The sequence below is a fragment of the Diabrotica undecimpunctata genome, chromosome 6 (assembly GCF_040954645.1).
Source record: "Diabrotica undecimpunctata isolate CICGRU chromosome 6, icDiaUnde3, whole genome shotgun sequence".
In the NCBI taxonomy this organism is placed as follows: domain Eukaryota; kingdom Metazoa; phylum Arthropoda; class Insecta; order Coleoptera; family Chrysomelidae; genus Diabrotica; species Diabrotica undecimpunctata.
Window position 1 is genome coordinate 123,871,305 of NC_092808.1, and position 144,179 is coordinate 124,015,483.

At 32.7% G+C, this 144,179-nt stretch overlaps 1 protein-coding gene across 1 annotated transcript; it reads left to right on the forward strand.

Moving 5' to 3' along the window:
* Positions 1-429: 429 nt before the first annotated feature.
* Positions 430-92,897, forward strand: LOC140443815 (uncharacterized). Its single transcript, XM_072535275.1, has 3 exons — positions 430-578; positions 47,369-47,405; positions 90,690-92,897. Exons 1-3 carry the CDS (start codon positions 501-503, stop codon positions 92,774-92,776), a joined length of 2,202 nt encoding a protein of 733 aa, XP_072391376.1. The 5' UTR covers positions 430-500; the 3' UTR covers positions 92,777-92,897.
* Positions 92,898-144,179: the final 51,282 nt, after the last annotated feature.

Consider the following 144,179-nt stretch of genomic DNA (forward strand, 5'->3'; position numbering starts at 1 on the left):
AGACAGGAAACGGAAAATTTATTGTTTGTTTTCACATTTTATTATACTAAATAATTTAATTAAAGGTTGAACCCAAAAATAGTGAAAACCCCGTAGGATAATACCAAAGGTCGAAATTTAACAAAAAAATTTCCTGATTGCCACTTATCGAGATACCCAAAAAGCGTAGTAGGTTGGTATGTGTAGGTGATATCTTTAAAAGCAGGTACTAATAACACTAAAACCAGCAAAATAGACGTCCAATCACGCAATAATAGTAACAGTCGCAGGTAATAAATGCCAATATTGAAATAAAAACCTTATCAAAAAGCTCTCACAAGGAAAAAGTGCACCTGCGTTGGTATTTTCTGTTATCCATATCAAACATGACGTCGCTAGAGTAAAGGAGAGGGAGAGAGAGAAACAAAAGTCCCTACTCCGAAAATCGGGATAAGAATCCTGGATATAAAAGCTTTTGTAGGATATGGCGAACGCCACAAGCCATCTTCATCCATTCTGGTATGATGCGGTCAGTCTTTGTGCTCCTCGCGGTTATTGCCGCTTTCTTGTTAATTTGCGTTCATTGTGCGCCTCGAGAGGTAAGTGATAATTATATTAAAATTGCATGTACGGAATTTTGCTGTTTTTGGATATCGAAAAATTGAAATAATACTGTTTGAAATAGTTTTTATATTAATTAGAATACGATTTGAGTTACTTAAAATTATTTTACAATTTAGTTTTCACACAATGTTATAAGTAACTTAGTGTATCGCTTTTTAAATTATTCTTAAACTATCACACTAAAATATTCGCATTTTGTTTTTGTACTTAACTAAATTATAAATTTCTTTAATGATTAGTAAAAATGTGGCTTCAAATGCTTAAATTTATTTTATACATTTTTTTACATTTTTATTCAATTAGTTTGTCTTAAAGTGAATAACATAAAATTTTATTAGCGATTTTTATGACCCGATTCTATCTAAATTTAAATTTGAAAGTATGCTGATTTTTAATGTAGTTTTTTATCTTTTTTTATTTTTGCAAAATGAAAAATTTTAAAACGTTTTAAACAGAAAAATATTTTTTTTAATTTAATTTTTTTTACACAACAGTTAACAAATGTAATTTTGTCTAGTGAAGAAAACTCTAATATTTATTCATTTTAATACTAGTTAAGTTAACACTCATTGTCCAAACCAAATCTAAATAACTCAAAATTAAATTTTTAAAATCTGTGTAAAACCTAAATGTTAAAATTAGGTGAAATTTTATTTCGCTAATTACCTGGTATTACCAAAATATATTTCAATTTTACTGTAAAGCCAATTTATTTTATTTAATATAAAATTTTTTTTTTATATTTTTTAATATTTTATTATTATTTGAAAATAATAACAATTTCTTTATTTTCGTGGCTTAGTATACTTTAAAAGGATTAAAAATAAATATTTTCCAAATTATATTTTAAAATAATTTAAAAATATCTTAATTGTGTAATTTGCATTTATAGACCATAGAAATTAGCAAATAAAAAGCCTTTTTTCTCGACACAAAAGTCATTTTTTACTAGTAAACAATATATAAACAATGTAAAATAGCTATTTGATATTATATCTAAAGGTGAAAACCGGCCAATCATATAGAAAGGTAACACAACTTTAATAACTTTTCTAAAAATGTACAAAACACTTTAATTTTGCTTAATAATAGGGACAATATCACATGTTTTCAGCTGTAAAAATTTCAAGAAGTTTTACTTAACAGTTATTACAAAATTGAAATTGTTTATCCCAGAAAGCTTTTATCTAGAAGGCTATTATGCATTAACTATTAGATTTTTATAAATTCTGAAAGTACCTCATTCAACAGAAGGGTTTTTTTTTATCAAATTAAAACATTTAATACTTAAAAAATTGATGTGGAATATTGTAAAATAGGTTTACAAAAGTACTGTGATTTTAAGCTCATAAACGTTTTATATAACTCAGACGCATCAACACATAGGAAGTAAATGTCTGCATTTTGTTCGAAATTTCTGCATTTTGTTCGAAATGTCTGCATTTTTACACGCATTTTAAAAACAAAATTCAATGTCCTACGACATTTATAACCCGAGTTAGTAGTTTTTTTTGTTTTTCGATTTTACTATTTCAAAAACTAAATTGATAAATTCAAAATAAAAGCCCCAACATCGCTGTTTCCAATAAACGAAAATTGATGTTTTTTTTTTAATTTGAGGTACCTCTTGCATAGGTTATACAAATTTAAATAGTTAATTTGTGAATTGTTTATTTAACTGAGTAATTTGTTCAAACATTTTAAAAGAAATATTTATTTAGCAAAATTTTACTTTTCTCGTATTATTAGTAGTAGAAAAAATATGACAAGATAGCTAGCTTAAATATTTATATATAATAGTTACAAAATAATGTCCCTTAAAAACAGTTATAAAAAAATTAACTTTTTATTTGAAAATCAAATCTATACGTGTTAATTTCACTTTAAGTATGCTTTTTTTACAATTACTCTTCTTGATTAAAAAACATTACAAAATTTTTTAAAAAATTAGTTATTATAACTTTGTATGAATACAAATAAAAAAAAGTAAAATTAAGTATCTAAATTGTTATATGTTAATTATATATACACATCGATTCCAAAATTTTTATTTCTAATTATACAAAGTTTATAACATTCAATTTGTGTAAAACATATTTGTAATATTTTTTGCGAAAAAGTAATTGTAAAAATAATAAGCATAATTCAAGAAAAATTAACATATAGATTTGATTTTCATATTAAAAAATAATTTGTGTTAAAAATTTTTTGTTAAAAGATATTATTTTTAACTACAATGTATAAATAATTAATTTACTTATTATTTGAAATCATTTTCTTCTTATACTAATAAGAGATAAGTAAAATTTTGTAACTTTGAATTGTTTACACCATGTTATAAGTTACTTAGTGTATCGCTTTTCAAATTAATCTCAAACTATCACACTACAATATTCGCATTTTGTTTTTGTACTTAATTAAATTATAAATTTCTTTAATGATTAGTAAAAATGTGGCTTCAAATGCTCAAATTTATTTTATACATTTTTTTTACATTTTTATTCAATTAGTTTGTCTTACAGTGAATAACATAAAATTTTATTAGCGATTTTTATGACCCGATTCTATCTAAATTTAAATTTGAAAGTATGCTGATTTTTAATGTAGTTTTTTATCTTTTTTTATTTTTGCAAAATGCCAATGTTTCAAACAAAAATATTTTTTTTAATTTTTTTTATAACAGTTAACAAATGTAATTTTGTCTAGTGAAGAAAACTCTAATATTTACCCATTTTAATACTAGTTAAGTTAACACTTATTATCCAAACCAAATCTAAATAACTCCAAATTAAATTTTTAAAATCTGTGTAAAACCTAAATGTTAAAATTAAGTGAAATTTCATTTCGATAATTTCCTGGTATTACCAAAATATATTTCAATTTAACTGTAAAGCCAATTTATTTTTTTTTTAATATGAAAAATATTTTTTTCATATTTTTTAATATTTTATATTTTTAAATATTTCGTATTTTTTAATATTTATTTTTAATCCTAAAAGGATTAAAAATAAATATTTTCCAAATTATATTTAAAAATAATTTAAAAATATCTTAATTTTGTAATTTGCGTTTATAGACCATAGAAATTAACAAATAAAAAGCCTTTTTTCGCGACACACTTTGATACAGGTATCTAACAATTACTTCGTATAAATTTGATGATAACAATATGTAATAAACCAAAGTTGCAAATGATTAAACGTCATTTTTTACTGGTAAACTATATATAAACAATGTAAAATCGCTATTTGTTTTTATATCTAAATGTGAAAACCGGCCAATTATATAGAAAAGTGAAACAACTTTAATAGCTTTTCTAAAAATGCACAAAACACTTTAATTTTGCCTAATAATAGGGACAATATCACATGTTTTCAGCTATAAAAATTTCAAGAAGTTTTATTTAACAGTTATTACAAAGTTGAAATTGTTATTGCCATAAAGCTTTTATCTACAACGTTAATATGCATAAACTATTAGATGTCTATAAATTCTGAAAGTACCTCATTCAACAGAAGGGTTTTTAACAAATTGAAACATTTAATGATTAAAAAATTGATATGGAATATTGTAAAATAGATTTACAAAAGTACTGTGATTTTAAGCTCATAAACGTTTTAAATAACTCAGACGCATCAACACATAGGAAGTAAATGTCTGCATTTTGTTTGAAATGTCTGCATTTTATTCGAAATTTCTGCATTTTTACACGTATTTTAAAAACAAAATTCAATGTCCTACGACAATTATAACCCGAGTTAGTAGTTTTTTTTTGTTTTTCGATTTTACTATTTCAAAAACTGAATTGATAAATTCAAAATAAAAGCCCCAACATCGCTGGTTCCAATAAACGAAAATTGATGTTTTTTTAATTTGAGGTACCTCGTTGCATAGGTTATACAAATTTAAATAGTTTATTTGTGAATTTTTTATTTAACTGAGTAATTTGTTCAAAGGTTTTAAAAGAAATATTTATTTTGAAAAATTTTACTTTTCTCGTATTATTACTAGTAGAAAAAAATATGACAAGATAGCTAGTTTAAATATTTATATATAATAGTTACAAATAATGTCCTACATCTAAATTGTTATATGTTAATTATATATATATATATATATACATCGATTCCATAATTTTTATTTCTAATTATACATAGTTTATAACATTCAATTTGTGTAAAACATATTTGTAATATTTTTTGCGAAAAAGTAATTGTAAAAATAATAAGCATAATTCAAGAAAAATTACATATAGATTTGATTTTCATAATAAAAAATATTTTTTGTTCAAAATTTTTTGTTAAAAGATATTATTTTTAACTACAATCTATAAATAATTACTTTGCTTATTATTTGAAATCATTTTCTTCTTATAATAATAAGAGATAAGTAAAATTTTGTAACTTTGAATTGTTTAAACAATGTTATAAGTCATTTAGTGTATCGCTTTTCAAATTATTCTCAAACTGTTACACTACAATATTCGCGTTTTGCTCTTATAATTAGTTAATTAAACTATAAATTTCTTTAATGATTAGTAAAAACGTGGCTTCAAATGCTTAAATTTATTTTATACATAGTTTATATATTTAAATTTATATGAAATATTAGTTAATATATTTTGTATTCTGTTAGAGAATGACTTTCATTGAGATAAAATTTTATAACCGATTTTTATGGCCTAATTCTATTTAAATTTAAATTTAAAATTATACTGATTTTTAATGTTCCTATCTTTTTTTATTTTTGCAAAATGCCAATGTTTCAAACAGAAAAATATTTTTTTTGATTTAATTTTATTTTAGAACAATTAACAAATGTTGTTTTGTATAGTAAAGATTTTAATTGTTTCTGTTTAACATAAACTCTAATATTTACCGATATTAATACTAGTTAAGTTAAAATTTTAACTTTCATTGTCCAAACCAAAACTAAATACCTATCTCTAAAATAAATTTTTAAAATCTGTGTAAAATTTAAAAGTTGAACACATGAAATTTTGTTTCGCTAATTACCTGGATTTATCAAAATATATTTAAATTTAAAAATAAAGCCAATTTATTTTTTTAAAATATGAAAAATATTTTTTTGCATTTGTTAATATTTTATTATTATTTAAAAATAATAAAAATTCTCTATTTCCGTGATTTACTCTATTATAAAAGTAATAAAAATAAATATTTTCTTAATTATATTTAAAAATAATATTGTTCTGAAGCTATTTTCTTGTGGCATTTTAAAGTAATTACTATTTAAATGGGAATAAGCCATAATTAAAGGTTAAAGTACGTTTATTGATGTTTCAATTTCCACTTCGGAAATCGTTCCCAAAATACAAACATTAGTATATTATATTATATACAAACTAATGTTTGTATTTTGAGAACGATTTCCGAAGTGAAGATTGAAACGTCAATAAACGTACTTTAACCTTTAATTGTGGCTTATTCCCATTTAAATAGTAATTATTTGAAAGTAATTAAAAAATATGTTAATGTTGTAATTCACGTTTATAGACCATATAAATTAGCAAATAAAAAGCCTTTTTCGTGATACCTTTTGATACGGGTATCTGACAATTGCTTTCGATATATTTGGTAACAATATGTATTAAACAAAATATGCAAAATAGTAAACGTCTTTTTTTACTTGTAAACAATATATAAACAATATAAAATTGCTATTTAATTTTATATCTAAAGGTGACTACCGCCAAATTATATGGAAAAGTGACAAAACTTTACTGAAAACCATAAAAAATTCTTTAAAATGGGAGTTTATACAGCTATTTTTGTTAATTTGTTGCCTAATATTGTAAAAACAGATTCAAAAGTCGAATTTTTAAAAATTCTTAATAACTGTTCTAAGAACCAGATCCTACTACATTTAGTAGGATCTGATTGCCCATATTAAAAGAGGAAGTTATTAAAAGCTGTTGTTACCACGTAACAAAAAAACAAAAAACAAAAATTTGTTTAATTTACTAATGTTTGTATTTTGAGAACGATTTCCGAAGTGGAAATTGAAACGTCAATAAACTTAGTTTAACCTTTAATTGTGGCTTATTTCCATTTAAATAACAATTACTTTAAAATGCCACAAGAATATAGCTTGAGAACAATTAAAATAATAACAACATTGAATCATTTGTTCAAATTTTTATGTCACTTCTCGTTTTCAAATAATTTCATGTAAATACAATTATTATTTTTAAACTTATTATTTAGTTTATATAATAATTAAATTTACTTTCAAATGATATTTATTTATATTTTATTATTAATTTAATATTTCGTCTAAATTTGACAGGCCTGTCAGAAGTAAACCACATATGCTTTGTTAATATGTTAGCAGGTGGCGTTGGGACCAAACAATAATTAAATAAATAATAAAACTACTTTATTTAATTTTAAAATATGTATTTAAATTTTAAAAATATAGAAAGCATAATATGAAGCTTCGCGCTCGTCTACAGTACCGCCCAGTGTACCATTTTTTTATTATGTCCCTTTGTTTCTTAGCCTCTTTGGTTTTCACCAGCTATTGATATGAAGATTCTCATTTTTAATTTTCCAAGTATTATTTTGGTTTGGACTGTCAGTTCAACTTTCGTTTCTCTAGCGTAGATCATTTTCAATCTTACACATAATCTATATATGTGCACTCAACCACCTAATCTCTAGCCTTACCCCTTTATAGAGTTTCCTTAGCTGAATACGCCTAAATATTAAAATCTCGAGACTTCTGTTAAAAAAAAAATGCTGCCAATCTGCAAATAGTATACAATACTTTTTATATCAATTTCTCAATTTTTACGGTAGGTGGTTCTGTTATATAATATTTGCATAATTTGTAATTCCAGGTAAAGTATTATTCAATTCCGTATATGACTCACTCGATTTTTCACTCATTTTTTGTTAATTAAATATCTCAAAACAACCAGGACATTGGATTTACATCTGACGCTGACAGTTTTTAAACCCGTGTATTTGATTGAGCATAATTATAGAATATTTATTCGGTCACTTATTACGGAATGAAAATATAGGCCACATATATAAGTAGACAAGGCGAACAGCTCGGGTTTGTTCGGAAAAATATTCCCATGAGAATTTTTACATATGTAATCACTTTCATGAGATAACCAAAAGTAAAGTTCAAAAGGTCGCCCAGGCAAAAAATTATTCAAACAATTTTTTCGTAACAAATTGTAACAACAATTTTTTTCGGCCCAGACCATTTTTTTATTTTTAAGATTATTTTAAACAAAATAAGTCGCCAGTAGTTTTTCTGTAAGCTTATTGTACAGTGTAACTGTAAAATATTATTTTTGAATACATCAAGGACTTAAATTTAAGTTCAAACCTTGTTCTACCATTTTCCAATAAGTATTTTGGTCCTAGTCCAGGGTTTCCTAAACTTATTCGTACTGTGACGCCGTTGGGACTTTGTTATTTTTTTACGACGCCCCCTCAACCCAACCCTCAATAATACTTACCAATTTTAGTACTAGTTTAGTAACAGGTTATAGTTATAACAAAAATACTATTTGAACATTTATATTTTTTATTAGAAATTAAGAACGAAATCAAGACATAGGCACAAAAATGAAAAGGGATATTTATTTATGTAACTAACTGGTTAATGTGTTGCTTTTTTGAGCACAGCTTATGAAACCGGGGCTCCAGTTTAGAAAAATTGTGACTCTCATTTCTTTTTTTAAGTTAATGATGACCTGTACTTGTTTTTAATTACGGCAACTGAAAAAAAGCTCGTTTTGCACAAGTACAAAGTCGCAAATGGTAATAAAACCTCTAATGCAGCAGTGGTGATGGCATGATATTCATGAGAAATTGAGCTCCAAAATTCAAACAGTTTGTCCTTGTCGTATTAAAGCTATAAGCTGGAATTACAGGACAATTCTGTCAGTTGTTTTTCTTCCTCTGTTGAAAGTGTCGATGGCGTGGATGACAGGAAAAGGTTTCTGACCCAGTCATATTGCTCCATGTCTTCGGGAAAATATTTCGCAAAGTGTTGGCTCAATGATAACATGTGTTGTGTAAACATATTTTTTAAAGGGGGATCAAGAATTTCTATCGATTTTTCTTGTAGAATACCTTGTAAAGGAGGGAAACAGTCAATTTCTTGATCTTCTAATTTTCTCTTCCACAAAAGCAACTTCGTCTGAAACCTAGTAATTTTATCTGACAATTGCAGGATATGAGGAGTGTTTCCCTACAAAGACTTATTGATCATTTAATTTATTAAACTTGTCACAGAGGTATGTTAATTTTATTATAAGCTCTGAATTAATAAAATTTTGCGCATCATCATAATGTGATTCTGTATGTAGATACGTATAAAATTCATTTTTTAATTTGTATACACGTGCGAGTACGTTGCCTTTGGACAGCCAACGAGAGTTGCAATAATAAATCAAAGAGGTGTGCTCGGCCCCCATTTCTTCACAAAGTTTATGGAAAAGTCTTAATTTCACGTGTTCACGTGAAAAATTGACAACAAAGAGCACAAAATCGCAAAGATTGGAGGAGTTTAAGGGAGGCCTATGTCCAGCAGTGGACGTAATAAATGAGGGCTGGATGATGATGATGATGATGATGATGATGTTTTAATGTAGTGCATCACTTTAATGATGCTATCCATCACAATACTTATTTCAGATGTAACGGTCTTTGCTGCTAAGCCCTCTCTGTGTATGACACAATGTGTCCATTTTACACTTAAAGCCTTGGTTTTGATGAGAGCTTGTAGTCCCCCCTACTGTCCAGACATCACTCGGGCACCATAAGTACACTCGAACACACAGTTATTCCAGTTAATATTATTTTCAGTCATATATGAGTTTATAATCTCGAATAAATCAGTAGCTATACAACTCTCACAAATTTTTAACAAAATAACTAATCCTCACATATATTTGTTTCTTGTATGTTCCGTACATAACATATTAGTTGAGCATCATCATTATTATCAGTCGCCTCGTCCAGTTAAATGACAAATAAACCTGAAAGTTTCCCCATAATTTGCTCATTAATATCCTCTGCCATGTCGTGAATACGGCGACTAACCGTATTGTTTGAAAGAGGTACATTTTTTAATTCTTTAGCTGCCGATTCTCCAATCATCACTATTACCATATCAACCGCTGCAAGTAAGATCAGTTCCTCAGCGATCGTATGCCTTTTTACATTTGGCAATACGGTAATCTACCATGTAAAATGCGAGCAATGCTTTGGTAGGAATTGACGCTCTTGAAACCAAAGCTGTGGTCTGATATTTAAGCTCTCGAAATTCTTACAAAAAAGTCTCTTGACTTACCTTGTAAATGACTTTGAGTTGATTCCAAATGCTGTTTAGTTTATTAGGAAGTTTACTTTCAGCCGCCAACAATTTGTGACAAACAACACATTGTGGAAGTTCTACATTTCCTTCAGTAACGCAGGTAAATCGAAAATCCAAATATTAGTCGTCAAATTTCCTATATTTATTCTTTTTACTTAAACTAACATTACTGCTCTCGCCTGATTCTTCATTTCGTTGTCTATTCTTTTAAATAGAAATATCCATTGTTGATAGCAAAAAACTCCGCGTGCGTAATAAAACAAAACAAAAGCTTGACTAAATGACATAACATGTGCGACAGTAGGGAACACGGGGGAGGGGAGCCGACCTGCGCCCGGTGCTCACTCGACTCAAGTGTTACCAACGTCCGGATAATTATCCGATTTTTTGATAATTTCGTGGATCATCAGATAATCTTCGGATTGAACAATTTTTTTAATAATTTCGGATAATTCAAGAGTCTATCAACTTGATGTTATATTTTTTATTTGATTTATTTATTATACATATATTTTATACTTATTTAAAATCAAATAAATATATTTTCTGTATTAAAAGTCCGCGCAGACACGCGACGTCCCTGGGACAACGCAGCGGCGCCCCAGGGCGTCGCGACGCACGGTTTGGAAAGCCCTGTCCTAGTCTATTTTAAAACATTGTTTATTCATCCTTAACGCTTATGATAGGATATGCGCTCGGGCTTCGGCTTGTAGAAGAAAGAGAAACGAGATCTAGGACCATCGAGCAAAAAGACAAAAGAGGGAATCTAATCGTTATGAAAAGGCGACCAAAAAAGTGGCCTCTGATGGCGGACATATCCGGAAATGCGAATGCGCCAAATTTAAATTTTCCGACACTTATTAACAGTAGCTATAAAATAGTTTTCAGAATGTGTCTTAGACGAGAAAATTTTAATTTAAAATTAACGATAACAGTCTAAAATGTGAAACAATTGTTAAAAAACTTCAATATAAATAAGATTTCATGTGACAGTTGGGACAAATAATAACATAACCCAACTAAATTTGATTTCTTAAACAAGGAAAGACTCTCTTTCCTTGTTTAATTTGGCCTCTCAAGATGGCACTTTCTGTCTAACAATATTTTTGCCCCCACTACCTTTATATTCCCTCTTTTGTCTTTTTGCTCGATGTCTAGGACACACATTTTTCCTGGTTTAAATTTTAATTGTACAAATTAGCGCACGATCATTATCAATTAAAAACAATGGTTTAGTAGTTATTTATGCACCAAGGGTGTTATGATTACGCACAGAGAGCAACATAATCCAGCCAGAGGGCATCTGGCCCGGGGATAGATGCTGCTTAAAGGGCGTAATCATCCATTAATACCAGTGATACATACAAGATTTTATTTTTTACTTCATATAATATAAAAACTAAAATTGGGACTTTTTTGTATATATTGTATGTGCCACTGGTGTTATAATACCGGATGATTATGCCCACCGAGCAACATCCATCCCTCGGGCCAGAGGGCCATCTCGCTGAAATATGTTGCTCTCCAAACGTAATCATCTTACTAACACCCTTGGTACATAAATAACTATTCAACCATTGTTTTTTTTAATTGATAATGAAGCGCGTATGGCAAGGCGGGCTTCATTACCCGAGCGTTTTGCCTTGTCTAAAGAAAATGTGTTTCAGAGCACCTATTATCCATAGCGATTTTTATTTTTTATTATTAAACATTATTTTGCAATTGTAACATTGACTATTTGCGTTCTATATATGATCTATAATAGATTATAAAAGGAACATTTGGAAATAATTAGGAAATTAAGGCATTTTTCACTAATTTTTCTTAAAATTCGTATTTCTTCTATCTTTAGTTGATATCTGGACCCTCCCTATTTAAATAAACACTGATCTTTGTTATGTTCAGATATTTGTTAGCTAATTACATACAAATTAAATATACAGTGAACGGCTAAATTATGGAATATTATCATTCTTTCGAGAACCATCGAGTTTTGAAGGAAATCCCGAAACAGGTCGATTTTTGTTATAAAATACCCATCTAATAACGTACATGGAGTAGGGATGACGTCACCGGTGTGGGTGTAGTGACATAACCGTTAATTTATTTAAATATAAATTGGTATAATGCGACACCTCATTTGAAGGAGAATTTAATTCTCTATTTAACGACATTACATTTTTAACTAAAATAGTTTTTTAAGGGTACAAAAACAATTTTTTTTAATTTAAATTCAACTAAATTACAACTAATGATTTAATTCATAATGTACTTTAAAATAACCAAATTATGCATAACAATTATTTCACATTTCATCAATCAAATCCTTTTTTCCAATGAAGCCACATTTGTTATACATAGTACCGTGAATCGTCAAAATTGAAGATATTGGAGTCAAGAAATCCCACATTGGATGACTGAGTCACACACGCAATATCCTCAAAAAGTAAATGTATGCGCTGGGGTCATTAATGACAGAATCATTGGCCCTTTATTCTTTGAAGAAAATCTAACAGGAGAAAGTTATTTAAGCCAAGGCCATCAAATTAAAATAAAAAAAACGTTATTGAACTTTTTTGAGAAATTAACTTATACCTGTCCTTGCTAACATGTATCCAAATGCCAATAATTCAAATTTACCTAGTGAAAATATCTGGTTTCAACAAGATGGAGCCCCTTCGCATTACGCACGTGAAGTACGTCAATGTTTAAATCATTGCTTTCCCAGGAGGTGGATCGGAAGACGGGGTTTTTCCTGTAGGATTACATAAAATCAAAAGTTTATGTCAATAGACCCCAAAACTTACGGGACTTGAAAGATAGAATTAGGCATGAAATAAGTCTAATTACCCCAGAAGTCATCCGCAATGTACTTGATGAATGTGTCCGTAGATTTGCATATTGTCAAGAAACCGATAAATGGCATTTCGAACGTTTAATTTAAAATAATTATTATGCATAATTTGGTTACTTTAAAGTACATTATTACTTAAATCATTAGTTGTACTTTAGTTGAATTTAAATTAAACAAAAATTGTTTTTGTACCCTTAAAAAAATATTTTGGTTAAAAATGTAATGTCGTTAAATAGAGAATTAAATTCTCGTTTAAATGAGGTGTCGCATTATACCGATTTCTATTTAAAAAAATTAACGATTACGTCACTACACCTACACCGGTGACATCATCCCTACTCCATGCACGTTATAACATGGGTATTTTATAACAAAAATCGACCTGTTTCGGGATTTACCCCAAATCTTGACGGTTGTCGAAATAATGATAATATTCCATAATTTAGCAGTTTACTGTATGTAAATCCTGTGACTCTAAGTTGTATTTCACTTTAGTATTATTAACAGAAGTATGAGCAAGGTACGGTATATTTAATTACTATTTTTAGTCCAGTCGTCACAGACGAAAATGGCATTAAACATCTAAAAATCATACGAACAAGCTGAATTTTGCTAAACCTAAACAGATGAAAAAAATTTTGTGACTCCTACCCTCAGGCTTCTCCTTAAAATCCTCCTCGTATAGGGGAAATGGAAAACATCGATGTACTAAGAATCTATAAGCCGTAGAAAAAAATTTTTTCACAAATAAGAAATGAAGCTAGGATAATTTTAAAGAAAAATGTTTATTAGAACTTTTTCTGTAGAATAAACCGTTCTCTTAGAAACAACGGTGGAAGGTTGAAGCTTGAGCGCTTGAAGCGACTGGCGATTTTGAATTTCAGTTACGTACGCGAAATAAATTTTTGTATTAACTTCGTTGAAAATTTGTTTCAAATCGATGATAAAAATTTTTATATGTTTTGATCAGACTGACCGATCAATAAAAATCAAAATGTATTTTAAGGGTGAAGTAGCTTTTTGCATTTTGCAGCAAAGGAAGTCAGTTTCTATAGAGCAGATGTTTTTAAATAAAAAAAGATAACAATAAAATTTTTAACTTCCATTGACCGGTCACTATCGAATTTTCATTGTTAGAGCTTAATCTTCAAAACCTCTAAAATGAAATTTTGATTTTGAGTTTTGCCAACAAACGTGTTGCATTTGAAATATGTATAAAAGCGCTGAATATAAACTTTCACATTTCAAACGATCTAAATCCGTTTCTGATTGCACAAGTAGATTTTTTTAAACTATACAATTTCAGCTTAAATTCTACTGAACACTAATGCTTATGCCTTATATCTAATTGTTGCCAAAACACAAAATTAAAATTGCATGACATAAGTTTTCAAGATTTGGCTCCATCAATGGAAATTCTCCAGCGACCGGTCAATGGAAGTAATACATTTTATTGACCTCAGGAGAATCATAAAAAATAGCAAAAATTGCGCAACGTTTATTTATTTAACACCTTTATGAAAACTGACTTTATTTCCGACAAAATGTAAATTGCATACAGGAGATGCACTTTTCATCTTTAGAATACATTTTGACTTTTGTCGATAGAATACTCTGATCAAAAGATCCGAAAATTATTACCGTCCTGTTGATACAAATTTTATTAACAAAAATTGATTTCACGTGCGTAAATGGCATTAAAAATTGCCGGTCGCTTCAAGCGTTGTTGTTTCTACACAAAAAGTGCTAATAAACATTTTTGTTCACAATTATCTGAGCTAAATTTCCTGTTTGAAATATTTTTTACGCCGTACTTCTTCTTCTTCTTTTTAGCCTTCTGTCGTCCATGTTTGGACATAGGCCTCTCCCAACTCCTTCCATCGGTCTCTATCCTGAGCAACATATTTCCAATTTCTTCCGGCTATTCTTTTAATATCATCAACCCATCTCATCTGTGGTCTTCCTCTTGGTCGTTTACTTTCGTAAGGTCTCCAATGTTGTATTGTAGTATTCCAACGTTGGTCTTTTTGTTTAGGAGTGTGGCCCGCAAAGCTCCATTTAATTTTGGCAATTTTTGTTGCTATGTCCTCGACTCTTGTTTTGGATCTTACCCAGTCGTTCCTCTTTTTATCTGACAATTGTATAAATAATATTGCTCTTTCCATTGTTCTTTTTGTTGTGGCTAGTTTATTCATGTTTGCCTTGGTTAGGGTCCAGGTTTGACATCCATATGTCATGATAGGAAGGATGCATTGGTTGAACACTTTGCTCCTCAAGTATTGGGGTATTTTGCGGTTCTTAAGTATCCAACTAAGTTTTCCAAATCCTGCCCATGCTAGTCTTGCTCTTCTAGTAATTTCCGCACTTTGGTTCTCTTTGTCAAGTCTCAGGATTTGGCCTAGGTAGATATATTCCTGGATTTGTTCTATCTCACAGCCATTTATAGTTATACGTCTGTGGTCATCTGTGTTTGTCATTATTTTTATTTTTTTCATATTCATTTTTAGGCCGACATATTGGGAGCTGGCTGCTAGTTCCCCCATCATAATTTGCAGTTCCTCGAATGTGCTCGCTATAATCACTATGTCGTCAGCGAATCTGAGGTGGTTTAACTTGTTGCCATTAACGTTAATACCATAGGTTGACCAATTTGTAGTTTTGAAGATGTCTTCTAGGGCTAGGTTAAAAAGTTTTGGCGATATTACGTCTCCTTGTCTCTTCTTCTTCTGGTTCCTATGCGTTTCAGATATTGGAAATCATATTGGCAATCATGACCTTGCTCGCTGCGGCTCGAAACAGCTCCATTGAGGTTTTCTTAAACCATGTTCTTAAATTCCGCAGCCATGATATTCTCCTTCTACTGGGTCCTCGCTTACCTTTGACTTTACCTTGCAATATAGACTGCAGCAGGGAGTAACGGTGCTGATTTCTCCTTGTCTCACTCCTCTCTTAATGGGGATGGGATTTGTATTTTCGTCTAGTTGTACTATCATAGTTGCATTTTCATATATATTATGTATTAGTTGCCTATATCTCGAATCTATTCTACAATTATTAATAGCTTGTTCTATGGCCCACATCTCGATACTATCAAACGCCTTTTCATAGTCGACGAAGGCAAGAAATACGGGTAGTTGGTATTCATTTGCCTTCTCTATCAATGTTCTCATTGTCAGCAGATGGTCTGATGTACTATATCCTTTGCGGAAGCCAGCCTGTTCAACCGGTTGGTAATTGTCCACCAATTACTGTGTGGTAATTATGTATTAGTTGCCTATATCTCGAATCTATTCTACAATTATTAATAGCTTGTTCTATGGCCCACATCTCGATACTATCAAACGCCTTTTCATAGTCGACGAAGGCAAGAAATACGGGTAGTTGGTATTCATTTGCCTTCTCTATCAATGTTCTCATTGTCAGCAGATGGTCTGATGTACTATATCCTTTGCGGAAGCCAGCCTGTTCAACCGGTTGGTAATTGTCCATTTTGTAGGTTAACTGGTTGTTAATAATTCTCATAAAGAGTTTGTATACTTGACTGAGCAACGATATAGGTCTATAATTCTGTAGATCACATTTGTCCCCTTTTTTGTTTAAGAGTATTACTAGACTCTCGTTCCAGTCTTTAGGGATTCTGCTATTATGGAGACATCTATTAAATAGCTCTGTTAGTACAGGGATTGATAATGTCTTGCTTGTTTTCAAGAGCTCGGCAATTATACCGTCGTGTCCTGGAGCTTTATTATTTTTTAGCTTTTTTAAAGCTCTTTAAAACTCTTTTAATTTTGAATCCCTTTATATTTGGTATTACTTCTCATCCCACGTTATTTATTTTTCTTTTGACGTTCTCCTTTGTTGTTTCATTAGGCTGGCCTTGCGAGCTGTACAAGGATGTGTAGAAGTCTTCGACAATATTTGTTATTTTATATTTGTCCTTCTCTTCCTTATTGTTGGCGTCTTTAATTTTGATGATTTTTTTAACTCCCAGTGCGGGTCTTAGACATTTTAAGCCTCTGTTGTTTTCAATGACTCGCTCTATTAAGTTCTCGTTATATTTTTGTATGTCGCGTTTTAGTTCTTTTCTAATTGTTTTATTAAGTTCTCTGTATTCTTGAGTATGGCGTTTGTTTTGCGCTAGTAGTTGTCTTTTTTCCGTCATTAGCTGTTTAGTTTCATTGCTTATTTTGTCTTCTTTAGTCCTTGTTTTCTTTGCGACCTGTAGTCGTGCTGCGAGAAGGTTTTTATTTATGTATGTTTAGGCCATACAGATTCTTGGAAAATCGATGTTGTCCATTTCCCACTCCAAGAGAGCGATTTTTTTGGCAAATTGGCATTCTAAGTAAAATTCAGCTTATTCGTATAATTTTTCAGGTTTCAGGGAAAATACCACAGAGGTTCAGTGTCATTTTCGCTCCTGACGACAATTTCTTATAATTTTGATATTATTTTTAATATTCCACCTTTATTTTACATGTATTTCGCATGTTTCTGTAATTTGCTTTGTACAATTCATATATTTTTTAATAAAAGGCTAAAATGTTTGTTGATTTTTGGCTTTAAAAATAGACCAAACAAGTAAATGGATAGTAGGTAAAAGCATAGATTGATTAGTATCTTATATAGCACCGGAACTTATAAAGGCTAAAGTAGCTTTCTATTTTTACTCACTGGGCTGTTGCTTCTGGCACGGAAAGCTATTTTATTCGCAAAACCTTTTTTGTTATCTCCGTTGTGTTTGCGACTCAAAACATTTTATTAGGAAGATAAGAAAATGTATTTTTGTAATCATTTATGATTACTTTGAAATTATATCGGCCTACAACAAAAAAATATTTTAATCAATCATTTTCAATTTTTAAAACATATTTTGGAAATAATTATTAATGATTGAAAATCATCTAAATATTAGAGTAGCCATATACAGGTAAATACGTAACTAAGAGTAAAAAGTAAAAAGTGAAAGTACATTTATAAAATGTTGGACTATTCAAATTCAGTGAGGAGCAAAATTATGTAATATATATATATATATATATATATATATATATATAAATATATATATATATATATATATATATATATATATACATTCATACACACAATTAGTGATGTAAACCATCTGGGCGTGATGACGTAATCGATGATTTTTTAAATGTGAATGGGTGTCGCGTGCAAGCTCATTTAAAAGGCTCTTATTTCTTTATTTAGTGATATAAACATTATTAAAATTGTTTATATAACAAGAAGTATATCTGTAATTTATTTAGTACAAAATACATTTTACTGCTGTGAGAAAACAGAAAATGTTTAATAAGAAAAATGTTTATTTAACAAATAAAAAATTGATTTTTGCTTAAATTAAAAATTTATATTAACACCCAACTGCCTCTTTTTTTGCGCAGTAATTTAATAGACGATGATAATCTTCTTAAACTTCTTTTTCTTCTTCTTTTTATGTAAACATGACTCTGTCTGTTTTTCAATGTATCTCTAGTAAGTTGTCGTTCGATCGTTTTCGTGGTTCTCCTACTGATCGTCTTCTTATTGGGAAACCATCTCTTGCCATCTTTTCTACCCTATTTGTTTTGATTCGGCTCATATAATCGTTCCATTCTACTCTTCTATTTTTTACCCAGTTCTTGATGTTCTCCACCTTGCATCTACGTCGTATATCTGTACTTCTATCCCTGTCCCATATGTCTCATCATTCAAGTGTTTTCATTTCCGCTGTATCAAACATCCATTTTGTGCTCTCTGCGTCAAGTCGTATTTCTGCCGCGTATTTCATTATTGGTCTGTCGACTGTTTTGTAAATTCTGCCTTTCGTTTCTTTCCCGATATTTTTATTTCTCCATATTGTTTTATTCAGGCAACCTGCGTCTCTGCTCTATTGACTTGATCTTCCACTTCAGTTTCGAGCTTTCCGTAGCTAGATAATGAGATGCCTAGATATTTAAACTCCATCACTTGTTCTATTATCTGATCATGCAGCTCAAATTTACATCTTAGTAAATTTGTTGTTGTAACCATGCATTTTGTCTTTTTTGGGCAAATTAACATATTAAATGTTTTGGCGCTTATATTAAATTGGTGCAGCATACGTTGTAAATCATCTTCACTTTGAGAGAATAGTCTTGCATCGTCTGAATAGCAGATTATTTTGTTTTTCTCCCATTTGGTATCCTTTTTTAGTTATTACTTTTTTTTATTATTTTATCCATAATCAGGTTGAACAATAGAGGACTCAGGGAATCTCCCTGTCTTATCCCGTTGCTAGCTTCAATAGGGTCGGTTAGTTATTCTTCTACTTTTACTTTTATTGTATTATTTTAGCGATCGGTTTGATTATTCCTAGATATATCTCTCTAATTTAAACAATAAGTGGATAATGTTCTTTAATTTAACTCGGTCAAATGCCTTCTTAAGGTCCACGAAATATTGATATGTCAGTTTGTTGTATTCTAATGATTTATTTGCACTTGCCTCATTATAATTATAGTGTCGGAGCATGATCTTCCCGACCTAAAACTTTGTTGTTCGTCTGCTAGTGTTATAATTTCATTCAGTTTATTTGTTATCACTTTGGTTGTTAATTTTAGTGTTGTATTTAATAAACTAATTTCTCTGTAATCTTCTTAAACATTGTGGATAATTTCTGGGGTTATTTTATGAATTTCTAATCGATGTAATTATATTTTTTAAATCTTGTAAATTTTGTGATCGATCCATGTAAACTTTTGATTATAAGTAACCCCATAAGAAACAATCAAGCGGTGTAAAATCTGGAGACCTTAGGAAGTACTCTATTGTTCCTCGTCTACCAATTCATCTCCTAGCAAAACCTGTTTCAAATTTCTCGAGCAGTAAGTGCGAAGTGCGGAGGTGCCCCATCTTACTGAAACCGTATGTTTTTATTTGACAAATTACGATCATTTTCATTTGGAAATAAGTCTATAAAAGCGGATACAAGTTTATTTTGTATAAAATCAAGATGTATTTGTCTCGTAAAAGGGTCCTCGAAGAAATAAGGCGTCTATCCTAAGAGAATGAATTAGTTAGTCTGTTTCCAACTTCGAGAAAAATGAAGCTATTTTAAAATAGGCTAAAGAAAATCCATTTAAAATTCCGAAACTTTGTCAGTTAAATTAAAAACGTAATAATTCTTAGTAAAAATGTAGCCAAATGAAAATAAAACGTAAGCACGCGTTTTGTGCTGGTTTTAAACCACATTTATCCTTATCCATTTGGGAAAATGTTTATATTTGCCGACAAGAAAACGTCTAAAGTTCCAAATAATGGGTGTATTCGTTTAATCGTACAAAGAAAACATATCATGAGAACACACGCAACGAAATGAGTTTCAGTGTCAACGTATGGGCCTGAATCATTTACTGGATTATAATAGTTTCCAAGAAAATTAATTACCGCTTTATACAAGATATTATCAGAATATATTGAAAACAAATTTGTCCTGCCAATAATTTTATTTATTAACAGTATGGTGATCTTGTTAATATGAAAAATAATAAGAGTATCGTTCGACGACAACATTGAAGCAATGCATTAACGTTACGAAAATTACGCTCACATACATTATTTTAACATTGCATAGGTCTCTTTCAGTTTCCATTATTAATTGGTAACACTAATTTTTTTACATTATATCCATGAAATCTTTAGCCTTCTAGAAAATTTTATTCACTTAGTTCTCATTGTAGATGGATTTGTTTTATTTTACTGATAACTATTTTTTTAGCAAATTTGTGCTTTCATACGAGCTGTAGGCCAAAGTTGTATCTACATCTCCTTGTTTCTTTTACACAAATCGCTATAAAGATTTTTCATAGTATCTTTCTTTCACAGACATATAGAGAGCATTCGATGGATGTGAGTATGATTCATGCATTTGATCCATATATGACGATTGGTACTGCCAGCGTCATGTATGGTCCTAACCTTTTTTTGTGGTACAAATTTCTTCTTCTTTGTCAACCATTTTCCATCCACTCCTGAATGTAGGTCTCTCCCAATTGCTTCCATCTTTCTCTATCTTGCGCCAATCTAATCCACTGTTTGCCTGCCACTGTTCTTATGTCATCTACCCATCTTTTTTGAGGTCTTCCCGTGCTTCTTGTTGTCGTCCTTGGTCTCCATTCTAAAATTCTCCGTGTCCACCTGTTGTCATTATATCGGGCTACGTGACCTGCCCAGCGCCATTTCATTTTTGCAATTTCTTCCACAATATCTCTAATCTTCGTTCTACGTCTTATCTCGGTGTTTCTAATCTTGTCTCTTAGTGATATTCCAAGCATGATTCGTTCCATTGCTCTTTGCGTTGTTTCTAATTTTTTAGCAGATTTTTTGGTAAGGGCTACTGTCTCCAAGCCGTAAGTACAAACTGGTAGTATGCATGTGTTATACACCTTTTTCTTTAAGTTTACAGGAATGGAGGTGTTTTTCAAGATATATGCTAATTTGCCGAAAGCGCCCCATGCCAGTTGTGTTCTTCTTTTAATTTCAGCATCTTGATTTGGTTTTCCTAGTTTGATAACATGACCTAGATATACATAATATTCAACATTTTCTATGGTATGATTTTGTATTGTTATATTTGTCTGGTCTCGGCTCAGTATTTTTGTCTTGCTGTAGTTTATTTTTAAGCCTACCGCTCCTGAAACTGCATTTAATTGTTGTAACATATCATTTAGTTCTTGGATATTATCGGCTATTAAAACTATGTTATCTGCGAATCGCAAGTGGTTTAAGTATGATCCGTCGACGTTGATACCCTTATTGTTCCATTCTAGTTTCTTAAAAATGTCTTCTAGAGCAAGGGTAAATAGTTTGGGAGAGATGGTGTCTCCTTGTCTTACTCCCCGTTGTAGTCTTATGGGATTAGTTTTTGTGCTTTCGTCCAGCTTTATCTGCATGGTGGCATTTTGTACAAATTTAGTGGCTAGATATGTACTTTGATAGTCTTAGTATCACCTAATGGCGAGAATGATACCTCTTTTTACTTTTCCTGATATGTTGTTGTTAGATGGGGTTGACCCGTGTATCCAAATCGATCAACTCTCCTCTTTCAAAGTTTTCGTCATTATTGCATCTACATCAGCATTCCTAGATCTTGTGTTTTAGTCGGCATAAACTTGAGTTTATATTATGTAATGCCATTGTTTCAGCTGACGCTGTTAAATCTGCTCAGATTTCTTTCATTCTCAGTCTGGTTCTAACAATAATGTTAGATAGCGATGAATGTCTTTCATAATTTTAGTAATAATAATGTTTAATTTTAGTAGTTAATATTACATAAAATATCTTCTTCTTCAAGTGCCATCTTCGTTCCGAAGGTTGGCGATCATCAGGGCTATACGTATTTTCGAAACTGCTGACCGAAACAATTCTTTGCTGCTACAGCTATACCATTCCCGTAGATTCTTTAGCCAGGAGTTTCGTCTTCTTCCTATGGACCTTTTTCCTGCTATTTTCCCTTGCATAATTATTCGAAGCAGTTCATATCTTTCGCCTCTTGTAATGTGTCCCAAGTATTGCAGTTTTCGTTTTTTGATCGTAAATATGACTTCCTTTTCTTTATTCATTCTTCTCAAGACCTCGACATTTGTGACTCTCTCGGTCCATGATATTCTCAGGATTCTGCGATACATCCACAGTTCAAATGCCTCTAATTTTTTGGTATCAATCTTTTTCAACGTCCATGACTCCATTCCGTAGAACAGCACAGAAAGTATTCCTGGCAGAATTGAAGTAGTCTGTCACCTCGTTCATTTCTTTTACCGAGTCCGTATTCTCCTACATGTTTTCCACTTTTTCCTTTACCAATTTTTGAGTTAAAATCACCTAGAATTACGGTAATGTCTCGTGGTTTCGTCGATTTTAATACTTGATTGATTTCTTCGTAGAATTGTTCAATTTCGTCCTCGGATTTATCTGCAGTAGGTGCATAGATCTGTATGATATTTAGTTTACTTGTGTTTGTTTGTAATTGCAGAAATAAGAGCGGATCTGATACTGGAGTAAAATTAATGACCGACTGCATCATAGACTTAGATACGAAAACTGCTACGCCGTGTCTGTGTTGGGTACTACTGTTTCCGGAGTAATATACCATGCCATTTGTTGTCAAAAAACTGCCAGAATTTGGCCATTTTGCTTCACTAATGCCTAGAATGTCGACATTTAATCTTTGCATTTCTTGTATTATATTATGCATTTTGCCTGGATCATACATACTCCTAACATTCCATGTACCAATTTTTAATACTCTCTTGGGTGTTTTTCTATTTTTTTTAGGAGTGGCATTTAGTACTTCACAGGGATTTTGCTGGTTGACGACCCGGGAGGCCCTGTGGTCTTCGTGTGATATACCTCCCATGCCGGATCCTGGTCTCCGATTCCCATGATCAGTGGTTGACGTGGCTTTTTGTTGTACAGTCATGATGATCGTACTAGAGATATCCAATTGGATCCTTAATGCAGTGGTTTCTCCTTGCCTTCTGCATTCTTACGCCGTTGACCATTTACTTGATTCATTCGCCTTTGGTGTCAATTTCTTAGCACCAGGACAAAAGAGTGCCCTTCCACTCACCAACTCATCCGCCCGAAGCCGTTGGTCAGCAAGTGTGGGATTGCTTATACCGGCAATCGCTCGGTGGAATTTTCGCCATATCTGGCTACCCTTACTTAGTTTAGCCTGCAGACCAATGCAGTTGCCCGGGGTGTGGCACGTGGAGCCATAAGTAAGAGTTAGCTGTCTTATGAGGACCAGTTACCAAGAACCATCTCCCGTCTATGACGCTCGATGTGGTCGTTCCGATAAAAGGTGCTACCTCTATAACACAACTCTACACCCCTTACATAAAATATACATAAAATATGTAATACATAAAATATATAAAATATATAAAGCTTAAAATCTGCCAAGTATGCTTATTATTAAGTTTTGCACATTTTAAGATATTGTAAGCTATTCCTTTACTAAATCATTTTTAAATTTATCTAATGTGTCTATTGTTTTTGTGACATTGTTGTTGTTTATGCGTTTACAAATAGTTTCATAAGTTTTATATCCAGAGAGAGTGCATTTAAATTCATTTTTCGACTTCTTTTCTCCCAAAACCTCATTACCTACCAGAGAACGGTAAAGTGGGATACTATCGTATATTAAAAAAAAACTTCGAATTTTTTAAAATTATTTTTTTTTTGAAGAATTTTTAATTTAATGGCAAAATAGTGGGTAGAGTTTTCCATTTTGGATCTCACTAAAATTACTATATCGGTATCAACATCAACACTTATACCACAACAAATTGCGATTAAATCATCTCCGAATGCTACATAATAGGCAACTGGCAATTATTGCCTGTTAGATCGATGTTTTCTTCTAAATAATATTTGGCTCAGCTGTTTTACAACACTAGATTTTCCAACTAAATGGAAATGACAAAATCTAGCCTCATTAGTAAACGTAATGCTGCATCGTCGACCTCGGATGTTTGATATGACTTGTACTTCCCACATTAAATTATTGGAGGTGCTTCCTAATCTTAGAAAGTGAAATATTTACTGCAACACTCTTGTTTATTAATCTTTGAGCACTGACTTTGTTTAGTTTTCTCGCTATTATTAAAATTCAGTAATCATCTATAACCGCTGTGGATCATTTCCGGACACCTCCAAGGCGCATATTGATATTGCCTGCTGAAGAAAAAAGTGCAAAAGCTTTACATTTGGTGAAATATATTGGATAAAGCTCTCTTCTATAATCTATTTTTATGCATTCCTAATAAATTGTGAAATACATTTGGACTCAAATGGTAACGGAATTTTCAACTTTTAACATTATATTTCGCAAATGAAATGAAAGTACAAAATAATAATAGTGAAATAACATACAAAGTAAACATATACAAATATGAATGTAGCGTCCATTAGACAGTAGTATGGTTTTTGACTATAATCTTTTGATGCAAATAATCTATTTTCATACACAAAATTTTATTTATGGACTATTTTTATAAAATATCATGCAAACAACACGTAACAAATACGAAAACCTTAAGAAGAATGAAAAAAGAAAAAGAAATACTCAACAATATGAAGGAAAGAAAAAAAATTTGGTCACATACCTACTAAGAAATAAAAAAAAGATGTTACAGTAGGCGACACAGTACACTAGTATACTGTATTTTTAAAATTCAAATAATATTCAAATAATTATAATTATAAAATAATTTTATTATTTATTATTTATATTTTAAACAAGTTATATTATATTAAAATAATTTATTAAATTATTATGTTTGCTCCTCACGCCGCCTGGTGACGTATTAACAAAGCATACGTTGTTTACTTCTGACAGACCTCTCAACTTCAGAAAAAATATTTATTTAGTAATAAAATACAATTAAATATCATTTGATAGTAAATTTAATTATTATATAAACTAAACTGTTTAAAAATAATAATTACATTTATATGAAATTATTTTAAAACGAGAAGTGTGTTAAGAATTTAAACAAATGATTCAATATTGTTATTAATTTAATGACATTTATGACTAATAAATTTTGACAATCGTTATCAATCGAATCTTTTAGTGATATTTTAATAGTCTAGTCGTCAGAGAGTTGACACCTAAAAATCGTACGAACAAGTTGAATTTTGCAGAGAATATTAATTTTGGGACCCCAAAAAATATGCAATAAAGTTTACCACTTTAACCCCCGGGCTTCCCCCGAAAACCTCCCTCGCAGGGGGGTAAAAATACAAAAAATCAATTTACCAGGAATCTGTACACCGTAAAAAAAATGTTTCAAATAAAAAATGTAGCTGCTGAGATAATTTTAAATAAAAATGTTTATAAGAATTTGTTGTGTAGAATGAACCGTTTTCTTAGAAACAACGCTTGAAGTGACCGTCGATTTTGCATGTAATTTACTTGCGCAAAATCAATGTTGGCAATATAACTTAGTTTGTTGTGGAAATCAGTCGCGAGATAATGAGGTGCTTGTTCTTAAAAAAAAAAACAAATTATTCGGACCATGACGTTTAGAAGGCGCTTGGATTCTTGTAAACCATTTTTTAAAGAATTGAATATTTGAACTATAATTTCGTTTTCTTACCACGTGGCTCAAGAGCGGATCCAGAACCGATTTTAGAGGGGGGGGTGCATGAAATTTTTCTTTGGATATATTAGGGGACTGGTAATTTTTTTAAAAATTATGGTTAAAATATGGTGAGTTTTAAGGCACTTTCTAAACACTTTTGAGTGCCATAAGGGCATTCAAAAATTATCGTTATTTAAGTATTTTTATTTGTCTAGCAACGAAAAATCAGCAAATTTTAACCCAAAACCGATGGTAGTGTGATGTTTTTCATGGGTTTGGCGAAAAATGTTAAAGATTTAGTGACAAGCCTTTGGGTTATCATCTCTTTATTGTGACCACGTTTTTCATTGGAAAATAAAATGCAATACTTGTGTAAAAAACAATCCCTTTTGAATCTGCGAAAGTACCAACTAACTCCTTTCTTCTAAGTGCTGGTGATCCAAGTAACACTTTACTACTTTTTTATTCTTTGAGTGTACAGAATATGGAAATTGATATGATTTTGATGACTGCCTTCTAACAATTAACACTTTGTAAAATTATCAACATTTTGATTTACAAAACATCCTATGTTCATACTTGAAAACATATTTATCCTTTCTTTTGTAGTCTTAATATTGTTTGTTGGCGGTTTGCCATTTGTATATGTAAGCTAAACTGACCTAATAACGGCCCAGTTAAGGAATATTTGACTTTAGATGTAAATATTAAGGAAACGAAATAATAGATAAAATGGATCTAAAGTATATTTGATAGCTTGAGGTTTTCTTTATCAAAAATTTTTATTAAAAAATAAAAAATGTTTTTTATTCGCCAAAAAATAATTATTTTTACTAAAATGCAAAAAACTTTAATTTCGGCCTGTATTGAATAAATAGTGGCGATTACAGCCTAATGGTGTTCTAATTCCGGCCTGCATATTAAAAAATGTAAATATTTATTTTAATATTTATAAAGTAGGTATAAAAAAACAGAAGCATAAAAACATATTTTTATATGGAAGAAGCAGAGAAAAACCAAATTAAATAAAAATATGTACATACGTAATACAGTTTGAACATAAAAAAACAACAAAAAATACTTTCATAAGTTACTTAGTAACAGTTTTTTTTCCATTTATTGCATAAGAGCAAAGAGCTATGTAAGACCTACAAATTATTTATTTATTTTACAGAAAAAAGACCCCTTTTATTAATGTGTTACAGGCGGTGCCAATAAACAATTTCCCCTGGGTCATACCAAATAATATAATCTGTTTCTGGCCATCTCTAATGTTATCCTATTTTTTCCATAGCTTTGATTTTGAATTTATCTTCTAGTTCTTTTACCTGTTTTTATGTCAGAATCAACATTTTTGTTTAAAATTTCATTTTCTTTTTTTATTTGCTTTATCTATCTCTCCCCTTTGTTTTTCTTAATTCTCAATATTTAGATTTAATTTCACAGCTTTGAAATTTTTTTTTTCTGTTTTCTTGCCATCAGATTCTGCATTTTTCTTCATGATAAGGGTTTTTCTCTTTTCTTCAAGCTTTTGTTTTTCTTCCTTTTCATTTTTTTTTTCAGCTTCTGCTCTTCTTTGGTAGTCAACGAAATCATCAGTAATCGTTACTACAGGTGTTAATTTTTTTGTAGCCTTTCTTTTGGACGTTTGAGATAATTTTCTGGGGAAATAAAATGCATTTTTAAATGGCGTTGGGAATTTTAGAAGAGTGACCAAATATCGGAATATAGCAACATCAAGCGGCTGCATGATATGTATGGAATTTGGAACCAGTGCTACCAAAACAATTCCATTTTAACGACAAAACTAGCTCAACAGCTAGCTAGATATATGGCTAACATGTTCATATAAAAATAACACGACATGTTGCTTAATGTTTTTTCGTTCAACCATTTATTAAAATAGTTTGCGACATACTCATAAAAATATTACAATACTTGTGAAAGTCAAATAAAATAAAGAATATTAATTGATTAATCGATTAATGTGAAGAACCGCTATTTTATGACGCTACCCGTGACGTCTTCATCTTGTGGCGTTAGTTCCGTGACGCGTGCCTCAGAATTTTACTATAGAGAAAAGTCATATAACTCCAGTATAGATGCTTCGTTTCAACAAAAAAAGTTGGTGTCATTGGTTATACAAGGAAAGGTGGAAGTAAAAAGAGGAACAAAGAGACGCAGCACATCCTGGTTTAAAAATTTAAATCAGTGGAGTAAAAAAACAACAATAAAACTCTTTAGAACTGTTGCAGACAGAGTAAAATGATTCGTCACCATCGAGAAGAAGAAAGATTTGTTAAAAGAAAAATATACCTTGTTTATATTAATATATCAAACAATGATCTAAATTACGCTTGTATCGCAATTGGTTAGTACAAGTCGTACTCTTTTAAAAAATTCTACATTTTAAAGTCTTTTCTGTAAAAAAGATATTTATTCGAAATGATAAAAATAGCGCCTCAAGATTTCATTATAAATCTTTAAAAATATAAATGTGACAAAAAAAGAAATTTTATATACGTATCCTAGTTAATGCTGTTTTCTTCTAGAATAAAATTATAAACGTAATTTACTTGCTTTACTTCCTCGAGTCCGGACTCTTGTCCAATTTTAATTGATATTGTCAGTCTAAAAACAAGCCACGTCTATAGCAGGATCGCTGCCGTTTTTAAAGTCCTCCAATTCTTCCAGTAGAGAGTAATACCTGAGGGTCTCTTCTAGAGGTGGAGAATAGTTTTCTGGCGGTTCCACTGGAATACAATGCAGAAAATTTTCTTGACTTTAGCATTGAGTTGTTAAGTTCTGCATTTTGTAATGGATGGCGTTTGTGGAAAGTTTGTTTAAACCTTTCATTATATTCAGCAGCTATTCGATGTTCTTATCAAATATTCTACTTTTTCGTTCATTATATTAGCAATTTTACTTCTTCATTTTCGGATTGTTGCCTCTTTCGGATTGACTTTCATGACATTAACGGTTATTTGCACTTCCAACAATACCAACGTAAATGACAGTACAAACCTTGAGGTCATTAATTATGACAGAACAGCAAGGTGAAATACCAACCCTAATAATAGAGCGGTTTATTTAAATGATAAGATGAGCTTGGGTGATAACCTGCTTGTAAGGAACCAATAAATGAAAGGAAAGGTGGTTTATAACACCAAATTTCCCCCATTGATCGGCTAAGAAAAAACAAACAAAACAAGTGAGGTCAGACCAAAAACTCATAAATAAATCGTTAACGTTGTGGCTGGTTAATCAGCCACACGTTGTGGCTGGTTAATCAGCCACAACAAATTATAACTATTGCTGTATTGTTGGAAGTGCTTCTATGATTTTCTTAGTTCTTCACTCTCTTTTTTAATGTTTTTTTTACTTATACATTTTTATATAAAAAAAAAAAACAAAACCACATGTTCTTTTTGCTGTGCTTAGTTTGAACAAATTGTTAACTTACTTAGTTCAATTTATTGTTTATACATCATAATCGTATAATGTCCATTTACTTAAGTGTCTTTACAAATTTAATATCACTAACTGCTACACATCTTTTTAAGATAACACATGTAACAACTTTTCCATGCTTGTGTGGTTTTTTCATATTGTTCTTTTTAGATGAACTGATGATGCTTTCTGATTAATAAAGCGAAACGTCTTCAATAAATAGATGAAGTAGCCATCAACTTTGTCTTTTTTCTCCACCTTTTGACCGAAAAAATCCCACCACTCCTCTGAGTGATCCTTAATTTATATTGGATTGACGGTCGTACTCCTTTTCTCGATATATATATATATATATATATATATATATATATATATATAATATATATATAATATATATAATATATATAATATATAATATATATATATATATATATATATATATATATATATATATATATATATATATATATATATATATATATATATATATATATATATATATATAGATAGTACTCTCCAAAAATTAACGCACCACCTCAAATGAACAATGACTTTGAAACGATAATTCTTTTGAATCCTCAATTTGGATTCTACTACTAAGGATTTCCACAGTTTTTACTGTCATCCTTCACTCAACCGTTTTCTCCAATTTTCCCTGTCATTCCAGTCTCCATCTCGCAGGGTTCTTTTCTCCATAGCCTCGTCGATTTCATCTCTGAATGACCTTCGGGGTCTTCCTCTCTTTCTTCTTTCAATCGGGCTCCATTCTGTGATTTTGTTTATCCAGCGTCCTCTGTCCGCTCTTTTGACGTGGCCGTACCAGGATAGTCTCTTCTCCTCTATCTAGTCGATTATGTCTGAGTGCACTCCCATTCTCCGCTTAATCTCTGCGTTTTCAATTCTGTCTCTTTTTGTAAGTCTACAGCTTCTCCTCAGGAACTCCATTTCTACTGCTCTTATTCTACCTCTATTTCTCTTGTTTATTGTCCAGTTTTCGGACCCATATGTCAGGATACTTCTTGTCAGGGTATTATATATTTTTTTTTTGTCTTTATTGTAATGTTCTTATCCCACAACACTGAGTTTAGTTGTCTTCAAGACGACAAAAGGACTTCTACAAGGCTGTGCTACGTCCCCTACTCTGTTTAAAATATTCTTGGAAAAGACACTCAAACCATGGAGGAGAAAGTGCGAAGGAATGGGCATACCAGTAAGAGACGAAAACCTATACACCTTAAGTTTTGCCGACGATCAAGTAGTCATCGCACAAGATGAAGAAGATCTCAGCTTTATGCTCAGAAATCTAGAAGAAGGATATAAAAACAACGGAATGGAAATAAACTTAGAGAAAACCGAATACCTAACAACAGAAAACAAGGATATGAGAAACCTAGAGATAGACGAGGGAAGACAAATACATGGAACAGATAAATTCAAGTATTTAGGAACCATAATATCGAACCAGGGAACAACAGTAGAAGATATAAACAACAGACTGAGACAAACAAGAAACTGTAATTTGGATTCTAATGAATTACTATATTAATGTGTTTTAAGAAATGTCAACGTTGTACATATATACGGTTTGTAAAAATAATGTTATGTTTTTTCATCTAATTTTGCAACACCTTGTGGAATGTATTAGAAACAAACTCTACATCTTATTAATATTAAGAGATAGCTTCATCCTTTCTCAACATTTTTGTAAAAATATCATCTCGATATCTCTATTATTAAAAAAGAAAAGTTCAAAGATTATGTTTAAAGCAATACGTGATTTTCTACTCTCCTAAATTAACGCACCACCTCAACTGTACAATAATTTTTAAGCTATTTTTCTTTTGAATACTTAATATTGTATTTCGATAATTTTATTTTTTGCATTGCATATTTAATTATAAGTAATTACTGTATTATAGTTTTCAGGGAAATGATAACATTTTACCTATATACGGGGTGTAAAAATAAAGTTGTTTTTTGATCTTATTTTAAACACCCTGTAGAATTTATTAAAAGCAAACGCTATATCTTATTATTTCGAGATATTTTTATTTTTTTCAACATATTCGTAAAAATATCATCGATATCTTCATTATCAAAAAGGAAAGTAAGTTCAAAACTTAACATAATTTTATTGAATCGTAATTAATGGAAATAGTTAGATGGCTATGAAAAATAAAACAATATTGTTTACAATTCAATCATTTGTTTTGCTTATGGGAGTTAGTTGACATGAATTGTGTTTCAAGAAATTTTAGCCGAGATGAATGTGTCCAGGCAATTACTTTAGCTGATATTGTGTTAAGTTATCGTGAAATAGGCTTAAGGTCTTATAGTACAATATCACTAATCACTTAACGTTTTCGAAAAACAAACGTCCACACGAGACGGCGTGGACGAGGACGTGGAAGACTCACAACACCACGCCAATATCAGGTTTCGTGCTACAAGAGAACGTTTTGTCACAAGATATTTACAAATACAAGTGGCATCTCGCTGAACAAGATCTGCATGTAGGGATATCAGTCACAGCACCAGTTTTAAACGTAAATCATCATACAAATAGATTACAATTTGCCAGAGAGCACCTTGACTGGAATGTTGATGACTGGGAGCGGTGTTGTTCATTGATGAATCGAGGTATTGCTTATATAGCCCAGATATACGTGTAAGGGGTATTCGACGGCCAAGAGAACGCTACACGCAATGCAACATACAACCTATTACTTTATTCAATGGAAGATCTGTAATGGTTTGGGAAGGAATATCTCTTACAGCGCTAACGGACCTTGTTGCTTTTACAAAGAGGTTCCACAACAACTGAAAAGTATATTACAGACATTTTGTTAAACCACGTAGTTCCATTCGCATCTTACATAGGAAATAATTTTCTTAGAATGTGGTCCATGATTATTTGGACAAGGTTGAAATACAAACTATTAATTAGCCATTCTGCAGCCCAGATCTAAATCTCATAAAGAATTTGTGGGATATTTTTGATCGCCATCTCAAGAGCCGACAACTATCGGCTGTCTCTTTTGACGACATAGAAGTTATGGCGAGAGAAGTTTGGGATGAAATTGATTAAGTTCAAATACGCCGCTTGGCTTAAGTCTGCCTCGTCGCTGTGAAGAAATAGTTATATGTAGAGGTGAAAATACTTGTTATTATTTGTTTTTTGAAGAGAGAATTATATTATGTGTGTATATATAATATATAATATATACTACTAAGTAGTGAATATATATTATAAACACTGTTTACCTACCCTTGTGTTGAATTTATGGACAAGTCTATCTGGATTATCTCCATTTTTTTCTTCTTTTTTTTTCGTCTTCATTTATGTAAGCAATTTTGCCTGTTAATTGGCAGGTTGTTGCCTCTATGAGAGATTGTCACTTCATATCTTGCGGGAACGATCAATGCATTTTCTACCACTTGGTAGTTTTTCCGTTGCGATTTTAACGACTCTTGTATTCGGCATTCCACTCATGTGATTGTTCTATTTGATTTTCTTTTTAGTGTCCACTCGTGTATACCCTCTACAATACATTTTGTTCTAATCTCGTCACTCCTTAGTCGGTCACTCAGTGTGTTTCCTGTAATTCTTTTGTATATTTTCATATTTGCTGTTTCCAGCACCCTCTCTTTTGACTGTGTCAGTTCTTCTTTCTGATACATCTACAAACAAAATTCCTTTCGCATTTCAAAAAACTGATGCTTATACCTTCTTGGCCGGTTTCTTGGCACGAACTTGTTTTGGAGCCGAAGAACCAGATTCACACCACTCTTTAGCCTATTGTTTTAATTCAGTATCATAATGATAGACCTAAATATCATACATAGTAATAAAACGATTCACAAAATTCCTTGATTTTTTCAAAAACGCTCTAAATGTCGCTGAGAAAGTCTCATTCGATTGTGTTTTTGTTTCATTGTTAACAAGTGCGGCGCCTATTGTGAACACAGTTTGTTCAAACGCAATACTTTAGTCAAAATATTACTTACACTACATATTAAGATGACTAGGGCTTTTAATAAATATGTTTCAGTCACTCGACGATTTTTCAATACGATATCCTGTATTTTTTTTACGATTTCTGGCATTGTTGCTATTTTTTAAACGTCTTTGACATGGATCATAATCAAGGCGTATACGACGACGTTTAAATTTAGCAACCCATCTTTATACTGGACTAATTGAAGGCAAAAAGTCCTTATACACTTTCAATATTTGGTCATAAATTTCTTTTGCTTTTTAAATCTTAAAAAACTACATTACACAATACTTGATTTAGTTTATTGTAAAAAATACGGTGACACATTGTTACTAAATAACTTGTAAACAACAAATGAATTGACAGATTAATGAAACTTCATATTAGTTTATATAAAACATTTACCAACGTAACAAAAAAAAATTCTTCTGAACATATTTTCTTGTGGCATCTTAAAGTAATCACTATTTTAATGGGAATAAGCCACAATTGAAGTTTAAAATAAGTTTATCGACGTTTCAATTAAAATGAGATAATAATTCCTAATTTCATATTATTTTTAAATAAAATTGCAATCTTTTATTGCAATAAATACAGGGGAAAAACCTTTGGCAAGGATGGTGTAGATGAAAGCGGCCAGGGCTCGAATTGGGCTCGGTAGAGCCATAGGGTGGACGCTATATTGAAATGTACTCTGTGTTGACAATAACACTTTGGCGCCAAATAAAAAATATTTAGAAATTAAAGAAGAAAAATTTGTTTTTTCGGTCTAAAAATATGGTATTTAAAAATTATGGTAGACTTAGGCATTATTATAAAAGCGAAGTACATAGTAAAAGAAATATAATTATATTATGTACCAACTAGAATTATAGGATTGTTCGTAACATTACTTACAGAAAGGAAAAAAGATTATGAGAAATAAATCCATAACGAATAATCACTAAAAGAAAAAAAAATGATAGTTTTAATAAATATTAATTTTATTACTTGTGACATTATAGATATAAAATCTAGTATTATTAAAAGTTTTAATGAATTTTATTTTGCATTTGCGGCAGTAGGTTTTACTTAATTAAAAACGCTTCACATAAACCTAATTCACTATATAAAATTACCATAAAAATATAAAATATTTTATTAAAAGTTAATTACTGTATACGCTATAAAAGTGCCAAATTTTAGTACCTTATTTAAAATAAGCAGAGATTTTTAAGTTAGAATAGGTATACCTAATTTAAATTAAATATTTGTTATTATTTTCATATTTCAAACAATAATTGTACGTGGTGTAAAAAAAAGTGTAACACAAAGATAGGTAATAAACGACATATTGTGAATTGCGATATTTATTCATGCTTCATTGATTATCATAAAGCGTTCGATACAATAAAACTCGACAAGCTGATGGAGATATCAACAAATATTGGAATAAACACCTGTGATCTAAGAATTATTAGCAATCTTTACTGGAATCAAACATCGTCTATCCGTCCAGAGGCAGGAGAATCCGATGATATCAAAATCAAAAGTGGGGTCCGACAGGGATGTATACTATCACCCTTGCTGTTTAACATATTTTCTTCTTCCTATGCCGTCCCCATTAAGGGAGGTTGGCGACCACATTTCTAAAAGTTTCTCTGTCTTTTGCAACGTGGAATAATTAGTCTACAGTCATGTTTGTCCAGTTTCGAATATTTCGCAGCCATAACATCCTATTTCTACCTATTCCCTTCTTACCATCGACTTTACCCTGCATAATGACCTGCAGAAGACTATATTTATCATTCCTCAGTATATGTCCAAGGTATGCAATCTTGCGTACTTTTATTGTTCTCAATTTTTTGTCTCGACCCATCCTTCTCAGCACTTCCTCATTGGTGACCCTGGCAGTTCATCGAATTCTCAACATTCTCCGGTATATCCACAGTTCAAAGGCTTCAAGCTTCTTAACTATTTGCGCTTTTAACGTCCATGTTTCTACCCCGTACAATATTTGGGACCAGACGTAACATTCAACAAACCTCAGTCTCAGCGCAGTATTCAGATTTTTGTCACAGAACAAGTGCTTGAATTTTAAGAACGTTGCCCTTGCTATTTCTATTCGTACCCTGATCTCTTGTTCTGGATTTAAGTCTGTGTTGATGTAAGCTCCTAGATATTTATATTTTGTCACTCTCTCTATTTGATGTCCACCAAGGGCTAGTTGTTCATTATTTATTGGACTCCTTGATACTATCATAAATTTGGTTGAGAACCACATATATGTGGTTGAGAATTCGGGTGAGTCTCTTTATATTACCGTCATCTAAGACTTTTAACAGTTCAACTGGAATTTGATCAGGACCCGGTGCTTTTCCTTGTTTTGCATTCTGTATGGCATTCTTTACTTCTGAGGGTAAAATTTGTAGGTATTGCTCTTCTTCACCTATATCTTGTTTATTTTTTCTCTCGTCATGGAACAGATGGATTATATATTGTTCCCATACTTCCTTTATTTTGCTCCCTTCAGTAAGTATTCCTCAATTATTATCTCTTGTTATGAGTGTTCTTCTTTGTCTGGTGTTGCCTGTAAGTTCTTTAATTTTTTATGTCAGTTTAAGGTGTCATGTTTGTTGCCGAGTTCTTCCAATTCCTGGCATTCCTTATTCAACCATTCCTCCTTAGTCTTTCTGATTTCATATTTGATTTTATACTTGATGTTTTTATATTTATTTTCATCTTTATTTTTGTATTTTCTTTTTTCAGTTATTAGCTCAACTATTTCCGGTATCATCCAGTCTTTTTTAGTGGTTTTCTCTTCTTAGCCCAGGACCTCTTTTCCCGTTTTTAGTATGGCTTTTTTCATATCTGCCCATTCCACGCTTCCTTCAGTTAATTTATTTATCTCTGCATTTAGTTGCTGTTGGCTAGGTTTTTGATGTTTATTTTGGTGGTTTTAACTTTTTTCTCCAGTTTTCTGAGTTTAATGTTGACGTTTGCTAGTAATAGATTATGGTACGTATCTGCATCTGCGCTTGGATAGGTTTTTGAACTTTGTACTCCATTACTAAACCTTTTGTTAATTGTTATAAAATCTATTTGGATTCTGATTATATTGTTGGTGTTATCTTTCGGAAAAGTCCACGTGTATAATCTTCGTGAGGGTAGGTCGTAGTATGTATTTGTTATGAATTATTCGTTCTCCTGGCAGTACTGGACTAGTCTATCACCTCTTTCGTTTCTTTTACCTAACCCAAAATTTCCTACTATTTTCCTACTATATTTCCAGTTTTTCCTCGACCGACTTTAGCATTAAAGTCGCCCATAATTATTTTTACCTTCTGCTTCTTTATATTTTTTGTTAACAGCTCCAAGTCCGTGTAGAATTTTTCGACCTCAACATAATTGCTATCAGATGTTGGAGTATACACTTGGATTAGATTTTAATCTAACATATACTCTGAGGAAATCTTTCAAGAAGCAGTAGATGATGTTGAAGCCGGAATTCGAATTAACGGAGAATGTACCAATAACATCAGATACGCGGATAACACGGTGGTATTCGCTGACAGCTATAAAACCCTCCAGGAGTTTATGAATAGAATCACAGAAGTGAGTCATAGATATGCCTTTACTAAACATTAAGAAAACAAAATGTATGATGATCTCTAAGAAGGAAGAGCAAATTGAAAGAATCAGTGTGAATGGTCAACCCATAGAAAGAGTAAAAAGTACACCTAACTTGGTACGAACGTCAGTGAAAATTGGGACCATTCCCTAGAAGTAAAATGTAGGATAGAGAAAGCAAGATCTGCATTTAAAAAAAAATGGCTAAGCTATTCAAATGCCATGATTTTTCAGTACCCATAAAAATTGGGTTACTACGATATTATATCTTTTCTATACTTTTGTACGGAGTTGAGTCGTGGACTCTTACAGACGTTACCTGCAAGAAAATTGAGGCTTTCGAAATGTGGCTTTATCGTCGAATCCTGAAGATATCCGATACCGACCACGTCACTAACCCGGACGTTTTATTAAAAATACAACAAGGAAAAGAGCCAATTACAATAAAAACAGCCAGAATCGATTACCTCGGTCACATCATGAGGAACAGCGAAAGATATAGGTTGCTGCAACTAATTCTACTAGGAAAAGTAGAAGGAAAACGCGGACCAGGAAGGCAAAAAATTTCCTGACTGAAAAATCTACGTACGTGGTTCAACACAACAACCATAAATCTTTTCAGAGCAGCAGTTTACAAAATACATATTGCCATGATGGTGGCCAACATCCGAAACGGATAGTCACTACAAGAATAAGAAACTCTTATTTCATCTCATGTTAATTTTTATTTTAGTGGTTTCTTCTACTGATAAAGAGATATATGCATGTGCAAACTCTAAGCTATCTAAATTGTAGCAGCATTTTAGTATATTTGTTCGTTTTTTGGTTTACCATCGAATCAATCATAATAATTATAAATAACTACACTTCTTGTACTAAATAAAAGATATATGAGTATGGTTTAAATTTTACCATTAATGTCAACGGTATTTCCGAGAATGATACAATTTTCTTAAATTAAATATTGCATTTTTTCAACTATATTATTATTGATAGATTATGTTTTTCTTGACTTTAAAAAGAAAACTGTAGTAGGGTGTTAAAATTCCATGTTTTGGCGAATTCACTTTGTTTAGCGCATACACCATATTTTGTATGTATGGAATATTTTTTATACCGCACGTAAAAATTTTATATTTCCATAAATATAGCTCTATTTTTATATTCTAAATGGTTTCAAATATAAATTTAATTTTTAAGGGTTTTCTTTAAAAAATAGGAAATAGATGGAACACATATGGAAGCAGGTTATACAGGACAAGGCAATATAGCTTACAAATTTTTGCAATTTATTTATTTTGTTTAACAAATTATTTCCTTGATATGTGCAGTGTATTTTTTAAATCTAGTACAAGTAAAGCATCTTATATTACTAGTTAAGGAAACTTTCTAGATACTGCATATATTTTCTGATTCTAAAAAAAAAACTATTCGAGTGCGGAAAAATACGCACTTTTAAACCAATTTGAAGAAAGAAACTTCACTCATTCTCATACACCTTTTCTAAAAACCTACATTGGCTACCATTTTATCAGAACTTCTCACCTGCGAGCAAGGGGGGGACATCAATCTTCGTTTCCTCTGATGTACATCATCAACAATTTTATCTAGACACCGATCTCGAAGCTACAGCAATAACCGGTGCTGTAGCTTCGAGAGTGCTTGGTGCCCACATAAAACTGTAATATGCAACTTGTACATTCCTCCAAATTACAACAAACTCCAACAGAAATCGCAAATCTAATAAATCAGCTTGCAACCCCATTTATTCTAGTTGGTGATTTTAATTCGTGGGGGTCCAAATACATATCTGCACGTGGAAAGCTAATTGAAAAGTGATAAATGATTTAAATATAAATGTTCTAAATACATGTAGCAGCACATATTTTCATGTCCAATCTGTCAGCACATCATCTATTGATCCAAATATTTGTGACTCTGGTTCTGCTTCTCTCCTTTCCTAGTAGAGTAGAGTAGAGTATTTATTTAACTACATAACATATACAAATATTGTTTGTAGCAAGTCAAAAAAAAACATACATAGTATTAAAAAAGGAATATAAAAAGTAACTTAAATATATACAAACAAGAACACATATTAAACAAAAAAAAACATTTATGGCAAAGTTACGGTAAGCAGTTCAGTGGATGTTCTGCAATGAGTCATATATTCTTCTGAGCAGTAAAAATCATGTTTTAGAAGATATTTTTTTATAACTTTATCGAAACTATTACAGCTTAGCTGTTTAATGCTTTTTGGTAAAATATTGTAATAGTTATAATTAAGACAATTTTTTTCTGAAAGACTTAATCTACAGCGATTTTTTCGTAGGTAGTGCCAGTTTCGCGTATTGTGAACATGGACATCAGACTGCTTTATTAAATGGACACGTTTTCTGTGAATTTCAGATAAAACTAGAAATATCAACAGAGTAGGTAGCGGCATAATTTTGAATTTGATAAAGAAAGGTCGGCAGTGTTCTAGATAATTAACACCTGCTAAAATCCTGACAGCTTTCTTTTGCATTCTAAAAATTTGAAGTGCATTTGTTGAATTGCCCCATATAATTAGACCGTAGGTTAGATAAGAGTGGAATAAGCAAAAATATGTCATTTTTAATGTTTCAGAGTTGACAACGCTTGCTAGTTGGGGAATAACAAATAATGAACTTAATAACTTTTTCTTAAGTTGTGAAATATGAGCCGACCAGTTGAGTCGATTATCTATGGTTATTCCCAATAGTTTAACAGTCTCCTTGTTAACTAGATGATTGTGTAAATTATTGCAGATATAACCAAATTTTGCGTTTCATCAGAGTTAATTTTTAGTTTGTTTGCAGCAAACCATGAGCTAGATTTAGTCGAAACTTCCTCATGAGACATTTTTAAATCATCATTATTTTTTCCTGATATAACGTATATCGTATCATCTGCGAATTGTATGGTTTTGTACGGAGATATGAATTTAGGCAGATCGTTGATATAAATAATAAACAAAAGAGGTCCTAAAACTGAACCTTGTGGGACTCCATGTTTTACGGATGGAAAATCGGAGAGATGACCTTTAGACACTACCGCCTGGTGCCTGCCACATAGATCAGAAGTTATAAACTTAAGAGGGATACCTCTGATTTCATAGTAATTTAATTTGTGAAGCAAAATGTCGTGTGAAACGCAATCAAAAGCCTTCGACAAGTCGCAAAGAGAAATTGCTATGCGATTACCGCGTTCAAGCCCCTCAATCACCTCGCTCACAACATTAAATACCGCGTTCGTAGTAGAACGAGCACTTCTAAATCCATATTGTGAGTTGCTTAAATAATTATTTGACTCAGAATAGGACTAAAATTGTTGTTCGATAACCTTTTCAATCACTTTCCCAAAAGTAGAAACAATGCTTATGGATATGTAATTGCCAGTTTTTGAGGAATCACTTTTTTTGTAGATTGGTAGTACTTTTGAGTATTTTAGTACTTCTGGAAATACTCCAGTTGATAGAATTAAATTAATAAGATGGGTGAAAGGTGTTTAAACTATTTGGTAAGTTTCTTCTAAAATTTTGCTATTAATTTGGTGAACGTCTCTACAATTAGAATTACTAAGAGACTTTATTATTTGAGAGACCTCTTCTTCCAGAACGGGACGAAAAAAAAAGGACTTACTCGGAGAAGGATACACTGGACGACTTATATAATAGCAACCACTATCCAATCATCATCTCTAATAATACTTTTTAACCCATTAAAACTAAACCTAAATGGAAAATCTCTAAAGCGAACTGGAATCTGTTTAGCGAAACGGTTAGGGAAAAACCGATCAGATGTTCCTTGGTGGAATAATGCTTGCAAATCTGCGGCAAGAGAATGTAAAGTAGCCTTAAATAAATACCGACGAACACGCAATGAAACAAATCTTATACATTTCACAAAAATGAGAGCCATATCAAAACGTACCCTCAAGGAAAGCAAGAAGGATTCGTAGAAAAAATACGTTAGCTCGATTAACTTTAACAGAGATCTCTCTCAAGTATGGAATAAAATCAGATAAATGAAAGGACAAAACACATCGTATAAATTACTGCAATTATCCACGAAAACAAAGTTGTTATAGATGACCAGGAAATTTCAGAAAAAATTGCTGAATAATTTAGCAACAAAACGAAAGGTAACAATATATCCATAGAGCATCAAAAATCCACAAAAACCTACCCGACAAATTCCTGTCAAATAGAGTACATAAATATTCCATTTTCTTTGTCAGAACTCGAATTTGGCATTTCAACTTTAAAGAATCCATTATATGGACAAGCCAAGAATTTTCTTCTATTTGACAACAGTCGCTAGTAATTCCAATCAAGAAATCTGATTCACTGTATAACACAGTAAACTCTTTCAGACCAATACCTTTGACGTGCACATTGTATAAACTCTTAGAAAAGATGTTCAATTTTCGACTTGTTTGGTATCTTAAAAAGAAGTGTTTTTTTTATAAAGCCCAATCAGGATTTAGGAAACCGCTGTACATTAGACAACCTCATTATCTTACAATCTTAAATTGCACATGCCTTAGCCTGAGGTTACATTGGATGCGTAAACGTGCGATTTTTTACACGTGCGCTCACGGAAGATATCGCAAATGAAAATAAACATCTTGATTTGAACGTATTTGGTTAAATTGCAGTAATTTTAGTCTGATATTCTCGTGCGTTGTCGTACGTGTAGGAAACGAAAACAAACTGGTTTGTTTTTTGATGCTTTCTCGTGCGATACTTGAAAATATTCTGGCAGATAATTTAGAAAAATGGACACCGAAAAATGAATTTTATGTGTAGAATCTAAAATGATTTTTTTTGGGATCAACAGTGTAAAGATTACCACAATATGTCCATAGTAAAAAAGCTTTGGGGAGAAGTAGAAAAGGAAATCGGAGATACAGGTAAGGTACAATTTTGCATTTGTAATGTTTATAATATACATTCTGCAAAATTCAAATGGGATACTATTTAGTAAAATAATGTAAGTTAATAATATTAAAATATTATTATTCTAATTATTTCTTATTTGGAATGGAACAGAACCGGCTGGACTATTAAAATATCTTTTAAATATTTCATGTACATTGCTGGTATGCTGATGACACTGTAATTCTAGCAAGTAGCATGGAGGAACTCAGTTACCTAATGAGTAAGATACAAAAAACAAGTGCACAATACGGACTCAGACTAAATATCACAAAAACCAAATGGATGTTAGTAAGCAAAACCCAACAACCACCACAGCAACTGATATTAGACAATGAAAGAATTGAACACGTGGATTCGTACATCTACTTGGGAACAACAGTTAACTCAAATTGGGATCAAGCGAAGAAAATACGTATAAGAGTAGAAAAGGCAAGAGCATCGTTCACTAGCATGAAGCAAATTTTCACCTCTAAAAGCCTCACCCTACCTCTCAAAATTCGACTTCTAAAATGTTATGTATTCCCGGTTTTGTTATATGGAATGGAGGCGTGGTACGCCTCCCCAACGAAGAGGTACTACGTCGGATAGGTAAAGAGAGAGAGGTAGGAATAAGTATAAAGAAAAGAAAATTGGAATACTTGGGTCACGTTATGAGACATAATAAATATAGAGTACTACAACTGATCGTTCAAGGAAAAATAGACAGCAGAAGGTGTCCAGGGAGGAGAAGACACTCGTGGCTCCAAAACTTGCGGCAATGGTTGGGATTGTCATCTGCTGAACTATTCAGATCTGCCGTAAACAAAGTCAGAATAGCCATGTTGATTGCCAACGTTCGGAATGGACAAGGCACATGAAGAAGAAGAAGAAGATGTACATTGCAAGCAGCTATAGTTAAAAGATTATTTTTCCTTAAAGTGGTTCCAAAAATATTTTGCTGAGGTTGCAGTATCTGTGAATTAATACTCAAATTATTTTCGGTGCATATTTCCTTATCAATGACGATATTTTGGAGAAGACATACACATTTAACAATTATATCTGCTTTGTTAGGATGGCATACAATTTCTTTTCTTTAGAATTCTCCATTTGGAACACAGTATTCCAAAAGCACATTCAACTACCCTTTTTGCACTAAATAGTCGATAATTATAAATTTCTTGTTGTTCAGTAACGCCCTGACCAGAATAGGGTCTCATCAAATATGTCTTTAAACGATATGCTTTGTCGCCTAAGAAAACGTACTGTGCATTAATATTTGTACGTGGAATGGCCTTTTCCTTTGGTATGCAAAATATTTTGTTTTCTAAACACTGTTTTAAAGTGCTGACAGCAAATATTTCTCCATCACTTTGTTTACCATATGATCTGACATCTATTTAAAGAAATCTACAATTAGTTGAAGACCAATTGAATAATATTGCTTATAATTTTAATAGAGTGAGCCAGATGTTGATGGACTACGAAGCCTTATATGCTTTCCATTAATCCAGCCTATGCAATTAGGAAAATTCCACTTTTCAAAAAATCCTTAGCAACTACTTCATGTGTTTTAGTTGTCGGTAATGGCATATGTTGTGTATTAAATTAATCCCATATCGCTTTACATAGTTCATGAATAATTTTTCGCACTGTTGAATGAGCCATTCTAAATGAAAATGCCAGAGATCTGAATGAGGGTCCTGTTGAAAAAACCTGAAAAAAATCAATTTGTTACAATATATTATAAAAATATAAAATAAATAAAAAGAATCAACGAATTTGAAAAATCCGTTTTTATTTTTAGATGCAGCGGTTAAAGCCAAGCGGCGAAATTTGGGTGATCATTTCCGCAGGGAATGATCACGCAATCTCATACATAAATCTCAAACTCTTCCTCAACACTTGCATGCCCTATCAATAGATACTATTGATACACTTGAAATAACTATACACCTTAAAAAGAAGCAAACGCAGCTAAGCGCAGCCTTGATGGACTTCTAACCCGACCTTTACAACGACCTAAAGAAAATTTTACAAAACCAATACAAATATTTCAAAAATTCAAAACTATTGACAATTCTAAGACTATTGCTGACAGTAGGGAACCCGTAAAAGATTTTATTACTAATAAAATTATAGCACCGATATTAAATTTTGTACAAATAACTGATTTTTTCGAAAATGCTTTAGGATCTCCAGATAAAGTGAGTTTATCTAAAAATTATACAGAAGATACATTAGGATTACTTAATTTATTAAAAGAAATCTATCTCCACATTATATATAAATAAAATGAAACCGCGATGTACTAAAATAATTAATTCAATTATAATTAGTGGTACTATAAGACAACTATAACCTCAGCTCGATAGCGACTCCTCCATAGAACCTTCTACGTAAGCTCATATTCTACAGTGGAATTTAAACAGGTATTATACCCGTTTAGAAATGTTGAAGTTAATGATTGCGCAAAATTCTTCTTCCATAATTTGTCTACAAGCAACTCATTTTAAAAACAACAAGACATTAGAACCTCTTTACGATCTTTATTTTTAATTTGTGTTCCATGAATCTCCAGGTTACATCCATGAATATTTTTTTATTTCTAATTTGCAGATTCATTTCTCTAGCCTGTATGGTTTTGGTTTTTAATTGGATATTTTTTTCTTCCTATCTCGCAGTTCTTGTAGTGCACTTTTTTTATGTTTTCCAACATGAGATAATCAAATTTACTCCTTAAGAAAATTACAGATTCTTTTATCTTTTAAAAATATTTTTAAAACTCGATAATGTCACTTGGTTTAAATGATACAAATTTAATTTCTGTTGACTTAACCTCACTTTTTGCACATTAATCAAATATGACTGCATTTCCTTTCATTACACCGGATTTTCTAGCACAACTAACGTGGTAGTAATTTCTTATGCAAATGAAACAAATCTACAGCGTCTATAACTTTTTTTTACAATAAGAACAACATTTTTATTTAAGGCACATTTTTGCAATGTCTCCTTTAACTAACTTCCCACGATCCGAAAAAGTTACAAAGTTTTGATTTATTGATGAATTTAATTGATAATTGTTAATATTTTTAATATATTTTGACAATAAAACTAGTTACTGACTAGTTAGTTATATATTTGCATTAAAAATTTAAAACATAAAGAAATATATGCAAAACGCAATTATTTGGCGCGGTCAAAATTAAGACGAATTTCGGTCTTACCTAAGAAATTTAAATAGCCGCAAGCATCCAGGAAAGGTTAGTTAGGGCTTTACCCTTCTTAATATAATTATATATCAAATCATCCCACGTATAAAGGAAGGTCTTACCAAGTACGATGTTATTATTGTCAATTGCTTGATGAACGATGGCCTTATTGGAATGTCGTAATGAAAAAACTTTTCATTGGCTGCTACAAATAGTGTAAATTAAACAAGCCCCAGCATTTTCATCGCTTTAAAATTAATAGAAGCTGAAAGTTGGTCACAAAATAAATGGAAAAGTAAAAGTGGATGGAGTCAACATACAGAAATTTTTTGAAAAAACAAAATATACGCTACTATTTATTTAATATTCATAAAATGTATAAGTTGATTCACAATAGCTTTTTCTTCACTTTGCATCTTTTAATTAATGCTTCTACCATAGGTAGGTGCTTAAAATATTTTATAAAAAAAACGGGTATGGAAGTCCAGTGGGACTGCCGGTAGAAGTTATACTTCTATACACTCGTTCGCCGTTACAAATTTTTATGGAAGTCAATCTGCACAAGCATTACAAATGTAATGCTATAGGTAAGTGAGAGCAGAAAGAGAAACATAATTAGGTATATAGGTATATGGTGCATCGTTTGCTGTATATAAACAACATTTGACTTGTAATAGGAGGATTTCATCAAAATATAATAATTTTTTGATGAAAATGTATATTTTTATTTTCATATATGTATGAAAGGAGTTGAATGCAAAAAAATTTTTTTACACATACTCTGCAGTAAAATTCATTTATTTTGTTGTTAATATAAAAATACAATACAATACACTGCAATATAATTCAATATACTAATACAATACAAATTAAAATGCAATAGTCATAAGTATTTAAAAATGACAATATACATAACTTACTTACGCATATGTTTAATATACGCATATAACTTCAAAAACTGAGCAATGAATCGCTGTTGTAAAATTTTTATTCTAAACTCCATTAAAAATTTGTAAAATCGTTATTTTTATATAGATAAACAAAAGTATCATTTTTAATCCTACTATCGAATTATCCTATTATCGAATTTTTCGTTTCCAACAATAATTTTTTCAAAACAAATTTTTTTGGAGCGGGTTAGAGTATTTTTTATATACACCTGTTTGTAAAAATTTGTTCAAAATACATTTTATTGTTTTAAACACAGTAATTAATATTTTTAAATATTTTTTAATAAAAAAAAACAAAAAATTGCCTCACCCTGACATGTTAGCACAGGGCCGTGACCAGAATTCGAACCTGGGTTACCACGGCCACAACGTGGGATCCGAACAACTAGTCCACTAGACGATCACGGCTAATTAGGCGATGTGTATTACGATTATAATTTTAAAACTCTAACCTAAGATTCCGTTAAAACAAATTTAGGTCAGTTGTTTACAAAAGAAACAATGTAATTAATATTAATTTAATATACCATTTTATATAAATAAGTAAGCTAATAATTAAAAATAAAGTTGTTCCCGATTCTAAAAATGCTAAGATATTAAATAAATAATATTCATCAGTATTTAAAAATGACAATAGATATACATAACTTACTTACCCATATGTTTAATTTACTATAATAATAATATTAATACAAATTTAATTAAAATGAAATATTTATAAGTATTTAAAAATGACAATATACGTAACTTACTTACGCATATGTTTAATTTACCATGATAACAATATTAATAAAAAAAAATATTGTTTGATGATACAACTGTCAATTTATCTGACATTGATAAATACAATATTTAATTGTTGTTTGTTGTGTATATAAGTACACATTTGAACTTTCTTGAGATATTTACAAGTTTTAATTTATAATTTAACATGCCTAACGAGGCTTGTTACTCCCGTGCAAATTTGCAAAGTCAAACGCGCGTCTAGAAGTTTTTAGTACAACAAAGTAGTAGAACAAAAAATCGATGTTTTTAGTAATTTTGAAATATTTTAATTTTTTTATTAATGATCCCGACATATTTGAGAGGAAGGATACGTCAATTATTATTACTGAAATTATCATCTAACTATTTCTGCAAAAATCTGAATGGCACCTCTCACATTCTGCTCAAAACAGATCCTTTTTGGTCTAAGAGTACATATTATATTAATCGATTTATGGTAAATTTTAACGTAAATATTTTATGTTGCAGGTGTCCGAATATAAACAAGGATCTCCAAGAATTCCAAGTAAGCTTTTTTATTATATCTTCTTTAAAAGTTATGTCTCCAGTTTGCACAATATTTAATTTGTATATAAAAGCAATTTGTTGTAACATACACCGAAATAATAGCTATTCAAAGGTAATTTTTTGTTTATAGAACTAATCTCAGTATTTTTTTATAGATTGTTCCTAGAATGTATCATAATTATAAAAAATATATATTATCAAGCTTGCTATGTTTCTGTGAATATGCTTAAAAATCTGATACTGTAAAATATAATCTAATTATGACTGCATTTGGAAGTTCGCTGTTTTGCCAGATCTTGTTAAATAAAACAACCCGACGGTCGATTACTACAGAGTTTATTAAACAATAAAGCCTACGAATATTATTAAACGTTTGCCACTAAAGCAGTTTGACAAGAATTGAAATAATCTAAAAAATAAATATGTCTTCTTCTTCTCTAAATATTTCTTCTACGCTCTCGCACCATGTGACATAACCTATACAATAAATAAGTTTTCTTCTCTTATATGCTCTCCCGTGAAGGTCAAATCTTTAATTGTACATTGGTTCGGAGGCTTACGCTAACAGATATGTCTGTAAAATAAGTTTCTGATTAACAGCCCAAACAGCACAGTACGTTTTGAGTACGTACAATTTTGGTACTATACGTACATGATGTAAAATGTAGGTTGTAAGAACGTACACTGCGGTACATACCAGTACGTACAGAAGAGTACGTACAGAAGAGTACGTACTATTACGTCTTAAGTATGTATCATGAGAAAGAAGAGCTAAACATATTTATTATGTTAGGTTATTTTAACCCAACTGTTTAGTTGTACACTTCGAGTACAGTTTTGATGTGATAATTCATTGCAAGATAGTTTCATTTAGATTTTTTTTACTTATTTTTGGTGTTGGTGCTTATAGTGTGGTTTCCTGTTATCTTATTCAGTCGAGTGTTTTTAACTTATATAGTCATAATGAAAAATGTATTTTGTGGATGAGGAAGTATATTTAAAACAAAACCATTTGGTAAACTTTAAGATTTATAAGTTTTGCTTGTTTTTGTACTTCAAATATGAATAATAAAGATATATTCACCTATATTTACTTTTATTTACATAAATCATCATAAGTGTGTACAGTATGTACATAATATGTATACACACACCTTCAATATGTACTAGGTATGTACCTTCAGTACGTACTAGGTATGTACCATAAATTGGAAAATGTACGTCTTATGTACGTATTAAGTACGTACTTCGTACAGCAAAGTACGTACATTGTACGTACTTTATGTCCCATCAGTACGTACTTAGTTTGTCTTATGTACGTACCTGTGCTTACTGGGAGAATGGCGGTGTTTTCTATTTTTAAAATATCGCTTCTAATATTTCTCCTCATTTGTTGACCCATTTTCAGGGCGTAATCCTGAACACTCCAAATATTATTAGCTTGCTATCTCAATTGCGATCCTATGCCATATGCACAAGTTCATGTAGGAATTTTCCCACCAGAATGTTTATTTGGTCTGCCCATCCTAATGAAGATCTTTTTCTTGGTCTTCGGCCTTCTATCTTTCCTTCTACCACCATTAGTTACATGGTTTAGTTATGTGACCGACGTAAATTATATATGCTGGGTTTACTTTTTTTAATAGCTTATCTTTTATATGAAGCTCTTCCAGAATTGATAGGTTGGTTCTATGTTCTAACCAGGACACGCGTAGAATACTTCTATGGACCGCATTTCGAAGGCTTCGATCTTACTGCTATTGATTTTTTTGAGAGTCAATGTTTCCGCTGCGTATGTAGCAATGAGAAGTGCATTGACCAACCTGAGCATAGAATTCCTTATTATTGTTCGAACTGTTAATGTTTTAGTCAATTCAGTTGTAGTGGTACGGGTCATAATCTACGCTTGCTTTCTGAGGAGCAATCGCCATTGTTGATTATCAGGGAGCTATCTATACCTAAAAAATTAGTCATTGTTTATCAGTTCCAATAGTGTATATTATCTGTTGCCGGATTATGAATTGATATACGCAATTGTGTAATGTTTTGTGTAAACGCATTCTGATTTTTGTCGATAAGACACTCAGATCACAAAATATTAAATTTTTACCAAAGTTAGTTGATACAAAGTTTATTATCCCCTTATCCCCTTTTGTATAAAAAAATATTCTAAAGAATGAACATAAAACGTAACAATCAAAAATTCATTTGTCAATATTTTCAACATCTGAAAAATCATCCAGATGATGTTCGATGTCTTCCAATGGTTCATTATCAGCATCTGGTAGAATTCTGTTAGCGAGCACCAATTTCTTCATAAAATTTTAGGAAAGTTGGCGGAATAAACTGTAAGAGCTGGGAAATATTTTCAATTTTTTTTGTGTTAAGTGGAATAGGCCCACTGTATTTTGATTTCAAATCCCTGGAAAGTAAAATTGACTTCCTCAAACCTTTCTTTTCAATATTAACTGCCTTATAGCCTACATTTACAAGATGTTTTATATACATTATGTTAGGTTGTTCAGATGGAAACTTGAGGCTTGATATTTTAAAAATTTTAACTTTTTCTTTGTCATCTGTATGGCTTTTTTTCGTAATCTCGCTTTGTAATTCTTTAAAACAAAAAAAAATCAGATTGTTTCAATACAATCACCTTAAAGCAGTTTTTTTTACATTTTTTCACTGCTTCGTACCAATCGCCTGGAGTATACATTTGTTTTAATCGATGACGCTTATACTTTTCAATTGCTGCGAAATTAAGGTCACATGATAATCTTGTATATCCTACTACCAAGTATTTGTGTTCAATAGAAGTGAATATGCCTTCTATAGTAAGCTGTTGACATAAACAAATTAGAGACCAATTTTTGTTTTGGCTGCTGCAGTTATCTATGTACACTATAAGTTTATCAGCAGTGTTTCTATTAGTTCGAAAATGTTTATATAAAATGCTGGCAATTTCATCGCTACCTCGCTTGGCAATGTTTTCTGGCCACATGTACATGTAAGCCTTTCCACCAATACAGTCATGGATGCCAAGGTTATAAACCCATGCCTTTCTTGAATAGAACGCTGCTCCTACTGTTAAATTTGGCACTGGCATAGCCTGTTATAGGTCAAAGCTGATAACCATTGCATTTCCCATAGATTTAGCCTCCTCTGTATCCTGTTTCATTTCATGCATGGCCTGGGCACGTCTTTGATGTAACTCCAAATCAATTTTTAATGTCTGTAATTTCTTTGTCAGCTTCATTATTAATTTTTATATTCATTGCATCACATACTTTATAGGTAACTTAAATCTTATATTAAACTCGGAGCAGAATATGCGCCTATATTTGTCTTGGATTACTGTCACAAAATTATTTTGGCGGCACCACTCAAGATAATAATCATGGTATAAACTGGGAATTGAGAGATCAGATTCTAGGTAGACTTTTGTTGGGTTTTTTTGCCTGCTGTAATGACTTGTGTATTTTAATATTAAATTAATATGCTGTCTAACATTCTCAGTGTTCTTCTGGTATTTTCTTCTTGTTGTTGTCATGCATACTTCTTTAATCTGACTGTGGAGTAGAAGCACCTGCTTGATTTTGGTCAACCAGTCTTTCAATACGTTTTTTTCAAAACGCCGTGTATGGCAAGAAACTCTTTCTTACAAATTTTAACTTCATCTCCATTTATTTTGACTCTATATTTAACTGAAACCGTTCTGGATGAATGAACTCGTTTTGTTTCCTTGGGGTAACTTCTCTTCTTTGAAATTAGTTTCATAGTTTAGAATAGGTAAATATTTTGTAAATATCATTAAATATACCATTTTCCTTGTTCGCCTAAAGCTGTCTACACTGTTTTGTGCAACTGCAAGGTGCACCTAATTTTTTTGGTTCTATTTTCTTCCCTTTATATTCACAACCTAGATTTGTTTTAGTCTTGTGTTTACTTTTTTTATGTCGTTGGGTGTTCTTGTGTCTCCATCTAGAAGGCGCCTTCTTTTCTGGACTTGGAAAAACACCTCGAGAAGTCTGTAGAGTATAAACCTCTTTATTTTTCTGCAATACAATTTAGCTTGTTCGTATGACTTTTACAGGTTCATAGTCTAAGATATGACGGTAAAAATAGTAGAAAACCTCTGAATTTTTTATATGCATCGATTTTCTTAAAATTTTGACAGTAGTAAAAAATAGCTCAAAGGTCAAAATTTATCCTATGGCAATATGTGCTTTTCCTCTGGGGATGGTTGCCACCTTAACTCGGGAGGTGGAAAAACTTTATGAAAAAGTCATGGTAGTTACTAGAATAGTGAATTTTAGAACAAAAATATGTATTAAAAGTTTTTTCGCAAAGTCAATATATTTTGAATTATTTGTGACTGAACGTTGACAAATTATACGTCAAAAAAGCATGTTTTTAAACGGTTTTATTTTTGCGAATAACTCGGTGCTAAACGCATACGAATACAGCCTTTAAACAATCATATCTTCTTTATTTTTTAGTATACCTATAAAAATAAAAAATAAACTAAAATCTTCAAAAAAACTATTTTCTGTATTCTAGCTTTTTTCTGTATATTTTTTAGTTGTTAAGTTATTTTGAAAAGAAGGGAATTTAAAAAAAAAATCCGAAAACATTGTCTTTTTATTTTAAACTTAGATTTTTTCAAAACGAAACCTTCTAAACCAGTTAAACTTCCGGAATGTAATGTTTGTATACAAATGAAGTAACCCTTATAAATGTGCATGCACCAACAGAAAATACAGATGAAGACGTTAAAGATAGCTTTTATGAACAATTAGAACATATGTTTTACAAAATACCATCATATGACATAAAAATAATTGTAGGAGATTTGAATCCCAAGATTGTCAGAGAGGATGTATACAAACAAATAACAGGGGGGAACAGTAATCATAGAGACAGTAATCTGAATGGAAAAAGAGTAATAGAATTTGCTTTCGAACATAATATGCGAATTATGAGCACTTATTTTGATCACAAAGAAATAGAAGGTACCTGGGTATCACCAGATGGACAAACCAAATAGATCATTTACTAATAGAAGCCAAACATAAATGAGAGCCATAAAAGATAGCCGAAGTTACAGAGGTGCTGATGCAAATTCGGACCACTTTTTGGTCAAAGTTAAAATGGAGCAAATAATACCCACAATTAATAACACTAATTGTAAAAAAATAAAAAGATATAACGGTGCACTACTTCAGGAGGGAGAAGTTAAGAAAAAATTCAGGCAGCAAATTGAAGAGAAACTGAAAAGTCAGACAACAGTAAATGATATAGAAAGCAGATGGGTACAACTAGAAGAAAAAATTTAAGAAGCAGCCGAGTCAGTATTATCAGGAAACAGACAATGTAAACAAACGGATTGGTATGATGAAGATTGTAAGAAAGCCATTAGTGACCGAAATAAAGCTAGAATAAATAGCATAATAAGAAATAATGAAGAGAGCAAAAAAGCTTATGCCGCAAAAAGACGGGAAGCAAAGAAGATCTATAGAAGAAAGAAGCGGTCAAGTTTAGAGCAGAAACTAGTTCGTATTAAAGAAGATTTTTTACATAAACAAGTCAGGAATTTCTACCAAGAAATAAAACGAGACCGAACCCAGTACAAAACCACATCAAGATATTATAAAGATGAAGAGGGGAATCTGTTAGGTGGAACAGATGAAAAATTAAGAAGGTGGGCCAATTATTTCGAGAACATATTATGTACGGACGACCAAGATAAAAGAGAATAAACGCAACTACAACATAAAGAAGTAAGGGACCCAGATGTAAATGAAGAAGTACCTACTAAGGAAGAAATTATAGAGATCATAAAAAACTTAAAAAACAACAAAGCACCTGGTGAAAATGGTATCATTGCTGAGTTTCTAAAAGAAGGTGGCGAAATGGTGCAAGAAGAAATCGCTGAGATAATACGCGAAGTTTGGATCAAAGAAAAAATACCCAATCAGTGGAAAGAAGCAATCTTATCTCCAGTACATAAAAAAGGAGACGTTACAGAATGTAAAAATTACAGGGGAATAGCTCTACAAGATACAGTGTATAAGATTCTGGCCATATTAATTAGAAATAAAATTAAAACAAAAGTTGAAAATTGTCTAGGTGAATATCAAGCAGGCTTCAGAGCAAACAGATCGGTAATAGACCAAATTTTTACAATGAAACAAATTTTAGCTAGCTCATATGAATTCAACCTAACATTACACATGCTGTTTATTGATTTTAGATAGGCATATGATACTTGATAGCATAGAATATTTTAAATTTCCACCAAAAATAGTAAGACTGACTAAATGCATACTCAATGATACTAAAAGTAAAGTCATGTTAGAAGTCATGGGTTTCGGATAGCTTTATTACCAATAGAGGTCTGCGACAAGGTGACCCGTTATCAACAGATTTTTTCAATTTGATCTTAGAGAAGATTTTACGAGAATGTAACATCTACACTAGAGGCACAATATATCATCACAGGCATCAATGCATGCGTAGCATATGCAGATGATGTTACCTTAATAACAAGGAGACCTGCAGAATTAAGAGAAATCTTTACTAGAATAGAGAGAATAGCCAGGGAATATGGTTTAGAAATAAACGAAGAAAAAACAAAATATATGGTGATGAGGGGAAACGAAAATCATCTAGGACAGTCCTTTTAGATACAAAGCCCAAGTAAAGAATATAACTTTGAAGTTGTTAGCCAATTTGATTACTTGGGAGTGACATTAACAAATAAGAACGAAGAGAACCAAGAAATCATAAAAAGAATGGCCAAAGGTAGTAAGAGTGCTGGGAGCCTGACTAAGATACTGAGGTCGAAGATAATATCCAGAACAGCAAAAAAACGAATATATACAACAGTTATCCGACCTACAGTACTCTATGCTAGCGAGACCTGGACACTAAATAAAGATATGGAAGTAAAATTAGATAGATGGGAACGAAAGATTCTTAGAAGGATATACGGAGGTGTAAAAGAGGGGAACATCTGGGGAAGAAGAACGAATGAAGAAATAATGCAAATATATGGGCAACCAAAAATAACAAGACTCGCTAAAATTCAAAGATTAAGATGGCTCGGACATATAGCAAGAATGAAGGAAAGAAGAGTTCCCAATGAATTAATAAACACGGAGGCTGGTACAAAAAGAAAAAGAGGCCGCCCCCGAAGAAAATGACTGGAGTCGGCAAAAGAAGATCTGAAGTCGCTGCGGGTACAAGATTGGAAAAACTTAGCACAAGATAGAAAGAAATGGAAGAAAACCGTTGAAGCCTTAGGCCTTTGAGGCCTGTTGAGCTGAACTATATATATATATATATATATATATATATATATATATATATATATATATATATATATATACAAATGAAGTAAATTGTAAATTAACAATGAATAGTTTCAACCAGGGTGGTTTTAGCAGGGATGAGTAGATTACTTTCTGCGTCACAAAAAATATAAGCAGACTTTATTTTAATTATAACTTACCTTATTTTTCATGCAAATCACTTTTAACAGTAGTCATTTTAAAGGGTTTTTTTAATCTTTAAAAAAAGTTTTGTGTTTTTCATGGAAAACTTACTGTTTTCCGGTTATTCAACATATGTTTGGATTTTTTTATTCGTGAATAAAATCTACTTTCGAACAGCTATAATTTTGTTAATATTAAGTTTACGGCGATAATAAAAGACGAATCTCTTTGTTTTATAAGCTTCAATTTATCTATATCCAAACAGTGTTCCTAATAAAATCTAAACTTTTGGAGTTATTCGCGAAAAACAGTTTAAAAACATGCCTTTTTAACATGTAATTTGACTCCAAAGATATTGGCTTTTTGAAAAAACTTTTTCCACTCCCGAATTGGGGTGGTAACCACCTCCCGTTTCTCCACTCTCAGATTCTGATCTTTGAGCTATTTTTCTACCTACTGTCAAAATTTAAAGCAAATCTATGCATATAAAAACAATTCTGAGCAGAATACCGTCATATCCTGGACTATCAGTGGCATTTTCGTCTCTGACGACTGGACTAACGATGTGAAAAAAATAAAAACCCTAAAATGAAATTGGGTTGAATATGTCGCGAAACTGAAAGATATTAGGTGGATTAAAAGAATTATTAAGTGGAGACTCAAAGCAAATGATTTTGATAATAAAGTGCGGGCTCCAAACAGATGGATCTACGGAGTACACATACAAACTGGATACAAAGTGTACAGGATAGAGAGATAAAAAAGCATCCAAGGGAAGCTTACGTCCATTAGTAAACAAATCTATGTTAAAATTTACAGCAAATATATTTTGGAACAATTAAACAAGCCAAATTAAAATACCCACGTGTGTCTGCAATTGAAATTCGAACCTACACCCGGTGAGGAATAAGATGCGTACACACAGTTCCTGAATTAATTAAAGATCTAATTTATTTCACTCCCTTTTTATTTGATACATTCGTTAATAATGCTTGACTAACAATTTAAAATTTGCTGTCCCTTTTCATCATTACATATTTTAAAGGTGTGTCCTGGATGCCCTGTTAAAAGATATTTTACATCGACACAGGGAATTTGTTACTTTTATTTGATGAGAAACGCCAAAAAAGGCGACCTAGTAATTTGTATCAAAATAAAAACAGTTATTTAATTTTTACCCTTTAGTTCTAAAATATACCTTTTTTTTAAACAAAAGTATTTAAATGATATTGAAAATGGAGTTAGACAAGGGGATGCCTTATCAACAACACTTTTTAATCTAACTTTAGAAGCTGTTGTTAGAAAACTGGATATAAACGGCTGTATTAATACAAGATCTATGCAAATATACGCATATGCGGATGATGTTGCCATAATAAGCCGCAACAAAAGGGTATTAAGCGAAAAAGTTATAGAACTGAAACGAGAAGCTGATACGTTTGGTCTATATATAAATGAAAGCAAAACAAAATATATGGAGTGCACAAAATCGAATGAACATGAGAATCTGAAGGTAGACAACCATACCTATAAGTATGCCTCCACTTTTCCCTACCTAGGCTCAATAATAAATGACAACAACAACATTAGTCAAGAAATACAAGCACGGATTCTTAGCGGTAATAAGTGCTTTTATGCATACAAAGACTTAATGAAAAGTAAGTTACTGAATCGTGAGTCTAAGCTGAGAATCTACAAAACAGTAATTAGACCAGTGGTCACATATGGATGTGAAACGTGAACCCTCTCAACCACTGATGAAAATTAACTGAGAATATTTGAGCGCAAAATACTAAGGAAGATATTTGGACCAACCCAATGCAGCGATGGTTCGTGGAGAATTAAAATGAACCACGAGCTGGATGAACTAATGCAGAGCGCAGATATTGTCAGATTTGTAAAGTCACAAAGACTTAACTGGCTTGGTCACCTAGAAAGAATGCCAGATAATCGAGCTGTAAAAGTACTCCAGAGATGGAAGCCCCAAGGAAACAGAACAAGAGGAAGGCCCCGTAAAAGATGGATAGACGACGTTGAGAGGGATCTTAAAACCATGAACATCAGGCAGTGGCGAAGGAAAGTATCCGACAGGGCAGAATGGAAGAACATTGTTAAGCAGGCCAAGACTCACAAGGGGTTGTAGCGCCATTAGAAGAAGAAGAAGAAGATTTAAATGATGTCACGATGAGTTTTTAAAATTTGGTAGGTTTAATGAAAAACTTCACCTATTTTTGCATTTAAATTAAAATTACAGATAGAGGGTTCATATTTTAAAATGTATCGCATCTAATTAAAATTTACAAAAACTGCACTGTAATTAGCTATGGTATCTTATTAATACCGTATAGTAACTCATTGTTTACCGTATAGAAACTTAACTCATAAATACATAAAGAACAAAAAGCAAAGGACAAAAATGCATTACCATTGATGATGAAAATAAATCATCATTTTTGGCGATCAGAATTGCGAATACTACCACATGAAATAATTGTCCTGCATTTGGTATCTGAGTCCATTCACGAATATTTTTTAGCCAAGAAACATCTGAATTAATTTAACATGCTGTACTCTCTCAAAAGCCTTTCCGGAAACTACGAAGCATGTAAAGACGTCGTCTTATCTTTGACCACAGCATTTTTGTATTCAAATATTTAGCGCGAAAAGTGCCTCACTAGTTTCCATCTCATTTCTAAAACCTAATTGGGTTTCGTCGAGCTCTTTTCCTATTTGTGTCCAATTCCCCCATGAAACATTCTTAGAAAAACTTAAAAGTGTGGTTCATTAGACTAATTCATCGATTATCATCTCGACAATCCTTTATGGATCCTGGCCTGCTTCAAGATTCGTCGCCAATCTGTTCGGTTTCTGGAAACCTGTTATAATCTTCTGATTTTTAATATTCCCAAGTCGATCTTATCTCCATCTAACCACCTAATTCGCGGTTGGCCTCTGCTTCTTCTACGTATAGGTGTTCTAGCTTGCCTGTCTAGCTTTTTAGCAGTCATGTTGTCAACTGATTGTCAATCAGTAGCTAGTTGCTATCATCAAGTCCTCGTAGACACTTTGTCTCAGGACCAGCAACTTCATGTAGTCTTACGTTGCCATGTTATCAAAACCACTATAACATATCTAACATCTTAACATATAAGATCTAATAATGTAAAATAAATTTAAATCAATAACTTTTAACGGATTTTTACCCAGATATTTAGTGACTCAAAACATGTACACCTAGACACACTGATGATGGAATATAGATTCCGAAAACGTTTTGTTGTTTTGATATAGCCCTGGGTTTTTTAATTATATACCTTTCATAAAGGATTTTAATAAATTTTTAAAATTGTGTATAGTCGTGTCAGTATGGGTAGGTTTATGAAATACGGAGAACTCATGTTTGTTTTTAAGTCTGATAATTTTTAAATCTAAAAAATTTAGGGATTGATTTTGTTATGTTTCTATTGTAAATTCAATATGGAGTGAATTAATATACGATAAAATTTAGTCAAGTTGTACTTAGTATTTAGTATTGTACTTGTATTTAGTCAACCAGTACATTGTCTACGTATCTCCACAAATATAACATTTTTTTGAATACGGGATATTTTGAAAACTTTGTCTCTAGATGAACCATAACAATATCTGATAGCAATGGGCTTAGAGGATTACCCATTATAAGTCCTGCACTGTTATTTGTATATATTTGATTATTTAATTCAAAGTAGTCCTGCTTTATGCAAATTTCGAGAAGATGTAAAATTTCAGATGTAATGATTGGATTTGTAATATTATGATCTAAAAGGTTTTTTACTAGAACAAAAGTTTCTGTAGTAGGAATATTGATGATAATAAAAAATAAAAATTATTAAATGAAGACAGATGCAGTAGCATCACAATATTCACCGCAAAAGTCCACAGATACACCACAATTTTCTTCAGAAGAGTATTCTACCAACCAACCTGTAATTATAATAATAATAAACATGTTACCAATATACACGTTTTCCAACTACAATAGCAATTTCTGAAAATAATAAATTAAAACTTAGAAAATTGTGATTGGGTATATATATATATATATATATATATATATATATATATATATATATATATTGTATGTATATATATATATATATATATATATATTGTATGTATATATATATATATATATATATATATATATATATATATATATATATATATATATATATTTGTTTGTTTTGGATTAGTTTTAATAGTTGTTTATTCAGATCTGGTCCTCCGTACTTTAGGAGTTCGTTCGGTATTCTGTCCCCTCCTGGTGATTTTCTATTTTTTAATTTCCTTAATGCTTACTCTACCTCTTCCTCCTCAATATTTATTTCTTCGTTTGTCGTCACCTCTGATGTTTATGGTTCATTATCGTCAGTTTTAGCAAATATGGATCGAAAGTAGTCTACCCATGTTTTCTTCTGAATGTGTTTCGGTTTTATTAGTTCGTTCATCTCTTTTTTTTTTGTCCTCTGATCATTCTTCATATTTCTTTTTGTGTTCCGTAGAAATCGTGTTCCATCTGTTTTGAGAAACTCTGCCAGTGTTCCTTTTTTATTTGTCTAACTAAAGTATTCGTTTCATTTCTGATTCGTTTATAGTGGTTGTATGCCTGTTGTGTTTGTTGTGTTCTGTATTGTAAAAAGGCTTTCTTCTTTTCTTCACATTTTGTCTTCACTTCCTCTCTAAACCATGGTGTTTTCTTTTTTGATATGTTAGTGTTCGTTACTTTCCCCTCTCCAAGTGATCCTGTTGCTGCGTTAATTATGTTATTTTTGAGTTTTTTTCCAGCTTTCATCGATGTTATTGTTTTCTAACATTTCATTCCCAGCGATCTTCTCTGATATTCTTTTCCTGTATAAGTATTCCGTGGATTTCGTATTTAGTCCTTCGACTTTGATTTTTGTTTGTGTTGGCGCCGCTCTCTTGCTGGGAAGTATTTAAGGATGATTCTTATTTAACATGATACTAGGCTATGGTCACTACCTACATCTGCTGAGTTGAGGCATCTTACGTCTATTATTTTCGATGGATGTATATCTCTGTTGGTTATAACATAATCTATCATAGATCTTTGCCTACCGGTGTTATTAAATGTATATTTGGATTGGTCTTTGTGATCAAAAAATGTGTTGTTTATTCCTAGTTCGTTATTCGTGCAGAAGTTGATCATCAGTTCTCCATTTTCGTTTTTGTTTATTGCCAAGTATTACTTGATTGCCTATTCGAGCGTTAAAACATTAATTTCAATTACTTAAAACATCTAATTAATTGCTGAAAAATTATATTAAAATACACTTTTTCATATAAATTTTTGTGCGGAATCCAAATATGTGTTTAGAATGGCATCTGATTTGAGAACGTAATAAGAAATTGCAGAAAACTGTCAAAGAGACGTAAAATTTCGGAAACATTGAGAATTTGAATATTCAAGTGAATGTTATACCATTTTATTCTCTGATATAAGAGCCTTGCTTATTTTTACCTTAAAGTATATAATTAAAAGTGAAACTGGAACAAACCATGAAGTGGAGATATCCACACGAACACCACGTGCTTTAAAGTATATACTTTTAGCAAGTTTTACAAAATTTTTAAGGGAAACAATATGTTTTTGATATGATTTTTTAAGAAAAGAGGGTTTTTAAATTTTTCGAATTTTTCCTGACAGTTAGGCTAATTTTAACATTGGAATGGTATTCAGCGGAAAATTTTACATCTAAAATATATTTTTGGATATTTTTTTAAGCATCTATAGCGCTATGCAAGAAAAAGTGATAAAATACAGGAAACAATTTTTTTCTTGGAAAAAATTGAACTGGTAAATCATCATATTTTATAGTATAGAATATGCCTGTAAAACTTAAGCCAAATCGAGGTGGGTCACGTCACCTGACTAACTTTGCATATTTGTCGTGGAATTACCCTGATGGGAAAAAAATCCTAATATACAGGGTGTCCCGGAAAATAGTGCGTTCCTTAAAAGTATGGGCTGAGTGTAGCATTTAAAACAAAAAAGTCTTATAACATTTTTTTATAAAGTCAACCGTTTAAAAAATATATGTATTAAATTTAATCCATTTGATTAGTGTCCACAGAAAAGCAAATACATCCAGCAACGTTGCGCTCCAAAAGGTATGGGCAGAATGCGATAGTTTAATTTATTTTGATACAGAAAAGGTACATTATTTGTAAACAGTTGTAATTACCCGTAGCTCAAGAATAAATAGTATTGTCATGTTTTCGATTCGCGAGTATCACGATATGTTAATTACGTACGGTGAAGCCCACTGTGACAGTAATATAGCTGTTAGACTTTATGTTGAACGCTATCCCGAACGACGACATCCTAATGCCCGAAGTTTTGTGAACATGTCCCAAAGGTTATTAGAGACGGGTTGTGTGATACCTAAAAAAAACTAGCGGTAGAACACGAAGTAACCGTAGACTAAATGCAGAAGATGTGATTTTGGATGTAGTCAGTAATAATAAGTACTCGATCTGTAGCTAGAATGGTTGGCATTTCAAAAAACATTGTTCACAAGACATTTACGGAACAACTGTTACACCCTTACCATTACCAACGAGTGCAAGATTTACACCAAGGCGATTTACCTCAAAGATTAAGATTTTGTAGATGGTTTCAAAACAAAATCGCCAGAGAACCCGAATTTCCATGCAAAGTGTTGTGTGCAGATGAAGCTTGTTTTACGAGAAATGGTGTGTTTAATTTTCACAATTGTCACGTGTGGAGTGATGAAAACCCGTATGCTATACGTAGGACAAATTTTCAAAAACAATTTAGTATAAATTTATGGGCTGGGATTATTGGTAATCGTCTGATTGGACCGTACGAACTTCCCAGAATATTGAATGGAGAATCCTATTTAAATTTTTTGCAGCATGTTCTACCGATACTTATTGAAGACGTTTCGTTACAAATACGCTCTGAAATGTGGTTTCTTCATGACGGGGCACCAGCACATTTTACGAGACATATTAAAGATTTCCTCGACATCACTTTTCCTCGTCGTTGGATCGCTAGAAATGGACACGTTCTGTGGCCACCCAGAACACCAGAATGCAATGTTATGGACTTTTATTTTTGGGGACATCTAAAATCATTAGTATACGACAACCAGGATGAAATTAAAACAGAAGCTCAATTGCGACAACGAATTTTTGATGCTGCTGAAATAATCAGACATAATTTACATACTTATAATATTAAGAATAATTGGATTCGTCGAATAAACGCGTGTATCTGTGCAAATGGTGGCCATTTCGAACATTTATTGTAATAATAATTTTCCATGTAAGTAAAAACAGTATTCAAACTTTAATTATTAAATATTTAATAAAAAAAAATACATGCTTTTTCTTTATCACTGTTATCAGTATCAAATTATGCCTAACGATCGATGATTCATGATGGCTGATTTACAGTAATTAACGAAGAATAACAAGGAACGCAACGTTGCCGGCTGTATTTCCTTTTCTGCGAACAATAATCAAATGGTTTAAAATTAATAATTTTTTTTTTGAAAACGGTTAACTTCATAAAAAAATGTTATAAGACTTTTTTGTTTTAAATGCTGCAATCTGCACATATCGTTAAGGAACGCACTATTTTCCGGGACACCCTGTATACCTTAATATGAATTACTAACGAACTAAACTGTACTCATCACTGATATATGGCTTCGAAACATACATTACTCTTGAACTAGTTTCGAATAGTTAACAACGTTGTAAGTGAAAAGTCACACAATTTTTACAGATATTATAAAACACGCGTCTTCTTATGTGTGGGGAGACATAAAAGTATGAATTATCTTTAAACGTAATGTATTTTACCACTGCATTAAGGTCAGTACATGCATATAAAAATTTTATAGGAGTTAAAACTTCAAGTTATACTACTGGTTAAGTTAACGGTACATAATACAGCTGTAGAAACGTAAATATTGTCTATTTTGTAAAACAACATTGTAACAATGAATAGACATAACAAAATTATTTGTAAAGGTATTCTAAAGGTATTTCATTTAATAAAGTTAGGTTGAAAGGGTTACTTAAATATTATATTGCAAATTATTAAGCCATTTTTGAAACATTTTAATTCGTCTCAATATCTTCGTTTTAATAAATATGTAGACGAGTTAAACTGAACACTGTAACTCCACGTTATTTGCTACTTCATCTATAGCACACTTCTTAATTTGGTGAATGTAATTTACAAAACTGTACAAGTTCCTTTTTCTACTGTTTTTTCTTTACTTGTTAACCAATCTAAGAACTCTTTTCTTCGGTTATTGTAAGGTAATATTGAATGGTAATTTGATCGATAAAAATGTATAATTTGACCAAAATAATATTTAAAGGAAACATGAGAGGTCATTAAATGACTTGAATCTGCGTTGAATAATTTTGGTTTTTAGAAAAACCATTGTTTTGGCCGGAGCTCAAAAAACTCTTTTAATTATATACTAGTTATTGATCCACCAAGTTCTAGGAAAATTAAAATCGGTTAAATTGGAACTGTAACTTTTGTATTTTACACTGAAACTTCTCCATAACGGACACAAACGGGGAAAAATAATTGTGCGTTGTGTAGAGTTGTCCGTTGTGTAGAGTTATCGCTTAATCAATTAAAATAAAAAAGAGGTTTCGATTTGCTTGATCTTTAATTATAAATTTTCGTACATATTTGCATAAGCATATACACAACTAAAACAAATAAAATACTAATTTAAAAAAGTTAGGTATTACTTTTTAAAAAAATCATCAATTTTAGTTTGTTTTTTGTTTTGAAAATTATTTTTAAACAATTTTTGTTTCAACATTTAGAACTACATTAGATATTTTTTGACTTACTCTTGCATCATCTTTATACAGTATGATGCAAATGTGTGGAATAAATTCATTATTTCAGAAAGACGCCTTTTAAAAAAATCTTAAAACACGCCAATTTTAATTTTTGAATGAACATCAACTGATACATATGTGTTGGGCATTGGTCATCAGTGTCAGCGTAATGACGTAATCGACGATTTTTTTAAATACAAACCGAGGTCACGCAACAGCTCATTTGAAAGGTCTCCTTATCGCCTTTGTAACGGTATAATCATTTGAATATTTATTTCTACAGGGTTAACCAAAACTGTTGGTTTATTAATACAATTAACTTAACTACTATTTAAATGGGAATAAGCCACAACTAAAGGTTAAAGTAAGTTTATTGACGTTTCAATTTCCACTTCGGAAGTCGTTCCAAAGTGGAAATTGAAGAAAAACATCACAGTATAACATAGATATTGTAGGAAACTTAAGAGATAATTTAAACATTATACAAAACTAGGTGGGTTTGTGAATTTCATTAAAGCAAGGAAGGCACATAGTTAATTTATCCTCACATGTATCGAAGTATGTACACACTCTTTTTGTATTTGTTCGGGCTGCCTTTAATCCTTGTTTATCCTGAATTTTTTTATAACATGAAAAGCAGCGTCTTCTTGTTTGTCTAGCACTACCTTCATATTTTTGGAACTTATGCTTTACCAAAGATAATTTTGGTTTTTTTTTCACTTGAACAATATCTGGTTTACGAGGATTTTCTGTAACTTTACTTTGTAATAGTCCTTCAATAATTTTTTCGTGAAGAGATAACATATTGCAAGTTTTAGGATTATTACCGTAATTATTAAAAAGAACCCATGTATTCACTATGCACGTGCCAAGACAAATTTCGAAAAATATTTTCTTGTACCACTTAATGCGTTTTCTTAACGGGTTATAATATGAAGACATTTGATCGGATAAGTCCACAACTTAATACAGAACATTTTTCCATCTATTTGGCAACTCTTATGCCCATACAAAAACCCCTCAAGTAATTCCATGCACATATTGTAGGAGCGTCCAAAATCATTGTCAGGTATATTTGAACCACTTTTACCTGCGTATATGTTTAGGTTACATATATAACCTTCAAAATTAATCTAAACATGCAAAAAACCGTTATAAATGCAATAAAATACTACAACACCCACGACTTCACATTGTGTCCACCGGTGGTACACGACGTTTTTTCTTGAAGAATGTTCACTACAGCCAGCGTGTACCACGGGTGGTACATACAAAAAATAGCTTTTAAATAGAAAAATATGGTTTTAAACATATGAAAATTATATTGATAATAGTCAAAATAGAGATTTTTAGTTAAAATATATATAAAAAAATTACGGCTGAGAGGTAAAATCTCGGAATTCTGCGTCGTCGTCGCGAACGTGTTAAAACCTGACCGCCGCGCCGGAAAGAACTAGTATAGGCCCGTTTTGACACGCTTCGGAAAGGACACATTTGCCATTGTCAATTCAGATTAGTTCTGCTTCTTCCTTGATCGGCTATTTTCATGATAAACTGGATCTTAGAGTTTATAAAATTTATCAAATTCAAGAAATTTGTTAAGTTCACTTCCAGATCCCAAAAGTGTTATTCACTTAGCACAATGGCTAATACTAATTTTAGGGCTTGTTTGAATCTTCTCGAAAAACAATTGTTAGCTATTAGTGTGTGACAAATACATTATTTTGTAATGAATCTACCTTTCCATTTGATAAAATAATAAAATTACACAGCATTTAATTATATGGTTAATGAATTGACCATTGTTGTGAACCAGTAACAACTTTATTATGAGACTAAAGAAATGTCTTGTCGTTTATTTGTAATTATTACACTAGTTGCACCTGAATAAAAAGGCCAGTCAGTTGAATTTCATTGTAAGATTAATTGATTCTGATAAGGGATATTGTTTAACAGATTTTGAGAGTTTATTTTGGCGCTCCTTTATCTTTTACAACAAATCCGAAATAAAGATACCGTAAAATCTACTTTTACGTTTCCAATAAAATGGCCGTTTAAAAAACTTTCCTGTACTAATTATCATAATTTTCAACAATTTATTTTGCACAAGTTATCCAAATAGGTAATTGATTTAATAATTAAAATTTGTTCTAAAATCTCGGTAACATTACAACTTTTTTTCATTGTTAATTATTATTCTTATCAACCATATAAGGTTATTAGCGATATACTCGTTTGGTGTGAAGTGTATGTTGAGTAAATACTTTATAACTAAGTAAAGTTGGTTTTACAAAGTCTTAATATATCCGAACCACTGCAGCACCTCGGAAAGGTATCAATTCGACAACGTAAAACTTTCTCTTTTTTTATTAGAAAAATTCGTGATCGGATGAGGTTTACGGCACTACCTACTTAAAGTAAAGTGTTATACATTATAACATATTGATCATCAGAGCTCATATTTTACAGGCAATAAAAATTGAAGAAAAAGGCACCTATATAGGGTGTCCAGAAACTCTTCTGACAAACGAAGACCAGAGATTCCTCGGATAATTTTAAGACAATTTAACCCAATTTACCTAGTCTGAAAATGCTTCCTACAGCTCCTTTAAGATGGCACCTTGTAATTAGTTTTTGTTAAATAACTCCAGAACGCTTCTATTTAAAAAAACGACAACTGGTACGATTATTTATCCTCCAGAGTTAAATCGATTTCTAGTACTCAAATTTCATAGGCTTATGAACACCGTTGACCTGGGTAGGTCAACGGTTACTTCAACGCATAACTTTTTTGTCTTTATCTTTTAAGCATTCGTGATACTAGATTATTAAATTTTCTATTGGTAGAAAATTTTTTATTGGTATGGTACTAGAAAAGTATTCTAGTACCAAAACGTATTCTTACTCTAAGCCGACAGCATACACCGTTTTCTACAAAAATCGATTTGAAAATTTTTCGTTTTTTCATCATGAAAGTTAAATTATTATTTTTTGCATTAGTTGGCCGTGGGTCTGTCAACAGAAGTATAAACTACGTTTTTTATTGTCAAATTGTGGACAGTTAGCTAGAAATCTAGAAGTGCTAGCTCGGGCCATCGTGATGGTCATTCTATTACTCCTCTTTGACCAATCCATATTCCAGGAAATTTATCATTTAACCACTATATAACTGGAAGACATTAATGTGGTGGACTTTCATCTTAATGAAAGTGAATTAGATATTCTTGTAACATCATGATACCATCCGCATTAATTTGATTTTTTAAAGTAGTTGTTATTTACAGGTATATTATTTATTTAAGTAGAGCTCACCATAAATAGATGATTTTCCCCAATGCATAAAGATTAAATAATAGTATTCCCAAACATACATGCCCAAACGTTCAGTTTCTTGGGATACTGTGTATGACCGTCCCAAAAAGTCGCGGATCTTTATCATTCTATTTTCAATAAGGTCATGCAAATTAGATTTTTTATAGACAATTTTTCATGTTAACATGTTCATTGAGAAAAAAACGTACAGTCATCGGTAAAGCAAATATTTTGTAAAATATTTTCAATCCTCTCAATATCATCAAAAATCTGTTAAAGAATTTGAATTTTGACGTGCAACGTTAAGTAAATTAGATGAAGTATATGTCATAAGAATATATAGAATGAGTTTAATTTCTTTTAGATTTTCTTCAAAGTTCTGCACATTTCGCATAAAATAAATATGTTTTTTATGCCTTCATCATATACTGCGACTAAATCCCAACCAAAGAAATTGTTAATGCATAGCCTACCTTAATTAATGTTTAGTTTTTCGTTGTTATCTGATAACTTCGTTATTTGCTTGTTAGTACAAGCTGCAATGTTCTTATTATTTATATTTAGTAATTCTGTCTTGTATTTTTAATTTATAAAAATGTAAAATCAAAATTATAACATAACACAATTAACAAATTTTCTTACCACTAATGAGTTATTTTATTCCTTTCGAATTCCCTTTATTTCCTCGGACACGCTGAAAAACTTTCCTTTTATCAAATTTGTTTCGTATTCACATTTCCTTTGTGTTTGGATCCTTTTAATTATGTATTGTTGTAAATAAAATCCTATCCCTTTCAAATTTAAATTATTTATTTTTGAAACTTAAAGTTGTATCTGTAGGCCTCGTTTGTAAATAGGAGTAATGTATACTTCTGTTTCGTATTTCGAAAAGAAAGTGGTTAATTATGTTCCTTATGTGGTTAAAGTTTCTAAACTTGATTATGTTTGAATTTTACTTGAGGGATTAGGAAACTTGTGGAATTCTTAATAAGTATAAGGTGATGAGGGTATTTTTAATATCTTAAAACTAGATACTACAAAGTTGTGATCTGAATCCCACAAAAAAACGGGTTTTTATTATGTTAAAATAAGTTTTATACAGAGTTGAAGAGCTAAGGGGAAAAGTTCAATGATAAATAAATACGAGCTTGTTGAAAAAACGCTCGAGTACTTCAATCGGTATTTTTAGGCACATTTTTTGCAATGAAAACTTTTTTAACAGAGTGTTTCAGATAGTAGTGGCTAATACTAACTTTATTATTTAAAATACAATACTAAAAAAAAGTACATACATACCAAAATAATAATACAATACAAAAGTATATATTATTAAATTTTTGGATATCTCAGAATATTCTAAACATATCTCGTGTACAATGTTCTATACTCATCTTTAACTATTTTGGAAATATTAAATGTTTTCAGATTTATTGCAAAAAGTAATATTAAAACAAAAAGAAAATGATTTGAAATTTGCTGCAGCACACTAAACAACTAGACCTTCAAAATCCTTGCTGCGAACGAATTGGCAAAATCCTATCCTCTAATAGAAATTTCTTCTAACATTACTTAATATTTTAGGCGTTATTCGCAAGCGTTATTCGTCTTCTTGAGTAAGCTAAGGGAGATTAGGAGATTATGCTCACCATTTCATCGATCCTCAACTCCATATCCACCGATTTTAAAATATTCGATTAAGGCACTACCGAAAATTTATTTGGTAATGGGGTGGTGCTCCATCTTGTTAAAAGTATATTATATCCACGGGAACTTGTGGGTTTGCTGGATCAGGATATAAGTTGGTGTGACATGATTTTGGAGAAGTGCTAACTAATTATTCCTTTTCAAACTACCATCAATGAACAAGGGACCTATGATATAATTTTCAACAATTCCTGCCTATACATTAACCTTTTCAGGATATTGAAAATGTGCAATGCTCATTTTCAATGAGCTGAACCTTGCTCTCCAAGGCTAGGGAAAAGTATCGCCCCATCTGTCTTCTTCCATGCATCAGTAAGCTGTATGAAAGGATGCTGCGAATACGCATAGACGACATCATTGAGAGGTCAGGTGGTTTATCTCAGAGGCAATTTGGTTATTGTAAAGGGAAAAGCACGATTGATGCAATCGATTGAGGAGTGTACTCGAACCATTGCGCAACAGAAGGGATGAACATCACTGGGCGGCCCTGCTGTTGTTTGATGTTAAGAATGCATTCGATACGCTGCAGTGGAACGAGGTAATGAAGGCAATGGAGGAGAGAGAATATCCTGGTTACCTGATGAATGTGGTGGCGGAGTATCTGTCCGAGAGAAGAATTATGGTGGAAAAGGGCACGATCTTGGACGTGACGGCCGGTGTCCCCCAGGAATCTGTCTTGGGCCTGACGCTATGGAACCTGGCGTATGACGGGATCATGCACTGTGAATACGGAGAGGGTACAGCCACCTTTGCATTCGCGGATGACCTCGCTAGTACTGGTAGTGGCCCGAGATGAGCTAGATCTCGGAACCCGAATCGGGTTCGGAACACAGGCCGCGTCGTAAAGAAATGGATGCCGCAGCACGGACTGAAACTTGCGGCAGAGAAAATCAAAGCCATCATTCTGAAGAGGAAGAGGAACAGGCAAAATGTTGAATTGCAATATCCGGAAGCATGTCTAACACCCAAGAAACAAGTAAAGTACCTAGGAGTGACATTGCACCCGAATGGAAAATGGGGGGAACACGTGCGGGAGGGGGTCCGGAAGGCTGCGAATAGTGTCGCTGTATTGGGGAGGGTGATGCCCAACATTGTGGGACCCAAATCTGAAAGGAGGAGAGTCTTACACGGTGTTGTACAGTCAATCGTCCTCTACGCGGCACCAGTCTGTAGCGAGGTGGTAGAGATGACGGCCTATAGGAGGCTCATAACACAAGAGGACAGAACAAGAGACAGACCATCATTCGATGTGTTCCGTAACATGTTTTGGTGGTGGAAAGAAAAGAGCTCTATGAGAGAAGAGGCTCAAACCTTACTATGGTCGAGAGAAGACAGGAAAGGGAAAGTTCAATTGAAAGATGGCAAGAAGAATGAAGAAAGAGTTTAGTGATCATCGTAATGTCGTGTATTGTCCATCTACAAAGATCTCTGTATCTGGTCATGTCTTTCTTATGCATAGGTCTTTTGCACATTCCTTAGATTATAACTCTTACCATATTTTCTATGTTTGCTCGCATAACATTTTCAAACTATGTTGATTGTTGGAGATAAACATTGCTGTATAGTCGTTTGCTGACTATTAGTTCATTTAAAATTGAAATATTTGTCGTGTGGTCGGTCCACGGAAATCATAACATTCTTCTCTAACAGAACATTTCAATGGAGTCTATATTTTTTGTTTTCGATCGAGAAGGGTCCAAGATTCACATAAATATGTCAATATTGGGAATATTAAGCAGTTGATTAATCTCATTTTTAGAGTTCGTGAAATTTGAGAGTCCTTCCATATTTTGCGACTTTTGCTAATTGGCAGAAGAAGTATCGGACGCAAAGATGGAGTCACAACCTTCCATGGAGATATTAATCCGACAATGAATAAGCAGAATATAAGAATATATATATATATATATATATATATATATATATATATATATATATATATATATATATATATATATATATATATGTATATATATATATATATATATATATATATATATATATTATATATATCTCTGAGTGAACTTTTTTACTTCTTGGTATATTATATTATAAGTTAAAACCATAATGCTGCTTTTCCAATCGTTTATTCCCAAAGGGATCTAGACTTTATTACCACGACACAACTAAGCTTGAAAGAGGTTTTAGTTTATAAAGACAACGTAAACCTATTTTAGCTTCCAGCTTGTAGCGATTACTAAAAATAACTATAGATCTTATATGAAACATGTCTTAGAGAAAATCTGGTACAATATGTATCAAAAGGAAGCTGCTTAACTAAAATCGTTAATTAGTTTATGTAAATTGTTTAAAAACATTATAGATCAAAAATTAAACAATAATATTTTTCGATACTTTATAAATGTATAGAAGGTACACATCATATAGGTATACCAATTCAAATATTTCAAAATGTGCAAATATTTTAGAAAAATCTAAAAAATATTAAAATTTTATAAGACGTTACTCGCATTTTGTGATTTTAAAGGTTACTAATCGGTGAAATTTTAGCCTCTTAATTTTAAGCTGAAGTCGAACAAATATCTAGTTACACAAAAACAAGATGTTACTTAAATATTTTTAAAATTGATAAAATAATTTTAATATTTATTTATTATTTATGAATGAGTGTTTTAAAATTATAAACAATTTTTTGGCTTATAAACAAATAGAATATCTTGGCTTAGCTTAAATTAAATTAAAGACGTTTCTTATAAAAGAAAAAAAAATGAATTACGAGCAGTAGTTCCTAAAATACAACCGGTCAAAGTTGACTGGCATTTGCGAGTTTGCAAGTTATAAACAATAAGATGATCATTTTTAAACCATTACTTTTTTCTTTCGGAGCTCTTTCTTCATCTGTAAGTTGACCATATTAAATATAACATACAAATCTGTCAAATAAGTAATGTCTGTTTTTCTCTTCAATACATTTTCTTTCAAATTTTTGTCTTTAATATCGAGAAACTCTAAAAGTTTCAAATAGTGTAAAACATCTTATCAGGCTTAAGCCTTTCGAGAACCAGTGTATATTAGTGTGAGGAAGTAATAAGTGGAATCCACAAGGAAACTGAAGGAGGTTTCATTAGCAAATATTACTGATTTCCAAAAGCTCAAATCTTTTAGAGTAAGATCCCAGAGCGATCAGACATAACTTATTTTCACACAGATGAAACCTTAGAGTCTCAATAGCGTCTCGCGTGCTTTGAATACCTGCGTATTTATGAAACTTGCTGAGTGACACCTGGGCAGGTACCATGTGAGAAAGGTAACTAAAAATAAGAGCTATTTAACTTAAATTTACATAACTGATTTTTATACATATTTTGTAGAATATTATTTTGAGAATACTGTAATAAGTGTCAGACACTTATCATGGACCAGAACTTTTGTCAGACGCTTTAGAGCTCCACTAAAATTAAATGAACTTTAATTACTTTTACATGTCTGATTTTTAAATATGTTATTAATGGAACTATAATAAAAATAATAATAAATAACTATAATATTTAATCAGTCAGACAAATTAGAATGTCCAAATATCCCTCAAACACAAAAATTAGTTAACCAGAAGTATGAGCGCGAGAGTGCTGTGCTTGCATTTTAGAGTGAGTGAGACGTCTATAACTCGGTTCTCCTTCTTTAACTCACAATCTGTTTCACTCTACGTTATTTTTGATCAATATTTCTCTCCTTCGATCAAAGGCTACGAAAGAGGCCTTCGTCATGAGTCTACTCAATTAGATTTCAACATTTCTGGTTCCGATCAAGTTCGACCGTCAGATTTTTCGCAAGAACTCAAAAATATCAATTTCAAACAGGCCCTCGTTGATTTTTTTATTCAACACTGGACATCTGATGAAATGGTGCCATTTATTGAGAATAAACGATTATTAATTAATTCTAAACAAATGTCATTCTTACATCGTTGATAATAATACAGTTTTATCGAATGTTGATGACAATTTATCGTGTCCTGAACATGAAGAAGCTGATACTAAAATTGAAATTTTGTTATTAGATGTTCTGATACTGACATTGCGATAATTATGTAACGATATATGCATAATTTAAAAAATGATGATTCGAATGTATGGTTAAACGCAGGCACCGGAAATAACCAGAGATACATTAATTTGACAAAGGTTTACGAGTACTTGGGACCATCTTTATGTAGAAGTTTGCCAGGGTTTCACGCTCTAACTGAATGTGATTTTAATCTTGCCTTTTTGAAAAAGGGTAAACAAAGACCATTCAATATATTAATGAAGAAACATGAATATCAGCGAGGTTTTATGCAGTTTGGAGAATCAGAGTTGTTTACCGATGAGCGCACCCAAAAAGATACTTTCAAAATAATCCAAAAATTTATCTGCGAAATTTACAGTTTTACTGATACGTGCAACATTAATGCTGTCTGGCTTCAATTGTTTTTAAATAATTACAGCGTATCTAATATTAACGAAGAATTCAATCGCAAAAATTTAAAAAATTTTGATGCTAGCAGTTTACCACCATGCTAAAGTGAGTTATTCCAACAATTCCGCCGTGCTAATGACATTTTTAGCATATGGAATAATGCAAATGCAAAATAACCAACCATTTTAACTCCTGAACACAATGGGTAGAGATTAGAAGAAAACCAATATCACTTTCATTGGTTTGATGGTGACCAATTACCAGCAAACGTTAGTGAATTCCTTCAAACTTCAGGTATTATACTTTGATTTCAGGTTTAGAATTTATTATGTTTGTGATTTTCTGCTTTTTAATTCTTTGAACTATTTTTTGCAGAAGAACCAGCCAGCAACAACATAACTGATAATGATGAAGATGGTGACTCGGATGAGCAGCATCATGATAGGTTGAATGATGCAAATTGTTATAATTGCGACAATGAATATGATGATTAAAATATAGAAAAATGTTTGTTTCAATCAATCCCAGTTGAAGATTTTGTACAAAAATTATTTTTTTTTATTTATCCTAACTAGTATCTTTTTTACAATAAAGTAAATATAATTACTATTTAAACGGGAATAAGCCACAATTAAAGGTTAAAGTACGTTTATTGACGTTATTAAAATGCCACAAGAAAATAGCTTCAGAACAATAAAAAGTAAATATAATTTCTTATGAAACCAAATTGCTCCGAATTAATTAATTATCCCAAATATATTCAATACATTAATTTACTTTAATATTTATCTTAATGCTAGAGTTCATCATATTAAAATAGAGATGCAAAAATATTTAATCGGATCGAAAACAGTAAGTATTCTTAATGTATTTGAATTTTTTACTCTGAGGCTCATGCGCACAGCACTCTCGCGCTCATACTTCTGGTTAACTAATTTTTGTGTTTGAGGGATGTTTGGTCATTTTAATTTGTCTGACTGATTAAATATAACTTTATTATAGTTCCATTAATAACATATTTAAAAATCAGACATGTAAAAGTAAGTAAAGTTCATTTAATTTTAGTGGAGCTTTAAAGCGTCTGACAAAAGTTCTGGTCCATGACAAGTGTCTGACACTTATTACAGTATTTTCAAAATATTATTCTACAAAATATGTATAAAAATCAGTTATGTAAATTTAAGTTAAATAGCTCTTATTTTTAGTTACCTTTCTCATCTGGTACCTGCCCAGGTGTCACTCAGCAAGTTTCATAAATACGCAGGTATTCAAAGCACACGAGACGCTACTCAGACTCTAAGGTTTCATCTGTGTGAAAATAAGTTATGTCTGATCGCTCTGGGATCTTGGACTATTTCTTAATATGCTCCCTGGCGAACTACAATCTAATACGCATGTTTCTTTGGCCAATAAAAGGTTTATTTCTAGCAGTTCGACCATGTAGATTATTTTTTCGTAATATTTGTCTAATTCTTTTGGGGTTGCATCTTTTTCCAAACTGTCTTTCCACCTCATCTCACAATTTTGGTGCACTTTTTTAAGGATTATTTGCTATTTCTCTGACAATCTTTCTTCACGTTGGGTAAAAATCTTATTTGGAGCTAACCATGATTTATTGTCAACTCTACTTTCATCGCGGTAACGTTCAATAATGTGCTGAAGTGTTGATGAAAATTTCTTTACCATTTTAGATATGTCTCTTTGGCTATATCCATTTGAATAATAATTAAATTTCTTTCACTAATTGTAGTTAGGCGACCTATTCTTAAATAATTTTGTTATTTGCCGATTAAATACTTTTAAATGTCAAATTAATGAAAGTTCTCGCCATTTTCTTCACACAACTGTCCAAATAATCGCGTATTCAAAGCATTGTTTAGGATTCGGTTGAGTGCATCAATCACAAATTGGAGAGATTCGTGCAATTTTACGTTCAAATTTTTACCAACTAAATATTGTCTATGAATGACGCAGTGTATTGCAAATACTTCACGTATATTTTCTTTTAAAAATCTTATAAAAGTTCTCGCAAACAGCGATTCTTCGTGGATATTTTTAACCATAATAAAACGAATATATACCAATAACCATCCTTTATTATCAGGTAAAGTTGACTTTTTAAGCTGTATAGAGAAATAGGTCATTTGCTAATAATTGCACAGGCAGCTTTAAACATCGTAACACATTTCATCAATACGTCTCTGAACTTTATTGTTGCTTAAAGAATTTTTTAATGATACCAGATGCATTTTTTATAGAACAGTTTTTAAAACCTCTTCAACAGCTGCCAAAATTTACTGTTCTCCGATAGTATGCCGTTGTCCGGATTTTGCTATAAGCAATGAGATATTGTAAGATGCTCGCAGATCATCATTGTTTCTTTGTGACATCGAAATAAACATTTTGTCCAGCGTAGCTCTCTTCCGAAGTTTCTCTTTAAGTGTTTGAAAATATTTCAAATCTTTATCTGTTTTATCAAGGTGACATCTTCTCAGATGATCTTCCAGCTTAGATGACTTCATAGCATCATTGCTAAAAGCTATGTGGCATAAAAGGTACAAAGGTATTCAGGAAAACATATGTAATTGGGGACAAGATTTTAATATTGAACTACTAATAACTCAAGTCTTTCGCATTTTTTCTATTAACGAGTACAAAACTACGAGTAATATCGTATAAAAATAATGCAGTACTTACTTTCCTCCGGAACTCTCAAAAAAAAATTATATTGATTCACTTTAATTAAATTTGACCACCTCTTTACTTATATAAAATACGGTTATTATAAAATAAGGTTGGATTTATGGCCCGGAAAAAACTTTGAAGCACCAGCTCGGTTCGCTGGAAGCGCGTACATAAAATATCGAGCGATTAGCCACAATTGAAAATGGTACGAGGTTAAACCATTCACTAATATAGTATGAAAAGACTCACAACCATGTGGAAAAAATGCGCGTCAAGTAAATTGTTTCGAGATTTAGACCGTACGAAAATACCCACGTATCGCATCCAGGTTTTCATCGACCCCTGGGGATCGATAAAGACCACTTTGGAAATTACTGATATAGATCATTCTTTGTCTCTTTTACTGGTTTCTATGCAGTGATACGACAGGTACATAAGAACTATTTTTTATACAAATTAATAAATAGACACTAACGATGTAGTTTGGGAATTTCCATATACTTAGAAAATTTTCTGAGCTGAGTTTTGCCATATATCTGCTGTCGGTTCGGGAAGACAAATGGGCTGTTATTTTTTACGTAAGTTTCACATACTTCATTTATAATTTTTTTCCAATTCCAAAGACCAAGACGACCTCAGCTACATGATGAAGAAACTACAAAAAGAATATACCAAGGCTTGCCTAGATATTAACCTCGCGAAAACAGAGTACCTATCTACAAGTGAAGAAGACATAGAAGATCTACAGATTGATGACAACGTAACAATCAAAGGAAAGGATAAATTCAAATACTTGGGGTTTATAATCACGAAAAAGGCAACAACAGAGAAGGAAATTACACAAAGATTAAGACAAACAAGAACAGCAATCCGACAACTTAACTCAGTATGGTGGGATAGACACCTAAATATGAAGACAAAAACACAGATTTATAAAACATTAGTGCGAAGTATTATGACATATGGGGCTGAAAATTGGATCATAAACAAAAAAACAGCAATAAGATAGTAGTAACAGAGATGGAATGCCTGCGAAGATGCTGCAGAGTAACAAGAATGGATAGGAGAAGTAATGACGAAGTAAAGCAAAGAACATCAATAGAAACAGACATATTAACATATATAGAACAAAAAAGTCTAAAGTGGTATGGACATGTAAGAAGAACTAGCGACAGCAAATGGATAAAGAGAATAATCGAATGAAGCCCCATAGGAAGGAGGAAAAGAGGATGACCCTAAAATCCTGGAGGAACGAAGTAGACGACGCCATGAGTAAGAGAGAACTAAACGATGGAGAATGGGACAACAGAGAGAGACGGAAACGGTTGAGCGAGGGAAGGCAGTGAATACTGTAGAATCCCTGAATATATATATATGAAAATCCAACAAGAGAAGAAATATATTTTTTAGGTGGGGAACTGAAGGAAGGTGAAGAAGTTTACGTGATTCTTATGTGCGGTACTTAAGAGTAATCAAAACAAGAACTGTGCAAGCTGCACAAAATAAAATATGGAAATGGGCTGAAAGTATGAATATGTTCCAACCTTTCTTGCTTTTGTGCCGGAAGTTGCGACTTAAGTAGAGTCTGCAACGGCGAAAGATGATAGTGTTGATGTTTCGGGTAATGAAGAGAGTGAAATTGGTGATCTTTCTGAAGTACCGTTACTTACAAAAAATAAAGAGTCTGCTACTTATGCCATTGTGAGCACCTCGATTGAAGAACCAAAAAACGAAAAGTTAGAAACGTACCAAGTACAAAATCAGCAACTTCAGTTGACTCTATTAGTAGTTATTTTAAAAACAGAAAAAAAATGCAGAAAAAGATTCAACAGATTTATTGTTTCTATCATATGCAGGCTTGATAAAACAATTTTCTGGAAGACGTCAGTCTGACACCAAACTACAAATTGCCCAAATAATTGCAAAGCAAGAGGTAATATACTATGAGAAGCAGCAGCAAATATACCAACAACACCAGAGTTCTCGACCGTCAACTTCCAATAGTTACACCTCTGATTTACTACCTGAATCTTTTATCATTGAATTAGAACAAACATCATACCGCATATTTATAGCCCAAAACGAAACATGTTTCAAATGCAAATTAACTGGACACCAGGCAGCTAATCGTCCAAATATTTCACCTTCTAACCATCCTCACAATGATAGTGCAATGCAAACAGAAATGAGACAAAATTCATCAATAAATCATACTCAACACGATAATATACAAAATACTCCCACAATCTTAAATACCACTCCCTTTACACTTACTACGTTACAAATTTATCAATAAACCAAATCCAACAATGCTCACTACAAAATACATCTATACATTTGACCACTTCTTCGGTTAACAATACCTCCAAATAAACATACACATATGAATTCTCACGAATCCCAGATAACCTCGAACAAAACAACCAGAAAAAGAACCCTAGAAGATGCAATCACGCCACCCGCTGAAGAAAACTTTGCAAAACCTAAGCTTCAATTAAAGAAGAAAATCAAAACTGATGACAAAAATTTAAGAGATGAGATACCAAATCTCCAAACATTACTAGAACCAGTTAGAGAATATGTAGAAAGGGAAAAGCAATTGTTAAGCTTCGATCAAGTAGTAGATCTAGTCGAAAATATACAAGGATCAAAAGACATAATCAGCGTAACAAAATTGTACTCAGAAGACTGCACTTATAAAGTTTCTAATGGAATTATATCCATACTACATCGACAAAATAATGAAAACCAAAAGCACCAAATTAATACGAAAACTTGGCAAACACATAGGTTTACTCTCTGCAGTAAAAACTTCATTGTCGGAAGAAGATTCCGACTCATTGATAAATAATTCCTCTAAAGAATAATAAGATCACTGTTGACTTCATGTTTGTTCCATCACATTCAGGTATACAAGGAAATGAAGAAGCAGATGAACTAGCCCGCTTAGCATCCTTTAGCCAGGACTCCATTCTTATTAATGAGGTTTCTTCTGGTGACTTCAAGTCAGAAATAAAATATAAAGTATTGAGTACATGGCGGAATAAGTTGAGTGCATCTCAAGGTAAACTCAAGAAAATCGAAAAATTGGTCAAACCGTAGCTCCAACCCACAGCGAATAGACACGACTAAGTGAGAATAACACGTTTGCGGCTGGGACACAGTAATTTGACACATAAACGCCTCTTTGCGTGGACTGTGCCGCCAATGTGTGAGAATTGTCAAGTAATACTCTCCGTGGAGCATATACTAACTCGGTGCAAAACATATGAAGCAGCAAGAGGGAAGCACACTATCCCAAATAATATAAAGAAAGCCTTAGGAGAAAACATGGATATTAAAAAACACAATAAGTTATCTTAAAGATTCAGGATTGTATCAATTATTGTAATTTTTTCTAACTTTACCTGTATTATATTTTTTAGGTCGCTAATAACCCTCGTGGTTGCAGCGTATATAAATAAAAAAAAAGTAATGGCTAGTCTTTCTTCCGTTGAAATAGGTTTACGAAAATTGCTATGAAGTTTAGAAAGAACCTCCTTTATTAAGTTTAAAATTTCATAAAAACGAGCAATTTTCATTCTAAAGTATTTATAAATATGATTCTCGTCAGATCAAAGTTGTGGCATTACCGTATGAAATTTTCCTCTTTGATATCTTTGCAAATTTATCTTACGAGTCCAAAATTTGACATAATATTCCTAGGTACCTAGTGAATACATAACAAAACAATCTTTAATTTTAATATATTTAGATATTTTACCTTTGATCCTCCTCGAATGCTTAAGCAACCAGCAAGATCAATCGAATTTTCCTCCGATTCCCAAGAATCCATTCCAGTCTATGCTGTAGTCGTCGGTTCAATGTGATCAATAGACAAATTGTCGGCGTTATCTAACTGCCCCACGAACTACAAGGGCCCATTAATCCCAAGTACCTGCTACCTTAGTTTTAATGACCGGAAATTCTAAATTTGATTATAGTTGAAAGTAAGAATATACATATTTTCAGTTATTCACTTCAGTTGCAAATATTACGGTATAGTTTTGTCCGTTAGTGTTTAACTTTTAACACTAAAATCAGTTCGTAGTCGTATGAAATTGGGTCGTCGACGCATTGATGAATCGCAGCAATGTGTTCATTCCTTTAGGTTGCTCGAAAATACTCACGCATCGCATTTAGGTTTTCATCGACTCCTAGGAGTCGATATAGACCACTTTGTAAAAAACCCTTTTACAGGTTTGTCTCCAGTGATGCGAAAGATTCTCCTTGGTGTAGTTCCTTCTCCTATCGGAGGTTGGCTATCATCACAGCTATCCGTACCTTATTGGCGGCTGCTCTAAAAAGATCTACTGAGCTGCAACTATACCACTCTCTCAGGTTTCTCAGCCAGGAAATTCTTCGTTTTCCTATGGATCTTTTACCCTTGATTTTACCTTGCATTATGAGCCTTAATGTCTCATATTTCGCACCTCTGGTAATGTGGCCTAAATATTCCAGCTTTCTTATTTTGATGTGCTTTATGACCTCGCAATGCTTGTGTAGCCTTCTTAATACTTCTGCGTTTGTAACTCGTTGGGTCCATGGTATTTTTAAAATCCTTCTATAGCACCACATCTCAAATGATTCCAACTTCTTTATATTATCCACTTTTAGTGTCCAGCTTTCCATTCCATACAACAAAGTGGAGAACACGTAGCATCTTAAGACTCTTATCCTCAGATCCAGAGGAAGGTCTCGATTGACAAACATTGTTTTTATTTTTATAAATGCTTGTCTGGCAATTTCAATGCGTGTCCTTATTTCTCTATCTTGGTCATTGTTTTCATTTACCCAGGTTTCCAGATATTTGTAGTTATTCACTCTCTCTACTTGTTTTCCCTCGATATCTAGCCCTCCTACTGTATGTTGCTTGGAAATAATCATGAACTTGGTTTTCTTACCGTTCATTTGTAGTCCATATTTGATACTGACTTGATGTAATCTATTTACTAAGCGTTGCAATGCTTCTAGACTGTCTGCAAAAACAGCGGTGTCGTTTGCAGATCTTATGTTGTTGTTGTTTGCGATAGATACATAAGGTCTATTTTTTTATACAAATTAACAAATAGACAAAGGACACCTTTTTATCAAGTTGAATATATTTTTGAAACGTTCTGTATATATGTATTAGACATTAATAACTAGTGACAGCAAACTCGTAGACATGTTTTGTAAATAATACGTACTTTGACATATAAAAGAATCAAATTGGAAATTTATGAAAATTTAAATTCTTTGAATGTTTTTGCAGTGGGGGAGTTCTGAAAATATAAAACTCAAATTGACAACAAATTGATGGCCAGAACGACAAATAAAAGGACCTTTTTCAATATAGACCGTTTGAAGGGATCTAATTGTTTAATGTATAAACAAAGGATCGAGAGTAGCTTTGTGTTTTGAATGTTGAAGTGCTATGGATTGGAATAATTTGATTATTGTTACGCACTTTATTTTTAGAGTAAACGGAAAGTTGATAAAGATGAATTATTAATGTTAATTTTAATATTTTTATTCTTAAATGGTAAGCACTGTTTTAAATTGTGTAATAATATGACTACAGATCCAAATACTTTAATAAAAAAAGATTTGATTTTACTACAGTACCGTCGAAGGAGGTAAAACCGACCAAAATTTGAGGTTTTTTTCATGTTTTCATGATTATTTTTGAATTGAGAAAGCTGCAAATTATATATGTTAAAGTATCATATCTGAAGTGCCAATTAGTGGTTTTTCTTTTGAAATCATCCTATAGTTTTTCTCATATATTTTCAAAGGGTGATCGGTTTTACCCCATAGGTTGGGGTAAAACCGATCGAATGTTGAATTGCGTGTATATTGCTTTTAAGCAAGCTATAGGGTAAAACCGATCACACAAAAAAAATTTTAAACTATTTTTTATGCAATAAATTGTAAGAATCAACACAAGATTTGTTTACTAAAGAACTTTATTTCAAAAATAAATACAAATTTGGGTTTAAAACATTGAAAAAACTTAAAACATAAAAGAAAACACTTATTTCTAAAAAACAAAAGGAAGACGTTGGTTCTTTGGTGGTACATTGGTAATTTGGTACCTACTTTCTAACTTATGCTAACGTTAGGTTAGAAATCCCCCTGAAAGTAAATGTTTCTCTTCTGAGAGGAATTGCTTGTATTCTTTATATAATCTGTTCTTTCTGAACTATGGCGATATCCTCGATTTCTGGATAAGCAAAGCAAATTTGTTTTTTTGACGACTTTTTCCTCAAGCATTGAAGTGTGACCTCCTCGTCAGAAATATCTGTAATTTTAGCAGCAAAAAATCGATCTCTTTTGTTCGTAACAAATTTAACGACAACAAATTCTCCATGCTGAAAACGTGTATCATCAGAAACTTGGGGTGTGTCCTCTCATTTTCCTCTCAATTTCCTCGTCATTTTCCAACTGAAAAACTTAGATCGTGTACTTCTAACCCTTGCTCACTTTCAGAACCTTCACTTTCTTGTACAAGGTGTTTCTTAGAAATACTTTTTCCTGCTGTCACCTTCATCCTTTTACCTCTCTTTGTATTTTCACTTGAACTTGTTCTTAGTTCTTTCAAATGATCGACAATGGTATTCGTCTATATTTGCTCGACTCTAGTCTCTTCCTGTTCGCTATTTTCGTTTTCTCCTTTTTTCAAATGTTTTATTTTTTTGAGCACTTGATCTGGACTTAAAGGCACTATGCCACAAGCTTTAAAGCCTGCTTGGGCGTTTGAGGTTGATTTCAGGCCCACTTTTTCTATTGTTTCTTTTAACAGTCTTGGAAAAACAGTTTTTAGCAGGACACCCCTGTTTTTGATTTTCCAAATTGCAGAGCACTTTCCTCCAAGCATTCTTTAAAGGTCGAAAATAGGCAACGTCAAGTGGTTGTAATAAATCTGTGGAGTTTGAAGGTAAAAGTAGAAACTTTATACCATTATTTTCACATTGATCTATAACATTGACTGTAAGATGACTGAATAAATTATCCCCTATCATTACTTTAGGGCCTTCTAAGTTTCTGAAGTAGGGCAATAACCTTCTACACCTCATAATACAGGGTAAGATCGCTGGAAGGAGTAAGGCCCAGGCCGACGAAGAACATCCTGGCTCCGAAATCTCCGAGAATGGTATCAAGAGACCACCGCTAATTTATTTAGATCCGCCGTAAACAAAGTTATTATTGCCAATATGATCGCCAACGTTCGAAAATCGGACAGGGTACTGAAAGAAGATATCTAGAGTAGAAGCTACATTTAGAATGCAGTGCAGATAAGATATGCAATGTTTTTCTTGCGGAAGAACGGCCGATCATGTTGCCAGTTTGCTCCGAGCGGCGCATCAGGACCGGATTTAAGAATCATAGCACTGGAATATATGCCCAAACAACAATTGCCTATGGTTGTATGAAATACTATCATTATTGTTTCAACTAAAGCATGATTCAATCATCGATATATTAATAAGAGAGTTACATTGTCGAACTAAACAATAACATGAAGAAAAATACTAAAAAAAAGTCAAATATATCAAAAACTCATTGTCGATATCTTATCTATATTTATCAATTTTCAATAGCTTCCATTGTAAACACATTAAAGAAGATCATTATAAAGTCATTAGAAGAAGCGAATCAGTTTTAATCCTCATTGTCCCCGCAAAGAGAACATGTCTGTTGATTTAGGTACTGGTCATTAGACCAATAACTTGTTGGCAAAAACTATGAAAGCTCAGTTCTATTTATTTTCGTAATCGGATGAAAGTTTCTACACCATGGAGCCGTTGCCAGTATCTGTCGTAAATTTCAAACAGGGTATGACTCTTAGTTAGCAAGTAAAAAGAGTGGTATTACATGTATTGAACTATCATCTAAACTTAAAAAATGGTGACAGCTTGACTATTACTGTGGAAAAAGTTTCGAAAGTGTGCGGTGTGAATGTTCGCAAAATTTATGACATCCGCGAAGAGGCCCAGCAAGGCAAACTGAAACCTGTACAAAAAAGAAAGAAAAACAGTTTCCAGTCCAATTGACGTCAGAAATGATGAGGGAGTGAAATCTCAAATAAGAAAAATTGTCCATGATTTTTTTTTTTGAGAAACATACCACCAACCGTCGCATCGGCAGGATAATGAACAGAGTGAAGGATGATGAGGACCTACCAGCTTTTTTAAAAACCACATTTCTTAGGGTACCTTAGTCTAAGTACCTTAGACAAATAACACTTTGAGAAAAAATGATAATGTAAATCTTGTTTATACCGATGAGTCTTAGACTAACATCGATACTTCAGTCAAAAATAAATGGAAGGACCAATCCCGCAAATTTAATTTCCCGAAAAAATTGTGGAACAAAAGGCAAATTAAGGATTGGCTAATCGAAAAGAACATTTTTCTTCGAGGAAGACCACCTAAAATTGAATTACTGGATACTGCGGCCGCATTTAGAGATGAGTACGACAAGTACAAAATTGAAACAATAGCGAAAAAATATGGCGTTAACATTTTGAGACTGGCGCCTTACCATTGCGAGCTAAACCCGAGATTAAGATGGTGCGGAGCCAAGTTGAAAGGATGTGGCTTCAAACAACGTCGATTTTAAAGAAAAAACGGTAGAAAGGTTGATAAAAGAAGCTTACCAACGCGTATTTAAAGAGCAGTTGCATAAAGTCCGTGTCAGACAGTCAAATATTTGGCCAAACCAAAAAATTGACAGCATATGACGTCACATCCTGAGTTTGATCAAATGCTCTAAAAATAGAGGTGTGATAGAGGATCTTCTATTTTCAAGGTCAATTTGATTAAACTTTAATTTTGATTGGTCGAAAAATATCTAAAGTTAAATGACAATCAGCAGTTAGACATATTTAAATTAATTTTCTTTTTTTCTTTGGTTGACAGTGTGTGGTTTATTTGTCTTCCTATTTTGTTATAAAATAAAAATAAAAATTTAAAATATCTTGCAGCCAAGTTTTTACATGATTTATACCGAGAAATAAGCTGTTTATATAATGTCAAACATCCATATTATTATAAAAATCCTTTTACCCTTTTTATTTTCTTTGTGGATAAGAAAAAATATATTCGTAAATAAAGCACAAGCAACTAATAAATAAGCAAAAAAGAAAATTAATTTCCTTGACATACGTCAATTTGATTAAATTTGAATGATAGTGTGACAGATTTTTAAAATTTGAACAAACTGTAATTAAGACGTCATTACGTCAGTTTGCTCAAACTAGTTTGATCAAATATTTGACTGTCTGACATGGACTTTATTGTGTAAACCACGTTAAGAAAGTAGAAGAAAAAATGTTTGCGGTGGACAATTTGCGGGAAGATATTAAACTGGTGATAATTAATATAGGAGATGATTCAGAGGATTAGGACGATTTAGATATGGATTGCGATTGGTATTAATTAATGAGAAATATCTCAGATTTAATGCTCATTTGTTTTTTTAGTACTCTACGTACAGTACATTTCAGTTATACTCTTCCTGTGTATTTTATGTATACATATTTATCGAGTCGTATAAGGTAAACTACTAGGCATTTTTTTTGTATATATGTATGTAAGTATTCACGAGGTATTAAGAATTTTATGTATACAGGCATTTTTTAAAGAATTAATGTTTTTTATTTATTCTCTTATTTATCTCAGTAAAATTAATAAGTAAAGATTTTTGAAACGAAGCGCGTACGGTCCTGATTTCTTAGTCTATCGTCAAACTACCACACACCTACCACTGTGCCGACATGAGCAACATCGCTGTGCGGTGTTCCAACACTGCGTTCTAACTGTGGCTTTTACTATAGACATAACAGTCTGTCAATTTTCCTCGTCTCTGTAGTTGCTGACTCCAATTTTTTAATTTTTTCGGCAAAGTTTACTTTATAATTTTTGTGGTTATCACTTCAATTTGTAAGTTGTCCTTCATATATCCTTTATTTTTCTTTAAAAGCACTTGAATATCTCATAACAAATTTTATATAGGTTTTGTATCTTCTTTTAATGATAAAATAACATATTTGATGTACAAGTACTTCTTCTTCTTCTTCAAGTGCCCTGTCCGTTGCGAACGTTGACTATCAACATGGCAATTCTGATCTTGTTTGCGGCTCTTCTGAGTAGTTCGACCGATGTGAGCCCGAACCACTTCCGCAGATTTTGGAGCCACGAGTCTCTTCTCCTGCCTGGCCCTCGCTTACTGTCTACTTTATTCTGGACAATCAATTGCAGTAGACGGTACTAATCGTGTCTCAATATGTGGCCTAGATATTCAAGCTTTCTTTGTTTGATTGTGCTCACGATTTCTTTCTCCTTTCCGATTCTTTAGAGTACCACTATGTTGGCGACATGTTCGGTCCAGGATATACGAAGAATGCGTCGGTACACCCACATTTCGAATGCTATTAGTTTTCTCGTGAGCGTCTCGTAAGATTGGAAAAATGTAGCATTTAACTAGACGTAGTTTTAGGGGAAGAGACAAACCCATGCTTATGAGGAGCTTTTTCATATTGTTAAATGCTGCTCTAGCTCGTTCTATTCTCGCCTTAATTTCTGTGGCCTGTTCCCATTTTACATTTACGTTGGTGTCAAGGTACACATTAAATTCTACATAGTCGATTAGTATGTTACTTATCCGTAATTGTCGAGCAGGTTGTTGCTTTTTTTTTAATTGTACAAGTAGGTACTATTAAACTAAAAAAACGTACATAAAAGTATAAAATTTTTGTGTATAATGGTATATTTTATTAAAAAATAATTCAAAATTTATCCAAAAGGATTACAAATCTTCAAAACGTTTTCGGCACAGTCGAATCATCATTAATGAAAAAACATTTAAAATAGTTGAAACTAAGTAAGTAGATACTCATTAAATTTGGAAATCCGTGAAAAGTTTACAAGATGTTACGTGTGGTCTGTACTTTTGTATGGATGTGAAACTTGGACTTTAACGCCGATATCATGAATAAAATCGAGGTGTTTGAGATGTGGTTGTATCGAAGGATACTAAAAATTCCATGGACTAGCAGAACTAGAAACGAAGAAGTTCTTCGAAGAATGGGACATTAACGAACTCTATTAAATATTATTAAGAGGCGTAAACTAGAATATCTTGGACATATAATCAGAGGACCAAGATATGAGTTCCTTCGGCTAATTCTCAATGGTAAAATCGAAGGAAAGAAATGGATAGGACGGAAGAAACTCTTTTTGGTTGAGGAATTTGCGGCAGTTGACAGGTTTGACAGCGGACCAATTGCTACACGTAGCGCAAGACCGAGATCAGTATAACAATATTATAAGCATGGTAGTCGCCGACGTTCCGTAGGGATATGGCACTCTAAGAAGAAGAAGTAAGTAGATGTAGAAACCCTTATCTTACATGAAAATCATGGTGAATTCTAATATTTTAATGATACTAGATCGGTTATGAGATTGAACATTAAGGGAACATACATTTTCCCTGTTCTAAATGGAGACAACTTTGTTCGTCTATTAAAACCAGCCAACTAATTAGGTCCGGGAGGAAGTGATCCTTCCTTTCATATTAAATCTTATAATATCGACCTAGTGTCATTATAATAATAACTACTTTAAATGTTTTGTCACTGATGATGGTCCATCTGCACCAAAACCGTTTTGAAGATTTTGAGTCCTTTTGGATAAATTTTAAATTATTTTTTAATAAAATATACCATTATACACAAAAAGTGTACTTCTATGTAAGTTTTTTAAACTATGGTATACAGCCAACAACTGGAATTTCCCCTTTTACTTTGTAATATTAAACTATTAACCTAATTTTTTGATTGAAGGTTTTCAATTTAATTCAGTTTAATAAAATATATGAGAATATAGAGTTAATACACAAGCACCCCTAAATAAGCATAAAATTTTAGTACTTGTGTATTAAACCGCTCCATTTTAAAATTTTTTGTTCTCACACTTTTACTCTATCTACGGCATTTTAATGGTGTGTGGGATATACTTTTAACAAGGGAACTATACAAAAGGATTCGCTCTTAAAACTTTTATACTCGTCTGTTGAATCTTATAGTGAACAACTTTCCGAACGCGTTTATTGTAGTGGTAGTAAACAAGATTTTTTCACTTTTGAAATTATTCTCGAGGGCTTTTTGCATTACCATTATTTATTATTCATATTTTATTCGACCTATTACTTCAATGGAAGGAAATAGTTTAGTTAGTAAATGAACACAATTTAAACATTTATTGCTGTTATCTTTGATAGGAATAAAGCACAATTTCAGTTTAAAATATAATGTTTATTTTTCGGTTTTGATTTACACTTAGGAATACTAATCGGGAAGTCAAAATGAACGTGTTTAAACTGAAATTACGGTTAATTCTCATTAATAAGAGAAAATTGAGAGTAAATCATATTAAAATCCCACCAGTAAATAGCTTCGGAAGAATTAAAAAACTTACACGATATTGCACTATTGAATATTACTGAATAACAGATTTGATCGCTATGAATCGAACTAATCAGCATATTTAACGCGTTTTATTTTTGTTATTTATGCATATCTTAAGAATGTAGATAATCATAGGTCCATAATTAGAAATATTTAGGTTTTTAAGAGATTTAATTTAACTTCAGAACTTAATTCAGTAATTTCGGTAACATCAAACAATTATTTGACTACAGAATTTTTCACATAAAAATCATTTTACGTCTTTTAAGCTTTACGACGTCAGAACCCCACAACGTTGCCAAAACATCAAAATAATTAGTAAGTGAGGAATTTTTACAATGTAAACTATTTAAAAATACACCAGACAACGGGAATTTTAAAATAGAGAAAATTTTCTCAGCCCCAACCGGCGCAACCTCTACTGTATTCACATATTCAAAATTTCTTTTTTCACTTTTCAATAAATGGAAGGTTATCACTTCTTCTTTTGCGCGGTCGTCCGATCCTTCTTCTGCCGATTAATGACTTATCTCTTGCTATTTTGACGACACGGGTCTCCTCCATTCTGATTATGTGGTTATTCCATGCTTTTTTTTTTCTATTTTGTGTCCATTTATTTATACACTGTACGTTACATTTTCTTCTAACGTCTTCACTTCTCTTTCGATCTCTCAGCGGATTTCCTGTAATTCTTCTCAGTACTCTCATATCTGCAGTTTCCAGTAGCCTTTATGTTGTGGCTGTATCGTGTCTTGTTTCTGAGGCATGTCATTCATGTCATTAGTGGTCTTACACGGGCTTTATAAATTCTGGACTTCATCTCAGTGTTAATGCGTCTGTTTCGCCATAGAGTGATATTAAGGCATCCTGCCAGTCTATTTGCCTTTTGTACTTGATCTCTCACTTCTTTATCCAGGTCTCCATAGCTAGACAGTGTAATTTCCAGGTCCCAATAATTTCCATTACTTGTTCAATACTGATGCCATCAATTTCTATTTTACATCTAGTTGGTTCTTTACTGACTACTATTGTTTTAGTTTTCTGAGATGAAATTATCATATTAAATTCTTTTGCTCTTATGTTAGATTTGTGGACCAGTCTTTGTAGACCATCTTCATCTTGGGCTATCAATATTGCGTCGTCCTTTTTGCTATCAATATTGCGTAACAGAGTATTTTGATTTCTTTGTTTTCTATTCTGTATCATCTTCCTTTTTTAACGGTTTTGATGATTTCATCCATGATCAAATTGAAGAGCATGGGGCTTAATGAATCCCCTTGTCTTATTCCGCTACCTATTTCTATAGATTATGTAAGTTCTATTCTAACTTCCATTTAATAGTAAATCTATTCTGACTTCCATTTTATTGTTTTGGTAGATGCCACATGCACATATGCACATATGCATGTGAAACGTGGACCCGTTCAACCACTGATGAAAATCAATTGAGAATATTTGAGCGCAAATTACTAATAAAGATATTTGGACCAACTCATTGTAGCGATGGTTCGTGGAGAACAAAAATGAACTATGAGCTGGATGGATTAATGATCAGTGCAGATATCGTTAGATTTGTAAACTCACAAACTCAACTGGCTTAGCCTCTTAGAATCCCAGATAATCGAGCTGTAAACGTAATCCAGAGATAAAAACCCCAAGGAAGTGGGACAAAAGAAAGGACCCGTGAAAGGTGGATAGACAATATAGAGGAAGATCTTAAAAACATGAACATCAGGCAGTGGAGAGGAAAAGTATCCGACAGGACAGAATGGAAGAACGTTGTTAAGCAGGCGAAGACTCACAAACGGTTGTAGCGCCATTCGACGAAGAAGAAGAGCTCTACATGAATGGGTGGAGATAAAATAAAAGAAAATTGAAGTCCAGCTTGTCAAAAATACTGAAGAACATCCGCAATTGGATCAATATTAGAACAACAGCATTGGCAAATTTCAAAAATGTACAAATCGCTACCATTACCAACCTTCATTAAATTAATAAATCTAAAATCCTGTAATTTTTGTAATTTTGTGTATATGTGAATTGTGGCAAAAAGGCTATATTATTAAAATTACAACTTTTTCGTTATACCTCATATTTCTTGTAAATACTAGCAGGTATACAAATCAATTGTAAATATTTTCAACATGTGTAATATAACAAATCTTATATCTGTGTTATGTAAAATATTTTTCTACACCTGTATATAGCTTGACATCACAGTAAGTACATTACTATAAATATTATTTTAAAACTTCTAAATGTTTCTTTTTGTTTTTAGATAACATAAGAAATAAAAGAAGTATAGATTCAATTGACCACGGTTTAATAGGCAGAAGTTTAGATCCAATTGATGGAGGAAGTTTAATAGGCAGATCCCTAGATAGCATAGGTGGCAGTCGTTTATTAGGCAAAAGTATAGATCCTATTGATCCAGGCAATTTAATTGGAAGATCTCTGGATAGTATAGGTGGAAACCGATTGCTTGGCAGAAGTATTGACCCAATTGACCATGGTTTGATAGGTAGATCACTTGATAGCATAGGCGGCAGTCGTTTATTAGGTAAAAGTATAGATCCTATTGATGGGGGCAATTTAATCGGAAGATCCCTAGATAGCATAGGTGGAAACCGATTGCTTGGCAGAAGTATTGACCCAATTGACAACGGTTTAATAGGTAGATCACTTGATAGCATAGGTGGTAGCCGTCTATTGGGTAAAAGTTTAGATCCAATTGGTGGAGGAAGTTTGATCGGCAGATATCTGGATAGTATCGGTGGAAATCGATTGCTTGGTAAGAGTATTGACCCAATTGACAACGGTTTGATAGGTAGATCACTTGATAGCATAGGCGGCAGTCGTTTATTAGGCAAAAGTGTAGATCCTATTGATCCAGGTAATTTAATTGGAAGATCTCTCGATAGTATTGGTGGAAACCGATTGCTTGGCAGAAGTATTGACCCAATTGACAACGGTTTAATAGGTAGATCACTTGATAGCATAGGTGGTAGCCGTCTATTGGGTAAAAGTTTAGATCCAATTGGTGGAGGAAGTTTGATCGGCAGATATCTGGATAGTATCGGTGGAAATCGATTGCTTGGTAAGAGTATTGACCCAATTGACAACGGTTTGATAGGTAGATCACTTGATAGCATAGGCGGCAGTCGTTTATTAGGCAAAAGTGTAGATCCTATTGATCCAGGTAATTTAATTGGAAGATCTCTCGATAGTATTGGTGGAAACCGATTGCTTGGCAGAAGTATTGACCCAATTGACAACGGTTTAATAGGTAGATCACTTGATAGCATAGGCGGCAGTCGTTTATTGGGCAAAAGTATAGATCCTATTGACGGGGGCAGTTTAATCGGAAGATCTCTAGATACTATCGGTGGAAACCGATTGCTTGGAAAAAGTATTGACCCAATTGACCACGGTTTAATAGGTAGATCACTTGATAGCATAGGCGGCAGTCGTTTATTGGGCAAAAGTATAGATCCTATTGACGGGGGCAGTTTAATCGGAAGATCTCTAGATAGTATCGGTGGAAACCGATTGCTTGGCAAAAGTATTGACCCAATTGACCACGGTTTGATAGGTAGATCACTTGATAGCATAGGCGGCAATCGTTTATTGGGCAAAAGTATAGATCCTATTGACGGGGGCAGTTTAATCGGAAGATCTCTCGATAGTATTGGTGGAAACCGATTGCTTGGCAGAAGTATTGACCCAATTGACAACGGTTTAATAGGTAGATCACTTGATAGCATAGGCGGCAGTCATTTATTGGGCAAAAGTATAGATCCTATTGACGGGGGCAGTTTAATCGGAAGATCTCTAGATAGTATCGGTGGAAACCGATTACTTGGAAAAAGTATTGACCCAATTGACCACGGTTTAATAGGTAGATCACTTGATAGCATAGGCGGCAGTCGTTTACTGGGCAAAAGTATAGATCCTATTGACGGTGGCAGTTTAATCGGAAGATCTCTAGATAGCATAGGTGGAAACAGATTGCTTGGTCGAAGTATAGACCCAAATGACAATGGACTGATAGGTAGATCTCTAGATAGTATAGGCGGGAGTCGTTTATTAGGCAAAAGTGTAGATCCTATTGATCCAGGTAATATAATTGGAAGATCTCTAGATAGTATCGGTGGAAACCGATTGCTTGGTAAAAGTATTGACCCAATTGACAACGGTTTGATAGGAAGGTCCCTTGATAGTATAGGTGGTAGCCGTTTATTAGGTAAAAGTGTAGATGCTATCGATGGAGATCTTATTGGAAGGTCACTGCCAGGTGATATTGGTGGTGGTGCTTTGATTGGTAGAGGATTAGATACCATTGATACTTACAAACTTTATTACTAAGATATTGTTATGTTATCAAGCAGTTACCATCAAATCAATAATAATATGGGTTAATTTTGTAATTGTAAATAAAATGTTGAAGCTAACTACGACTAATATATAAATAAAATAAAATACTTGATTTCTGTTTTGTTTTATTTTACACCAGTATAAATAGAAAAATAGCTTGAATTTATATTGCATTATAAAGCAAATACTAAGAAGAACTTGTACAAAAAATTATTAATACATTATATATAATAATATTAAAAAAATTATATCATCGTGTACAATAATAAAATTAGTATTACAAAACAATTTTTTATAATCAGTAGAAAAGGAGCAACAAATAATAAATAATGTAGATCCGATTTTCGGCAAATATGATAATTCATGTTGTACTCATTACAGTTTAAATTATTGATACAATAAAGGTCAAATACCTACAAAATGTAAATTATAGCTTATCAGCGTGACTGATGTACACACTACGGAAAGAGACGAAAACAGTGTTATTTATATAAAGTATTTACAAAAGTGGAAAACCGGTAATGAGAAGAAAATATGGTAAAAGTTTCGGTTCTTTTGAAATTTTAGTACTGAAACGATTTCAATACTATAAATAATTAAATGAAAGAAATGAGAACCGAAAGGATTTACAATATTGTAGATACAATAGAATCCAAACAACTTGTAATATGGACATGTAATGCGAATGAAAGACATATGATGGCCAAAGCAGGCCTTAAACTATGTTTCATGGAATGGAAGGAGAGGAAGACCAGCATTATAATGGAGAGAAGGAATCAGAGGAATATTGAGAGATAGAGCCGTAAATGAGAAGGAGGTAAATAAATCAAAATAAAAAAAAAATTAAACCAAATCAGTCTACTGATATAAAATTTAACGATAAAAACAAATAAATTCAGATTGAAAATAAAACAGATAAAAGAATTCAGAATAGTGCTAATTAAGAAGAACGTGGAGATAATTATAACAGGAGACCTTAACGGCAGAACCGGAAGGAAAGAAAACGATAAAATAGTGGGGAGATTTGGAGAAAATACAAAAAACGATAACGGAGAACGATTGGTTGAATTATGCAAACTAAACAACCTAAAATCACCAACGGATTCTTCAGACATAAAAATATTCATAAATATACATGGGCGCAAGAAACACGAAAGCTGAAATCGATAATAGACTACATAATAATCAAACAAGATACCACAATAAAGATCAAAGATGTGCGTGTCAGAAGAGGAGCAGAATGTGGAACGGACCATAAACTACTGACAGCAAAAATGGGCATTAGTTGGAAACATAACAAGACCCCCCTCTACAGAAGAACCATTGAACACTATAAAAGAAAAACAATACAATATAGAACTACTCCAAGAACAATCAATAAGAGAACTATACCAACAACGTCTAGACCAGAAATTAATAGAATTTAGATACGGCAACATCGAAGAAATATACGAGCATATAAAGGCGAGTATAAAACAAGCAGCATTCGAAACCCTTGGAGAAAAAAAAACATATAACAAATAAACAGCACTTTTATGAAATAAATGAACCGACAAAAAGAATAATTGAAGAAAAAAAGCAACTATATAGAAAATGGCTGACTACAAACAACGATGAAGTTTATAAAGAATATAGAAAAGAAGATAGAGAAGTGAAAAAACAATTAACACAACAAAAGAATGAAGAATGGCAAAGAACCTGCTTAAATATTGAAACATACATGGAGCTACAAGAGCTTCGGAGTCATGGAAAGTACTGAGAGGATTGAAACAAAACTCAAAAGAAAAAATTAAATTGGGAAATATACAGGACAAAGAATGGAAGACTATTACAAGGAACTGTTAACAGTACAAAGACCACAATTCATTCGAAAAGAAAACAGGCGAAGACGAAGCAGATCCCCACAACAAGAAATAAAAATAACAGACAAGGAAATGAGAACGGCCATAAAAGCAATCAAAAATAAGAAAGCACCGGAACCTGGAGGCATCTCATCTGAGCTTATAAAATACGGATCAAAAAAATTACACCGGATGATACAATAGATATTACAAAAAGCCATAAATGGAGAACAACTCCCAAAGGAATGGACGGAGGCATATATGACATCTATATTTAAGAAAGGAGATAGAAATGGATGCGAAAACTACAGAGGAATAAGCGTAGGGATCAGGCAGGCTTTACGGCAGGAAGATCATGCATAGACCACATATACACACTGGAACAACTGTTGGAAAAGAAAAAAGCAAAAAATAGAGACATACATTTGGCATTTGTGGACCTGAAAAAGGCGTATGACTTTACCTGAACTATGAGAGGCAATGTAAAAATTAGAAATATAGACGGAACTTATAGAAGCTACAAAAGCTCTCTATAAAGAAAATAAAGTGTCCATTAAAATGGGAACAAGAATCATAGAAGACTTCACCACAACAAAAGGGTTCCTGCAGAGTCGTTCCACAACTCCAACCCTATTCAAAATATACTTAGAGAAAGCCTTGACTACATGGAAAAGAAAATGCGAAGGCATGGGAGTACCACTACGGAACGAATACCTATATACCTTAAGCTTTGCAGACGATCAAGTAGTGATTGCACAAGACCAAGACGACCTCAGCTACACGATGAAGAAACTACAAGAAGAATATACCAAGGCTGGCCTAGATATTAACCTTTACGAAAACAAAGTACCTATCTACAAGTAAAGAAGACATAGAAGATCTACAGATTGATGACAACGTAACAATCAAAGAAAAGGATAAATTCAAATACTTGGGATTTATAATCACGAAAAAGGCAACAACAGAGGAAGAAATTACACAAAGAATAGGACAAACAAGAACAGCAATCCGACAACTTAACTCAGTATGGTAGGATAGACAAATATGAAGACAAAAACACAGATTTATAAAACATTAGTGCAAAGTATTATGACATGTGGGGCTGAAAATTTGATCATAAACAAGAAAAACAGGAGTAAGATAGTAGCAACAGAGATGGAATGCCTGCAAAGATGCTGCAGATTAACAAGAATGGATAGGAGAAGTAATGACGAAATAAAGCAAAGAACATCAATAGAAACAGACATATTAACATATATAGAACAAAAAAGACTAAAGTGGTATGGACATATAAGAAGAACTAGCGACAGCAGATGGATAAAGAGAATAACCGAATGAAGCCCCATAGAAAGAAGGAAAAGAGAACGATCCTGAAAATCCTGAAGGAACGAAGTAGACGACGCCATGAGTAAGAGAGGCCTAAACGATGGAGAATGGGACAACAGAGAGAGATGGAAACGGTTGAGCGAGGGAAGACAGTGAATACTGTAGAATCGCTGAATATATATAGAATTTAGAAAAGAATTAAAGTAGGCTAAACTAAACAACAACTACTACAAGAAAAAGAAGTAATGAGGGAATGAGGAAAAAAACAGGCTATAAAGCAAAGAATGTAGCGATACAAACAATGACCTAACTTTAGAAAAGATGGCAATTGAAGGGAACATTAATAAGTAAAAGTACCAAAGAAGGAAAAAGACATACAAAAATACTTTAACAAAAGATAATTTAGTATCAACAAACAACAACAACATGATATCGTTCTCACTCTTACCTGCCTAAAAGTCTGTCTGTCTAACACAATGATGTCCGTATATTTATAGTGATACAAACGTAGCTAATCTACTAATAAACGGAGTAGAGAGGTAAAGTTTTATATAAGATGTCCTAAAATGGTTAGAAGCATTTGAAATGTGGTGATACCGACGTATGCTACAACTAACACAACTATTCTCCAGAGGGTAAGAAGAGACTAAGAAATTATTAATACCGCAAAATACAAAACATTGGCTTATATGGTTACATAATGGGTAATAATAAATACCGACGTCTACACAGTGAAGTAGCAAAAGAAGAGAGGACCAAAGAAGGTGTATCCCTGCTAATACACCGAAGGTACCAAAATCACATCAAAGATTCTCAATACATATCAGAAAGCATTGTAACAGCAAAGATAAAAATGGAGAAGGACGACCTGAACATCATCGAAATTGGAGTTTACGGCCCAGAAAATAACAAGCCTTAAGCAACAAGGGAACGTTTTATGACGAACTATAACAAGTAGTAGATCTAGTGGGAGGGAAGATGATAATATTGTGGGATTTTAATGCTCGAATAGGCAATCAAGTAATACCCGGGATTAAGCAAAAACATAACGAGAGTGTTAAAAATTAAAATAGAGAACTGATGATAAACTTCTGCATGAATATCGTACTTATAACAAACAACACATTTTTTGACCACAAAAACTAACACAAATAAACACTCAATAACACCCGTGGAGAAAGATCTGTGATAGATTACATTATAACCAAAAGAGATCATCAAAAATAATCGACGTAAGATGCCTGAACTGAGCAGATGTAGGTAGCGACCATAGCCTAGTATTATGTAAAATAAGAATCATCCTGAAATCCTTCAATATCCAAGATATACGCCAGAGAGCGGCGCCAACGAAACAAAAAGTAAAGTCAAAGGTATAAATACGAAATCCACAGAATACTTATACAGAAATAGAATATCAGAGATCGGGAATGAAATATTAGAAAACAATAATAACGAGGAAAGCTGGGAAAAAACCCAAAAATAACGTAGTTAACGCAGCAACAGAATCACTTGGAGAGAAGAAAGTAACAAACACTAACATATAAAAGAGAAAATCCCATAGTTTAGAGAAGAAGTGAAAAAAAGGAGAAAGTCTTTTTACAATATAAAACACAACAGACATTCACTATTAACGAATCAGAAATAAAACAAAAAGAGCTTCTCAAAACAGATCAAGACAATAACACGATCAAACAGAACAAGAACACGACTTCCACGAAACACAAATAAAAATATGGAGAATGATCATAGGACAAAGAAAAAAATGAACGAACTAATAAAAACGAAACACATTTAAAAAGAAACACGGGCAGACTACTTTCGATCTTTATGTGCTAAAGGCGACGATAATGAACCACCAACACCAGAGATGACGGCAAACGAAAAAATAAATATTGAGGAAGAAGAGGTAAAGGAAGCATTAAGGAAATTAAAAAATAGAAAAATCACCAGGAGAAGACAGAATATCGAACGAAGTCCTAAAGTACGGAGGACCAGATCTGACCAAACAACTACTAAAATTAATCCAAAAAATAATAGAACAAAACAGAAGTCCTCAAGAATGGAGATCAAGCTCCCTAATACCTCTCTTTAAAAAGGGAGACAAATCGGTCCCGAAAAAGTAGAGAGGAATTAATTTATTAAATATATCACTAACATTATAATTAATAAAAAAGCAGAAGAACAACAAGGTTTTAGTTTGGGAAGATCATGCACCAGCGTTATATTTATAATGAGGCAAGTGCAAGAGAAATCGTTAAAATACAACAAACCGGCATATCTATGTTTCGTGGATCTTAAGAAGGCATTTGACCGGGTCAAATTAGAGGACGTTATCTACTTATTGTAAACAAAACACAATACAATAAAACAACAAAACAACACAATAAAAGTAGAAGAAGAACTAATTGACCCTATTGATGCTGGCAATGGGATATGACAAGGAGATTCCCTAAGTCCTCTATTGTTCAACCTGATTATGGAAGAAATAATAAAAGTAGTAAGAACTAAAAAAGGATACCAAATGGGAGAAAAACAACTTAAAATAATCTGCTATACAGTCGACGCAATACTACTTTCTCAAAGTAAAGATGATTTACAACGTATGCCGCATCAATTTACAAAACAAAATGCATGGTTGCAACAGTAAATTTACTAAGATGTAAATTGGAGCTGGAAGGTCAGATAATAGAACAAGTGATGAAGTTTAAATATCTAGACATTACATTATCTAACTACGAAAAGCTCGAGACAGAAGTGGAAAATCAGGTGAATAGAGCAAATAGAGCAGCAGGTTATCTGAATAAAACGATATACAGAAATAAAAATATCGGAAAAGAAATAAAAGCAGAATTTACAAAAGAGTCATCACACCAATATTGACATACGCAGCAGAAACACAACCTGACACAGAGAGGAGAAAAGGATGTCAGTAACAGCTGAGATAAAAACACCATGAGACAGAGGTAGAAGTACTACATACGACGTTGACGAAAGGTAAACAACATCAAGCACTTAGTAAGAAATAAAAGAGTAAAATGAAACGATCATATAAGCCGAACGACAAGAAATAAAGTTGTAAGAGACAGTTCTCCAACAGAAATACGATTAGTAGGAAGACCCCTAAAACGATGGAACGACAACTCACTGGAGGCACATTGAAAAACAGACAGAGTCATGTTTATAAAAAAAAGACGAAGAAGAAGAAGAAAAAGAGAAAGACTTCTACCGTTAATTCTACAAGGCAAGATTAAGGGCAAGAGAGGTAATGGACGCAGACGTATATCCTGGCTAGCCAATCTTAGGAAATGGACTGGTCTAACGTCAACTGATTTATTTAGGAGAACTGCTGTTAGTAGAATAAGATGGGTCAATGTATTAGCCAACACAATTACCAAGATAGGCACCTTTAGGAGAAGAAAAGATAATTAGAGATGTAAAACTATGGAAGTGGGATAGGTATAAGATATGTTAGAAGAAACAAAACCAACAGATCCAATAAAACTCCAATAAAACACACAATACAAATAAATTAAAAGCCAAGACATGGAAACAGACACGAAAATGGCAAGTAATCGATCCAAATACAATAATAAATCAAACAGACATAAATATATAGACTTAGGGAAACTTTTGATTTACAAGATCATTATAACTTACAATAAATAAACAAGATAAGAAACAAAACACCGACAGAATAAAAAAATAAGAATCACCACCTGCAATATAACGTCACTAAGTCTAAAAGTAATGATATTAAGATAAGGAATGGGTTGCTATAAAAGAACTGTACAATGAAGTAAAAGTTTCTAGCGTAATTAAATGAAACACTAAATTAAAAATCCAAATCGATTACAATTGTTCAAATTGTTCAGAACAGAAAACAGATCATTTCAGTGAACTTAGTATTTGTTCATTACATACTAGTTACTTAAAGTATAAAATGAAATAATATATTGATAATATATTGTCGATGATGGAAGAATTACCTTTCCGGAAACGTCATGTCCCTACTCGGATATGCAGACACCAGCTTGGAATTACATTTGAAACAGAGGATCATTGTAATACAAATTTATGCACCAGTGGAGGAAACGAAATCAAAAAAAATTAACAGAATTTTGTGAAGAGCTACAATCTTACTTCGATAGAGCCAAAGATAATAACTTATACATAAAATAAATGGAAAATTGGAAAGCAAGAATAGAAAAAATCCAAACAGAAGTTGAAATAGTGCCGAAAATATCATAAACCGAAATAAAAAATGCTAGAATTCTGTTTTAACAACTGGTAGGAAACACATTTTAGAACCAACGACTGAAGAACCAAAGAACAAAAATCCTGAACATACAAACACAAAAAGAAGCAGAAGTTAGAACGATAAATAGACGAAAAATCACGTCTAGCAGCGGCCGAGTCCTAGTAGCTACCTACGAGTGAAAGGACAAAACGAATACTGCTAGGGCGCTGGTCCCTGTCTATTATAAGAGGCGACTAATGAGATGGAATGAGAGGTGCTGAGCCGTCGAGTTTGCAGCAATCAACGGAAGGCGCTACATGTCTCACCTTTTTACGAGATGCGCAGTAACGTGTCGGTGGTTTGAGGTGTCCGTAGTCGGTAGTTGGTATGGGCACTAGAAGTGAGACAAATCCATTAGTCGCACTGGATAACGGGCTGAGCTCTTAGTATTCGAGACGAGCTCCCCTGGGACCAATATACTCTTATTCCATATAACCTCTGTGGGAGGTTCTACAACTACATAAACGACCAGCTTCAAACTGGAAATGCGCTTATGGAACATGTCCGCATTGGAGACGAGTGGTAGAAAAGTAGGCTTCTCAGCGGTGACCTGTCAAAGACGCGAGGTTGAGCGGTTATACCCACCTGCGTTCACTTATTCACCCTCACGGAAATAATGGGTGAGTGTTAGTGAAGCACTAAAGGTACTGACTTCTAATGAGGAAAAGTAAAATATTGCATTAACTAATGGAAATAACAATCATAGGTACAGATAAGATATTGTTGTGAAGCTATTTTCTTGTGGCATTCTAAAGTAGATACTATTTTATTGGGAATAAGTCACAATTGAAACAATTGGCAGACAATAGTGAGACAAACTGTTATACATTTTATTTAATCATGCACTAAAAAAATTACCTAATAAATAATCGAGATTCTAAACATAATTACAGAAGGTCTACAGAGAAGAAGTTTTTCGGTCCTTAAACGTGTCTGTACTTAAAATGAGAATAAAAGTATTGTCCAAAAAATAAACAGTTTGTTAAAATCAAATGTTTTTGCTAAGAGCCTGCTGAAACTTTAGCAATTTCTAGACGACATATAACAATATAACCGGAAGTGGTAGTAGGCTCTAAATATTTTAGATTAATTTGGCATATCTATCTCTTATTCTAAATTTTCAGATATTAATTACGTCAAGTTTTGCTAAAAAGTCTATTAGGAATTCGTAAAGAATCACCCTGTACTTATTAGGTCGTTTTTTGAAATTAAATTCACATATTATGTTTTTATAATGGTAAACAAATGCTTTTACAATTACGAGGTAAATACAGTTGTTTCAGTTGGATATAAAAGAAAATTATTGTTTTTTGTTCCACCCAGTCTTAGGCATGTCCTTGTAGAGTGTCTAAGATACCAGCTGAAAAGACGGACTAACCCATCATCGGATCAACAAGTGAAATCTTACGAGAAAATTGTTAAATTGAACATTTGCCAAAAATTTCTCAAAGACATTAATATGAAAACATCAAAATAATCTAGGAGATAAAAAAACAAAATGCGTGATTACACAATGATTTCAAATAATTTATTTGAAATATTTCTAATAAAAAGTTATATATAAGTAGTGTCGAATATAAAATAAACATTTTTCTTAGAATTATCGCAATAGCTCCTAAGAAAATTAAAATAATTAAAACTCCATAAGTCAAAAAATGGTAACAAAAAAAAAATAAAAAAACTAATTTGTTGCCCCTTAACTCCCATCAAAGCAGTCTTTAGGTTAAGTTACATAGTGTACTATGACCTCCAAGGTTTTTGATTACTCTCCTACATCTGTAGGATGTAGGAGAGTAATCAAAGAGGATGTAGGAGAATACCGCAGCAATGTCTTGCTGCGGTATTCTGTTTCACTCCATTGAAAGGCTCTCAAACAGTTGCTGCCTTGTATTGAAGGCAGTACTTTGTTACAAAATGCGTCTGCCTAATATGTCCCATACATGTTCAATTGGGTTTAAATCTGGCGGTTGTGTAGGCCTTGGTTAAACTTCAAATTCATTATCTTCGAAGAATGCTCGCATGATCCTGGTAGTATGCGAACGCGCATTGTCGCGCATGAACTGAAATTGGGGACAAGCTCGTTGTGCAAGGGGTACAACAATAGATTCGAGAATAATATCGCGGTCATCTGTTGCATTTAGAAACCATTCAAGACAAACGAGATTGGTTCTTCCATCAAGAGTCATGCCACCCCATACCATTATACTGCCACCTTGCTGTCTATGAACCTCCTGCATGGTGACCAATGGTTCAGCATTGCCAGATCGTCTCCAAATTCTTGTCCGTCTTGTATCTGGTGAACACTGAAGTCGATGAGCGCGATTTCCTCTGGACAACACAGACACTCTCACAGGTCTTCGAGCATTTAACCCTACTTCATGCATTCTATTTCTTATGGTTTGGCCACTTACAAACACCTGATCGGTCTTTTGCAACCTCATTTTTTGCAAAGTTTTTAACCTAAAAAACAGTCTTCAATCTGGTTGGTTATCCTTGTATGGGCTGATTTATACCACTTTCTTGACACCTTAACCACAAACGATTAATGACACTTCTGCTTGTGTGGAGAACTTAACAACGTCTCTTTGACTTCTGACAGCTGAAGCCCGATAGAACGCCACTGCGTTTCGCGATTTAAAGGATGCCTTTCCATTGTTGGCAATTGTTAAAAGTTGAAGTTGTTGAAGTTTTGTTAAATTTTTTATAGCCATTCTTATCAACATTACCGTAAAAGTTGGTACAGGAAAATTGACAATAATCGACAAAACAACAAAAAAGATTAAAAATATAAATTTATTTATAAATTTTAGCTGCGGTATTTACAGCTAACATTGATTTAAAGCTATTAATACAGGTGTCCCTAGATTATTTTGATGTTCTTAAACAAAATTTAATATTTGTAAGTAAATTATCTCATGAATATACGTCGCTAATAACGTCAGAGGTTGATGTGACTATGTTTGTACAATAAAAAAAAAAGTATTGTTTTCGTATTTTATTTACCTTCAGCAACCAATCACTTCACAAAAAATTCCATTTAAATACGAAAAGAATTACATTCACTTAGAAACATTCCCTATAACAAATACTCCGTGCTTAATCGATCGTCTTCTATTAGTGTATTTGCTTTTTAATAGGCGCCATCATTCTTATTTTAAAACGGTTCCTGTAAACGATCCATAAAAAGATGCATTAACAAAGTAGAGTTGTCTGATATCGCTCCTTCCTTAATTGAATAAATAAGAGATACGAAGTGTTTAAATAAAATTTTATTTCAAACAAATTGAAGATCTCTTGAGCTGCTCGAGTTGAAGTTCAACGTAAATAAATATAAAAAGCTAAAACTAGTCTTAAAGTATGCAGTTTTAAATTAATAAATTTTAAAGAAACTTACCTTGAAGTAAAAACTTTTAATGTATAATGGTATAATATATTTATTATTGTAACAATTATTATTTTGATTATTGGGGACTGAACAATTACTTTACTTGGAGATAGGATAAGCAAATAAATTGAGACGTTTGCGAAGGCCCACTCGTGTTTTGGTTAGAGACCTAGGTCGTGCATAAGGTTTCCCTTTTGGGGGGACTGGGAGAACTAACTACGAAGAAGAAATCAAAACATACTTAGAGGTGTCCTGTGCAATACTTAACAATACTTAACTTAAAACCATTGGAGAAGCCGGTTGAAGGAGGCCAAGGCCCGATTTGGGCTGTAGTGCCATTGGATGGATGGAACTTAAAACTATGGTTATTTACCAATTGGCAGAAACCTTTTCAACCTTTTCTTCTGAAACTTTTCTGAATTATTAATTAATTATCAAAGGTTAATTTTATTCAAAAAAAACTAAACTATGACAATTAGCTGGTACACAAAACCTATATTTACTTTTTAAATTGGTACGAGAGCAAATCTTATTGTATAAAGAATAATTGTTTATTTAGAAAAATTTAGCAAAGCTACTTTCTTTACTGGATAATTATTTCTTTTTAAATTATTAAAATACATTTGTTAGCTTAGATTTGAATACAAAACAGTCTTCCACAAACTTCTAACGATCTAGATTTGACCCATGGGAAACACAAATTGCAAGCTGGACAAATCCTGGGAGAAATCAAACACCAAAACTGGGTCTCAGGTTATCCTGGATGATAACAATATGTGATCTTTCAAACTCGGCTGCCTATTTTCCACTTAAAACCATGTCGACTTACTTAGCACTCAATGCTGTTATCAAATCCCCTGTTACAATAAAACAGCTTAACACAAACGGTGATTGACTCACGTTACAAAAATTGCCATATAGTATTTTGTAATCAAATCACCTTCTTCTCTCCAAAATTCATGGAATTAAGCCAAACTGCCGGTTTTCAAAACTCGAACGATGTTTCTCTGTTCATACCCTCAATTGTTTTCCTAGACCGCTATACTATCGAATTTTTTTTTTTTTTTTTTTTTTTTTTTTTTTTTATGGCCTTGGCATAGCCAATTGACCAGACTATTTTGTAATTTGTATTCACAGAACAACAATCAGAGTTCGAGTTAGTACTAAATGTGAGTTTTAATTTTTCTTTTTATTTTTATTTTTTTTTATTTTTATTTTTATTATTTTTTTTTTATTATTTTTTTTTTATTTTTTCTTTTTATTTTCTTATTTTTCTTTATATATATTTTTTATTTTGTTTTGGTCATCCTTTGTAATAATTTTGTTTTACATTTTTTTTTTGTTTTTTTTTTATATATTTTTTTTTTTTTTTTATTTTTTTTTTTCGTATTAAAAGGTTTATTACATGATTGGAGTTCGCAAATTGCTTACAAGTTTCATCTTAATTCTATGGTTAGTAAATTATATTGTTTAAAGTTTATATTTACAATTTCTTATTAACTGATAAATACAATTATAGATTTCTACGTTTCCAGAGAAAATTAATTCATTTATGTGAAATGGGAAACAGACATTTAGTTTTCGTAAATTTTCATATAAACACGTAATATTTCCTTGTTGGTTTACACATTCTAACAGGATATGTGTTAAATCTCCATATTTACCACAAGTACAGTTTGGAGTGTCTACTAAATTCATTTTGCACATTCTTGAAGGTGTTAGAGCATGATTTGACCTTAGTCTATTAATAGTTTTAATAAAACTTCTGTTGGACTCTGAATGAAACCACCTTTTTTTAAGAAGTGTGGGTTGCCAATATTTAAATGATGACTGACTTTCGGATTCCGTATAATTGGCTTGCCATTTTAATTTAAGCCGATGTTTATTATATACATCTATATCTGATACCGGTAAAATATTGTTGTCTATGGTTTCTCCGCTTGATAATGCTTCTTTTGCCAGAGCATCTGCTATTATATTACCCATTATCCCAGAATGGCCTTTGATCCATGCGATAACAACTTCTCCTCCGAGCTTTGAAACCTCGTAGTACAATTTTAAAATCTCTATATCTAGATGAGTCAATTGCTTGGATTTATTTGTTATACCTAATCTTTCTACTGCACTTTTACTGTCTGTAAATATTACACAGTTCTTCATTTCGTTTGTCAAAGCGTGAGAAAGAGCAAACTTTAAACCCAGCATTTCGGATGTGTAGATGGTGGCTTCATCAGGTAACTTATATTTATGCTGTAGTCCAGAATTCTGTTGGTATATTGCGCAAGCAGTGTTATTTCCTTTTTTTGAACCATCAGTAAATATATAATAATAATTAGGCCATTTCTTCTGAATTTCTGCGTTAAACATGGGGCCTTGGACATCATTGAGAAATTCTGTCTTGATTTTTATTGAGAACAGTACATGAGGCTTTTCAGTATAAACTGGTGGAAGATGACCCTTATAAAGTACCTCTTTGAATTTAGACAGATTTCTATAGCTTACCGCCACGAGTGGAGATTTTTTCTTAAACCAATACCTTTTAGTCAAATCTAAAACAGCCAGATTGTGTATATCTTTAAGAAATACTTGGTCTCTGCTAATGGTACGAGCTATATATTTGTCGGTAAGATACTGCCTCCGTAAATTCAATGGCGGTTCAACAGCTTCAATTTCCATTACATTAATTGGTGTAGATTTCAGATACCCAAGGCACAAGCGTAGGCACTTATTTTTCTGTACCTCAATTTTTGTTAAATGGGTGTTCGATGCGTTTCCATACAAGTGGCAGCTATAATCGAAAACTGGTCGTATCATAGATCGATAAAACATTAAACTAATGTTGGGATCTGCACCCCAGTTTGTTTTACAGAAAGCTCTTAGGATATTCATAGTTTTTTCGGTTTTTTTAATGATATGATGAATATGGTCTTTCCACAAAAGTTTTCTGTCTAAATAAGTTCCCAGGTATTTGATACAGTTTTTAATTGGAAATTTGAATTGACCACAACTTATATATCCTTCTGGAATTCTATGTTTTCTAGAAAAGAAGCAGATTTCTGTTTTGGATTCTGATAATGTTAATCCATTTGATTGATAATATGCATGTATTGTTGATATAGCTGTTGTTAAATTATTTTTAGAAACATCGATTGATTTGTCTGATGAATAGAGTACCACATCATCTGCAAATTGTAGTATTTTTGTGTTAATAGGAACAATGACTTCTAAATCTATATTATATAAAATATATAAAAGTGGACTTAAAATACTTCCTTGCGGCAGGCCTATATTGGACAGTCGAGGAGAAAAAAATTTCTCATTGATTTTTAAGTAAATCAATCTCTCTGAGTACAAAGTTTTCAAAAAGGATGTTATACCTATAGGTATCCCGACTGACAATAACTTTTGTTCAAGGATATCCAAATTTATATTATCAAAAGCAGATGATACGTCCAGAAATGCAGCTGCAGTAGATGAGTTTTCCGTGAAATTGACTTGAACTGTTGTTACGAGAGCAGTTATGGCATCTTGCGTGGATTTGAACTTGCGAAAACCAAATTGGGAGTGTGGGAGAATGTCATTAAATTCTAACCAATGCTCTAATCTATTTTTAATTAGTCTTTCCAGGGTTTTAAGAAGACAAGAAGCTAGAGATATTGGGCGATATGAATTGTAATCGTCATCACGTTTGCCAGGTTTTCTTATAGGTATTATAATATACTCCTTCCAGCTTTCTGGAATTGGTGCTTGTTTCTGCCAAATATTATTTAGAATATGAAGTAGATGGATTTTATGTTCATTTGTCAGGTTAGAAATCATAGAATAAGATATATTGTCTTTACCAGGAGCAGTATTGTTATTTTGTTTGAGGACCCTTCTTAGTTCCCATAGATAGAACGGACGATCTAAGCAAAGGTTATCTCTAGAAACAGTGGCTATGGAGTTGGTAATATCATTCGGAACCCAATCTGGAGAAATTTTTTGGTAAAACTCTGTTATCCATGGTTCGTCCGGGTCAATAGGCAATTTATTGGATTGTTTGCGATTTTTGAAGCAATTTACTTTCCTCCATACCTCCTTGATGGGAGTATTTTGATTCAAACTTTCACAATACTCCCTCCAGTTTTTCCTTTTCTTCTCCTTAAAGGTTTTCTTCGCTAATGCGTCCATCTTTTTGTATTCTATTAGGTTACTTATTGTGGGATTTTGCTTATATTTAATATAAGTTAATTTTCTGCGTCGGGCTGTTTCCTGGCACGTTTTGTCCCACCAAGGTTTTGGAATGTGATGTTTGTTGGTAATATTCGTGTATTGTGGTATTGCTGTATTGGCTGAGAAGTTGAAGTTTTCAATTAGATCACCATACGTCCTGGGTTGGTTTAGAGATGTAAAGAGTGATGAATACAAATTCCAATCTGCTTTGTTGAAATTCCAGATTTTGTGTAGTCTCTGGGTTTCTTTTCCCTTTGGGTGATAAATTGAAAAGATAATGGGTAGGTGGTTTGATCCATGGGGATCTTGTAAAACATTCCAATTCAGTAGCGCTATAATATCTTGAGTACATATTGTGAGGTCTATTGCAGATGCTCGTGAATGTGTGGTTAAAGGAACAAGGGTGGGTGAACCGTCATTTAAAAATACAAGGTTACACTGCTCGATAGCATCCAACAATGATTTTCCAGATGTGTCATCAACTTCACAGCCCCATGCGACATTGTGCGCGTTAAAGTCACCTCCCAAAATAAAGGGTTTTGGTATCATTTTAAAAAAGGATAGCCATTGCTGTGTTGTAGTTTTGTTTTTCGGTTCATTATATAGGGATACAAGATGAATGGTTTTATTTGTTGATGGTAGTTTAAAGGAAATACATGTGTATGTAATGGGAATATTTATGTTAAATCTAATTTCTTGACATTTAATATTTGTTTTCAATAAAATAGCTGACCCACCATATCCATCTATACGATCTGTTCTAAAGCAATTAAAGTTTTTAAAGTTATAATACAAACCAGGCTTAAACCATGTCTCCGATAATAAGGCAATATGAATTTGATTTTGATGGAGTAAAAATTCTAAATTTACTTTATTTGAAACTGCCGAACGACAGTTCCATTGCAAAACATTTAATTTTGAGTTTAGGTCTGCGAATTTGATAACACATCTGGATTTACATGTTTACTAATTAGTTGGATGATTTCTGATTTAGAAACATTTAAATTATTTGTTTGTTGTAGAGAATTAACAATTTTCATAACCAATTCTAAAATTACATTAATTATACTAGGATCTAGGACCTCTGACTGTCGATCTGTGATAATTGTTTTTTTGTATTGAGGGCTACTTAATATTCCTCCCGAAGTACTGGGAACATTAACCTGAGAAATAATCTCTTTTCTGATCTGTTCAGATGGATCAGGAGTATTTGGCCTTGGCCTTTTATTAGATTTATCTTTTAATTCGTTTGAGTTACTGTTATAAAGCAAATGGGAAGCAAATTGTTTTCTAGAGGAGTTGACTTTTGGAATATTCTGAACAGAAGTAGAGGAAGAACTAGAATGTAAATAGGTAGAAGAAGTGGGTTGAACAAGTAAGTCAAATGGATGGCTCGTATTGCTTTTATTTAAAATATCTGCATAGGAAGTTTTGGGAACCTGTTTATTGGCATCAAAAAAGCTTATGTTGGAAAAACTCATAGCTTCCTTAATTAATTTTTGTCTCTTAAACTCTGGACACACTGATAAATTTGTTGTATAGTGATTTCCTTGGCAACTGAAACATTTTGGGATATAGTCATTTATTTGGCATTCTTTTGTATTATGTGACTCTTGGCATTTACCACATCTTGGGCGACCTTTACACTGACTACCTAAATGCCCATATCTGAGGCAATTAAAACATATTAAAACTTTTTGTGTATAGTGTTCAACCTCTTTAATAACTTTATTTATTGAAATATAACGCGGCAATATCTGAGATTTAAAGGAAACAATACACGATTTTGTGGGAACGTAAATTATTTTTTTTGAATCATTTTCAATTACTTCCTGTTTGCGTTTAATTCGCCGAACGTTTACAATTTCAAAGTTACAATGACTATCATATTGTTTAATTTTTGATTTTACATATTCTTCAGAAAATTCGGTATCAATATCTCTAATTATCCCTTGTCGGAACAGAATGAATTTAGGTATATACAATTCTAAGTTATTTTTAACAAATACTGATGAATTTTTTTGATTTATTAAATAATTTGCATTTTTGTAGTCTGTTAATTTAATCCTAATTCTATTACGACCAATAGAATCAATATTTGTAATTTTTGAGTCCAATTCAGGAAACGCAGAGAGAATAATGTCACCAACTCTTAAAGCATTTAACTTACCGGTGAAAGATCCCGAGAAATTTTCTACGTAAACATGATATGGTCCGGTATCTTTATTTGTATATAAATAAACCTGTCTATTATTTACCTTCTCATTAACGTTAGAACCATTATCGTTTTTTCCCAAAGAATTAGACATTAAATTAGTACTTACATTCTGGTTCTCTTGTTTTTGTGAAATTGTTTCCATATTTGTAAATTCCATCATACCAACCTGATTTTCATCTTTATCATAAGGGGGAGGGTCGGGGGGCTTGCTGCCCCCATTTAATTCACTCATCTTTATGAAAAAACACCTATAGTTTCACCAAAATTAATTGTTTATCGCAAAACAACAAAACAAATAGGAAAAAAGTTTTGTTATCGATACTATTAACGCCGATAATTTACACACGTCCGATCGATTTGAATTCTACCGAACAACTGGTACTATCGAATTCCCGATGACAAAATTCGGACTTAAACAATGAAAGCGCCTGTCTCTTACTGCGCCCCATGACCAAGTCGGATTTCTACAATAAAAACGTCCCCCCCCTTACGGCGCTCCATCGCAAAGTGACATCATCCTCAAAACTCATTATCGTGCCCGCATCATCGGAACAATTATTGTTGTTTATTTCCTAAGTAAATATCTAGGCGAAAAAAGATCAGAAGAAAGAGAAACTTGCTTATTATAAGCAGACTAAAAATGTTTATATTATCAATCTCAGAGACGCAAAAAGATTAAAAATCTTTTTCGGTGTTTTATGATATACGGGGTTAAACGAAAATGCTACTCTATTAAACACTTACACCTTAATAGTTATTGAAACTAGCCACATAGCAAGATCTAATAACTCTTAGATTAAGTACATATTGAAAATATTAAATTTTAAACATGTAGTGACACGAAGTCGATGTTATTACACAGATCCCTGCCCGAGCCAACGACATTAGAGTCCTACGGAAGATACCAGCCAACTGACTAGATCAAGAAGTGAAACTTACTTACAATTGACAAGATCTTCAAGTCAAGTGATAATAAATTTTCAGTTAATACTCAAAAAGTAGACGCCCATTATGGGTTTTGTTCTGAACTTAATTTAGGTGTAAATTATATTATTGTTTTAAATTATATTATAATAAATAAAATTTTTGTTTACAGAGTGTACTTTAAAGTTAATTATGTAATACGGTTTTGTTTTTGATAGGAAAAATCTAGTTTAGTTGACAAGTTGATGATAAGATGAAAGATAAGATAAGGTAAGAGGGAAAATTTACATCTCTATGCAAAATATAAGTACACCTATGTAGGGAAAACGATGAGATATCTAAAAACAAAACAGATGCAAAATTTGTAAAACAAACACAACTTTTGGATGCGGTATTTGTAAAATTAATGTACATCCTATTAATTGTTTCAAATCTTTTCATGAAAAAATTAATAGATCCTCTCAAAATGTAATCATTTTTTTATCAATAAATGTTTAAGTATTGCCGTTGTTGATTTTTTATTACCTACTTATGACCATGTTCCAAAATTGAAACAAAACAATTTTTAGACACAGGGCTATTGTGAAAAGATTTAGAACTTTTTAAATACTTTCTATAAGTTCAGAACATAAAATTGACCTGTAGAAGCTATAAAATTTAAAAAATGAAGTTTGACAGTGAATGGGTTAAAACTAGATTGAAACACTTACAACATTGAAGCTTGATATTTTTTTCCGGATTTGGTTTTTCCGTTATAGACTGGATGTGATGCAGTTCTGACGTTAAAACTAAATTGAAATACAATCTTTTTATGCAATATTTCGTACGAATATGTAATTCCGCATTAAATATAAAAAAATGCATTCTGCATATTTACCTACGTGATTTATAATAACAAATAACTAAAATAAATAAGAATTTTGTTTTTTATTATTTTCAGAACGAGAATCTAGTTCACTAATACTCGGTGGCAGGTTTGGACGAAGCTGTTTCTTTCAAGCAGGTGGCTGCTACGGAAAAAGGTCTATGAGGCAACAAAATCAAAGGTAAATATATATTTTACTATAATTATCAAATATAATGAGAATAATATCCTTCTTCTCACTCTTTGAGCCCTTGTCAGGGTGTGGTGACACTCTAAATATTATTGTCTTGCTACCTTCATTGACTGCGATCCTGTGCCATTTGGACGGCCTCATGTAGGGATTTTCTCACCAGAGTTTTCATTTGGTCTGCCCATCGTGTTAGAGATCTTCCTCTTGGTCTTCGGCCTTCTACCTTTCCTTCTAGAATATTATTAGATGTATCTACGATCATTATTTTTATCTTTCTGGTGTTGATCTGAAGTCCGAATTCTTCGCTTATCCGCCTTAGACAATCAGTGATGGTAGTCATTTTTACTTCATTTAAACAACTTCATTCAACAAGCCAGGGATCGAAATTAAGGCCAGAAACTCCATACGATATCAAAATGCCACTTTTAGAAATGAAAAATAACAAATCTCTTGGCGATGACGGAGTAGTGATCGAGTCGATTAAACTAGGTGCATCTACCAAGGAAAAACTCCTTCTCAATGAAACAATGCAGTCATTGTTTTATTACACAAGCAAGGAGACATAACAGATCTAAACAACTACCGTTCTATCAGTTTGCTCTCACACATATATAAACTTTTCACAAAAATTATCAAAAAAAGACTGGACGCTAAGTTAGACTTCTATTAGCCTAGAGAAAAAGCTGGATTTAAATCGGGATACAGCACTTACTAGTGATAAAGAACCTGATAGAGCAGTCTGTAGAATACAACAAACCATTGACACTGATATTCGTGGACTACGAGAAAGCATTCGATATCATAAGCCATCAGAAAATGTTAAAAGCATTGACAGAATGCCCAATAGATCATCGCTACACTAGCATAAACAAATATATCTACCAAAATGCCACAGCTAGCGTAAGACTATCTAAGCAAGAAACAAATAAATTCTGTATACAGTGAGAGGTACGGCAAATAGACACCGTATCTCCAAAGTTATTCTAATATAATATAAAAGGAGAGAAGTACAGTCATTTAAGATTTGCAGATGACATCGTTCTTATCGCCGATCGTATGGATGATGCAATAGTAATGTTCGAAAAATTATATCACGCTTGCTTGGAGGCAGGAGTAAAGAATAATATAAACAAGATGCAAATAATGACTAATCTGCTGCTAAATCAAAATATTGCTGTTAATGGAAGGGATATTAGGAAGACTGCATCGTATAAGTACTTAGGACATAAAATTTGGTTGGGCAGAGATAACCAGACATGTGAGCTCCCACGTCGCATATGATTATCCTGGGCAGCGTTTGGTAAATAAAACTATGGGTTTAAATCGGACCTACCCATATGCCTCAAAAGGAAAATCTTTGACCAATGTGTATTACCTGTACTCACATATGGAGCGGAAACATTAACACTCAGAAAAAAGGTAGTTAATAAGATTCGCGTGACTCAGATGGCTATGGAGCGCCAGATGTTGGGTGTTTCTCTGAGAGACCGAATCCCAAACGAAAAAATACAGAAGACAAAATATAGCAGGACAAGATGGAAAGAGCTGAGAGAGACCTACATCCAGAAGTGAACACATACAGCTCGATGATGATGATGATGATAATTTAGATTATTAAACAAATAACCGCTAATTTTATAGTCTTAGTAATCAAGGCTTTAATTTTTATATACAGTGAACGGCTAAATTATGGAATATTATCATTATTTCGAGAACCGTCGAGTTTTAAGGGAAATCCCGAAACAGGTCGATTTTTGATATAAAATACCTATGTTATAACGTACATGGGATGATGTCACCGGTGTAGGTGTAGTGACGTAATCGTTAATTTTTTTAAATAGAAATAGGTACAATGCGATACCTCATTTAAACGAGAATTTAATTCTCTATTTAGCGACATTACATTTTTAACTAAAATATTTTTAAGGGCACAAAAACAATTTGTTTTAATTTAAATTCAACTAAATTACCACTAATGATTTAAGTAATAATGTACTTTAAAGTAACCAAATTATGCATAATAATTATTATTTTAAATTAAATGTTCGAAATGCCGTCCATCGGTTTCTTGACAATATGCGCATCTACGGCCACATTCATCAAGTACATTGCGGATGACTTCTGGAGTAATTAGACTCATTTCATGCCTAATACTATCTTTCAAGTCCTGTAAGTTTTGGGGTCTATTGACATAAACTTTTGATTTTATGTAACCCCACAGGAAAAAGTCTAGAGGTGTTAGATCTGGCGACCTTGCTGGCCACTCTATAAAACCTCGTCTTCCGATCCCCCTCCTGGGAAAGCAATGATTTAAAAATTGACGTACTTCACGTGCGTAATGCGAAGGGGCTCCATCTTGTTGAAACCAGATATTTTCACTAGGTAAATTTGGATTATTGGCATTTGGATACATGTTAGCAAGGACAGGTATAAGTTGATTTCTCAAAAAAGTTAAATAATGTTCTCCTATTAGATTTTCTTCAAAGAAAAAAGGGCCAATGATTCTGTCATTAATGATCCCTGCCCATACATTTACTTTCTGAGGATATTGCGTGTGTGACTCAGTCATACAATGTGGGTTTTCTTGACTCCAATATCTGCAATTTTGACGATTCACCATGTATAAAAAATGTGGCTTTATCGGGAAAAAGGATTTGATTCATGAAATGTGGATTGCGGATACATAAATCCTGCATAATTTCAGAAAATTGAAGCCGGCGATCGGGATCGTCGTCGTTTAATTCCTGATGTAGTTGAATTTTGTAGGGATGGTATTTTTCTTTTTTTAAAATACGTAATACCGATCGTTAAGAAACTCCAGCATATTCACCCATTTGTGTTGAACTACTGTGAGGTTTGTCATGTACTTAATAAAATATCAAGTTTTACATTGTCTTCAATTTTAGGACGCAAATTTTCGTACTATTTTACTTACTGTTGATTGGCGGATGGGTCTGTCTGGATATTTTGCGTTGAATAAATTGCATACTTCGTTCTGTGTTCTTTTTTATCTCCGCATCCGTCCTGTGTTCTTTTTTATCTCCGCGTCCGCTAAGAATTAATATTTCTATGCGTTGTATGTCGTTTAGGTGAGCCAAAATTTAGTATTCAAAATTAAAAATTACAATTGAGAACTGATGACAATTCACAAAATCAAAACATTTACGTCAATAAATATTACAGTAACTATGCCACTATCACTTGCTTGAATTAACATTTGACAAAAATTTTCAGTGTTTATGAGATAACTTTTTGTGTCCATTATGTTTACTTATTTTTGCTTTTTTAAGTATTTACTTCAGAAAATCATGGCAGGAACCGATGGATGGCATTTCGAACATTTAATTTAAAATAATTGTTATGCATAATTTGGTTACTTTAAAGTACATTATAAATTAAATCATTAGTTGAAATTTAGTTGAATTTAAATTAAAAAAAAAATTGTTTTTGTACCCTTAAAAAATATTTTAGTTAAAAATGTAATGTCGTTAAATAGAGAATTAAATTCTCCTTCAAATGAGGTGTCGCTTTATACCAATTTCTATGTAAAAAAATTAACGGTTATGTCACTACACCCACACCGGTGACGTCATCCCTACTCCATGTACGTCATAAGATGGGTATTTTATAACAAAAATCGACCTGTTCCGGGATTTCCCTTAAAACTCGACGGTTATCGAAATAATGATAATATTCCATAATTTAGCCGTTCACTGTATACTTGAATTCACATTTTTCTGCTATATTGTGCTATTTTTTTCAAAAAGTATGCTGTTGTTCCGTAGTTTCAGTCATTCTTTTGAGCTTCTGGGAATTATAGTTTATTTTATTTATTTTTGTAACTATATGTAAATTATTAATCTAAGTTCCTGGATATATTAATGGTATTTTTAGCAAAATTTTATTATATCTCATATTTTAAAACGCTACGACGATTACACAATTTTCCAGAAACGGGAAACATATTGTCATGCATAATGAATGTAGGAAGTAAAAACAAAGAAAGTATAGAGATATTTTAATATCATTATTAAGTAATTTAATAGCGCGTAAATTATATTTCAAAAATATACAAAACCTACCTATGGGAAAATGTCGGACTGGGATATAAATGACCCTATTGCTATATATAATGCTGTTGGCTACATACAAGTCCGATTCCTTTTATTTTTGTTATTTTGATACACTTTTATTGAAAACGTCGATACGGAAGTTTAATCATAAAAATAGTTTGTTTTATAAAGTTATTTAAAGTGACGTGTTGTTTAACTTTTATCAAGTGCATACAGTTAAATTCTGTTATAAAAATTCCAAGTTTTGAAAGGTTGAAGGCCAACATAGTATGGCTATTAGACAAAGTGTGCCCAAATAAAATGCTCTCGAAAAAGATATAATATGTTAACCTGTTTTTTTTTTCATCAGTTTCTAACAATTTCGCTATAACCACAGTATGAGTATGGGCTCCATTTGGCGTCACGAACCAGAAGCATTAGATAAATTTCTGATGAGCATCAACAATAAAGAAGACTCAAACAGATTCAGCATGCAAAAAATAAACCACAATTTACTCCCTTTTCTGGATGTGTTAATCACAAAAGAAGACACATGATAATATGCAAACAAAGTTTGCGGAAAAACTAACCTACACCAACATATATTTAAATTACCATTCCAACCACAATGTAAACATCAAAAAAGGAATTATCAAATCCCTATATGATAGATCCCGAAGCACCTGCTCTAATAGAAATGCATTTCAGGAAGAAAAAAACCTGCTAACTAAGGTTTTGACAAAAAATTACTACCCATTGTCATTTATAAACAAGGAATTTCACAATATTGAAGAAAGTATAAAACAAAACACCACAAACAAAATAAAAACATTTATAAGAATGGATTCAAAGATGACAACAATACCATATGTAAGGGGCTTATCAGAAAAATTGAAAAGGATAGGAAATAAGTAAAATCTCACCACAACGTTCAAAATAACCAACACATTGAGATTTATCTTGTCCAAAACCAACCCAAATAACACACAAGAAAGATCAAAGAACTGCATATATAAAATACCCTGTGAATGAAACAATGCTATGTGAGAGAAACCACAAGACCACTAAGTGTCAGGATAAACGAACATGAAACATACATCAAAAACAGATACTTCGACAAATCTGATATGTAAACATGGCTGGGACAACGACCACAGAGTACAATGGAAAGATGCATTAATAATCATGAACAAACCTGACATAAAAAAGACAAAAGTCAAAGAAGTGGTTCTCATTCTACTTAATGAAGAAAAGTGTGTAGCAAACCCATCAGCAGATTGTAGCAGGCTTTGGTTGCCTATACTAAAAGAAAAAATCAATAACAAGAATATATCAACAACAGCGGATTAATAGAAAGTCGGAGACATATCATCTACAATTCATACACAATACATATGCAACACACACATTACACAAGCATATAAGACAAAAATACACAAAACAATCAGAATTTGATATTCCGATGGTAAAACCACCACTCTCAGATTTTTTTCAACCATAAACATGCTATTTCCTACAAAATCGAGGCCAAGTAAGGCAACCATCAATTTTAACAAACACGACCTACTAATAAATAATAACTTATTGGTCATGCATTTTCACATAATTCTTAAAATACCTAATCTTTTTTTGAAAACAATTTCCGGAGTGGAAATCGAAACGTCAAACATTAGTTAGTTAAGAACATTATACTAAAAAACATTAGTTAGTTAAAAATGTAATTTCCATTCGAATTAACTCTGGCCTAATCCCATATAAACATAATATTTACCTCATTATTTGTTCTGGTATTTGATAGATCCAAATGCATCTATAATATCTCTATAATGGTTCAGAATTCCGATACATAAGTGTAAACATTGTTTGTATTTTGAGAACGATTACCTAAGTGGAAATTGAAACGTCAATAAACGTACTTTAACCTTGAATTGTGGCTTATTCCCATTTAAATAGTAATAACTATACATGTCTAAAAACACAAAAGTTGTGGAGATAAATACAATTTTTAATTTCAACTTAAACACCCTGTATCTTTCTTAATATTAATATTTTATTAAATGAAGTTGGCTCAAATCATAATATTTTTAAATGTAGAATCTACTGTTCCTATTTGTGCAAGTACTTAAGGACCACCCTGTATTGTGATTTTATCCAATCTTCAGGCCATTTACCTGCCTCCCACACTCTTTGACAAATTTGATGTATTAGGTATATCCACTCTAATGTTATCTAGTGGCAAATAATTTTAATAGGTATGTTGTCTGGACTAGCGGCTTTTTGACTATTATGATTCATAATTTCTTCATCAATTTCACTTTGAAGTACATACTCAAAACTGCTATAATCATCTTGTTACGGTGGGGCATCTGTGCTCTCCACCATTATAAATCTTCCACAATATTTTTTCCACCTATAGTTATTACCTTTTATTAGTTTAGATTATCGCAGAATTGCAATATTTTATGTAAGAGCTTTACTATAGCCTTTCAGTAACCTTTAAGTGGTTACCTCATTTTAGTGGCGGCTCGTGGCTTTATAGACAAGGTTGGCAAGGTTTTTTTTGTCTCATCAGATAGGTATACCGTCTAATAAAAAGACTTCAATAATCATAGGAGATTTTTTGTTTTTTTTTTGTTTTTTCCTATAAATTTAGAACCTAAAAATGTTTATAAATTAACTCTAGTCTACGTTGTGTGGAAGTAGCAAAATGGGTTATAATGTCATCGTAAAATTTATTCGAGTTTTGGAGAGATTTTTAAAGTTTTTTTTCTATTGACATTTGAGACAAGCTTGACATACTCTCTTGTTTCATGGTGTTTTAGACAATACGTTTTGATTCTTTTGAGACAAGAGAAATCTCGTTCATTTGAGGCAAAAGTTTGTGGTAATGAGATAATTAATAACAATAATTTATTAATTTCGGTAACAGTTTGTTGTAATGAATTGCAGTATATGTATAAAATTATACATATCTTGTAACTTATCCCACCTTCCGAAAATATTTGGATCAGCATCTAAAACTTTTAATTAATTTTCTAATTTTATTTTATTAAAGAATGATGGATAATTTTTAATTAACCTGTCTAATAAATGTCTTGGAAATTCTTTGGCGTAACTTTTAAATTTTGAATCGTCAAAGAGGTCAAAAATTTGCAAATCTTCAAAATTCGAAAAACGAGTGTCTATTTGCATAATATTAGTATCCAATAACAAATAACAGACAAAGTAACAAATAGTGAAGTTCTTCGAAGAATGAATAAAGCACGGGAGCTGTTAATCACCATCAAGAGAAGAAAGTTGGAATATTTTGGTCATGTGATGAGAGGAAAAAAGTACCGATTGCTCCAGTTAATTATCCAAGGAAAGATTCAGGGCAAACGAAGCATGGGGAGACGACATATATCTTGGCTGCGCAATTTAAGAGACTGGTTCCAGTGCACATCTAACCAATTATTTAGAGCAACAGTTTCAAATATACGAATAGCAATGATGATTGCCAAACTCCGTAGCGGAGAGGGCACTTGAAAAAGAAGAAGAAGTATCCAAATTTTCAAAATATACTCGTTTCTCCAGATCTGTGTCTGTGTCATACCTTTGTATTTTTTGGGGGGTTCGGAAATATCAAGCGAGTCCAAAACGTCACTGCGTATATCCTGGAAATTACTATCATTACGAAAATCTCTGAGCTTTTGCACAGTTTTGTTATTCTATTTTTGGAATGAATAATGTCAGTTGACTGATTTTGAACAACATTGAATATCAAATCGGTTTGAGTAAACACTTTCTAAAAAATATTGAAAAGTATGTTAAAAGACTAATCATTTAATAAAATTTTCAAACCGATTGCTTCACGGATCGAGATATCACCACTTTCAAAATCGTTGCATTCAATAATAAAATCAAAAACTTCCGAAAGCTGTTCACGAAAAGCTGCTACAGTGAAAACTAACCGAGATTTAAAATTCCATCGCGTCTCACAAACTGTTGGCATCTTTTTCGAAACAAACTGTTCTAAAACATTAGTCCGTTTAGGCGAGCTTGAGCAAAATGAAGCAAATCCGCTTAAACTGGCAAAAAAAGACGACATTCTTTAATTTTTTTACATGTATCTTGCAAAACTAAATTCATTCTATGCGCATGACAGTGAGTAAATAAAGCTTGCGGTGCAATAGTTTTAACTTTTATCTGGAAACCATTCAATTCACTAGACATCACGATCGGGCCTTGGCCTCCTCCAAACTATGCCTCCAACCTTGTCGGTCCCGCGCCGATCTTCTCCAAGTTCTCACGTCTAGCAAATTTTGCGCATCCGCTGCCACTTCATCCTCCCATCTTTTCCGTGGCCTTCCTTTTGGTCTTGCCTCCTACATTTTACTATCAAGGGCTCTTTTCGGCAATCTTTCTGTCTCCATTCTTACTACATGACCAGCCCAGCGAAGTCTCTAAAAAAATTACAATATCAATTAAACGACATAAAACTGCGTGATTATTTTTTACAATTTCGTTATGTTTAATAGCATTTTCACGTTGGTCGTTATCTAATGAAACATAGATATTTTGTTTTCCAAATAAATCTTATTTAATGTGGCTGTATGTATGATCTTTCGAAATATCATGTTTCTGTAAAGCCCTAAATATAATTCCTTTAAATTATCGTAACCAGATTCACACCACGGATTTTGACGTTTGTCCCTATTTGTCGAATATAAAATGCAAGGACAACAGAAAAGTTTGCTTTTTATTTCACTTCCGGTAAGCCATTAGTACTTGCTGTACCAATTATTTGAAAATGATCTATTACTTCCCTTACCCCCTCACTAATATTTAAAGTCCGGGACATTTTATGCAAAGGACGCCCCTTATTTTTAATAACAATTTGTTCTTCCTATACAATAGGTGAAAACCCATTTTGCAAAATAAAATTTAAAATATCAGATTTATCAGTACTTACAGTTTCTCCCATAGCTTGCATTTTTTAGGTTAATTTACCTAAATTTGTTTACACTTTAAAAAAAAAACTTCTAATATATCAAAAAACCCTTTAACTATTTACGGCAGCGGTAACTTATCACAATATTACTTTAGAAAATAAAAATAAATCAATACAAAACAAATAGATCAATATAATACCAGAAAAGCCAGTCCGTGCACTCACTATCACTTCACGTCATAAGTTCTTAAGTACTTATCCATCCCGAAATAACATCTTATCCCGCTCTCGCAAGGTACAGTTTGTTTGGTTGCTCATCCTCTAATATTTCGTTGATTTTTACATGTAAATCGTCAAGCTTGGGATCGGCTTGCCGAAACCCCGAAACGTGTTTTTATAAGAATTCATACAGGGGTGGATGTCTCGGATTTCCGATCATTAATTTAAAAAGTGTCTTAAGTAGGGATCACTTAACGCTCAGATTGGTTGAATTCTTTTAAAAAGCATGAATAAAATTTAGTCTGGTCGAATTGGTCGAATTCTTTTAAAAACAAGGATTAAATTTTAGTCTTTATTATCTCAGATATTTTTTTTTATTTCACAGAAACAAATGGCATTAACTTATTACCTGCCACAATTAATTATCGAAATACTGACTAAATTAAAAATTAAAAAAAATCTTTAATACCATGCCGGCCGCCACTGCGTCAATTCTTTTTGTAATATCTGCCACAGTAGCAGATGAAACATTAGAAAAAAATAATTCTAGACAACGACCCATAGACTCAATAATAAATTATTACAAGGTAGTTTTCGATATTCAAAAACAACTGTACCTATACAATATGGTACATAAAACTTTTCTCCTATTTATGGCTGTTTAATTATTTCAAATAAAAAGCGAGCAAAACCCAATTTTGCAAATTAGTGGGCAACCGTTTAGTTTCTTCTCATATTCCGTTTATCAACACAAATTACATTCGTCAAGTCGATTCGTGTTAATCACAAAAGTTTAAGAATTTTTAATGATATTTGGGTCCTGCGCTTTGTTTAATTAAGTTTTAAAAAGATTATAATTTTTATTACGTAAAATTGCACTTTATATCAGTTACTAGAAATTGGATTATAAATGTGGACGCCCCCAGTATTTAAAATGAAATTGAACTGTCACTTAATTTAAATTTTATATTTTTACCAAGAAACCTCTGTAAATCTGATTTATATAATAGTCAGGTGATTAAAATGACAAAAATTTATTTTGAGTTTATGATTCAGACAAACTATACTAAAATCACAATCAAGATGCACCAGAAATAAACAAACCAAGACACGTTAAATGTTACAAGGAGCACTCTCAAATAATGATTTATAAAGCATATACATTGTATAAATCGCAAATCATGATTTACAAAGTTTATACATTAAAAATCATGATTCGGTAATGTTCCTCGTAACATTCAAGTGTATTGGTTTGTTTATTTCTAATGCATCTTCATTGTAATTTTAGTATAGATGTGTTAAGGTGAGTTTATACACGCATGGATTTGCTGGCGCCATTACTTGTTGGTAACTGTAACTGGTGTTTTTTTTAGAGGTATAGAAATGTAAGTTGGCAACACTTTTTTAACTAACTGCCGTTTTGACAGCTATCAAGTGATTATGTTTAGTTTGGTTTGATATTTAAGCACGAATAGAGTAAAGTCTGAATAACGCTTCCAAATTGTGCAAATTTATTTTGAAACTCATGGTTCTATTCGAAATACGTATCGCGTACTATGTTCATTTTATGGGTCAACATAATTGTCTATTAGAGCAATTAATTCGATTAACCATGGAACGTTTTCGCACCACGTTCGCTGTAAATGATAATACGCATCCAAAGAGACGTCGCATAGTGCGTACAAAAGTTGCTGCTACTGTAGAGCGTAGCAGATCTGAAGACCCGAATCAGTCTTTCATAAATCCACTTTATGGAAGATTTTGCGGTAAGATCTTGGTTTGAACCTTGCAAAATCCAACTCGTGCAAGAATTGAAGCTACACGATCAACTAGCAAGGCATAGATTCGGTGAATGATCCCAAAACGAGATTGCCGTTGATCCCGATTTTGATAAGCAAATTTTGTTTAGAGATGAAGCTCACTTTTGTTTTAATGGCTACGTCAACAAACAAAACTGTTGCATTTAGAGTGAAAATAATCCTTAAGTATATGTTGATACACCATTACTTCTAGAAAAACTATGTGAAGTCGCTGGTCTACGCCGATAAGTCTGAAACGATTGACCACTTGGAGGACATCATTCGCTGCGGTATTATATATACGGCCACAAATGTTAGAAAAAGTCATCGAAAATTGAACCTACAGATTAGACTACGTCACAGTCAGACGTGGCGGTCATATCCCAGAACTCATATATAAATTATAATTCCAAAAGATTATCTTTCGAATAAAGTCAATTTCATGTCAATTAAAAAAAATCATCTTTGTTTTATTCCATTTCAAAGTTTTATACCTCTAAAAAACACCCATTATAAACAGTTACTGGCGAGAACTGGCGAGCAAGTCCGAAAAGTGCGTGCATTGTGCCAGTAAAGTTAGAATCTTAAAACTTTTCATGCGCTAGTGACCATTTTATCTTTGTTTTAAATCGAATTTGCGCGTATAAACCGTAGTGGTTATTTTAAATTAGAAATAATATATACTTTGTGTTTTGTGGTTATTTTAAATTATAATACTTTTTATAATATTTTTAAATTGGTTGTTAGCAATTTTTTCTGTTTTTCTGAAGTACCAAATTTCTGCCTATTTGTAACCCAGTTTCTAATCCAAATTCGGCCTCTCCCCTTATCATTTATTTTCTTTTCCACGTGGCTAACCATCTCTTTAATAATACTATTTAGAATTAAACGACGCCCATTACGGACTCCAAATTTTATTTCCTCGATTGACATATTACTATTGTGTAAACGACGACGACAATATTCCACTGTGCAAACTTAAAAATAAAACTGGCGTGCCAAAATATTCTGTTCTGTAAATCTAGTGTAAACCTTTACTGGCGTGCAAATAGTATTGGCGTGGCCACTGGCTCCAGCAAATCCATGCGTGTATAAACTCGCCTTTTTACTGTGCAGTCTAATCATGTGCTTTAATTTCTTCTATTTGAGAACTGACCTTGAATTATACTTTCGTGTTTTCATAGGATCATAGAACATTTTTATAACTATTTTCTAATTATTCTGGAGCAGATTTTAGTGTTAATAATAACACTATTAGAAATACGTAATACACGTAATCACAGAACCGCTAGCAAGATTATTGCTCCGCTGTAGTTTATTTTTTTTTGTTCAGCACATCATAGAATGGGTAATTAAATTTAAATTTATATATTATACAAATTATAAATTATGTGTTAGTGTTACTTAGTTATGTGAATTACAAACAGATAGCTTTCTAGTTTTTTTTTCAAATATTTTATTGACTCTTATTATAAAAGTCTTTAGGGTCGCCTGTGTGTGCTCTGCATTCCCAGTCTTGTACTTTGTGCTTGACTATCTGTCTCGAAGACCAACAATTACGGAGAAACGAGGAAAGTTTACCCCATCTTTCGCAAATATTTTCTCATTCGATTAAGGGTTGAGCAAATCTTATGGGGACGTTCAAATCCACCAGGTTTGTCTGTGAGGTCCAGTAGACTATGGTAATGCGCATCTGTTTTACTTTCCCACTTTTGCTTCCATCGGGCATTTAAGTCAAAATTAAAATAGGGTAGCGCTTAAGCTGATTTCGTGGGAGAAACTGAGATTGGAGACGGTTTCCAAGAATATCGGAAATGTCGATGTGTGGACTAGAAGTTGAAGATTATCCATAAATTTTTTGTATTATTTAATCAATGCATGTTCACCGCGTAGGTTGGGTGAAGCTATGTTACTAAGGGTGGGTAGCCACATTGTAAGGTTGGACATAATTGTGCCTATTATCATATGCATAGCATGGTTTAGCTGGTTCTGAACATACCGGTACATAGTATTCTGCCACCGGATATATCAGACCAAAAAGTGATCATGATCATGATGAAAGACCAGTGTTTTCGTCAAAAATGTTCTCCAAATGTGAGCGTTCTATCTAGTGCAACCTCAAGGTATTTCGGGTATTTATTGTTTCGCTGCAGTAAAAAGGATGTTCGTTCGCCTTATAGCAGAATAATGAATTCCAGCCGACTTGTATTACACAGCGACACAAATTTATTGCTTCTTCTTCAGTGTCTTATCCGGTCCGGATGTTGGCGATCATCAAGGCTATCATGGTTTTGTTGACTGCTCTGCTCCGCGAAACAGCTCCGCGGAGGTCACCCAGACCATTGTCGAAGGTTTTTCAACCACGAGATACGACGGCGTCCCGCTCCTTTCCCGCCAAATACTTTACCCTGCATAACGAGTTGAATAATTCGATATTTTTCCTTGTTCCGCATCACGTGGCCAAGGTACTCAAGCTTACGTTGTTTCACTAAATTAAGCACTTCTTTTGCTTTTGTCATGCGCTGTAGGACCTCAACGTTGGTGACATGGTCCACACACGATATTTTTAGTAGCCTCCTGTAGATCGACATCTCGAAGGCTTTACTCCGCTTTTCTGTGGCTTACGTCAGTGTCCAAGCTTCAACTTCATATAGTAACACTGGAAAAATGTAGCACCTCACTATCCGCATCTTGGTACCCAAACTGAGATCACTGCAGCACAACAAGAATCTCAACTTGATAAATGTTGACCGTGCCATTTCAATTCTGGATCTAATCTCTTGAGCGTAGTCCCACTGTGAGTTGAGGGTAGTTCCGAGGTAAGTGAATCTGTCGACTCTCTGGATCTCTTCGCTACCTGCCATTAGTGTCCCGGGATCTAAATTTGCACGGCTCACAACCATGAATTTAGTTTTCTTAATATTAAGGTCTAGTCAGTATGTTACGCTCACAGTTCTCACTCGGTCTAGTAAGGGTTGTAAATCATTTAGGCTGGTTGCTAGTAACGCAGTGTCATCGGCGTAGCGGATATTATTGATGTATTCACCGTTCACTCGGATTCCCATCTCTAGGTTTGTGAGGGCTTCAGTAAAAATTTCCTCAGAGTATATAATGAAAAGAGTCGGCGAGAGCACACAGCCTTGCCTTACCCCTCGCATGATCTTCACTTGGTCGGTCAGCTGGTCTTCGACCTTGACTTGAGCACGCCGGTTCCAGTATAAATTCATGATAATTCGAATGTCCTTCTCATCCAATCTTACTCTTTGTAGGGCGGCTACCATCTTCTGGTACTGACAACGGTCAAATGCCTTGGTGTAGTCAATAATACAAATATAGACATCACAAATGACATCGCGGCATCTCTAAAGTAGGACTTATAAGGTGTAAAGTGCTTCACGTGTACCCATGGAATTGTGGAATCCAAATTGCATTTCACCGACATTTTCTTCGCATTTCTTGTAAATTCTGGCATGTATGATTTTAAGAAAAATCTTAAGTGCATTACTCATAAGGTTGATATTTCGGAAATCTTGGCACGTTTTCGCAGATCGTTTTTTTGGTAGTGTTACAAATGTTGACAATAGCCACTCCTCTGGGATATTACCTGAATCGTATATGGCGTTAAACAGTTCAGTTACCTCCTTCGTGCTCACTTCACTCATCACCTTAATAAGTTCAACGGGTATTTCGTCCGGACCTGTGGCCTTACCATTCTTAGACTGTTTTAAAGGTGCTTTCACCTCGTTTTCTAGTATTGGCGGCTCTGCCATGCAATTTATTTCTGGAAGGTTACCTCGGTAGTCTCAGAAAAGTTCTTCGAATTAAATTTTCCAGGTCACCAACTTCTCCTTAACTGTCGTCGCCAGGTTCCCGTCTTTGTTTATGAGGAGGTGCGTTTCTCCTCTTGTATTGACAAGTGGCTTCTCGAATCTTTCGGTGGATATTTATATGATCGTGTTTCACTTGGAGCTCTTCGATTAGTTTACATTTTTCTTGCATCCATGTCTCCTTGGCTCTTCGTATTTTTTTTTAATTGTTTGGTTGATTTCTTGATACTTCTTCTCATCACTGTTTTTCATTAATCTCCTTTGGTCCATCATCTGCAGAATATTATCAGTCATCCATTCTTTATGTTTTACTCTTGTTTTCTTTCCCAGATGTTCTTTTCCCGCATTTAGCATGACGTCTTTGATATAACTCCATTTTTTATTTTACACTCTGTTCTTGGTGTTTAGCGGTTTCTAGTTTTTCTCTCATTACATCTCTTACGTTCTGACGAACTACGGGGTCTTTTAGAGTGTCATAATCCAGGTTCTGTTTAGGTTTACTTTTGATGAGTTTCTTTAGTTTGAGTTCTGTCTGGCCCATTAATGAGATGTGGTCCGATGAGACGTCTTCTCCTGGGAAGGTCTTCGCCGAAGTCAGGCTGTTCTTGAATCTTTTGTTAATGAGAATAAAGTCTATCTGGTTTCTAATGATATTGTTGGCTGTATCTGCAGGTGACATCCACGTATAAAGTCGTCTCGGGGGAAGTCTAAACCAGGTGTTAGCAATGGTGAAATCTTCTTCCCGACAAAATTGGATAAGTCGGTCTCCCCTTTCGTTTTTGTCTTTCGTTTTTGCCAACTTTGGCATTGAAATCACCCATGATGATGGAAGGCTCGTCCTTCTTGGTATATTTTAGTGCTTTTTGTACGTGCGTAAAACTCCTGGATATGCTCTTCTGGCTTTACTGATGTTGGAGCGTAGATTTGAATGATGTTCGTATTAACGGGTCTGCTTTGTAGCTTCGTTAGGATGACTCTATCAGAGAGAAGTAGCACGCTGATCACAGCCTCAGTGACCTTTTTGCTCAGAATCACCGCTACGCCATTCCAGTGATGTGGTTTATAGTTTCCCGCATAAGCACACAGCACTATCCCGAGCCTTTGTTTAATCTTTTCATTTCTTGAATGGTGTTGTGTATCTTTCCCCCTTCAAACATACTTCTAACATTCCAAGTAGAGATTTTTTGAACGTTCCACGTGCACACTTTTTCTCTATTAGTGTTTAAATATTGGTAAGGATTTCGTGGCTTGACAACCTGGGAAGCCTTACATTTTCGTGTTCTTCCTCCCCTGCCGGATCTTGGTATCCGAAGTCCATGATCAATACCTTCTCCAAATTAACTAGGAACTATTTATGGGATGGTTTCCCGTTGCCTTCCCCATCGCAGTGTCACAACCGTTTGACTCATAATGCGAGTGGCGCCTGTGAGTATCTAGAATTAAGCCTACAAGATTTTTTTTACTTTCCCACAGCCTTAATCCAGTAATGGCATTACTGCTGCCTAATGCCATGTCCTCAGTTGATCCGCGCGTACTTATTTGGCTATGTCTTATTCGTGCCTGTCCTGCATATCTGCAGGAACTTTCCGTATCAGCCATTGGAACGCGCTGTGTCGGGGTTGAGGACTTCCCCGTCTAGTCTGTCTTACGCAAAGTACTGAAGGGCTCCTACTCACTTCAAAGTCCCTTGAAGCTTGATGCGATGAGCCGATGACTGCGGCTGTTTCTGCGGTTTGTATGAAAGAATTTCTGGAGCACAATCGACTTTCTGTTGCACCTTCTATATAGTTATATATCGGCAGCGCCATGTTGTTAAGGATCTTTTTATATTATTTGGTCAACAGATTCAGTTAGCGAAGGTGTGATGGTAGTACCTTGCTCATCACTGGTATCCAATGGGTTTGGTGTGGATTTGTGGATTGATATTTAGCTGGACATCCATAGTATCGTTGCGCAATATTCAGCTACAGAATAAACAAGAGCTAAGCCTGAAGACCTAAGTGTGTATGCCAATGCTTCCCATGTTGTGTCGCAGAGCTCATGTTCATTTATTCATTCATAAGCTGAATGATGTTATTTCTTGTTTTTAACTTCTCAAAAAAGTAAATTTTAAGTGTCCTTAAAGCCAAATTGTTATTAAGGTGGAAGCAGGTACTACAGTTTTAGAGACGTCGGGTCGAAGTCTCCATTTTTGAAAGTAACTTCCCATAACTTCCAGGTCTTCAGACAGAATCTGTTCAGCTTCTTCTAGGGATTTTGGTTGTGTTAATAAAGCCCAGTCATCGGCACAGCCAAAGTTTGTTAATATCATAGTCGGCATTTTTACAATTTAAAGGCTAAAAATAAGTGGTGTGAGTATCAAACCTTGTTTCAGACCATTTTTGAGTTTTCTAATAATGTTTATTTCTTACCCCTTACCTCTTAATTACTTGAAATACTTTGTCGGTCAGATTATTTTCTATTATTTTGACGGTGAGTTTGCAAGAAATAGTGCATAAGAGCTTATAGAAGCTAGCAGATCTTTATGTCTTCATTATAAGACAGTGGCTCAAGAGAGAACAAATAATACTATACAAACAAGTATACATATAAAACATGATGTAAAAACCCTCACTAGAGATATTGATCCGCCAATACATAACCAGAATTGCTTATAGCAAGCAAGAAAATAAATTGCTTAGGGTCTGCAATTTGTAATGCGCTTAGACCGTTGCGTTGTTGACCAGTCGCAATTGACCTCTTACTTGAGCGAATTTATTGTCAAAAGCAGTTAAATTTATGTCTTGAAGTATCCAAGATGACTGTAGTGTGATTACAGATTATTATTGTGTTATGGCGTGTCTGTCATAATACAATAAATCGTCCTAGTACAAACCTCCACGTTAGTAAAGCTGGAGTACCATTTCAGCAAACATCGAAATTAGACCTTTTCAGGTCTTGTATCTGTGGTCGCTTAGATAGAAACTCTAATTGTTTAGGGTGTACCTGGTTGGAAGTATGCACAAAATTCGAGCGAGCAATTTCACTCTTTTATCAGAAGCTGAGACCTTAATTAGCGCCCCAGGACAGCTACTATCCTTCCAAGCTTCAAACTCCTTTAAGGTTGTACACCCTTTCTTTCCTTGGAGCTTTGGTTTTAAAGTTAGCATAGACTCCAAATCTTCAGATGCGAGTAAGTTCTATTTCCTACTTGGTCAGCTAATTCTCCTACCATTAATTCGAGGTTATTTGTTTAACGTAATAATTGTTTCCAAAAATATCATTTCTTAGAAGATAATATCATAACGACAAAATTTAAATGCATGCACTATTTTCTCTCACTTACAAACTTAATATAAAATGCCAAACTAGCTCAAACCATTAACTGTTTTGGGCACGCAATTTAAGTCATAGACATTCCAATGTTACTTTGGGATACCAAAATCCGACCAGTATCTTTGGATTAAAAAGATATTTCTTGGAATTTAGGGTAATCAAGTAGTAGTCTCATTGTTAGTACTAAATTAAATAATCTTAACTTTGCGTTAATTAATTCTGAACTAATAAATTTCTTTTTATTTTCAGGGATCTAGAACCATACCAAGAGATTGATTTGCGAGATATAACATCCGAGGACTACATCAATTAACAGAATAATTTATAAAATAATGATTTTTGTTAAGGTTTTATTACCAAATAAAGTATTAACAGTTTTTAGCGGAGGAAATTCCCTCCACATTATGGAATAAATAAGCAAAAACGCTTTTTAAGTTTCCTTTACCGTTCAGTATTTAGATTTAAGACATCATTATTTTAGTATTAAGAAATCAATAAAATTATTTCTATCTAACCATGTTTTACTTAAAATATTTTAATAATTGAAGGAGCCACACACTGTTCTGCTAATTGTATTCTTTTTTGTTTAACAGTTCTTTTAATCATTGTTAATTATAGCTATTCTACGAATACGCAAAAATACTTATAGGCCAGTAAATGAACGTGAAATACGGTGATACCGGTAATTTTCAGTGTCAGCGCCGATTTGCATGAAAGTTTCGATTACCCCCACTTCACTTTTGGACTTGTGCCGTCGGTTGTTTTTTATTTTGTAAGGGTAAAAACTACCCCCATTATAAAAAATATCGTATAATTGTAAATTAAAGCGGGTAAATAATTCAAATCATTTTTTATTGAAGTAAATTAATTATAGTCAACGTGTTAAGCAACATAATTTAAGATTTTATTATAGTTTAACCCCTAAATCTGACCCCTAAATTAGTTATGATTAAAGCAATTTCATTGAATATCTTGTCTGCACTGATTTGAATAAAAATTTGAATTTATATTATACTTACTCTTTACTTCAAAATTGGACTTTGGTGCCATTGCTTGCTTTTTATTTTTTAGGCGTCAAAATGGCCTCTATTAGAAAAAAATGTTATAATTGTGAATTTAAGCAATTTGGAATTATTTAATTAAACAGTGACATTTAATTTAGGTTGCTTTATGGTTTTAATTTTTTATCACATAATTTCTACCCTTATAAAAACCATTCCTTACGAAGAAATAAGAATAGTTGTAGTTTTTGAAGTTATACTTCTATACGCGCGCTCCACGTTGGAAATTTGTATGGGAATGAATCTGTGAAATCATTACATATGTAAGATAATGAGTAAGAGAGAGACAGAAGATATATTTTCTCTCTCTTCCTCTCTCGAATATAAAAATGTTCCTTTTGTATACATATTTATTATTATATATATATATATATATATATATATATATATATCTATTATATATATACATATAATATTATATATGTATAATAAAATATTTATTAATACTATTATTTATGTGATATGTTTTGTATTATTTATTAAATGTTCATAATTATATTAGTCTTTTGTATTTCAAAATAATAATCTCAATAAATCACTGTATGACCCAGAACTGTCAATTTTGAAATACATTTGTGTCATGTCCTCGGTAGTATAGTAGTCAGTATCCCAGCCTGTCACGCGGGAGACCGGGGTTCGATTCCCAGTCGGGGAGGACTTTTTTATTAATATTGTTACATGGTAAATTAAACGTATGCGAAAAGTTATGAATATTGCATTTTAATTTGTATTGTATTATTATATTGAATTATGTTGCAGTGTATTGTATTGTATTTTTATATTAATAACAAAATAAACAATGAATTTTACTGCAGAGTATGTGTAAAAAAATTTTTGCATACAACTCCTTTCATACATATATGAAAATAAAAATATACATTTTCATCAAAATATTGATTCAATCCTTCATTTACTATACTCCTATTACAGGTCAAATGTTATTTATTAATTGTTAGTAAGTTGTTATTAATTCTGTTTCTCTTTCTGCTATGTCTTACCTATAGCATTACATATGTAATGATTGTGCAGATTGACTCCCAAATAAATTTGTAACGGCGAATGCGTGTATAGAAGTGTAACTTCTACCGGCAGTCCCACTGGACTGCCACACCCGTTTTTCTTTCATTTAAACTATAAAAGAAATTTTTTTAATCAAAATGTTATGAATTTATTTTATTTCAACTTCAAAGGCAGCCCTTATTAGTTTGTATGGATGGATCAAAGTATGTCTTTGCCTTAAGGATGTGCGGTTTTTTACTCATAACTCGGTTAGATTTTAAGCTATGAAATACTTAAACAAAATCATTTTGTAAGTTTTTTAAGGGCAATAAGATCAATTAAGTTAATTTTTTAACCCTTATTGCAAATGTTTGTCTTACAGAAAAACCAAACAAATCGAAATTTTTAAAAAAGCAAAACCTATATTTTTTTACTATTCAAAATTTTTAGTATCTCTAATACTTGTTAAGCATTTTGAACCGGTCAAACTTCAAACTCAAATTATTTACACTTCTCCAACAAATTAAAGCACCACATTGAAATATTAAAATATTTTATTAGCGTTAATAAAAATTTCCATTGTAATGTTATATTTTGCAAGCCCCTTGTATATGCTATTCGTACACTCTATATTTATTGACTGTGTTTTATCGCTATAGTTTTTTTTTGCAAAAAAAAAGAAGCAAAAAATGTACTAATTCTATAAATATACTAATTTCCAAGTGTTCACGAATTTTATTTGGGTACTGTTTAATTGTTGATTATTGTTAATTGTGTTTATTATGGAGCGTCAATCACGTAATTTAACCCGAGATGAATATGCCCAAGCAGTGATACTGTCGGAAGAAAGTTGGGTTACCGAAGAATTGGTAGTCGGTTTAATGTGTCCCACACATCCGTCTCACGAGTGTTCGAAAGATTCCTCGAAACAGGGGATCATACTCGCAGACCAGGGCAAGGACGAAACCGGTTAACTACCCATATTCAAGATCGATTTTTAAGAATTTCTGCTCTTCGACAACGTTTTGTAACACATCAAAGTCTACAAATTCAGCTTCGAGACATGCATGCTATACAAATTAGTACTGAAACTGTTCGCCAGCACTTAGGGAATACAACTTAACACCTAGGATTGCCGCCCGAGGTCCTCTATTAACTGCAGAGCATCGAAGGGGGAGACTACATTTTGCCAGAGAACACGTTAATTGGTTAGAGGCTGACTGGGAACGAGTGCTATTTACTGATGAATCCCGATTTTGTTTGTAAAATAACAACAGACGTGTTCGTGTGTTGCGACGACCCAACGAACGATATGCTCAGTGTAACTTCTCACACACTACATTTTTTGGTGGAGGATCCGTTATGGTGTGGGGTGGTATTTCTTTGACCGCACGTACGGACCTAGTGGTCATACAAAATGGGACTGTTACAGCTGAAAGGTACATATTGGAGATCCTGGAGCAACATGTAGTACCATTCGCTCCTTATATCGGTGAAAATTTCTTACTAATGCAAGATAATGCCAGACCTCACGCTGCACAGATCGTCAGAAATTATCTGGAAGAGGTAGAAATTAACACTATGGTATGACCAGCACATAGTCCGGATTTAAATCCGATTGAAAATCTCGGGGATATCCTTGGTAGGCGATTAAGAGCGACACCGATCCAACCAAACAACTTACAGGAAGTGGGAGAGAGGCTGATCCACATTTGGAGAGAACTAGACCAAAATTAAATACGGCAATTAATTTTAAGTATGGGCCAACGATGTGAGGCTGTTATACGTAGTAGAGGTGAAAACACTCGTTATTAAGACTTTTTTCATATTTTAGTTTACTTTTCATCATTATTTTTTTAGAATTTTCCGTTTTATTTTTTTTTTCTCCTGTACTTCAATATTTTCTGATGATTAGACAAATTGTTATAATTACTAATAAAATGTAGAATAAATCTGGTGAAGTTTTATTTTTTATTCTTTGCCTGTTTACAAATAAAATTGATTTATTGAAGTAGTGCGTTAATTTCTTGGAGAAGTGTATTTTTATTTTATTAATACACGGGATAACCCCATTAAAAGTTTAAATTACAATATACAATATCACAGTTAGGATTCAAAGCTTGACATTACTTATAATATAAAAATCTTACATACTAAAAATATAACAAGCACAAAATTCAACAATACCAATATACATATCACAAAGCAAGAGATCTCTTTAACTGACTTAAAGTGATATTGAAAATATCAAAATCGAGAACATTTAATAGCACCGTGTATCTATTCGATGGGAGTGAATACCATAAGTTGTTCTGTGGAAAGGAATATTGAAAACATTGTGGTAACGGAGAGCTTAATGGGGAACATTAAAGTTAATCTGGCTTAAGAGGTTTGGACAATCAATAAATCCATGTATGATCTTATATATAAATATAGCTTCTCGCATATCACGACGGTTCTTGAGTGAGGGTAAAGATAATTGTTATTTGATACGGGAATAATAATGATTTTCAATAGTAGTGTGGACATGGTATGCACAATATCTCAAAAATTTATGCTGGACTCGTTCTATGATACCAATATTGTTCTGAAAATGGGGTAACCAAATAACTGAACAGTTTTCCGAAATACATAGTTCGAACTAAGCAACAATACACTAATCTTGTTGAATCAATTTAAAACTACTTGCAATTCCTAGTAACGCAACCAACAAGTTTAGATGGCATTATTGAATTATTGAAATAGAGTTTATGTGGTCACAGAAAGTAAGCTTCTCAAATAGAAAAATCATAATTAATTGGCTGAATATTAATAGTATAGCTTGTTTCAATTCTTTTGACTTCGTGAGAACAAATTATGCAATATTTTTTTACATTTAAGTGGAGTTTGTGCTGATTGTACCAATTTTGTGGTCTGTTTAAGTCATCTTGCAACAATGATTGATCTTTTAAGCTATCTATAACTTCTCAAATCCTTCCTAAAGATTTCTTTAGAGTACAGATTAAAAAGAGTGGGTGACAAAACACAACCCTGCCGTACTCCACGTTTGATAGATATTTTTTTTTACATGTACATTTTGGCCTGTACATTAAGATCATGTAACTGTTGAATAAATTTATCTGTTTTATCCTTATATTTTTGGCATTCGAAAAAAATATGATCTAAATCACCTTTTTTGCCACAATTTTGACAAAGATCACTTTCGAGAATTTTATGTAGATGTGTGGGATAACAGGCGTGGCCAAATCTAAAACGTTTTACAGTTCTGATATATTTTCTTGAATAATTATATGGCTGGAAACACGTTTTATTCAGTATTTGATTTTGTATACTGCAGTATCTAGAAGGGTTGGTATAAGTATGTTGTGACCAACATTCGTTCCAAATATTGAGATATTTTATTCTAATATAAACTACTGCATCACAAAAACTTACAGGTAGTTTATTGGTCAAACAATTTTTTACACTTTTTTTGCCAGCATATCCACATATTCGTTATGTTCGAGACCGATATGTGCTTTAACCCATACAAAATTAATGTTTTTGCAGTTCTAAAATCCGTTTTTTAATTGCATATATGATATAATTAAAGGGGTAACTTGGGTATTTAGCCAAAACCAAGGAATTTAAAACAGACAGGGAGTCCGATATAATTATTGCAGAATCAATTGTAGACTGTGATAAAAATTTCAACGCTTCGTAGATTGCAATAGCTTCAGCACTAAATATAGAAAATATATTATCCAGTTTGTAGGAATAATTATTAATATTTTTGGAGGGAATATAAAAAGCACATTTCACACCATCCTTAAACTTCGAAGTATCGGTATATATTGCCAGATTCCTCGAAGCTTGCAAGTATTGAGTATAATAAGTTGTTGTTAATTTGAAAATTATCTCTATATGAAGGTTTTACAATCTTTATATTTAGAAACAATAAATTGTAATTATAAAAATCTAACAAAGTTGAGCTGGGATCATATAAATCACTAAGGATATCTTGATTAGATTAAAGTACGATACACAGTAGTGGAGAATTTTTCTTCGATCAATATTTATTTGTCAGATCTTGATCATTTAATACTACTATATTTGAATATAGATTACTGTTGGTTCTGGATATCTTAAGAATAAATTTGTCTGCAAGGAACTGCCTTCTGTGATTTAAATGAGACTCAATAGCTTCTACATGAAGAGGTTCGACTGGAGTTGTTTTCATGGCACCAAGACATACACGTAGGACTAAGTTCTGCAAGATATCTATTTTGTTTAAAATCTGTGAACCATCAGAGCCGTACAAGTAACATCCATAATCCAATATGGACCTGATATAGGCACGATAGAATAGTAAGGCGGTTTCAACGCCAGCTCCCCACCAAGTCTTAGTAACCATTTTTTTTTTAATTTAAACCCTTTATAAATCGGTCTAACATGTAATTAATAAGCATTTTCTATGTCAATTTCCTATCAAGTACCATGCCAAGATATTTGACTAAACTTCAGACTTGGAGTAGGAAATCTGAAAACCATTTAATGTTAACCATTAATGAACAATACCAAAGATGTCTTTGAGAGAAGCTATAGTAATATTAAATTTCTTATTTTCAGTATATATGCAGAGGTCATCTGCATACTGTACTATTTTAAACGGAATGTGATTAAAACTTAATTGATGTACATCAGCAGTATACAAATTAAAAGTTTTTTAAGCATAGGATATTTAATATCATCGTAGCCCGGAGCGGTGTTAGACCTATTAGTTAGCGCAAAGTCAAGTTCTTCCCGTGTAAATGGATTTAGAAGAAAGTAACTTGAAGTTATAGGATTATTTTGAATTTCTATAGAGTATTAACTGCTATAGAAATTCAAAATACTCGTCGCTGATAGGCGGTAACTTCTTATTGAATTCGCGTGATCGAATATATTGGATTCTATATGTATTGTACTATAAGTACTCCATCCTCTAAAGAAATTTTGTGAGGGACGACCAAAACTTTTGCATTAGCTTCTTCTGGCGGTTTGTTTCCCTATTACTTGTTTTATATCTGTAACATATATAAAGGCAGATTATTGTAATAAAGATATATACAGGAGTCATCCAAAAATTGTTATGGCTATGGTTCCAAAATTTTGTGTTAATTGTCTCTAGGTGTTCTTCTTCCTTAGAGAGTTTATGGAGTTTATCTAAGGGGTTGAGATCTATCCTTAATGGTTTGAATTTCGTTGATGTTTGAATATCTATGGTCCTAATTTTGGGGAGCATAGAGGTCCCCCTGGAATAGTTGTTCTTGAATTTATATAACTCTGGGTTGGAGTTTTGAATTCACATCTTGGCGGAAGATTAATAAAATAAGTTTATTTTAGGCCCTAAATGTTTGTTGTAGAACATCATCATCATCATCATCATCATTCAATCTTCGCTTATCCACTGCTGGACATAGATCTCCCTCATAAGTTACCATCTATTTCGATCTTGTGCCTCTTGCATCCAATTCCTATGGCAACGTTTTAGATCGTCAGTCCAACGTGTTGGTGGACGACCTCTGCTTCGGTAGGCATCATCTCTTGGTCTCCATTCCAGTATCCGCTTTGTCCATCTATTATCTGTCATTCGAGTCACGTGACCTGCCCAGTTCCATTTCAGTGTTGCTACTCTCTCTACTGCGTCAGCCACTCCTGTTCTTTGTCGTAGCTGGCGATCTGGGATCTTGTCTCGTAGTGAAACGCCCAGCATAGCACGCTCCATCGCCCTTTGACACACACGGATCTTTTGAACTGTTCTCCTTGTCATGGTCAACGTTTCCGCACCGTAAGTTAACACTGGCAAAACAAAATGTAGAACATTGAGTTATAATTTTGGTTAATTCCAGGAATATTCCAATATAATGGGATTATGATGGTCTTTGAATGATGATTTCTCGAGTTTGGACAGGAGTGTATTGGCAAGAAGCATCTTTGGTACTCAACTGTAAGATTTGCTTGATACAGTCTTGGGTTTTGCTTCTAGTATAATTCCTTATCTGCAAAGGGATCTTGTGTCGATTCAGGTACATGGTTTTTTTAAATATTGAAAGAATTTTTCATTTATGAGGAGATATGGTTCAGGGGGGATAATCGTAGTAGAATTTGCGGTACGTATCGGAAATAGATGATAATAAGTAAAGAGATAAGGGCGTAGGACTGGAAAATGGAATATAATAGTATGGTTTGAATAATAGGCATTTACTTCAATGACTTCATAGTATTTTAGGATGTCTTCATCTTTGATGTACACAATGTGGTCTGCCAATGGTGTTATGCGAACATTTTGTTGATGACCCATTTTATTACTTGTTTCTTGATCACACTGTTGCCGAGAGTATTTACCCGAGAAAATGTAATGGCTTTTTCTAAGTCATTTATTAGCTGAAGGGTAATTTGAATTGGAGAGTTAAATTTAATTGGTCCAGAATATTCCTTGCTTGTAAATAATGGTTGAAGTCAGTCAAAAATAAATTTACTGATATAATTTTTTCTTCAGTTATTATTTCTTCGTTGTGTGTTAGTAATCTGATAGTTTCGTTAAACTTTTTATGATCTTCTTGTTCAGGCTAATGTGACGATTAAGATTAATTATAATGTTTTTTCATTTGTCTGTAAGGTTTCTATAGTATTGTTGTATTTTTCTGCGTCATCTTGATCTAAATTGCCAGAAATGGCTTTGATACTGCTTGCTGATCCATTTATTAGCTCTCTTCTTATTCTGCTATATAGGTAAATTGTTGGGAATTTTTCTTGAGTTTAACTGGTATCTTAGAGCTTGGTCAGCGTGTTGTAAACTACTGAAATACAAATGGCTGAGCCCATTTTAAATTGTTGTAGTAACTGTGTTAAACTGGGCTTCAATTCTGTCTAGTTCTTCCTTTATTGGTAGTAATCTGAAGAAGTGTATAAAATCGTGTGTGCTAGTGTGAATCTTTGCTTGTCCCAGGTTGAGGGGAATTATTCCTGGGTTATCTTTCAGGTCGTTGATCTTCACTTACTCTCCAATCGCCAGGGTAATCCTGTGGGGAAAGTTCAGAATTAGTTTTGACTTAGGTTAGTATTTTATCTTTTTTTTTACAAACTGTGGCTTTTAATGTACTAACAGTCACGTTATTTTCTTTTTACAGTTTTTTGTAAGTAATCCAGTTAAAGTAATTTGTTTCTGGTGACTGTTTTCCGAATATAAATGTCTCGATTTGTTTCTGTTTTCGATTACTTTCTCTTTGTTTTCTTGTATATGCTAGTTAACTTCCTTCTATAATTCTTTAGTTATCTCTCTATAATTTTGTAAATAATTATTTAGTATTATTTTCTCTATGTCAACATCAAAGGGATCTTTTGCGTCGATATGTCTGTTTAATATATCAATAGGTTTTAACTTCGTTGCTGAATATATGGAATTACTGTACTCAATTATAGTACCCATTTGTTCTTTCTGCTGTTCTTTCTGCTTTCTGCTGTTCTTTCTGCTGTTTCTAAGATCCTTTCTGTCCTTTCTATGTCAGGTCTTGTTTCTGCCGCGTGTGTCATTATTGGTTTGATAACTGTTTTGTAAATTCTACCTTTCATTTCTTTACCGATATTTTTATTTCTCCATATTGTTTCATTCAGGCATCCTGCAGCTCTGTTTGCTCTATTCACTTGATCTTCCACTTCAGTTTCGAGCTTTCCGTAGCTAGATAATGTGATGCCTAGATATTTAAACTTCATCACTTGTTCTGTTATCTGACCTTCCAGCTCCAATTTACAGCTTAGTAAATTTGCTGTTGTAACCATGCATTTTGTATTTTTTGAGGAAATTAACATCTTAAATTTTCTGGCGTTTATATTAAATTGGTGCAGCATACGTTGTAAATCATCTTCACTTTGAGAGAGTAGTATTACGCCGTCTGCATAGCAGATTATTTTAAGTTGTTTTTTTCCCAATTCGTATCATTTTTAGTTCTTACTTTTTTAATTATTTCATCCATAATCAGGTTGAACAATAGAGGACTCAGGGAATCTCCCTGTCTTATTCCGTTGCCAGCTTCAATAGGGTCGGTTAGTTCTTCTTCTGCTTTTACTTTTATTGTATTGTTTTGTCTTTTAATTTGACCCGATCAAATGCCTTTTTAAGGTCCACGAAACATAGATATGCCGGTTTGTTGTATTCTAATGATTTCTATTGCACTTGCCTCATTGTAAATATAGGTCGGTGCATGATCTTCCCGACCTAAAACCTTGTTGTTCTTCTGCTAGTGTTATAATTTCATTTAGTTTATTTGTTATCACTTTGGTTGTTAATTTTTAGTGTTGTTGTAATTTTTCGGGTCCGATTTGTCTCCCTTTTTGAAGAGAAGTATTAGGATACTTGATCTTCATTCTTGAGGAATTTTCTGTTTTGTTCTAATATTTTTTGGATTAGTTTTAATAGTTGTTTGGTCAGATTTTATCCTCCGTACTTTAGGAGTTCGTTCGGTATTCTGTCCTCTCCTGGTGATTTTCTATTTTTTAATTTCCTTACTGTTTCCTGTACCTCTTCCTCTTCAATATTTATTTCTTCGTTTGTCGTCACCTCTGGTGTTGGTGGTTCATTATCGTCACCTTTAACAAATAGGGATCGAAAGTAGTCTACCCATGTTTCCTTCTGAATGTGTTTCGTTTTTATTAGTTTGTTTATCTCCTTTCTTTGTCCTTTAATCATTCTCCATATTTTTTTTTGTGTTCCGTACGAGTCGTGGTCCATCTGTTTTGAAAAGCTCTGCCAGTGTTCCCTTTTTATTTGTCTAACTAAAGTATTCGTTTCACTTCTGATTCTTTTATAGTGGTTATATGCCTGTTTGTTGTATTCTGTTTGTTATATAGTGTTTGTTGTATTCTGTATTGTAAAAAGGCTTTCTTTTCTTCACTTCCTCTCTGAACCATGGTGTTTTATTTTTTGATATGTTAGTGTTCGTTACTTTTCTCTCTCCAATTGATTCTGTTGCTGCGTTAATTATGTTATTTTTGTATTTTTCTCAGATTTCCTCGATGTTATCGTTTTATTTCATTCCCATCTGATATTCTTTTCCTGTATAAGTATTCCGTGGATTCTGTATTTGGTCCTTCGACGTTGATTTTTGTTTGTGTTGTCGCCGCTCTCTTGGATGGGAAGTATTTCAAGATGATTCTTATTCTACATAATACTAGGCTATGGTCGCCACCTACATCTGCTGAGATGAGGCATCTTACGTCGATTATTTTCAATGGATGTATATTTCTGTTGGTTATAACATAGTCTATCATAGATCTTTGTCCGCGGGTGTTGTTAAATGTATATTTGTGTTGGTCTTTGTGGTCAAAAAATGTGTTGTTTATTCTTAGTTCGTTATTCATGCAGAAGTTTATTATCAGTTCTCCATTTTCGTTTTTGATATTCTCGTTATGTTTTTTTCTTAATTCCGGGTATTACTTGATTGCCTATTCGAGCGTTAAAATCCTCAATTTATCAATATTATCATCTTCCCTCTGACTTAATCTACTACTTGTTGTAATTGGTCATAAAACGCTTCGCTTGTTGTTTGAGGCTTGTTATTTTCTGGGCCGTATACTCCGATGATGTTCAGGTCTTCCTTCTCCATTTTTATCTTTGCCGTTGCATTTTTTTCTGATATGTATTAACACTGATGTGATTTTAGTACCTTTGGTGTATTAGTAAGACTACACCTTCTTTGGCCCTGTTTTCTTTTGCTACTCCACTGTAGATTAGTATGTATTCAACTAATTTTGATTGTCCTTTTCCTTTTTTTTGTTTCCTAAAGAGCACAAATGTCTATTTCTTTCTCTTTCAGCACTTGGGTTATTTCTTGTTCCCTTGAATTGAGCGATCTGATATTCCAAGTAGTAATTCTCATCTGAGTTTTGGATGTTTTTCGCTTGTCCTTATTTCTTACCGTGGTCGTCTTCATAGTATCAATCCGGTTCCGAGGCTGTACATTGTTCCTTTGAGCCGTATTCGTGTTTACGATTGGTAGGTTGCTAACATTGCCATTGCTTCACATTTCATCCGGTCTTGGAACCGGCTGTGGTAACCGCAGAGCTACTCAATCTATCCCGCAATCACCCCAGGCAGTGTTCATGTGTGAGTCCATAAATTCTAGTATTACCTCATTTTTGAATTCTGTACCATTATCGGCTACTATCATTGTTGGGAGTCCATGGTGTGTTACAAAACTTTATAGAGCATTGAGTACATGGATGGCATTTCCTTCATCTATTGGGTAGGCTTGTCCACAATTCGAAAATGCGTCTATTATGGTAAGAAACTTCTGTCCATTGACCTGAAATAAATCGATGTAAACTATTTCCAGTGGTTTAGTAGAAGTTGGTGTAACCATAAATTTTAGCTTAGGAGGAAGTCTGTCATATTTATTTTCTTGGCATATATCGAAGAAGTTTTTGCTATCTTTCATGTTTTTCTTCATATTAGCCCAGTAATACCTTTTTTTAATTTGGCTTTGAGGTTAAGCTATTCCTCTATGGTTAGTTTTTCCTTCATGACAGTTCTTTATAAGTTCCTTTTGTCTTTCTTTAAAGTTCTTCTAATAACATCTTCTAATAAAAGATTACATTTTACCAAGTCGTATGCGCTGTTTTTAAACGTTTTTCTGATAAAGAAAAAACGGTTAAGATTTTATTTCTATAGTGCCTCTGTATATTCGCTTATACGTATTTCATCCTACCAGGATTCACCCGAGCGACTGGACAGAACTCTAAAAGTGAAATCAAATATTTTTCATCAAGAAAAGCAATAATAAAATAACTTCAATAAAGACACTACAGAGACATCTGAGAATAAATCCCCAAAGTAGAAATCAGAAGATTTTTTGGTAGATATAGTCCTAGCGACATTTGCACGCCAAATGTCGCTAGGATTCGGTCTTTCAAATCTCAAAATTAGAGCTTTGAACAATGTTCTCATGTGGTTGGTCAAGATTACGATGGGGCTGTAGCTATGAGTGGGTACTTGTATGGTGCCCAAGCGTATATTCGTCAAAAATATCCTATTACTCTTTATGTACATTGTTGTGCACATTCTATCAACCTTGCTATTGCTGACTCATGGTCACAAACAGATATGCGAAATTACATTGAAATCATGCAGTCTGTTGGTTTCTGCTTTAGACATTAGGCTCAATGCACTGCCCTTCTGGAAGAAAAAAATCTGGATCGTTACCGGCTGATCACCAAAAAGACTGCTTGCGTTGTGCGAAATACAGTGGGTTCAAGCATGAAGCCCATATAAGATTCAAGGAAATTTATTCAGCGATTGTGCATGCTCTCTCAGAATCTGATCACAATAAAAAGCATCGCAACAAGCCGTCCAAATGTTTAACACACTTCGATCTTCGAATTTTGTTATGTACCTAATGATTCTTTAGAAAGTCATGAGTTATACATTGTCGCTATCAAAGCAACTGCAGGCAATTAACACAGGCATGATAACGGCATGATGCTACATGGTACATCTCTATAAAGAAGCAAAGGTGTTGCTCGAAGAAAATGGTAGTATATTTCTTATGCCACGTATCATCGGAAGGCAGTAAAATCGCTCTAACATTCCTATGTCGGATATATTACCGTATTACAAAATAAATTTATTCATCCATACACTGCCATTCATTCCTTGACCATACAATTCAACAATTGATTGAGAGGTTTACAAAACACCGTAAAAGTAGTATCGGCTTTATCTGGTATTTTATCGTCAAATTTTATTGCTGGTTGTTAAATTGAAGAGGCATGTTGCCTCTTTAATTTCACCAAATTAAAAATTAAACAAATCAAAAATTAAGGCCGCGCAAATGAATTATTGGAGACGATGTTGCTGGAACTACTTGATAGGGTGAGGAACAAAGATATTCGGAGAGAAATGGCAATTGATGTAGACAT

Coding starts and splice junctions, on each gene's coding strand:
- LOC140443815 (XM_072535275.1), top strand. CDS start 501: ATGATGCGGTCAGTCTTTGTGCTCCTCGCGGTTATTGCCGCTTTCTTG. Junction 579..47,368: donor TTCATTGTGCGCCTCGAGAG/GTAAGTGATAAT, acceptor TTTATGTTGCAG/GTGTCCGAATATAAACAAGG. Junction 47,406..90,689: donor AGGATCTCCAAGAATTCCAA/GTAAGCTTTTTT, acceptor TTTTGTTTTTAG/ATAACATAAGAAATAAAAGA.